Below are 102387 nucleotides of genomic sequence, written 5' to 3'. Positions count from 1 at the left end.
AGTCTTATGAAGAACTGATTATGAAGGAAAGGTTCTAAAAAGATTTTATCTGAATTCGTAATTGTCCTTTGTGTACGCATCTCAAAATAATTGGATATATTCCCAAAATATAAATGTATATATTAAACAAATGTTATGAGTAAAAGTGATGACCTTTATTCTTCACCAACTCTAAACGCCTGTAGGAATTGGTCAGCCACGTACAGCCCTCGATAAACTATATCCGTCACAAACATTGTTCATTGGAGAGAATTAATCTATCGTGATTCGCGGTAGTATTCCCGCCGAATCAACTGCGGGATTCGCCGTATTATAAACCATTGACCAAATCCCTTCCCATTTTTGGCGAGGGTTTAGGCAAAGGCCGAAAAGTCGGCCATCATAAAACATTCAATAAAAAAAATTTATTGGGTGAGTGAATGCACATTATTAGCTATCTGCGAAATCAAAGTGGCAAATATGTGATCGTAGACGATCCGAGGCTAATTCAACCAATTGCTGCACAGTTCCGGCCGAGGTTCCGGCAATTTGCGTTGACTTTTACCCAAACAACGAGCAGCCAAGGCCGTGTCTCTTGCACTCGTCCACTCGTCCAACTCTTGAATGTATTTTTAATTAGACCAATCACGTCGTTTTGACGAATGATCGACGTAGGAATTAGGAAAGACATTATTCTCCAGGCTCCTCTGAGATGCAGCGTGGATGATCATTATGGGCGACAATTGATAACCCCCCAGCATTGATGCATTGATGGGCGAAAAGATAAAGAAGAAAACGGCGAACATCAGTCGGATCTCGGAAGTTTCTTTTTCTTTTATTTTCTTTTATTTATTTTTTTACTTTTACTTTTACAGTCGACTGTGTCCGTCCTTTGCGCCTTACCGGCCCTAACAGCTCGTTACAGAGTCCGAGAGTCTAACGCGTCGGACGCGGTAATAAGGTAGACGTCAATAACACGCACGGAAATGAACGCAGTGAGAGAGAGTAGGCGGAGGGAAGGCGTCTTTTGTATCCAGTAAATATCCGCAGAAGGGAATAAATCACTCGCTGCGCTTGTATATATGAATGGGTACCCTATCCTTGCTGTGTCGCTGGGCTCTTTTTTTACCCTATTCATCGCGAATGTGTCCCCGTGCATTTGATCTCGGAGTTCTATACAAAGATCTTCTTCTTCTTCTGCTGCTGCTTTTTGGTACTACAATAAAAGCCAGAAGGTTTTTTTTCCTTTTCTTTTTTTTTATTTCTTCTTTCAGGACGTCGGGGCTTCATCTTTTCCTTCGCCACGTTCAAAACTTTCATAGTGGCACATACACACACACACACATCCGTTCTCGTTACGTCAGCGGGAATTCTTTCATCCCCGCACACATCACCTCTCCGCTGCGTTCAAGGGCTCGCAAAACAGCTGGCCGCAGCAGCAGCACGGCCAGCAAAAGTCTTAAGAAGAGAACCGGAATTTCTAAAGGGAAGATGCAAGTTTTTTCTTCGCTCTTGCTGCTCCTGGTGGTGGGTGGGATATGTTAACTGGATCCCGCCGTATAGTAGTATATAGACGCCATGAGAAAAAAGAAAGAAAAGAATAAGGAAGGAAGTTTCCCCTTTGGATCCCTTTGCACTTTTATCCCGCGTGATATTATTCGGGGCTTGGCTGGCATGCCTCCGTGAGGGATCCCACACACACACAGCTAGCTAGAACGGGAAAGAAGAAAGGGCAAGGAGCTGTTCAGACTCCTAAAAGAAAAAAGAAAAGAAAAACAGATCGCGATAGAGCCAAAAGCAGAGCTCCTGTTCGATTGCCCCCCATTGTATAGCCCACGATCTTTTCTAGACACACATACAATGATTGTTACAGTGTATGTAGTGATAGTATAGGACTCTGCTCGATCGTTAAAATTTTTACTGTGCGATGGATGATCTAGTCCGGCTCCGACAATGTTTTATTTTATTCGACGATGGCGATATATAGTCGGCATTTTGATTACTTTGGCGACTCGAAAAAGAAGAAAAAGTGGATGGACGATCTGATGTTGTTTGACGAAATAAGTGCTGGAATGGGTCGCCGGCCCTTGCAGGGATTCGCGGAAATGGTCTAGTGCTGCTGCTGCTATCGCGAGTGTGTTATCTCACGAGCTATTTAAAAACGAGAGGGGCGCGGTCGTAAATTTCGGCAATAACGGCTGTTTTGGAGAGGACTCTCTATAGTCTAATCCTGTTTTTGGGAAATCGAAAAATCAAATATTTAGAATGAGCACAGCCAAATGCCATCGATTAAACTCACGCACTGGAATCGGGGGGACCGCGTGACCCCGCCCAAACTGTATAATGTAATGGGCGCACAGCTATTTTATATTGTCGGCGGAAAAAAACTCCCACTCATTTCGTTCGACCCCCTTTTCTTATGTATTCTGCACGCCGTATTTTTAACGCGCAGTAAGTGACGAGACGGCAGCAGCCCTCCCGCAGCGCAGCATTCACGCCGTCCGAATCGCATTTGGCGTCAAATGAAATTCCCGGCATAGTTGGGGATGAAATACCTTTCGACGTGATTGAATGAAATGAATCACCGGATCACAAAGATGAATGGGAAAGTCAATAATAATAATAATAATAATAAAAAGAGTATTCATTCCGGAATACCACGTCGAGCGAGAATAAGGCGTCGATCATTATTATCATCTAGATGTGAAAATAAAAATAATCGTAAAGTAAACGGCGACGTGATGCCGCCATCACACACACGCCGGGAATGAAAGAGAATTCAGCAATCAACAGAGCCCCGAGAGTTTTATAGAGGAATGGGAAAATATTCCGGCGTGCTGGGCCAGCCGCCCGACGAGACAATCTAACGGGCAACAGAGCGGCTCAATACTCGAGGCCCAGTCAACAGTAAGCCCAGTGCAACGCGCCCTGCAGCCGGTCTCCTTAATATTTGCAGACAGTATATCTACGAGTAGTGTACGTTACTATCCGGCCGCGTATACACATTCGTGTCTCATACAAAAGCGGCGCAAAGTCGAAATTGCTTCAGCGGAGCGGCTAACAATGACGACAAGTGCCCATCTCCAAGAGGTTTCGATTCAATCAACTTTGGAGTGTTGCCTCGTTTGCGATGAATGAGAGGAGAGACTGGGAATGACGAGATGAAAAAAAAAAGAATCTGAAGAAGAACAGGAGGGGCCAGGCGAAGAATTGAAAGACAAAAGGAATAGGCGACGTGAATAAAAGAGAAAAGGGAGGAGAAGAGAAACAACTGAATGGCAGAAACGGATGCGGCTGGCTGCTGGTGGTCTCTTGCACAACACAATCTCATCCAGTGTCGGAGATATGCAGTCAATCACGAATGGTCGTTAAATAAGAGATGGGCTTTTCTTCTTCTCTCCACATGCGGAAGGAAAGGGAGGCACCGATGGAAGAAAAAGTATTAGGCGAGTAAAAGTAAAAGAGTCTGAGAAAAATGGGAGGCGGCTAGCTACGGGGTGGAGGGGAGGGTATGTAGGAGAGAGGCTCAGTTATAAGTTCGTGACCGGAGTAGCTGAATGACAGAACGAGAGAAACGGTTCTTTTGTATTTTTTCTTTTCTATTCGCCGGGATTCTTTGAAGCTGACGGAGAAACGGTGGCGGAATCGGCAAACAACCGACGGATGGAGAGAAGAAAATATAAAGAGAGAACACGTTTCAGCACAAATAACAAAATCCATCCGTCCTACAACACCCTACACCGTAACCTCCCACACCCCCCCCCCTTTTGCTGGATTGGCAATTTCATTTCAGCCCAAACTACTACACACATTATCGAATCCTTCTCATTTGAAGGATCCGGACTGAAAATGAACCAACTAGCAGCAGCACCAAAGAGAATTCCTGCTGATTTGGACCAGTGTATTTAAGTGTGATTGTAATCAGGCAACTGCTATATAAAAAAAAAAGTGGGGGAGAAAAAAGGGAGGAGATAGACGAAAAGAAAATATATAAAGTAAATGATATTACGGAAAAAAAATCCAACAAATCACACCTGGAATAGAAGATTTTAATTATTACTTTTTCCTATTTCTTTCATTTTCCTGAAGCGGAAAAGATGGGAGGAGGAAATAGAATCGTTAAGGATAAGGAATATATTCAAAACAACAAGTGTAAACTTATCAGGACAAAAGCAATAGGAGAAGGAAGGAGCCGGTTTGAGAAGAAGCAAAGAAAATTTTTGAAGACTGGACGAATTTTCTGGTGATCAGTTGGTCCTTAACTGGTAATCACCGTTTTGGGTGATGTAACGAACCCAAGGCAAGGCTTGATAACCGCTCTTCTCAATAATCTTCAAATAACGAACCTAGAAAAACAATACAATCGGGCGTGAGTTGCAAGTCCAACTGAGATGGCGCAACCGGCGGTATAACGACTAAGGTTCCCGCCGAGGGCGCATAGATGGCGTAGGAATGTCTTTTAATGATACCTGAATGCCCGAAGTGGTGAAGTATGGGATCTCAAACTTGACCTGAATAGGAGGTTTGCCTTCCGTTTCCTCGCTGGTGACGCTGGGCAGCCCAAAGTGTGCCCGCATCAGATATTCCTTACCGCCCTGTGAATAGCAATGCACAAGAACGAGTGGGTCATTATCATCATCAGATCCTTTTACGTCTACATCACACGGCCTCCCACGGGGGGAGAAAAGCCCAACAAGAAGCCATTGAAGGACAGGGGTGTCACAGATAAGGCAGAAGGACAAAGCCGGACAAATCCATCCGTTTCCCTTTCGATTACTTCCCCCCTCAGTTAAAATGCGACAAAAAAATAAGCGGAAATTGAACATACGGGAAAGGATTTGATACTCCAAATGAGAACATTCTGCTCGGGAACGTATTTGACGCTTCCGACGGATGTCTTGAACTTGGGAGAGTCAGCGTCCGCTGGAACGGGAACGACGACTTCAACGTGGTTGGCAGTGGACCGGCGCTTGAATTGAGACCGGGCTTTGATCATGTACTCGACGCGAGAATGGGCATGCCGTTCAATTACAGACTCGATCCAAATGAGGGGCTTCACCTGTTTCGAATCAAAACATCAAAAGGGTTACACTCGACCCAAGTTTTCACTTGACTTTGCATAGGATGGAAGACTTACGTGAGTGTTTAACCGATAAGACATTAACTCAAACTCGCCATCCGGTGGGATGAAAGAAATTGTTCGGTCGTTTTCGAACCTAATAACGAAATAATAGAAATGGTTCTGTTTTCGGAATGGCGGGTAAACTACTACCTGGACAGGCGGACGCACTGATGAAACTTGACGTCCTCCAATTCGACGGATTTTGATTTGCCACGGCCAGTGCTTTCGAACAAGACCTTGTCGTTAAGTCCTAGACGCAGCTCGGGCATGCCCGATAGGTAGACCCTCATCTTTATCGAGCCGACGATCTCGCTCCTTAAAACATTGCCAGTAGTAGAAGCCTGGATAACGATGCAAGATTTGATGAATCTGAAAGAGGGGAACTCTTGAGTAGAAAACAAAACTTACCAAAAGATTGACAGATTCAATCACGTCCAGGAACACTTCATTTTTCCGGTACTTGATACCTTCTGACCGCCAGGACACCGCATTCGTCACTGCTGGAGGTGGTCTTGGTGCAGTTTCTAATTTGTGCCCTTCTTGAGTGATGTACCTGATGTAACAATGGTTATAGTTAGTTGATGTAAGACGGAAGCCTAAGGTGAAACAGAAGCATACTCTTGGAGGATCTTGCTTTCCGTAGTTTGTGGGTAGCCAAAATCACTCATTTCATCCAAAAGTTCAAATACAATGACAAAGTTGTCTCTGATGCTCTCCTCTTCAATTTCTTTGAAATACTCGCTCATCACTTGGACAATTTTGTGTAGGAAAGAGAAAACCATGGCTGCATTGGCGTTGTTACGAGATACGCTCACAATGTACAGATTCTGATGCTGTATGTACATGAATGTGCATCCAGACGTTTGAAGCAGTGGGGTCAAGTTACCCTCTTCCTCTTTTTCCATTAAAAGAGGCAAGAATTTGTCAATCAACCCCATTTCGACATCTCCTCGGTAGTTGCGCGAGATCAGCACCTGTTTGACACCAACACGTATATACTCATGACTCATAAATATTCATATAAAATCAGAAATTTAAACTATCTTTACCTTTCCCTTTACGTCAAGAATGAAGATTGCTGACGTCGACATGATGAGTTAAAAAAAAAGAAACCACTTATTGTTTAATATTAATAATAAGAGATTTCTTGATATTTATTTAGACGGGAAATGGGCCGAGATGACAGTGACACCGCCACCCAGTTTGGCAGGTCTTTATCGGTCTTCTGCTACGGAAAATGCCAAGTCGCTGAAATTCAGATTCGTCTAAAGCGCACCAACAAAATGGGTGAATTTTCATTTCGAAAATTCGACGAATAAATGTTTCACAGTATGTTACATGCTTAAAATATATATGATTTGTAATTTTGAAAAAAAAAGCTAATCAAAATGTTTAATCGAAGATCCTATATCGCCCCATGTATGATAATCGTGACTCATTGCAGTCTGACATTTTAAATTCAACTAGGAATCGAAACAATGGATTTTCAAAATGAAGAAGAATATACACCTAATTATTTTGATATTATCTGATCGAGAGGGAATGAGAAAGGGGGGAACGATGAAAGCCAAGTCGTAATACGTAATTCGTGCTTTATTCTGCGTCCCTTTGTTTGATCGATGAGAACCGTGGAAATTAGAAAAAGATTCCTTCTATTCAAATACATCAACCCACATACAAATATACATTTTTATCTAGCTGCCTGTGTGGTATACACGCAGTTGGAACAAAAGAAACGCAGCTAGATGGTTATAAATGAGTTCAATCCAACAAATCAAAATGTCGGCTCTTCTCTCTCTCTGTGCAGTTGGCAGAAGACACAGCAGTCATCCTGTCTGGCAGAGTCAGGAAAAGATTCGTTCCCAAAGGCTAGTATACGGACGTTCCTCAACACACTAAAGAAATCAATACACAGTAAATCCTTAATGACGTCATCCTCTGCTGAGGAAGACGGAAAAGAAAAACGAAATCGTCTAAAATCTTTGGCATTCCAGAGTTAATGAGTTACACCAACACATTTCTATTACTTGTCCAGCCAAATATATAGATCGGAAATATATATAAATAAACATGGCTAAAAATTTTTTTTTTATTTATACAAGAGGGATATATAGAACTTGAAGCATTTCCATTTCAACGAGAGGGGGGAGAATAACGAAAATGTGTGCGATCAAAGGAGGTGGGGGGGAGAACGGTGGTGGCGCTACCATGCGCACTGCAATTTTCCATTCGAACCGACTGTTTAGTGTAGTAGACGTTCAGACACACAGCGAGCAAGTCTTGTGTTCCTTCGTTCCCATCCTTTTTGAAGTTTTTTCTCGTGTGTTAATTTTTTCTTTTTCTTCCATCCATCAGCTATCAGTTTCCTATCCTCTTTTTTTGTCTTACCTTTTTTCAGTTTTGACAAAAACAAAAAACAATTAAATTCTAAATTCGTATTCGTAATTTTGACTCGATATTAAAACACACGGGCTGTTTTTTCTCTTGATTTCCTTTTTTCGAAATATCGTTTTTTGATTCGCGTTCATTTTTCTACCTACACGTTTTCCCTCCAAAATCGTTCTTTTTCTTAAATCGACGACAGAGTGTGAGAGTGTGTGAGACCACGCGGGTAACCACCGGCCATTTTTCCAACACATCATAAAAGGTAATATAATAATCTTCGATTGCATAGGGTACCCCCCTTTTGCCATTTCAAGATGGCGGTTTTTCGGAGAAAGAAATAAGTAAGAGATAGATCGGGTCAAAAAAAGAAAAAGAAAAAGAAAAAAAGGTATGGAACGGGATGGGCTACGTAAGCAAACAGCTGCCGAAACCAACTGTCACTGTGTTCATACCCAGCCTCTTGCCCTAGCCGTCGTGTGTGTAGCTAATCATTCCCCCCCCCCCCTTTCCCCCCACCTTTTTTTTCAGTGAGTGTGTATAGAGTTATTTTCATTTCACTCATCAGTCAACACACACACGAAAGTTTCGTGTTTTATTTTTTCAGAAAAAAGGGCAAGGTCTTGTCAGGAAGAAGCAGCTGCAACTATGGGAGGGTCTATATCGATTTAGTTTTTTGTGTGGCCCCCGCGCGTGCGTTCAAAGCGACGATCAATAATCCAGCGGCGTCCGGAGAGACCCCCCTCCTTCTCCTTCGGGAATGTCGTAGACTTTTAGTAACAGTAACTCTACAGCTTCTTTTTTTTTTTCAAACATTTCTTTTCACGAGGTGCTGAGAAAAAGTTTAAATGCGTTTTCTTTTTTAAGGTAATGACATTTTCTAGAACGTTAACTCATCACCCTTTGTCGGTTTTTGAAAAAATTAAAACGGAAACCGGATGAAAAGTTCCGAGTAGGGCAGATGGTGGGCGCAAGCGCCACTTCGATCCATCTGCGCCGTGTGTGTCTATGTGTTTGCATGGCCTCCATGGCAACCGTGACTCCCCCACCTTTTTTTCAGTGAGTGGATCAATAGTTCTTCTTCTTCTCTGTCAGTAGTATAGAAAAAGAGAGAGAGGGGGTAGTAGTTGGCTAGCCTAGCGAACAAGATTTTTTCGAAAGGAGAAAAGAGAGTCGAGGGAATCGATGAAAGAAAAACTCGTTTTCTCTCTCTGCCGCATTGGACGATTCGATCCTGGGAGACATGAAAGAGCCGGACGTAATACGAAACTCTCTCCGACGACTTACTTTTTTTCCCCGGGTATTATTCATGACGAGGGAACATTGTCGCGCGTCTTGATCTAACGTGTCGTCCAAAAAATGTTATCATAAAAAAAAAACCGTTTCTCAAACAACAACCCCGTTATTATTTGTTCTGTTGTTGCCTGCGACACAAGAGAGAGAAAGATCTCATCGACCCCATGTTGCCCGCTATTCAATTCAAGAGTAGGGTGTCTGCACATTTCATGTGCAGATGGTTACCAGGGGGTTGTTGGTTGGAGCAGCTGCATCCAGGCTTTTTAAATTCCCCCATCTCCTTTTGTGTGTGTGTGTGTTCACTGTGTGTGTGTGTTGTGATTGTGTCCGGACGCGAATCCCCATTCCACGTCAGATGGCGTCATAATCCTGCGACCAACCAGCTACTCTTGTGGTGTACAGACGCCGATCGATAGCTCCTCCGCCGAGGTCTCTAGCTCCTTTTTTCCTCTGACGCCCAAAAATTCGGCTGGCTAGTCCGTTTTCTGTTTGTGTGCTTTTGTCGTACTAGGGGTATGCGAGTTTTGGCTTTCTTGTTTTTCCGTTTTAAAAAAGAGTATTTTTAATGAGAGGACACGTGTCTTTAAAACACTTTAGTCACGCTAATGAGTCCCGTTCCACCTCGGAGCGATTGCTCTACGACTTTTCTGTGGGCGTATCATTAACTTTTGTCTGAACAAAACATTTATTTGTTTGTATTTTGTTGTCTTTTATAGATTACGCAGCAGCAGCCGAAAGCATCAGCGACAGAATGAACGGTTTAGAAAGTCTACCTCAACACGGCGTCCTGACAGCCAATGGACTCAACCACGTTGCATCCGTCAATAATGTTAGCCACGTGAGAGGATTCGTCTGTCTCATTTTTCTACTCTACTTTTTTAAATCCATTTCCTGGACTTGTCGTGTTCGACATTGACGTTGGTGTCTTGTTTCTTTTCTTCTCATACAGGGATCGCAGCACATTGTACCCAAAGATGACGAGAGCAAGACTAACTTGATTGTTAATTACTTGCCACAGACGATGACCCAAGAAGAGATTCGTTCCTTGTTCGCCTCCATTGGCGAAGTCGAGAGTTGCAAACTCATCCGCGACAAAATCACAGGTCTTGATTTTGAGATCAATGATGGTAGATAATTTATCGACTGTCTGGAATTTTATTTTAACCCCTAAATTATCCGAATTCAGTAAAAATCAACCCGATTTCTCTCTTTTTTTTTCTGTTTCCGTTTGTGTCTTTCGATCTGAAAGCAGGGCAGAGTTTGGGTTACGGATTCGTCAATTACCACCGAGCTGAAGATGCCGAAAAAGCCATAAATACTCTCAATGGATTGCGTCTGCAGAACAAAACCATCAAGGTGAATATATAACAAAATTTGATCCGCTTTTTGTTAGAAGGAAGATTATTTATTTTGCATACGGGAAGACGAAGAAAGGGGTCTCTTTCATTTCTTCCGTCTGTTTGTATCTACGAACACGGGTTCTGTCTGGTCTTCTCATGTAGCGTCGAATGTTTTGATTTCCCGAAATAGAGCCCAAAGTTTTACAAGACTGGGCTGAAATGAAGGGAGAAAAAAAGTCGGTAGACCGTGTATTATGGTCACTGTGCTTCTTCTCTTTTTAGTATATGAAGCGTCCAGCTTTGTTGACACAACTGGGATGGCAAATGCATATCATGCCTTGATTTTCGTTTTTCTCCTCCCTCGTCCAACTGCCTAACTTTGACGTTAAAATATTAACCATTTCATTGCCAATTTAGGTTTCGTTCGCCCGTCCCAGCAGTGAGAACATTAAGGGAGCCAACTTGTACGTCAGCGGCATACCCAAGACGATGTGCCAGAGCGAATTAGAGACTCTATTTGCGCCTTTTGGACGCATCATTACGTCTAGAATCCTCTGCGATAGCATCACGGGTATTTCACTATTACTTTTTACTGGATATTCTTTTTTAGAGTTTATTGCCTTAGCTACGAGACTTTATTTTGATTCACTGAAATTTATTTTGATATTCTCTTTTTCATTTGCCCTGCGCTTCTATTTTTAAACACATGTAAGCAGCCGGTCTGTCAAAAGGGGTGGGGTTCATTCGGTTTGACACGCGAGGGGAGGCAGAACGCGCCATCGAAAAGTTGAATGGCACCGTGCCGCAAGGAGCCACCGAGCCCATCACTGTCAAGTTTGCCAACAACCCGAGCAATTCTACCAAGGGCCTAGCTCCGCTGGCTGCCTATCTACCTGGTAAACGATATAACTCTACATCCTTGCACCTCTACTTGACGTTATATGGAACGACAGACGGGACAGATTGATGACGGAATTTATTTGTTTTTTTTTTACAGAATTTTCATCAGGAGCGGCGGCGGCGGCTGCTGCGGCGCTGGGCGTGAGACGTTTCGGAGGACCTATACATCCTACCGGACGCCTTCGCTACATCCCACTTTCTCCTTTGGCCAGGTACATTTGAAATCCTAAATTTCTTTTAAACCCTCCTTTTTTTTTCAATCTCTTACTAGCTACTACTACTATCTGCTTCTTTTTTTGTTTCATTTGAATTTTGTTTTTTATGTTTCCTGTTTCTTTTTTGTTGTTTCTTCCGTCTCTTCCACATAACTTCTGTTTCATCCGTTACGCTTATTTTAAAAAAATCGGGCCAGTAAGTCTGAGCCAAAACTCTCCAATGACAGTCGCTCGTTAAGAATGATAAAAGTCGGCGGTTGGTCGTGGCTGCCCCGCCATTTATATACAACAAGTAAAACTAAAACAAACAAAAAACGAATTACAAAAAAGAATAAAATTCTAAATTTTGGGTATTCACAATTTTTGTTTGTTTTTGATTTGGTGGTTGATTTTCTTCTGATACTCAGATTCAATTGTATGATTTGGATTATTTTTATGTTTATGACAGAGGCGGGGCAGCGTGGCAACCGATGGGCGTCACTGGTGTGAATGACGGTGTTGGGGTCAATGAAATGAGCATCACCGACCTTTCGGAAGGCGCTCGCACTCCTTCCAGGTAGCTTATTCTTTTTTCAAAATTCCCTGTCCCTCGCAACCCAAAGCTTTTCATCTAGTGAAAAGATAAAAACAAAAAAGAAAACACGACCCTTGATCCTTTTTACAAGCACTTGAATTCTTTTTTGATATGGTCACTTGTTTTCTCATTAATCTGGAATGGTTATAAATTAACACTTGGCGGATGTTCAATGTTTAGGAAGAAATTTGGTAGTAAAAAAAACAAAAAACAAAACAAATTTAGATTTCGTGGGAGAGGTTTGAAGGGGGACAGGCCACCGTCAATGGCGGGCGTCTTACTACTGCTACTACTACCACTGCTACTACGTACTACTATTTGAGACCCACTAGCTGTGCGTTTCAGCGTGTGACATTTCTGACACGGACAAGGAAAAACCACACTGTAACTAAAACACAAAATAATTCTCTAAAACAAAAATAATCAATTTCGCAAAAAGTCGAGTGGTGGTTGCTTTCCGCGTCTAATAAAATCTAGTTGATTTGGTTGCGCGTATGATTTGTTGGGTTTCTACTATTTTGACTTGTCAAATCTGATTTTTGTGTTTTCTCTTGATTTTTTCTTATTTTTAATGTGTTTCTTTTTTTTTTTACATTTCTTCCCGCTCCCGAACCCACCTGTTTTTTCTATTTGTATATTCTTCCTCCATTGTTACACACACTCAAGTGCGGGCAAGGCTGTGTTGGCCCTCAACAAGGGGCTTCAAAGGTCAGTCTCTATATCATCATGCAAACCATTTCAACTTTTTTTCGGTTTTCGAATTTTTAGTTTTCAAAACTCTTTCTCGTTATTATTATTCTTATTCTTATTATTATCATTTGGTTGGTCCTGGTCTCGATTTTTTTAGTTCGACTGTCACTTTTTGCGCTTTCTCTTTCTGAATGTCCAAGATAACAACTAACTTGAACGTTTAACTCGTAAATCGTTCCTTTATTTTGAAATTTAAATTGGAGATTTTTGCAAAATGACAAAACATAATTTGTTAATTATTGATTTGACGTTCAACGTGTAATAATAATTTTGTGTTTTTTTTTTTCTTTGTTGCGTGTTTGCCATTTTTCTTTTCTCTTTCGGCGTTGGCGTTTAGGTTTTCGCCTTTGGCCGGTGATATTTTGGCTTCGCCGTTGCTTCCTGGAGCTGCGGCCGCTGCTGCCGCTGCCGCCGCTGGTGCTGCCATTCCAGGTACGGTATATAAAGTTCCACAGTGAATAAACCCCGTTTGAAATTCACAGATGTTTACTTCAAATTTGATGAAGGAACAGGCTGGTGCATTTTTGTTTACAACTTGGCGCCCGACACGGAGGAGAGCGTCCTGTGGCAACTCTTTGGCCCCTTCGGTGCTGTCCAGAGCGTCAAAGTGATTCGCGATTTGCAAACGAACAAGTGCAAAGGCTTCGGGTTCGTCACCATGACCAACTACGATGAAGCACTTGTGGCTATCCAGTCGCTCAATGGCTACACGCTCGGTAACCGCGTCCTGCAAGTCTCTTTCAAAACCGCCGGATCCTCCACTGGTCGTCCCAGCAAAGCCTAACGGATTTCACACACTACTACCATTGCCAGAGCCAGCCACTTACACTTTCACCCACACCAACACACGTACACACACAGATACACATACCCCCTCCCCTCCGATTCGCTTTAGTAGCTGACAACCCCCTCCATTCAAATAACTGAAATAGAAGACAAGACCCTCCCCCATCTGACCTCCCTTCACGGACATCTCGCACTTGCTTCGTCTGCGGGAATTTCTAAAACAAACGAAAGGAAAGAAATCATTGTCATGGAACACACCCCCTTCCACCCCCCCCCCTCAAAAGAATCACGTCCGATTGTGGTCGCGTTTCTTTACCTCCTCGTAAAACCTCACCCCAAAAACAAACCAATAATCGGTTGAAAATTCCTCTCATCAAAAAATCATCGTTTACAAAGCTAGTCAGCTCTGCTCAAGCGACGTTATTTAAGAATTGCAAAAAGTAGAAGAAAAACGGAAGAGAAAACGAAGCAAAAGAAACCGAGAAGAATTATATACGCGAGAGGTTTAGTCGAGAAAATTTGCGAATAAAGTTTTCGCAGTGAGGCAAGAAATGGATCTCATCAAATGTAAAAAAAAAAAAGGGAAAATGAAATTTGAGATTGCTAGTCACTTGGTTGAAGGACAGAGAAAAAAGTCTACCGACTTTTTGGTATTTTTTTCCGAGGAAAAAGAAGAGTGGATGCAAATCGTTTTCACCTCCGTCAACGCCGTGTTCTCGACCATTCTTAAAATTCCGAATGGTGCAAAATAATTGAGTTTTGTTTATCTTTCGTACATTTTTCTATCACGCTCTTCCTATCCCCCAACCTGGAATGATGTCTCCTTCCCTCGTCAGTTGAAACCTTTAAAAAAGCTTAAAATCAAACAACTGACTATTGGGAATAATTCCAAACTATTCAACTACCTTTTTCACTCCTTAACTTTCAGACGAAAACCCTGCCCTTACTAACTGAGAATTTATGTGTATTTATTTTTTCTTTTTTTTTTCTGAGTTTTGGATATTCATCTGGATTCATTTATTTCCCCATTTGGTTTTTTTTTCTATGTCCCCTTACTTGGTTCATCACTTTCAGTTACACCAATTTTTTTTCTGAACTTTCATTTATTTCATTTCGTTCAATTTTTTATTTTTCATTTAAATAATTTTTTTTTTCCTGTTTGAAAACACATTCGTACACGTCAAACACAAACACATTATACGTTTTACACAGACACGGAACGTACGTCCGGACGTACACGAAAGAACGGAAATACTCGCAAAAGTCTACTTAATCGCCAGAGTGCGTCGCGGAAGGGACGTCAGGATGCGGATATTTAGTCGATACATTCCTTATTATTAACTGAAGTTGACGACAGAGAAAGAGAGAGAAAAGTTTCATATGTGTTTTTTTTTTCAAGAAAAAATTACTTCTTTGACGATTTTTGCGTGTCATCTTTTTTCAATTCACTCGTTTACCTCCTGTTTATCGAGTCGAGTAGCGGTAAATAGTTTTCTTTTAATTCCTATGGTAGCGAGTAGAAATACGAAAAGGTTTATTCTTATTATTATTATTATTATTATAAGTAGTGCTTTCCATGTTTTCTTTCCTTTTTGCGTCTCTGAAGCGAGCGACAGGAACAATTTAAATTTTCTTGCGAATTTGGCTCGATTGGATCATTTTCGTAGTTACTTTTGGGGGTTCGCCGTCCGCTCGGTTCCCTTTTCTCATTTCGTCACTTGTTCGGTTCTTTTTCCCCGCTCTTTTAAAAAACAAAAAGAACCGAGACCAGTAGTGTTTGGTCTACCGTAGTTATTCATAGTTTCGTGTATTTTTATCATTCAATTTTCCCTTCTCATAATTTCGAAAAAATGCCACCTTTTTTGGTCATTGTTTTTCTTGTCGCGCTCTCGATCTCCTCTTTCCTCTTTTTTGCGCTCTCCTTTCTCTAGTCAACCCGTCGAAAATTTTTCTCTCGTTTTTTGAATTCCAATTTTTTCGATTACGTGTAGTTTCTCCTTGATTTGTCTTTTTAATTTTGGTCGTTCAAACAACCAACTACTACATCAACAACAACATCTAAAGAACAATCGAAAACTTGGTGATCCGTTTTCGAATTTCGCGCCACGAATGACACGTTGAACGAGCGTTTTGATGGAAATTATTAACATTAGAAAAAAATGAAATTTTGCCGCGATGCTCAAGTCAACAAACACGCAAACGCGGTGAATGGAACGTGAAAAGATCACAGGGAAAAGTATTAATATCATGATAAGCTTAAAACATACAAACATACAAAATTCAACGCGATATTAGAACTTGGGAGAAAACAGAAAGACAATGTTGAATCTATATAGAAATTGAAAAAATACCCAAAAAAATCGAATGCTTGTAAATATAATGAAATACCGAACATTTTCGTGGGAAAATACATCACCTTATAAAACAAAAGTTTCGTCATTTAATTTTCTTTATTTGGTCTTTAACATGGAAATCGATCATGGATCATGACTTGCCATCCTAATTTGGAATTTTAAATGATTGGAAGAAAATAAAGAATATTGTGGAATGAGTTTACGCGGAAGGGAAAAGCTTGATCATAACCTTTCAACATCTAAAAATGGATCAAACCCATCTACTCTTTCAGCGCTTTCACGCATACAAGGGAGGTGTCGATTATCGAATGACTCAGCTGTACTAAACTGCTAAAGCCCGTTAACACTTAACACAAATGTGATTCTGAAAAAAGACTGAAACAAATAATGTCCGTCCAGTGCCGGCTAATTCTAAATATAGGAGCAAAATAGCCTTGAATGTGATTTTGTAAAATATTTTAAATCGTATAAAATACAACATTGGATCGAAATCAAATTGTTGCGTTGCGTGAAAACAGGAGAAATTCATTCTAGTGTTGGTTTTTAAAAACATACAAGATGCTTATGCTTATGCCCTATGCTTTATATTTTGGGAAAATTTCAAGTTCATTTCAGTGTTTTAGTTTGTTTTTGCAGAGCTATGGACACATAATATGGTTTCTTTTCTATTTTCCAAAGTCTTGTCATTTTTGTTTTTTGTTAAAAAACCAACAGGAAAATAATAGAATTTTGCTGCTTAGTAGTACCTTTCTTTGTGCATTGTCGTCTGCATAGCCTGAGGCAGTTGTCATTACGTTTACTACACTTCTGCACAGTCGCGAGAGAAAAGTATTTTGGAGTAACCCATTTATTTCCCTTTTTTGTTTACCAAGAGAGTTTCGTACAAGACTTATTTATAGCCTGGGATTCCGAATCCGACATCGTGAAATCTTATTTGTAACTTCATGTTTTCTTGTTGGAATAGGTAATCTCTTTCATTAGTTTAAGAGTTATAGCGCTTATAAACCTCGGAATTCTTTGCTTTATTTCTAGCTGAAAAGAGATATTACCGCCATGGCCCTCAACTACGAACCTCATCTTTTGCGACTTTCTGACGATATTCTTCTTCACATCATGTCATATCTAAAACTAGAAGACATCCTCACTCTCGCACAGTAATTATAATTAAAAACCATATGAACAGTGACTGATAAGTGATGCACTCTTATCTAATTATCTTTACAGGGTGTGTGCTCGTTTGGAGAAAATCAGTAAAGATAGAACATTGTGGAAAGAGGCAGATCTTCGTCCTAGATTCCTCACTCATTCAGAACTGGAAGATGCAGTCAAGTGCTTTCACCGAGGTACAAAGGTACTAGCATCAACAGGATCAGTAAAACTGCTATCGGGAAAGGTACCAGAAAATACAGAGTGCCTGTCTCCTGCACTATTTGAGCTAGTGACTCAAGCTACAGATCTGGAAACACTGATACTGGAAGAACACTTTGTTAATGCTTCTGTGCTAACTTACAAATGCTTTCCTTCAACACTGAAAAGTCTTTCAATGGAAAACTGCAAACTTATTAATGTTCCTGTTAAAGAGTCCTATTTCTTCAACATGGCAACTCAGACACCTCATCTGGAAAGCCTAAACCTGAATGGATGTTTATGGTTTGAAGATCATTCAATGATGGCCATCAGCAAATGTCCCAAATTAAAAACCTTACGATTGAGAGGCTGTGCAAAAGTAGGGACATGTGCGGCCTATATATTTCTATCGGCAAGGTTTGGCTTTGAAAATATTGAAGTCCTTGATTTGCGAGAGACTGCTATATCTGACGCTGAAGTCCGTGCTTTTAAATCCAAGCCGAAATTAAAGCGATTGTACATTGACGGAAGAGTGCACAGGTATGTTTAGTGCCAAATTTCGAATATTATACACGCAATATCACGTTTTTCTATCATTAATTTATAGGAGACAAGATAGTGAGGAAGCCGATCGTGTAACAGATCGAGGACTAAATACTCCAGAAGAATTTGTTCCTCACTTGGAGGTGCTGGTGCTGACCAACACCGAAGTTCGTGACGTGACTTTGCGACATCTTGCTAGGAACATGCCTAATCTACGATTGATCGATGTCCGCGGTAGCCGAGTGACAGAACCTGGTGTTATCCGACTCAAGACCGACTTTCCCCAACTGCGGATCGTATGTGATTTTCCAGAATGGACGGTGGATAGTTCGCTTGTTCCATCAGATTGGTGGATAGATTGTGATTTTGTTTTCCAAGAAGATATCAAACGCCCTCCAACATCGGTACCGACTTTAAGAGATGGTGCTGCGGAACCTTCTCGCCTCGAACGCATTGAAATTATTGATGTTGGCCCTGGCATGGTTCGTTTGCGACGAATCGTTGATCGTCCTTTGTTATTTCCCGCACCTGTTCCACAGGAAGCTGCTCCTGAGCTGAGACAAAGAGAAACTCCTCCACCCGAACTGCCTCGACCTGAAGACCAAGAACTACCTCGATCACCCGAGTCGTTACGATCTTCGAGCGCTGGTTCTTCTTCTCCTCCCCAATTGGACAACATACGTGATCCCGCTGACCCCCCTTCGTAACCCTTTGTGAGTTCCCCCCCCCCCTTCTCTCTCTGTGTGTGTGTGTTGACTATTATCTGAATCGCAACAATAAATTTAACGATTGATAGGTTTCAAAATTTATGTTGTATTAATCAGAAGTTGACGGAAGGAAGACTTCGTGCTTTAAGAATTCATTTCATTCACAGTCTTTGATGTCTCTTCCGTCTCCATTAGCAGTTCAGAACTGACATATTTCTCCAATAATTCTTGTTTCTTTCGGCGCAAAATTGCCTCTTCTACCTCCTTTTGAGAGGGAACAGCTACGTGAGCTACGAATCTTGGTGCTTCAGTTTCCATTTCCTCGTCACTGTCAGCCAGAACGGAATCGTCCTTTTTCATTCAAAATAGAACATTCATTAATTTCTTTCATTTGTTTTGGGAAAAAGTAGTAAAAACATACCTTAAGTTTACGAGTTGTATAAATATTTTCTTCGGTTGCGTAGTTTTTATCCAATTCCAAAAGACCTGCTTCTTTCTTTGCTTGCCATTCTGCAACTGCCTTTGCGACCGCTTCAAATAAAATAATTCCTAAATTAGTAAATTATAATATGCAGATAAATTTAAAATACATACCCTCTTTTTCAGCCTCTTGTTCTAGCGGAATAAGGATGCCATCATCATCGTCACGGTATCCGTAGTAGTCGGCATCAATATCTTTCATTAATTCAGCTCGTGATTTTTTTGGCACAGGCATTGGTTCTTGCTCAAACAATTCTCTGACACCTGTAAAGGAGGATGAAACGAATGAAACATAAATGCATTTCCCCGGGAATGATCTTTTCTTACCTGGCAATTCCCGAGCGGCTCCAAAGTACCGGTAACCACGATTCCCTGGAACTTCTCGACCTTCGCGGTCAAGATAGCGAGGGCCTATTCGCCGGTAGTTGGGCCCACCCAAGTTAAAAATTTGAACTTCCCAATGATACTTTTCTCGAAGCAATTTGTTAATCTCATCATTGAGATCCCTGATTCTGTATTCACCCAGTCCAGCTGCGAAAAATGAATTCAATATTAGTCAATGTTTTACTTTATGTAAAATGTATGACACAAAAGTTACCATTCTGAATTTGTGTGACTTTCTTCGAAATTTCTCTTAAAATTTCTCTTCGCCACCTTTCACATTCTTTTAAGTCTTTGCACTCTGATGCCAAATAAGGTCGACGATCCTTCCCTCCTAAGGTTCCCAGTTGAGCAGCCCTAAAACGTGCCAAGGTTGTCCTGCAAAATTCCATACAAATACATAATTTATTTTCATCACACACCACAAGTAAATTTGAATGCACACACATACACACAAGACAGTGTTTGGAACACCTTGCATTTGCATGAAACGAAAATGGAAAACTTACATGGCTTTTTCAGCATTTCGTGCCATTTTTAGTCCTTGATGCTTTCGATACCAATTGTAAACGATTAAAAAAGTAAATTGGAATGCAAAGAACAATTATTTTATTTTTATTTAAAAATAGGTAAGCAAACTGAAAGATGCGAAGACTGAAGAGGACTTTTGCTTCTGCTTGCCTCGTTATTACAAAGAAATGCTTTATTAACTCCCCAGATGGCATCATAAGACGGAAAATTGAGCAACAATGGCGTATATCGACATTTCGCCTGCCCTGTACGAGTGATATTTCATTGAAAGATTGTGTAAAAGGTGATAAAAAAACATTAATCGAACAACTTAGTTAAAGTGAACTTCAAGGTCTGAAGTATGTAATTGTTGACGAGAAATCGCTAATTTGACCTACAGAACTTGAAAACTAGTGCGCCGCCTTTTCATTGAACATTCTACATGAATGGAAAATGGAACTAGAGCCCAAAGAATGGAATCTGACAAACAGTCAGGATGTTCTCAGTGACAATAACAAGTTTGAAGAGTCAAAAAAACATAAGTATCCTGAAGAAAATGAAACAGTGGCTATCAAAAAGCAAAAGTTAGATGAGGACAATGAAAACTTGGAATGTCTGAACTCGCTTAGGAACATTTGTGAGGCAGATCTGGAAGACAATGCTGCTCCGCTTACTACCCTGCCACCCTCTGAAGAAACTCTAAAACCAAATGTAACTACCACTCAAAAAAAGAAAAAGAAGAAAAAAGTTGTTTCTGAGGCAGCCTCCAAGCCCAAAGACATCAAACCAAAAAATGAGAAGTTGAAATCCCACATGAGGAAAAACATCAGGGATATTCTGAAAGGTGATGAGCTTGAGGCAGAGACAAGAGCTGCCCAACAGAGAGAACTTGAGAGAGTTCAAAGAATCCATCAACAACAACAACAACAGCAGCAGCAGCAGCAACAACAGCAGGTTCCAGAATGCAGCTACATCCCTCATTTTGATGAAGAAGATGATCAGGCTCCTGCTTCAACTTTGGTTGAGGATTTACAAGCATTAGCACAAGAACTAGAAGATAGCACACTTTCACCAGATATCCCACTTGAATTCTTAGAAAATGACCAGCCCTTCAAACAAACCTCAGAACCTCCTACTGTTGATATTGCCAAGGTATGATAATCAACTTTTTTTGGTACTTAATATGGAAATCCAAATTTCTTTATGGGTTATGTAGGAGGATAATCATGAAGTGCATGTGCAAAAACAAATCTATGATGATGATGTGATATGCCTTTCAAGTGATGATGAAGAGTTTCCTCCCAAACCGGCCCCTTCAGCTCCTACCTGTTCTAAACGATATGTCCCAGATGATGACGATGATGATGTGGTCATACTTTCAGGTATGTGTTTCAGGTATTCAAAAAGTATTTTGAAATTATAATTAGTTTTTTTTTCCGGACTTTCAGGAGATGACGAGAAACCCGAAGTAGTTGAAGAAGAAAGTGACGTCCACAATTTTGGCCTTCATACAAGAGATGAATTAAACAAGCCAGATAACGAAGGACGAGTTCTAATAAATGTGGGTCACCCTTCCAATGAAGTCGACATTTTTCTAGCCCCCCAACTTGCCCGAGCAGCCAAAGCCCACCAGATTGGTGGTATTCGTTTCCTTTACGACAATGTCGTGGAGAGCTTGGAACAGTACTCCACGTCAGAGGGATTTGGCTGTATCTTGGCTCACTCAATGGGCTTAGGCAAAACGTTTCAGGTCTGCGCCTTTTCAGAAGTGTTTTTACGTCACACCAAAGCGAGGACTGTGTTGATCATTGTTCCAATCAACACAATTCAAAATTGGGTTTCTGAATTCAACTCGTGGTTACCGCCTGAGCTCAGTCCTGAAAGAACAGATGATGATCCTCCTGTACAACCTCGCAGTTTCCACCTGCACGTTTTAAATGACACAACTAAAGATCTCAACTCGAGATCGAAGGTAAAGTTTAATTTTCATCTAATCTTATTGGTTTTCAAAAATGATTAGCTATCCTCAGAAATATGATTCTAACTCACATCGTTTCGTTATTCAGGTGATAGCTGACTGGACCAATAAAGGCGGTGTCCTTCTTATCGGTTACGAACTCTATCGACTGTTTTATACTCAGCGAGAGAGTAAAGAGAAGAAGCGGTCGAAGGTTTCGAAAAAGACGAAGAAAGTGTCAGGATTTGTTGATTTGGAGGAAGAAGAGAAAGAGAAACGACGGCTTGAAAGTATATAATTAAATTACAGTCTTAAGTCGTGTTTTCATCACAATTTTCTTTTTTTTTCGCAGAAATTTACCAGGCCTTAGTCAATCCCGGACCGGAGTTGATAATTTGCGACGAAGGTCATCGTATAAAAAATATGAAGACATCTATTTCAGTTGCGCTGAAAGAAGTGCGTACACGTCGTCGAGTCGTCCTAACAGGGTACCCTTTACAGAATAACCTTCTCGAGTATTGGTGAGTTATATATATCAAAAATTGTTGGCGTATCAAAAATAACTTGCTCATTTAACAGGTGTATGGTTGACTTCGTCCGGCCGAATTTTCTCGGTACAAGAACCGAATTTGGAAATATGTTTGAACGACCCATCCAGAACGGACAGTGTGTTGACAGCAACCCAGCCGATGTGAAGCTTATGAAAGAACGTGTATACGTACTTCATTCCTTGGTTAAGGGTTTTGTCCAACGAAGAAGCCATGCAGTGTTACGAAATAGCCTTCCACATAAAGAGGAGCATGTTCTTCTTTTACGGATGACGACACTTCAGCGGGAGCTTTATAAACACTACATGTCTCAGCTGTTGCTGAACAAATCAGTGTCCAACCCTCTCAAAGCGTTTGCAGTTTGCCTCAAAATTTGGAACCACCCCGATGTGTTGTACAACTTTTACAAGAAAGGAAAAGATGACTTGGACTTGGAGTTGGACGAAGAGACACCCGAAAGTCGGAAAAAGAAGAAAAGTACTGCCGTCACCAATGCCGTTCCTCCGATGCCTTCGCTTCCTACTCCAATTGTTCCTAATGATGACGAAGCTGGAGATGGTAGCCAATCCTCTCTTCAAACTGGTTTCCCTGTTGATTCAGGAGCCAATGACTGTGCCAAAGAGAAGAAAGAAGAGGCCATCTCTTTGGAATGGGCTCATGATTTCTTTAAAGGTATTAAATTTTAATTATTTTGTTACCATCAGTGTTCCTTATATTTCTTGTTCCTTTTATTTAAAAATAGGATACACCCCTGGTAATATTGAAAACGCTGCCAAAACGAAAATATTTTTCACCATACTGGAGGAATCTGTGAAAATTGGAGATAGACTTCTAGTCTTTAGCCAGTCCTTATTTACCCTTAATATGCTCGAAGAATTTCTTCAGCAACGTAAAATTCCCAGTAAGTTTTAGACATGTTAATCAGAGGAGCCATTCTTAACGTTTTGTCATTTCTAATTTAGAACGGGGAGAAGAACATTGGTGTAAGAGTAAATCTTACTTCCGTCTGGACGGCAGCACCACGGGCATGGAGAGGGAGAAGCTTGTCAATGAGTTTAATTCCAATGCAGACGTTTTGCTCTTCCTAATTTCTACCCGTGCTGGAAGCCTCGGCATCAACTTGATAGGTGCGAATCGTGTCATTGTGTTTGACGCCTCCTGGAATCCTTGCCATGACGCTCAAGCAGTTTGCAGAGTCTATCGGTAAATCACTTTTTAATTTAATATATCGTGTTATACGAACTTGACCTCAAACTTTTGTTTTTTTAAATCCATTTCCCAGGTATGGTCAGAAGAAACAATGTTTTATTTATAGACTGGTGACCGATAACTCCCTGGAAAAGAAGATTTACGACAGACAAATAGGCAAACAGGGAACCGCGGATCGTGTGGTAGATGAACTTAATCCTGAGGCTCGGCTCTCGTTGAAAGAAGTTACGAGTCTTGTCTGTGACGACGAGGACGATCCGCCTGTCAGAGATTTCGGGGAATCCTATACGGCTGCATCTAATATCACCGATGAAATTCTAGGAGAAGTTCTTCAGAAATGGGGTCACAGTTTTACAAAAGACCCCTTTCAACACGACACACTTCTACTTGAAGGCAAGGATTCTGGGTTGTCGAAAGCCGAAAAGCGAATGGCGCAGCGCTTGTACGAGAAAGCCAAGCTGGATGGCAATATGCAGTATCGACGTCAGAACTATTCGTCTTATTATCCCAAAATGCCAGTTCCTATTCCGACAATGGACAACAATGCTTTCAGTCGCATGAATCCCATGTATTCATCTCCTCGACCATCGAGTATTCCACCAAAACATACCAACAGTCCTCCTCGGCCGGGAAATATGAACTTGTTGGCCGAAGCATTTGCTCAAGGAAAACTGGTCTGCAAAGAAATGGTACTCACAAAGGACGTCACTATCGCTAGAAACCAAATGCCTGATGGAACCGGTGAAACAACCCCAACTGTTTTACCTTCTGGAACTAGAGTGAAGTTAATTAAAACGCCAAAAGGTATCTACATGCAAACACCAGAAGGGAAAATTTTGCGCATTCATTCAGCTGCGCCTGCTACACCAGCATCTCCTTCAACGATAGCTGCCGCTCTAGGTTTAAATTTGAAAACCCCTTTCCCTGGTGCTCAGGATTCCTCAACAGGGTTGGCTTCCTTTAGTGGAGGATCAAAATCGTCTTTGATGGAACAGTCCATGTTGAAACGCATCAGAGGTAACGTATATTTTAATTTTAGATTTTTATGATTGTTGTTCTATTTTTTTGTTATTTATTTATTTATTTTTTTTTTTTAAGAAATGCAACAAAAGTCTTTAGTGGCAGATAGTTCCAAGCAAGTCATATCGTTCAATGACAAAAGCGCGCTATTGGCCCAGATCCGCCAAAATCTGACTGTAAACAAAGGATTCGGAAATAACCTGAGTAGCATGACTGCTAGAGTGGGAGGAAGTTCTAGCCCAAGAAATCTCCCTCCGTTGGCTAATAACTCGAACCTCAATCATTTTGCCAAACAGCTAGCAAGTTTGGCTCAGAAATCAACGGTGGATTTGTTGACGGATGTTGGAGTTGGTTGCAGCCAGGCAGATTTTGAGACCAGCAGCAATAGCGGCTTGTCTCCTAAAAGACCTTCGAGTCTTTTGCCAAATGGTAAATTATGTAAATTATGCTAACCGATGTATATGACTATATATTCCACAACCCTCGCTTAGAGTCGTTTAATTTATTATATTTTATGTAATCAAATTGCATTTTGTTAATTTTAACTTTTTTCTTTGGATTCCAAAGCGAGAGCACTACCAAGCGACTCACTGCCTAAGAAAGTTGCAACAGTTTCTCCAAACTTGACGAAAGCTCGCGTTTTTACTCCCCGCCGTCCGATTGGCACAGTAGAGCCCATGTCGAAAATTCCTGCTACGGTTGATCATTCCTCGGTCACGGAATCGTCGCCACCGTTGATGTCGGGCCCTATTCCTTCGGTTCTTTCGGCGCTGTCTGCTCTATCTTCATCTCCTCTGGCAGTGAAGCCTACTACTTATAACCGACCTTCTGAATTGTCACCTGATCTCGTTGAATTTGCCTCTAAAAACGAAGAGGAGCAGCAGTCTTCTATGGAAAGCAACGGAAGTACTCGGAATGGAAGTGGCCTTTTCGATAACCTCTCTTTGGCTTCCCAGCTAGAGGGTTTTGCCTCGTGTACTTCAGCTGCCGCGAGACCAACTGCCGAGAGTCTCAAGGACTTGCTGAAAACCACGAGCAATGCAACCAGCGAAAACGTCGTGCCCAGTTTACGGTGGAATAGTGATGAAACGTTAGCTAGTGTACCCCCTTCATGGTCTGATCAACAGCAATTTCCCACCAACCAGCAACACCAGTGGAACAATGGAGGACAATGGAACGACGCTTCCACCAGTAGTCAAGTGAATTGGCCCTGGTCTCAACAGCAACCATCTCAACAGGCCCAAGCAAATTTCTCCAACGCGAATCGTTCAGGAGGCACTTCGACGGCTGATACTGCCACCCCAGCAGCAGACTCGTACAACAACCATCAGTATTCTAACAACTTTGACGCTAGTAATCAGTGGTCGAATTACAACAACACGCCGACCGCAGCTAACAATTCTTACACTTCACATTCCCTTCCACCTCCTAATGGACACTATTCTGCTCCCCCTTACTTTCCTACTTCGTACTTTGGCTCTAACGCGCCGCTACCACCGGCTTACATGACCTATCCGCAAACTTCTCAACCCGGATACAACAGTCTGGAAGGTAGCAGCTACCACAATCAGTACGGGGGTAATGAATTCCCACCAAACTACTCTCAACCTTACCCCGGTAGCTATTCACAGTAAAGGCACTGTGCATCACATAAGAAAAGTCACTCCAAAGTTTTTGCTTGGCATTCAAATTTTTGGTTTGTTTATCCTTAAATATTTAATTGGTCGTGGTCAAATTTGTTGGCTTGTGTTATGGAGTTAAAAAGTTAAAAACATTTTGCTGCGCTGCGTCCATTAATTGACCGGCGTTAGCCATCGTAATTACGATCAAATTGCATTACACCTACTGTGTATATTCGTACGTTTCTTATGTGTGTGTAAACAAGTGAATGCTGGCAAGCATTTGAGATAATTCGGTTGAAAGCTGCCGTGTGTGTCTACGTTCCCCTTTGGCCTCGCAATCGCCTGTCCTTTATACCTCCTCTCTTTCTGAACCTTTAATTGTTTGTTATTATGCCGTGAACGAAGAAAGTGGAGAAAATTTAGTTTCAACGTGACTAGTTATGAAATAAATCTGAAACACTGCAGTTGCAATTAAAAATTTGTTCTTACAATTTTTTTTACTTTAATTTTCAAAAGTTCTGAATCGGTTTTTACTGGTATGACTGGTAGTCTGGTATTATTATTAAATATTTGGTTTCTTTTTGGAATGTTTATTCAATCGATATAATTATCCATTCGCTAGATGTCTCTTTTTCTTGTTTATCTTTGAATGACCCACGAGACGTGGCGATACAAAGTTCAAAATGATAGAAACTTCGAAGAAAACTTGATAAGAAACTTCCAGTTACGAAGTAGCCTTACTCAGAAATGGATTTGGTAATTCGACTTTCTTTATCCTTTCTTATGATTTATATAACTTAAAATAATTCACCTAATTTAGAATTTTCCCACGTTAAAAAATGATCGCATATTGCGAGCTGCTGTCGGAGAAGAAACAGACAAAGTTCCAGTCTGGGTTATGAGGCAAGCCGGACGATATTTGCCAGGTAATTTCTGATATATTCTCCGTAAACAGAAATGCGCTTGTTACCCAATCATTCATTTTTTTCTGCAGAGTTTCGTGCCACAAGAGTGAAACATGATTTTTTCTCATTGTGCCGAACACCAGAAATTGCATGTGAAGTAACACTTCAGCCTATCAGAAGGTTTCCCCTGGATGCAGCCATCATTTTCTCTGATATTCTAGTTGTGCCTCAGGCATTGGGTATGGAGGTTCTAATGCAGGCTGGAGAAGGACCAGTTTTTACTTCACCTCTAATAACACCAGAAGATCTGAGGGTACTGAAAACCCCAGTAAATGTTGATGAAAAGTTAGGATATGTGTTTGAGGCCATCAATCTTACACGTCACAAGTTGGAGGGTAGAGTCCCATTAATTGGATTTGCTGGTGCACCTGTAAATAACTGAAACCCTTTTCTGTTAAAAAATTTTAATTATTAAAGTGTTATTTGTTTTTAGTGGACCCTTATGAGCTATATGATTGAAGGAGGTGGATCCAAAACAATGGCTAAATCGAAAGCGTGGCTGTACCGTTACCCAACTGAATCTCACAAACTTTTGCAAATTTTAACTGACGTCATAGTTGATTTTTTGATTGGACAAGTTAAAGCCGGCGCACAGGTACATTATCTCAAAAGGTTCAAGGAATTTTAAATAAGCAATTAATAATAATTTTGTATTTATCCCTAGATGCTGCAAGTTTTTGAATCTCATGCTGAATATTTGGGTCCCGAAATTTTTGCTCAGTTTGCACTTCCATACATTAAACAAATTCAGGAACGCGTGCGGGCAAAAGTTAACGTTCCCATGGTAAAAAATTAATCATAATTTAGAAAAAAATTATGTTATTGATAGATTTTTTTTTTTTAAATTACAGTGCATATTTCCAAAGGGAGGACATTTCTCTCTTGAACAATTAAGTACCGCCGGCTATGATATTATCGGGCTCGATTGGACGATTAAGCCGGATGAAGGACGACAAAAGGTTGGATCTAATATAACCGTACAGGGAAACATGGACCCCTGTGCTCTTTATGGACCGAAGGTAAAACGATGCCGTCCGATTGCATCAGTATTTTGGAATGCATCATAGCTTCGTTAATGTTCATTAATGGTTCTTTTTTAGGAAAATATTCGAGCCATTGCCAAAGATATGGTTAGCCGATTTGGAAAACATCGCTACATAGCTAATCTAGGGCATGGTATTTATCCTGATGTCGATCCGGAGCATCTCGCTGCATTTATTGATGGAATTCATGACGCATGAAAATGAATATCATTTTTAAGTTTCCGAAAGTAAATCTCATTCCGTTTCGTCTAATAGTCGATCATGTAATTTGGGCTTTTGATTTTTTATGATGTAGAATGGTAAAATTTCCCTAATAAAATTCTTTAACACTTCGTATTTTTTCTCCATTTCTCCACAAAACTGCACGTTTTATTTTTATAAACCCAGTTACCCAGAAGCCGGAACGATAAGAATAACTAATCAGAGATAGCGAGAGATAGATAGCGACTTAGCGAGTGTAAAATGCACTGTCATCAACTTGGCAATGCTTAAACCGCCATTTTTTTTCTTAAGAGATTTTAAGCGAACGGAATCTTATTTGTTTTGTTGCAACGTTGTTACAAGTATCAGCAGAAATCGTCGATTCGTGGGCTGGTGGCTTTCTGATTTTACTAAATCACCATCTCGTCGATTTGCCGTCTAAGGTTCTCGTAATTTTAATAACCTTCAAATTGATGTTAACTCTCCATACTGAACCACAACTTTCTCGGTTAATGAAATCAACAGATTAATATAGTTTTAAACGTAACGGTTGATAAAGTCGTAGTAGTCTGGTCATCATGGCGGCCTTCTAACCTGTAGTGAGTTTGATTTGCATGTTGTATTGTTGCCGAATTCTTGTTTGTCATCACGTTGCCAACGTATGACAAGTGTGTTAGGTACCTTAAATTTTGTGCTAAGTTAAAATAGGGATGTTGTTGGTTATCAGAGCTGGAAACTTGATAAATGCTATTATGTAGAAGGTTTATTCACTCATTATTATTGATTTTGCAGATATTCACTCATGTTGCGTCAAAAAGTTTAAACTATGAAGATTGATAGAAGCAAGTTGAAAAAGAGCAGTTCGGAAGTGGTAAGTTCTATTGGGAATATGCTCAAAATTGGAGATTAATAAATATATATTTATTCAAAAAATTCTAGCCTGCAGATTGTAAAGCCTTGATAGAAAGGTTGAAATCATGTAGTGAAGATGAACTTCTCGCTGAACTAAAGAAAATTGAGACTTGGACGTATGGAAAATGTGAACTTTATCATTGGGTTGATGTGTTGGATCTCTGTGATTCCATCTTGGAACGTGCATGTCACAAAGAACGTGAAAATAGTTGGGTTCTTGCTTGTGACTTATCACAAAACAAACAGGTATATAATATTCATTCTTGGTTGATTTCTCTGTTATTTTTCTTATTATCCCTTTAATAAGTTGAAGGAACTGCTGCTATGGACCTTACATTTTACCACCTTGCTCATAGAGCATTCATTTTCTCGGCACCTCTACAACTCTATGGAACATCTAACTTCAATGCTGTCATCAAACTGCTTGAATGTTGTCCTTGGTGTCTTGAATTTACTTTACATGTTTTCCAAGCGAAGCAATTTCATCAGCAGGCTAGCATCTGAGCGGAGGGTCAGTCTGCTCTCTAGACTCACCTACCTTGCAGAGGTATCGAATTTTGTAAATTTTTCTTCTACATTAGCAAACTGAACTTTTTTTTTTTAGAGCTGGGGTGGTAAAGAAAATGGGTTTGGATTGGCCGAATGTTGTAAGGATTTGCCACTTTCGGTAAGTTTTCAGCATTACATGAAGTAGTCTAAATTGTTAATGTTTGGGATTTTCTTGCAGTCGTATCCTTCTAGTGCCACCACTTTGCACTTCGAGTTTTACGCAGAATTGATGGGTGATGGAACTGGCCGACAGAGTGGCAGCGGGAAATCTAGTGGTAGTTTTGTTACTGTAATTCACGTGGAACACGTTGAGTGGCTAAATAAGACCCCAGCTCAATTGATGGAAGACCTCATTGATGTACACCACGTGCCACTGGACAAGCAAATGCAACTTTTCACTCACATTCGATTGGCCCATGCCTTTTCGGATTATCGTCGCCGTCTTCAGTGTGTACAGGCAAGATTACAGGCCCTCTCCGTCCTGATTTACTGTAATGCACTGGCAGATGCAGCTCCGTCTTTGCTTTATGCTGGTAAGATGACCGGTTTTTGTTGCTTTAAACTCAAGCTGAAAATTGTATTATGTTTGATAGGTCTGCTAGAAGAACTAGTCGACGTTTTGGAGCTGACCGAACCACAACTAATGGAAATACGTGCTGCAGCGTTGCGAACGCTAACAGCCATAATTCATTTAGATCGCAATCCCAATTTTCCAAAATTGAACACCATTATTGACGTTACCGGGGCGGCCTTGTATCATGGATTTTTACCTGTCCTTGTCCGAAGCTGCATTGCTTCACTAACTGGCCAGCATACAGAGCAAGACATGATTCCGTTCCCGCTGCCACTTGCAACGGCCCTCTTTTCGTTTCTATATCATTTGGCTAGTTACGAAGCTGGCGGAGAAGCTTTGGTTGCCTGTGGCATGATGGAGTCACTCTTGCGTGTCGTTTCTTGGCCCGGATCAGAGCTTGAGCATATCACTTTTGTAACCCGCGCAGTCCGGGTTATCGACCTAATCACCAATTTAGATATGCACGCTTTCCAAGTATGATTTGAAAAGATTCATATAAACATTTTTTATCTTATTTTTCTTATTCAAACAATTGTTTTTAGGCACATGGAGGACTCCAGATTTTTATTAATCGTTTGGAATCTGAAGTTGATGCCTGTCGGAAGGAGCAGCCGTATGAAATTCGCCCGCCAATCAGCGCAGCTACTGCCAGTAACGCAGGCGTAAATATCCCTGGCGATGACCCTACTAATGAGTCGGAGTCAGAGATGGAAGTAGACACAGGAGCTGCTTCTTCTTCCTCACCGGCATCGCAGCCATTAACTGAGCCTATTCCCGGCGTGACTTGCCTTCCACAGCGGGCTGCTCTCCTCAAATCTATGTTGAATTTCTTAAAAAAGGCCATTCAAGATTCGTCTTTCTCAGACTCGATTCGACATGTCATGGATGGATCGTTGCCAGCTGCTCTGAAGCATATAATTTCAAATGCGGAGTACTACGGACCATCTCTTTTCCTTTTGGGAACTGATGTGGTGACAGTATATGTCTTCCAAGAGCCTTCTCTTCTTTCATCATTGCAGGATTCGGGTTTAACAGATGTAGTGCTCCATGCTTTACTCGTTAAAGATGTGCCTGCTACAAGAGAGGTCTTAGGATCGTTACCAAATGTTTTTAGTGCCCTTTGCTTAAACGCTCGAGGTTTGGCCTCGTTCGTCGCCTGCAAACCTTTCCAGCGACTATTTAAAGGTGAACTCATTTAAAGTTTCCATCACTTTTTTTTCTTTATAATCTTAAAATCATCTTATTTAGTTCTGCTCTCTCCCGACTACTTGCCGGCAATGCGACGCCGTCGGAGTTCGGATCCTATGGGAGATACAGCCACCAACTTGGGAAACGCAATGGACGAGCTAATGCGACACCAACCAAGTCTCAGAACAGATGCCACTGCTGGCATCATACAATTGTTGGAAGAACTCTGTGCCCTTGGTCACGATCCCAATTATATTGCCTCGAGCCGCACTCAAAAGTTTGAAGTTGCTCAGAATACGTCTGCTCGAACGGGCCCAGTAGAGGCCACTGGCGGTGGTAGCAGCGATGAAGAAGAGGACGAGGAGGAAGAAGCCACTTCTTCGTCAAATCCGGCACCACCCAGAGGAATCGAAACTGAGGCCGGCGCTGTTGTCCCATCTGAAAAGACGCCCGTCCCATTGGTCGACTACGTCCTTAACGTGATGAAATTTGTTGACGCTATATTAAGCAACAACTCGACGGATGATCATTGTCGCGAATTCGTATCCCAGCGAGGCCTCATTCCGCTCATGGGTATTTTGGGACTGCCGAATCTTCCTGTCGACTTCCCTGTTACGCCTGCTTGCCAAGTAATCATTTATTTAGCTTTTATCTATTTGCTACGAATGTCGGTTTACTTGTGTACTAATTCAATAAATTTTTGTGTTTTGTTTTGAACAGGCGGTCGCTGCTGTTTGCAAGTCAATCTTAAATTTGGCACACGAACCACTTGTGTTGAAGCAAGGATTAGACCACCTTCAAGTTGTCCTCAATACTCTTCAACAGCTGCACAAACCTCTTGACCCACCTGGAGGTTCAGTGCTTTTAAGAGAACTTGCGTCATCGTCAAATCCTACTGAAGCCATCACTTCACCTAATACGACACCTTTGTTGCATGCAATGGCTGCAGCTCACGCCTACATCATGATGTTTGTCCACGTTTGTCGAACGGGTCAGAGTGACATCCGCACTCTCTCAATTAATCATTGGGGTTCTCCTCTTGGACTTCCTGTTCTTAAAGGATTATCAAAGTTGTACACTTCTCTTGTTTGGGAAAGCACCGTACTGCTCGCTTTGTGCTCGGATGAAACGCTTCCACTTGGATGTCAGTTTGGACGGGCAGATTTGGAAAAATTGCTTCCACCTGAACTTAAGACTGTTGCTGAAGGTCCATCTTGTAGCGGAGCTGTCGGTATGGAATTAGGCACCAACAGTGTTGCGGCAGCACTACAGGCGCTCAGCACAGAAGCTAGCCCACCAGCTGCCATGGAAATTGATCACGATCAGTTGGATGCAAAAGATAGACCGCGTCCAGAAAAACTGACACCCGCTCAGCAACATCAAATGAAAATGGTGAAACCACTGTTAAGCACAGCATCGAGGTAAATTTCTAATGTTCTGATGATTGATTGAAGACACGCAGTCGATGTGATATTTTCGTAGTGTACATGTGTTAATTTTCCTGTCCTATTTTTCTTTTTGTTTTAGATTGGGCCGTGCGTTGGCCGAACTGTTTGGTTTGCTGGTCAAACTCTGCGTCGGCTCCCCCATACGACATAGACGTGCACATCAGGCTCCTCCCACACCACTTATTCCGTCACCATCTGCTCAGGCTGTGGCCGGTGCTTTGACCCAGCTCCTGACCAGTGGATTGGCTTGGGAACCTCCCATCACATCACCCACTCCTAAATTTCGCCTCACCTTTCTCATTTGTTCGGTGGGCTTTACTTCGCCAATGCTTTTTGATGAGAAAAAGCTACCATACCACCTGATGCTTCATAAGTTCGTTAGCTGTGGTGGGCAGTCAGCGTTTTTTGACGCTTTCTATTGGGCCCTCTCTGCTGGAGGTCGCGTTTCTCCCGACCAAGGACTAGAGTATTCCGATCTCCCAGAAGGTATGTATTTATGTGAAGTAACATCTTAATAAGAACTAACTATTTCTTTGAAATATTAATTATCATAGGTACTGGGGAATTTCTTGACGCCTGGCTCATGCTTCTGGAAAAGATGGTCAATCCCAAGAACATCCTCGATTCTCCTCACCAGTTACCTAACAAAGCGTTGCATGGATCTAAGCATCCCTTCTCCCCGTTAAAATACCTGATTAGTACGCATCGTCAAGCCTTTGATGCCGTCATGAAGCTTTGGGGCAAGAGACCTTTGAAAGTATACGGTGCCCGTATGACGGAGTCGGTTCTTACCATTCTCTGTCACATTCTAAAAGGTATCATTGGATCATTTTTTTTTATTTTGCTTGCAAAAGATGTTTTCATTTATAATGGTCATGAAATTTGCTTACAGGTGAAGTCATTATTCAAGAGAAACTGGCCCTTGAAAAAGTTGAGGAGCCTGCTGGTACTTCAACAGCTGCAACTTCCGGTACTTCAAGTGCCAACGCAACTCCTGCTACGCCCGCAGGAGCGGTCACTTCTACTGTGGCGGTTCCTGGTGAACCTACAAGTGGGTCCTCGGCCGGTGCACGACGTCCTGCCCCTGAACGAGGAGGAGCTGAATCAGATGCTGATTTAGTCAATTCACAGCATCTCCAAGTAATTTTTAATACATTTTTTTTTTTTTTTTGTGGTTGGGTTTTTTCATATAATAATTTTATTTGCTGTTTCAGGCTTTAATGGATATGGGATTTCCTCGTGATCAGTGCGTGGAAGCTTTGCTTTTCACTACGTCTCTTGAACAAGCCACCGACTATCTACTGTCAACTCCACCATCTCTACTTCGTGCTCCCCACGGAGCTGTTGCTGCAGCTGCCGCTGCGGCTGTATCCACCGCCATGGACACAGACGGCAATGACGAAGATGCTGTGATGCGTGCCATCGCACTTTCATTAACTGCCGACTCTGATCGAGCTGATGACGCTGGTGTAGTTGAAAAGGAGCCACAGGAGCACGTGCTCCAGGGAGAACCTTTGAGCAAGCAAGTGTTGGACCAATTTGTTCAACAGGCCTTGGGTGGATGTTTGTCACTCTTAGATTCTCTACCGGAAACAGTCTATCGAGTTTGCAGTCTCGTTGTTGCTATGGTCAATCGTAACGGTGAAATGTATCGCGACAGCATGCTAGCGTCTCTCGCAAAGGAAATCGGAAGCTGCGTGACTTCGTTGCAGGTGAGTTGATAAAAAAATAACATAAAATGCTTTCATAAAATCATCTTAAAATCTCTCTTGCTTAAATTTAGGAACATTTGGATGGAGTAGATAGTCTAGGTTCTAAAGCTGATGCAGTAATTCAAAGCAACGATGCGATGAAGGCTTCTGTGCGTATTCATCTCTTTACGCTGCTATGTGAAGAGATGAAAATAGCCTGCGCCCGTCAGCTGGAAGAAAAAGATTTGGTGCTGAAGCTGATTCGTCTACTCAGTTCTGGGCAGCAGGTTCTCGCCGTCCGAGCCAAAGTCAATGACGGAAATGAATGCAAGCCGGCTGACGGTGTCGGTACTACACCCAAGTGGATGGCTCCGTTGCTTCTCTGCCTTGACCTTTATGAGAAGATGTCATTGGGGACAAGGCGCCGTGCCGCCATGGAGAAAGTGACGTCTCACATGTGGAAATGGTTTGACATTGTTTCAGGCAAGTGGTGTCCCTACACAGCTGCCAACAACAAAATCATCGACGATGCATTCTGGGCTGGACAAAATTCTGTTCGAGTTACTGCAGGAAGAAGGCGATATCTACTACAGTTTTCGTCCATGATTCAAGTGAACGAAGAAACGGGCAATAGACGACCAATGATGTTGTCACTTAAAGGTTATTAAGCTTTGGTAGAAAGTACTGTGATATGGATTAGAGACTAACTTGTTCATTTTTATTTCAGAAAAACCGAAAGAACCGACTGTAGACGAAGCCAATCGCATGGATGAAAACGCTGCGATGGACGTCGATGAGACCGAAAAAGAATCATCAAAAGGAAGTCAACTAAGTGGACTGAATCTTGATCAAGGCAGCGAGTTGATTAAAGCTTGCGTCGGACTACTCTGCATTCCGGCAGACCCCGACACCCTTCATGCAGCCATGCGACTTTGTTTGCGTCTAACGCGACACTATCAGCACGCCGAAAAGTTTGCCAGCCTTGGCGGAGTGAAGCAATTGTTAAATCTCAGTCAGTCATCGACCTTCTCTGGATTTTTGACATTAGCCACATTGCTGTTGCGTCATTTGGTTGAAGAACCTGAAACGCTTCACCACACGATGGAAAAGGTGTTGCGAGCTTACACTGGGCCTAGTGCAGCCCCCAGCACCAAAGAATTCCACTTTCTGATGAGAGTACTTGCCCCAGCAGCCTGCCGGGACGTGCAAATCTTTTCTGAAGTGTGTAAGACTTTCCTGCGTGCAGACTTGAGTCTCACCAACAAACGAGGTGATGAAGAAGACAATCGCCTATTGATGAAAGCACTACCTCCGCGTCCCGGATGCAATTTGCCACAGCTCAGTGGAGTAGCCAGAGAAATTGTTTGTGATTTGCTGGATGCTTTGACCATTCCTGTACCACCTGAAGAGACTATTACGACACCACCTCCAGCAACTGAAACGGATGGCACAGCGCCCGTGGCCATTCCACCAGCGAGACGTTACGCCGGTCGAAACGTCCGTCAACAGGAGTTGATACGCAATTCGAGTTCAAACGATTTGCTGAATCACGAAGCCGAAGAAACTGTCGATGATGCTAGGTAAAAACCAACTGGTTGTTTTGGATGTTCATTTAATAATCGTTTTTGGTTCTTCAGTAGGCGCGATCTCCTGGCACGTAAGAAAGACTCTTCTTCAGAGGAAATGGATCGTAGACGTCGCCCACTGCTACCAAAGAGCGCTATTTGTCGTCTTTTAGCGGAATTGGTCCGCTCGTACGCTGGATGCGCGAGGTTGGTTGCCGAACATATATTTCCAGCGAAGACAAGCGAGTTAGTCAGCGAGGAAACCTCTGCCTTGGCGTTTTTACTCGACAACCTTTTGCCTTCGTGTCAGACCGCGGGAGATAAAGACAGTCCGGCACTTGTCCGTACTTTAGTAGCATCCCTTGCGTCATGCAATCATGCGCCAGAAGCTCAGAGTTGTCTTGTGGCTGAGGTAAAGGGCGCTTTGAATCGAGCTCTAACAATGCCAGAATCGAACGACAAACATAACCGATTGCAGTCTCTCACGGCTTTATTGTCCACAATGATCGAAAGGTAAATTTAGTTGTAACTTATTAAGAGGATTTTCAAAAATTTATTTTCAATTATTTTGCAATGTATAGTTGTCCGGCAACCGGTCTTCAGCCACCACAAGCCTTGACAACAGCCTTCAAGCAACAAAATCTAGGCATGAACAACATGGTGAAATTCATGCTGAAACGTGGGCTGGTTAATGACCTTGCCAGAATCCCGCATTGCTTAGACATGTCATCTCCGCTGATGGCGTTCACAGTAAACGCAGCTCTAAAACCACTGGAAGCCTTGTCACGTATCGTCAACCTGCCACCAGCTGCACCCGTAGCTGGACGTCCGGCAACTAAGCCCAAATCTGGCGATGAAGGCGAACAACAAGAGTCTTCAGCTCTACTTCAGGGCAATAGCACGTCCGACAACACGCGCGCTCAGGTATTTAACCTTTTCGATTTTTTTTTCGCAATTTTTCCGACGTTGACTTCATATTCAATGATTGTATTATTAGGCAGTGGAAATCAGTAGTGCACTAGATGCAGAAAATACCGAACAAGATGTATCTGCTGCTGGCGAAAGTCTAGAAAATTTGGCTGATAATGATGGCGGTGGTGAAAGTGGCGACAACAATCTCGAGGATATAATGGATCAACACTCACAAGTACTTAACAGAAATATATATATATATATATTGTATACGGGTCTCTAAACTGCGTCTTAAATTGTGTGATCCAGGCGTTGGTGGAAGCCTTGATCGTTGCTGCAGAAAATCCGTCTCAAATGGAAACTGACGATTCAGCCCATGACTCACAGATGAGGACACACAATGAAAGCGAATTCATCGGCGCCGATGACGCCCATTATCACGCAAATGATCCACGTGATTCGAGTGATTCCGATTCGCAGTCAGAGTCTGGTCATTCGGATGATGACGATGATGAAGCCGATGATGATGATGACGACGACGATGATGGGGGTGAAGAGGAAACAGAAGAAGAAGGTGAGGGTGAAGACGATGTTGAAGAAGAAGAGGAAGAAACAGAAGCCGAAGAAGGCGAAGAGGAAAATGCTTCTGGTTATGGCGAAGACAGTGACCGTTATCCTGAGATGTTGAGAGATTTCTTGACTCGTGGAGCTGCTGGAGCTGGAGCCGACGTTGAAGATACCCTCGTATTCACTTACCCAGATGCTGAAAACAGCGCCGCCGGTTTGGGCTTCGGTGCAGGGCTTGGCCTTGGTATGTGTTATTCAAACGTTCGATTATACTGTACGTAGATGTGTGAATTCAATTTTGTTCGTTTTAATGAAATTCAGGTCGTCTGGGTCCCGGCATGCCGCTTTTCCTGGAAGACACTTTCCGGAGTCATATGTTTCCTTATCCACTAATGGATGAAGCCAACGGCAATGACGCAGCCGTAAGTACTGGAACGGCTTCAATGTCTCGGCTCAATGCCCTTGCCCACCCGTTACTAGTGGGGCGGCAACCTGCTGCGCCGGAAGGATCGGCTGCCGCCGCCTCAAGCCGTAATCGTGGTGGAAGACAACGAGGTTATCGCTATCTACAGGCTAATTCTCGCGTACCAAATCCACCGGCCATTCTTCAACGGCTTTTGGGACCGTCTGCCACTCACGACGTACTTCAATTAACTGGAGGACAGGTAATTGTTGTGTCATGTCGTCGAATGTGATGACCAATGACACTTACAGCACTCACTAATTGTTTATTCTCTCCTTTCCAAAGACTCTTGGATTTGGCCGCGAATCGCGCGTCTTCCTGGTAGACAATGGTCTTGGAATTTTGGCTAATCCCGAAGATGAAGCTCTGCTTGACATTCAAGATCAAATGGGTGGAGTACTCGTTGCCCCTGGAATTCCATCAGGCCTTGTACAAACACCTTCAGCACTTAACCGATGGATGGAAGAAGCTATTATCTTGGACGCCGATTCTATTCACGATTGCATCGCTGCGCTGAAACCGGAAATTCTTCTTATTGTTGAAAAGCAGCGCGATGAAGAGTTGTCGGAGAAGCGGGAGCGACGCAAAAAGCAGCAAGAAGAAGAAGCAACTCGTCGCAAGAAAGAAGAGGAAACCGAGCAAAAAGAACGCGAGAAAAACATAGATGCTACCCCATCATCGTCGACGGCGTTGTCAACTTCAACTACTTCGGTCGTTCCACCACCTGTCACGATGGAAGTTGCTCAACCCGAAACTCCGGTCAGTGTGTCAGAAACGCCATCATTCGGGTCGTTCTTCCATGGATTCAATATGCAATCGGGATCCAGTAACAATTCAGCCATGTCATCGACTCCACTGGTGCGTTCTAACGACCACGCTGAAACTTTGGCTACCTCTATCGTTGAAGCTGTACTTGGTCCAGCATTGGAAACCGTTTCCAGTCAGGCTCGACCACAGGCTTCAGAGAATCGTGAACAAGCGGAAGCTACTCCGACTATGGCTCCGTCTCTCCGTGTTCAGCCGCAGACGACTGCAATCACTCCTAGCGAATCGTCTACCCAATCCACCGTGCCTGTTATAGTGGAAACGCCAGCCAATAATAGCAGTTTCACTACCTCACATGGCCTCATGTCCGCGATTCAAAGAATGCAGGCGGAAACAACGCCGAATGTTGACCGAGGTAGTGACCAATCTACAACGCCTTTTAACCCTATACCGAATGCTACGCCTGGCGCCCCTCGAACTGGATTACAAGAAGAATTGCACCCATTCTCGACAGATCAGGTGCAGTTTATCCGACGGCCATTAACTTTCCAGGGAGAGATTAACACACCCATCCGATCGACTGATGAAAGTTTTATGGGCCTTTCAGCTGAAGGTAATGATTTCTTTATCTTATCTTATCTATTAAATGCATTATCGTGATTGTGTTTTATTTGTAGAACTCCGTGAGCAGGTTGATCTTGAAAGTCAACAACTTGAAAATCGACACCCTATCAACATGGATTTAGGTGCCGGATCTGTGATGCCGCCGAGCGCAGAGCCGACTGGTGCCGTAGCACTACCCCTAGCAGCAGCCGGATCGTCAGGTCAGCAACCAAGCGAGTACCAGTCGTTGTTGGGTAATATTGAAATACCAGAAGGCGTCGATCCATCATTTTTGGCCGCACTTCCCGAAGATATGAGACAAGAAGTTATTGCCGAACAACTTCGTTTGCAACGACTGCGTCAACGTGCAAGGGCTCAAACCACCGATACCACTACCCAAGTATATAATACCTTAAATCAAATAATTTTTAAAAACTTGTGTAATTCAATCTACTCTTTTCACAGCAGGCCGTTTTGGAAGTGAGTGCCGAGTTCTTGGCGGCTCTTCCACCAAACATTCAGGAAGAGGTGCTTGCACAACAGCGTCTCGAACAGCAGCGCACTGTTGTCCCTGCAAATCCTAATGAACCCGTCGATCCAGCTGATTTTCTTTCTACTCTGCCACCGGCGCTTCGACAATCCATCCTTGCTGATATGGAAGATTCGCAGATGGCCGTTTTGCCTCCCGATTTGGCTGCAGAAGCCCAAAATCTGCGGCGAGAGTGGGAGGCGCGCAACAGGCAGCTGATGGCAGATCGATTCTTTACCCACGTCGGCAACTCTGGAGCTAACGCTCTCTCGTCAATCATCCGCAACAGCATGGGTCGATTGGGCAGTCGTTATGGAGTGCACCCGGTCCACAATCGTGGTCATTGGGGTGGCTGGGGTAGACCTGTTGCTGGGGCAAGTGGGGCATCTGCTGTAGTAGCTCAGGTACTGGAACAGTTTGTAAATTTATTTTCCTCTGGAATGACTGACGGTTAACGCTTCACTATTATTTCAGGCTGCTGCGAATGGAGTTCGTCTAAGGGGTCGCCACTTACTGGATCATGAAGCTCTGTCCTGTTTGCTAGTCCTTCTTTTCATTGACGAGCCCAAGTTGAACACGACGCGGCTACATCGCGTACTCCGCAATCTCTGCTATCACGGTCCCACTCGTGACTGGGTTGTCAAGTCATTATTGTCGATTTTGGAACGCAGTAATGAGGCTCGCGCAAATGCCACAGAGCTATTTCCGATTACGTCGACTCCATCCACCAAAGGGAAAAGATTCCCTTCTAGAGCCTTGACGGCGACGCCTCCATCTGATGTTAAGGTATGTTTTAAAAATTAAATTTGAATGGAAAGAAATGTAATGATTTATTTTTTTTTTTTAAATTCCTTCTTAGCATGCTACCGGTGTTCCGTCATGGTTAAATATTAGCCTTGATGCAGCACTAGGTTGTCGAGCCAACGTTTTTCATATACTGAAACCTTCATCAGCTGGTGGAGTTAAGAAACAGGGAGCGTCAAGTTCCATCACAATCCACAGTCAAGCCGCACCTATCATATGTCGTCACACATTAGACGTTTTAATATCGTTAGCCAAAAGTTTTCCTTCTCATTTTCTCCCTCGACCACCACTGGCTGGAATTGAAGACAAGAAAGAAAAAGAAGCTGAAGGCAAAAAAGGCACACCAGTCGCCGCATCTTCGATGAAGAAACAGGAGACGGGCACAGATTTCTGGGACCTCTTAGCTCGCTTGGATTCACAGAGCGCGTCCCGTAAAGGCAAAGGTCTAGCACGGACCCACAGCGGCGCTACGACTCATGGCGCGGCGTCTGCTGCTACTGGAGCTGAAGAGGAGATTCGTCATGTAAGCCTGGAATCGTCGCCGTTCGGTCAACTTCTCGCTCTTCTGTCATCAAGTGTAGTCAGAAGAAGTTCACTATTGACGGATCGCTTGTTGCGTCTTCTGTCTCTCATTTCCCTTGGTGTGTATTCTACGAACTTTATTCTGTTTAATTCTTCAGTAAATATGAATTTTTAAATATATTTTCCTTCCCCCAAGGTTTACCAGACAGTAACGCGATCGCTCCAGCTCAGCAACAGCAGCTTCATCAACAACAGCAGCAACAACAGCAACGTCGTCATTCTGAAGGTGTACGCATGCGCGACTGGGAAAGGCGCGAATTGCACAGCTCTTTGGCTGTCCAGTTGCAGCAGCAGCGAGATACAGCACTCGATTTGTCTCTCTCTGGAATTGAAGCGTCTCCACAGGATTTGCAGCTGCTCGAGCAACACCTCAAGCTTGCCGTAGATGTGCTCACTTCTAAGAGCTGTTCAGAGGAAGGCTTGGAAGATGCGACTTCTCTGTTGCTAAGCCTTTCATATGGCCCACATCCTACTAGGTAATTGCAATCCCATGAAAACGGGTGGAAACCAGTTAATTGATTTCTTTGTGCAGGGATACAATTTTGAAGCTCCTTTTGGATGGAGCGCGTGAACTAGGAAATATTGTTTGCTCTCATATCCGAGCTCTTTTGAATGAACTTCACACTCTGAGGCGTCGTCCTGAAGCATCCACATCGGCTGTCTCAGCCCAAACAGGCACTACTTCTGAAGAAACGGACCTTGAAGGTGTCGACCGATCAAAGGGATTCTTAATGGTAAAAATCTGTTTTTCTTTGAAATCTATTAATTTGAATGTGAACTAAATGAACTCTCTTTTTGCGTAGGATCGATTTACAAAGGACATGGTTGTCGTTTCCGCTCAGACGAAACCGAAAACCGGAGGCTATGAATTGCAGTTGCCTTCTATGGGATCTTTGACGAGTAAAACATCGAGTCAAGCATTCTTCCTGCGTATTCTGAAAGTAATCCTGCAGTTGAGAGACGCTGCTCGATTAGCAGCAGTGAAAGCTAAACGAAAGCAAGTTGAAGCTACGACTCCCGCTCCGGCCCCTGCTGATGGCAGCTCCGCTGCTGCAGTAGGAACCGAGCCCAGTGAACCAGTAATCCCGGAGATATCTGATTCTGCAACCCCAGCAAGTGCCCCATCAACAGCAGGAGCTGCGACTGAAGCTCCGAATGAAGTACCAGCAACACCAATGGAGGTAGTTTCACAAAAATTAAATTACTTAAGTGCCAGCGGATATCTAAATTGCATGATTTGAACAGGTCGACGAAGTGGGAGGTGGAAGAGATATCGAGTTGCCTCGGCTCAGCCAACAGCTTTTACTTGATAGCCTTTGGAACACTTTAAGTGAATGCCTCCAGGTAACGAATTATTATGATAATAAATAGCCGTGGAGTAAACATTGACCATCGTTTTATTTTTGTTCTTTTAAAAACAGGAGTTGGCAGATACTCCGGATCATCACGCCGTTTTGGTTCTCCAACCAGCCGTAGAAGCATTCTTTCTTGTACATGCAGCACAGACGAGTAAAGAAGAACGTGAGAAACGAAGTCGTCGACCAGAGACCCGTGAATCTCAGCTGTCTCACTTGCAGCAAGAAATCGGTGGCCCAGGATCTCCTTCTATGGCAGCCCAAGCCAGCAACGACGACAGCCTTAATCAGCTGACTTTGTCAATGTCAAGCGCGCCTTCATCGGACCTTCCTCCAGACACCCAAAAATTCCTTTCATTTGCCGAACGTCATCGCACGGTTCTTAATCAGGTAATTTTCGTTTCAACCTCATCTGGTTTTCTGGTCCAGCTAGAAAAGTACAAATTTTAATTTTTAATATTCTTCAGATTTTACGCCAGTCGACCACACACCTGGCAGATGGCCCTTTTGCTGTCCTCGTGGATCATACTCGAGTTTTGGACTTTGATGTTAAACGTCGATACTTCAGGACCGAACTTGAACGTGCTGACGCAGGCATTCGTCGAGAGGATCTAGCCGTCCACGTCAAGCGCGAGCACGTATTCGAGGACTCGTTTCGTGAATTGCATCGACGTTCTCCCGAGGAATGGAAGAATCGTTTCTATATTGTGTTTGAGGGTGAAGAAGGCCAGGATGCTGGAGGTTTACTGAGAGAATGGTATGCCGATTTAGTTATTGGATTCTGTACAAACCATTAAATCTAATTTCGATTTTCTATGTCAGGTATGTGATTATCTCACGTGAAATTTTCAACCCTATGTACGCGCTGTTCTCCACTTCACCGGGCGATCGAGTTACTTATATGATCAACGCACTGTCCCATTGCAATTCCAACCATCTGTGTTACTTCAAGTTTGTTGGTCGCGTCATCGCAAAGGCCATTTATGACAACAAGTTGCTCGAGTGTTATTTCACTCGCTCATTTTACAAGCACATTCTTGGTAAATGTGTTCGTTACACTGACATGGAAAGCGAAGACTACTCTTTCTATCAGGTAAGCAATAGGTTCAGCGCTATGACTTGAAAACGCAACTTTTTGTTTAACGCAAACTTAATGTTTCTTTGTTTTTGTTTTTTACGTTAGGGTCTCGCCTTCTTAATAGAACATGAAGTGACGGAGCTCGGCTACGACTTGACATTTTCAACAGAGGTACAGGAGTTCGGCGTGACTGAAGCACGGGATTTGAAACCCAATGGAAGGAACATCATTGTTACAGAGGAGAACAAAATGGAATACATCCGTCTGGTTTGCCAGATGAAAATGACAGGCGCCATTCGCAAGCAGCTGAACGCTTTCCTCGAAGGCTTTTACGATATAATTCCCAAACGTTTAATCAGTATCTTCAACGAACAAGAGTTGGAACTCCTTCTCTCTGGTCTGCCCAACATAGATATCGATGATTTGAAAGCCAACTCCGAGTATCACAAGTATCAACCAACATCTCTGCAGGTATGACACCGGATTGATAAACTCGGCCTTACTTTTATCATTTAATTTATTCTTCTCCGTCGTTTTATACTCTATAGATTCAATGGTTTTGGAGAGCTCTTCGGTCGTTTGATCAAGCAGATCGAGCAAAATTCTTGCAATTTGTTACTGGCACTTCCAAAGTTCCGCTGCAAGGCTTTTCTGCATTGGAGGGCATGAATGGTGTTCAAAAATTCCAGATTCATCGGGACGATCGCTCAACCGATCGATTACCTTCTGCCCACACATGGTAAACTTCAACTTCATCTAATATTTGTAGTATTTGATTCTAATTCTTTTGCTTTTCTCTAAACAGCTTCAATCAGTTGGATTTGCCTGCCTATGAAACCTACGACAAACTCAGAACTTATCTCCTCAAAGCCATTCATGAATGTTCCGAAGGCTTTGGATTCGCCTAAGAGAAGGTGATCTTATGTATAAGGGTTCAGACGAAGGGGAATGAAATTTAAGAGTGTCGTTTTTTTCTTCCAAAAACCTTACCTATATTCCCGTACACACCCTTCGTATTTACTTCCCTGTTGAAACTTGGATATACCCGTTTACCCTTTCTGTCCCCAAAATTTTTGTTCGTTTAACTGGTTTTTTTCTGTCTTGGAGAAACTTAGATAACTTGTGTTGTTTGCACTAGTTGGAGAACTCCTTGTTAATTTCCTCGTGCATTAGGTGAAATGTGAAGATTCAAAAATGCAAAAAATTGAGCGAATTAAATACGGTTGATTTCTGAGTTGTTGTTATTTTTATTTAATGAAACACTTGGTATTGACATACTTTGTATTCGAATCGGATACGAGCATTTTTCGTACACTTCGTAGTAGTTTATGTTAGCAGATGTGTAAGCTTTCATTCAGACAGGCGGAAAGGCAGAAGACAAATAACCATGAAGCATATAAATATTTTGCCAGTCACTAATCATTTGCAGTCTTTCGGTGACCCGAAATTTACCAAAAAAAATCCGGGCTTAGTAAGTTTTTCTCACTTTGTTTTTCGCTGAAGAGTGTCAAATCCTTCTCCAATTCAAGATATGATACACAGATATGAATTTCAGTAAATGATTAGAATTCAGACAATTATGATGATGGATATCAAATTTATTTTCAACAGCGACTTTTAAACTAAAGGTTTCCTTATACGATGGTAATTGGGTAATACTTTGGATAGGAATTCGATTTGGGCACCTTGAGCCTGTAAACATTCAAATAAGTTCGAAGAGTTATGAAGTAGTTGGTTCAATTTTGAATATTATAATAATTACAGAAGGTTTATCTGATTGCACTCTTCTCTTGACATCAGGACCAGATCCATAAAACAGAGAACCCTCTTGTAGAGTCTCATGAACTAGGACTTCACACTTTGCTCCAATGACACAACCATTACTTAATGATGTTTGTCTCCCAACAAAAGCTAAATTTTGTTTGTTATTTATGGTTACAGATGGTTAATACTATGTCATTTAATTTACCTTTTGATTCTACTATGTTGTTATCTCCTATTTTCTTAGATTCAACTCGACAATCAACTTCAAAAACATTGTTGTTACCAATTACCATAGCGTCTTCACAACTGAATAACAAATATAAAATTAATCAAAGAAAATGAAAGTAATAAAATATCATTACTTGTTGATAATCTGAACTTGCTCTTCTATAATGTTGTTCTCTCCAATTATGATTGGACCTAATAGTGCTATGATTTTCGCTCTGGGATGAATAACTGTTCGAGATCCTATTGTGATGTCACCTTGTAACTCACACTCACAGCAAACAATGGCCCCATTTGCAATTTTAGCCCTAATTAAAATCATAAAATAGGCGTAAGATAGTGTCAATTGAATGTTTTAAAAAACGTGGTTTACGTGGATAAAGTTAATGAATCCATTAATAGATGTGTATGATCAAACTATGGGTAATTCGGTATATTCAACTCTCAAATTCTCAATCTATCCGAAAGTAAACACAAAAATAATACAACAGAAGACAGAAGTAAAAGGTTATTTTAAAACGTTTCTCTTTCAGCTAGCTCTTTTTGCCCTGACATTAGCAGTGAGAGTGAGTCATTGCATTGAATTGACAGCTGCCGGGGAAAATTTTGTCTTCTGCTACTGCAACTTGCGCTGCGAATCCATTGAGTAGATGCTTCTTTTTCCGTATGGGTGGGTAGTAGTAATTTTTTTTATGCTCTTCTGCTTGAACAATAAAAACATTGGCGTAGTAGATTTGTCATGAAACGGACTGATGAGTGAAACGACAAAATAAAGATTGATTGTGAAACCGTAGAAGATGAGTTTTTATTAAATTTGAGTCCGTGCAATGAATGTCGAAGAAGAAGAATCATTGGAAGTCAGGCAAAGAAATGAAATCCAGGCGCTACAAGTAGGATTTAAAAACAAAACAAATCAAATACAACATGTGTTGGGTTTGCATTATCAATTATTTTACTTTTTTCTTCCCAGGCCATTTTCACAAGTGATTTTGTTGCAGTGAATTTGTCATCTCATAGTGAGAAATGGTCTCCCCCAGAATTTATTTTGCTGCTCAAACCTCAAAAGGGATTATCACAAGATGAAGTACATGCAACAGTACAGTTACGTGTAAAATTTCCTTGTGATTACCCCCAGTCATATCCATCCATTAAACTGGAAAATGGAGAGGGGATCTCTTCCAAAGATATTGAAAAGTTGCAACTTGAATTAGAGCAATTATGTAAAGAGGGTGTAGGGGAAGAAGTTACTTTCAACTTGGCTCATCATGCTCAAGGTTTTTTAGCAGAGAGAAACCAAAAACCAAGATTCCAATCCTTTCATGAGGAAATGTTGGCAGCGCAGAGAAAAAATATGGAAAAATCTGTGTTAGAAGAGAAGTCAAGGCAAGTGAGGGAAGATGAACAGCAGCTTATTGCATTTTGTGAAGAGATTCAAAAGAAACAACCAGCTCTGTTAAGTGAGCTTCGAAGAATAACAAACCTAGATCCTAACCAACTTCCCTTTCTTGAAATAAATCTTGGTTCTTCACAAACCAGTAATAAAAATGAAGACCAATCAAATTTGGATCACACAATAGAGGCACAAAAGTTATGCACACATCCAAAAGTTCAAAAAATTTCGTTCTCGAACAAGGATGGAGGTCGAATTTATTACTGTGGGCCGTGCTTGGGTGTATGTCGGCCGAATAGGTATATTTGCGCTGCTGTGGAACCCAATCTGAAAGAAGCAGCAACTATTACAACCTTTCAGGTAATTTTCTGATTACAAGGATGAAGTCGCTATAATTTTAAACTAGTTTCTTTTTTTTGATAGATTTCTTGTGTGAACCTGGAATCTCGACGCAAGCAAATATCTTTGGTTGAGCAAGAGTTTCGATTACTGCAACGTAATGTTCACCACTCAGCTCTCATTCCGTTGCTAGCCTTCAAATGGGAAATGTCAGAAGATGAAGAATGTTTTTATCTCTATGTTGCGGAGCAACTTGTGCCTGGATTATCCTTGAATTTCTTTATTAATGTAACTGCTGTTATTTTAAGTGTTTTCTGCTTTGTTTGGCAATTTTTTAAAAACGTCTATTTTATTTCATTTTTGTTGAACACTTTAAAGAGAGGCTTTAGCGTTAGCGTTGACATATTGCGCCATATCACCGGTAGCATACTTCAAGCGCTTCAAGTCCTGCATAGAGCTAACGTGGTACACAAAAATCTTCGTCATAGCAGCATTTTTCTGGACAGCTTTGGTGAAGTTAAAGTCGGTGACTACAGTCTTGAGTCTAGGATCAATGAAATTTTTTCCATCCAAGGTAACTTTGAATATGGAAAGTAAATCTTTATCTTAAGTGTTCTGTTTTTCACAGATGATCGACCTTCCTTATCGATGTATCCTTCTGCTCCTGGAAGAGGAGGGAAAAGAGGAGATATCCACCGACTAGGCATTCTTCTTTGGACTTTATATCAAGTAAAATATTGTTTATTGATTCTGTCTTTCTTTCTTTCATTAAATTTTATATTTTGACACATTAGGGAAATATTGTTCACCGTTGGGATTGTCTGAAGCTTCCGTCATCCATGCCGCTTTTACTAAGAGATTTAATAGGGAAATGCATTGGTTCTGATGTTGAGAAAGATAGAATGAGCATTGACGAACTCTTATCCCACGCTTTTCTCAAGACGCCGATTTTTCGAGAACACCAAGAACAGGAGGAGAGTAGAGATGACGATAAATTTCGATCTGATGTTCCACAAGTTGCTTTCAGAACGGAAATGCATCATATCCCATCGAGGTTACTCAGCGAGTTTGAAACACTCCAGTTCTTGGGCTCTGGGGGTTTTGGAGATGTTCTTAAAGTACGGAACAAGTTAGATGGCAACATTTATGCTATTAAAAGAATATTGCTTGATGCCAAAAGTCGCCAACTCAACAAAAAAATTACTCGCGAAGTCAAACTTCTTTCTCGTCTCAATCATGAAAATATCGTCCGGTATTACAACTCTTGGTTGGAAACTGTGCAGACTGATTCGCCTTCTCGTTCAGGGTAATCAACTTGAAAATGTTTCAAAAAGAAAACTTTATAGATTTAGACTTTTAATCAATCATTTAGACATAGCGAAAGTCGGGACGACCCCAAAGTTAACGGAATGAAGCAAAACAACGTTGCAGAATCAGACAGCTCGGATTTATCTCATTCAAGAGGCCCATGGTTTATCAAGCCTCAGGAAAGCAGTTCATCAGGCGGTATCGAGTTTGACTCAGATGGTCTAGAAAGCTCTTCATCGGAAGAAGAGGAATCTTCCAAAGAAGAAGACACAGTCGATGCTCCCAATTCTTCTTCCCGCAGTCTGCAAAGCATGTACATCCAGATGGAGTATTGTGAGAAGAGTACACTGAGAACCGCCATCGATTCTGAGTTATTTCGTGATAAACCACGAATCTGGAGGCTTTTCCGGGAAATCGTCGAAGGATTAGCTTACATTCATCTACAAGGAATTATTCATCGCGATCTAAAGGCAAGCCATATTTAAGTTATACATTTACGTAATGTTTCCCTGTATTATTCTGTTATTTTTATTAGCCCGTCAATATATTTTTGGATTCGGAAGACCGTGTGAAAATAGGAGATTTTGGTTTAGCAACTTCCAGTCCGCTTACAACTTTAGCCACAGCGGCCACCGTGGATGCTATTGATGGAGCTTCGAATCGAATCGCGCTATCGAATGACAAATCAAGTGAAATTGCCTCGAACTCTGGGCAACTCACAGGTCAAATTGGCACTGTGCTTTATGTCGCGCCAGAGTTAAAAGCCAGTTGTAAGTTAAAAATATTTTGAATAGGATTAATACCTCTATTAAGTCTATGCTTTTTCATTTTTTTTTTTTACAGCTGGCAAAACCAATTATAACGAAAAAGTAGATATTTACAGTTTAGGAATTATCTTTTTTGAAATGTGTCATCCACCACTACTCACTGGCATGGAAAGAATAAAGGTCCTAAGCTCTCTTCGACTACCAGAAATCGTTCTCCCGGTTTCAGATAATCTAACTGGCAAAGAGGTATATTATAAACTTATCTTCAGCATTAAATAGCAATCTAACACTGTTATTCTTTCACCAGGTTCAGTTAATTAATTGGTTACTGAATCACAATCCAAGTGCGCGCCCTTCCTCCACGGAATTGCTTCAATCCCCGATTTTGCCTCCTCCACAGCTAGAAGAAGCTGAATTACAGGAAATGATCCGCCATACTCTTTCCAACACACAGAGCAAAGCGTATAAACATTTGGTGGCTTCATGTTTTCAGCAAAAAATGACCATCTCTGAAGATCTAGTCTACAATATGGACATGACCTCTTCAGCAGAATCAGCCTGGATTTTTCAGGCCGTACAAGAAGTTTTTGTTAAACATTGTCAGCGAAGAGGGGCTATTTACTTTAAAGTAGGTCTCATAGAATAAGCTTGCTGGCCCCTCAATATTAACGATTTGTTATTGTTGATAGACTCCGACATTATCTCCTAAGAAGGGTCAACCAAATCAAGGATTCTCGCAGGTTCTTTTGATGAATCACGCCGGTAGCATAGTGGTAAAATATCTTGTTATATCGTATAAATTTATTGAAGCATAATTTAATCTGCCATGTTGTTCGATACTATCAGACTTTACCAACGGATCTTCAAACTCCTTTTGCCCGATTCATCTCCCGTTCCAATCTCACCTGGCTAAAACGTTACTGCATAGATTACGTTTATAGCGAAAGGAAACTCGTAGGCCTACATCCCAAGTCGTTCCCGGAACTCGCATTCGACATTGTAACCCCTTCACCGTCATCAGTGCTTGCAGATGCTGAAGTTTTGGTCACAATTTCAGACGTTTTCTCCGATCAGCGCTTGAAAATTGAAAGGAAAATAACGCTCGAGTTGGGACATCATTTCCTTCTTAAAGCCGTGCTGATCCACTGTGGCATCCCCGAGGACAAGCGTTCGGAGCTTTGCCACATACTTAAAACGCGCTCGAAATCTGAAGGGCAAATTCAAAACAAAACAGCGAAATTGGCTATCTCGCGCCAGTCGATAGATATGCTTTTGAATTTGTTGGAATTGGAAGGAAGTGTAGCCAAGGTTACAGCTGCGTTGACAAATTTAATAAGTCGGAAGGGAGAAGCAGCATCTTTGGCCAAACAAGCGCTACACGAGCTTGACGCGATTGCCACTCACGCTGAGTGCATGGGGTTACGAAATACCTATAGCATACGCATCGACACCGCCCTTCAAAACTACACTACCCATTGGGGTATGGTCTTCCGATTTGTTTGTCGATCGAACTTGAGAAAGTAAGATCTACTCCCATTTATTCAAAAGTACAATTGATTAACATGATATTTTTTTATCCAGAACTAAGATTGACGACGTCTTAGCGACCGGAGGTCGTTACGATGCTTTGGTCAGATCTTTTCAGAATGCACTTGTCAATCGGAAAAAATTAGATGGTGAGCCAATGAGTCAACCCACAGTAGTTGGTGGCTTGATCCATTTAGACAGAGTTGCAGCCATCCTGAAAGAAACTGAGGTTGTTGAAGAACGAGTACTCGTCTACGTTGCTATCTGTACCGTAGGATATCGTCCTCAGACCAAGGAACAAGCCTCATTAGTTAAGGATTTGTGGAACAATGGGGTTCGCGCCACAGTGTTAGATCATTGTCAGGTACTTATTATATTTTTCTTCCCAACTGTGTGTTTTCTTGTGCTAATTTTCTATAATTGCTTTACAGAGTCTTGATGAAGCTCAAATTTGGTGCAGAGAAAAAAATGTGCCGCACATAGTAATTCTAAAGGATTCCGAGGTTGGTTCTGCGAGGTTAAAAACATGGGAAAAAGATCGGTTAGTACTCATTGTGAATAGTTGGTAAGATGGGCCAGAATTAAAATTTTTTTCAACAGATATACTGAAAGGAAAATGATGCTGGGTGAACTGATTGACGTTTTAAAGTGTAGTGCCGAATCTGCAAACGACACGACTGAATCTTTGGTTTCACACACTCGCCAAGATTCTATGAACAGAAGTAATAGTTTAAGTGAAACTTGCGGCAATCAAACGGCCACTAGTTTACAAGGTATCGCGGGTAATCCAATTGTGAACTTTCACATCGTAATCGAAGAAAAACTTCCTGTTCATGCCAGAAAGCGTTATGAAAAACAGGTAATTTTGTTTCCTTTGTTCAAATTCCATTTAAATCTTATAACAAAGTATCTTATTCTTATTACAGATTCTAAAGCATATTCAAACAACGCTGCAAAATTTTCATTCGCGAGTTCAAGTCGATATCGTTGCAATAGAAGCTACCGCGGTTGTCGTTCAATCGTTATTGATTGCCCTTTATGTTGATCCTAGCGACGCAAAGGCAGTAGAGCAAGCGATTGGAGTTGTCGTTGATAAGTAATCCAAAACATATTCATCATATATATTTATCCAAACTAATTTTTTTAATTTTTTTAGACACCGGAGACAACGCAAATACTTGCAGAGAATATACGAGCAACTTCTTCAACTCAAATTTGAAAAACATGTTACTGTTCTGATGATCTATGGACTACACGATAATTCCAGTAGAATTTGTATGTAATGGCTAGATTGCTAATGTAAAATTGGGGTGAATGTGTTATTTTATATTTTCTTATTTTAAGAGTGAAATCAAATCAAAGTGTTGTAATTTGCTGCTAGGCTGGGGTCAACAACCCTGACGTTTCTGAAACTGTTTACAAAATGGAAAATAAAATCCGTTTATGAGGTGTTTTTCTGTTTGTTGTTTATATTATTTGTGCATTTCTAAGAAACATGTAATTTAAAAAACTACCAATTGAACTTCAAAAATGCTAATTTCTTATAACTTACTGAAACACCACTAGATTGCAGTGCGCAAGTATTATGTAACTTAGTAATAGCAGAAGTGATTTTTAAAAACAAGTGAAGTTGTAATTCTGATGAGGTGGTTTATCCACTTCTCGTTCACGGTTGTTTAGCTTTTAATTTTAAGCTAGTTTTTTTTATTGTTTGTAGACTGAAGAATTTCAGGGAAGGGATTAAAGGGTTTGACAACAATCCAAAATTGTCGAGCCTAAAATTAGCTAGTCTTTTAATTAGGCGGCAAGCTACTTCGTCGTGTGCCCATGTCAGATTTATCGACAATTTTTTAGGTCGACGAACTTGAGGTTATTATTGTCATTAGGCGAAAATAATGGCAGGTACAAAGAAATCATTGGAGTAAGTCCCTGTACAGTTACTCCATTTAGTTTTAAAGTTATAGATATTTAATGACTCAATATGTCTTTATAGCCCACTGTTACAAACCCATTACGAAATTTTGGGACTTAAACAAAACTGCTCTTCTAAACAAATCAGAGATGCATTTGTTTCAATTTCAAAAAAAGTAAATGCATTTTTATTTATTTAAAAAGAATTTGATGATGTTTTACAACACATAAATAGGTGCACCCAGATGTTAACAAAAGTGACCCAGATTGCCACAAGTCTTTTCTTAAGCTAAATGAAGCTTATTCTGTCTTGTCAAAGCCATACAAAAGGCAATTGTATGATGCTAGTCTGATGAGTAGAAAATATGCAGCTGTGGATAATTATTCCAGTTGGGTAGAAACTAATGCACCATTTGGAAAAGTCAAGTATGTTTTGTGAGCCATTTTTTAATAAATTATTACTATTTTGTTATCCAACTAATTTTCCAGTATTTCTATTATGTTTTAGTGAATGGAGAGATGAAACTCTTTGGTCAGCAAGAGACAAAACCAAGGACAAATATTATAAAGACAAACCTTATTATGGGATTAAAGGAATGCAGAGAATATCTAACAAATACATTGCTGCTGGCTGTGTTGTGTTTATGTTAGTTGGAGCGGCCTTCCATTTTGTAATTGTTAAGTGAGTGTCTCTATTTTTTAAGACATGTACTTTTACTTGAATCTGTATTTATTATATAACAGGAAATCATCTGCCAGAGCCTTGGAGGTTCTTAACCAAGTCGATAAAGAAAGCACCAACTGGTATCTGGAAACTAGAAGGAAGGCTTTGGCAAGTTCTACCAGTGAGCAAATAGAACGCTTAAGTAAGGAATGGGAAACGAATGATAAATCAAATAAGTAGCTGCGTATCTTTTGTATGTACATACAGAATTTTAGTGTTAAAAAGATTGCACATGGACGAAAGAGTCTTCTTTCCAAAAAAATTTACGCCCAATTCAGATGCCTTCATTTGAATAGGTGCTATTCGCGCTTATTGTATATTAACTCGTGGTTACTACTTTGTAAGCTGTGCTTGTTTGAGGACAGCAAAACTTTTCTTTGCGACATTAAATCAGGAGTTCCGGCGTGCGCGTGCCTTACTAAGTATGGTCAGAGTTAATAAATCGTTACTTCCGCAAGCGATACTGAGATTGTTGAATTACATAGCATTGTTACCACATATTGTTTTAGAGTTTTGAAGGTGACGGTTCCAACTCCCTGATAGCTCTGATTACAACCTCAAGGAGTCCACAGTCCACACTCTCATTCGGTCGTGTGCAATAATGGTTGGCAAATTTGGGATTCCTCGAGACCATTTCCGTGTTGCATTTTATCAAGTAAGTGAAATTTTCTCATGTTAATTTTGACGTTTCTTTACGTAAAAGAATAGGTATGTTTTTCTAAGAAAAAAAGGCTAATTTCAATTTAAAAACTAGTTTTAAACTGGTCTTCAATATCTTGAATTGAAGTTGAAAAATTGCCAAGCCTCTTGAATTTGCTAAAAGGAGAATATTTGCTTCAGGTGTTAAGTTGATGTAATGCATTTTCAGGGTTGATAACTAGTTATTAAGTTTTTTTTATCAAACATTTAGTTGCGTCTTGCAAAAAAACAAAATTTCATTAAAATGGTTTCTATTTTTGTCAACCCTCTCCATTGTGGACTAACTTCCGTGATAGAGAATTTCTATTGAAAAATTGCAAGGTCTTTTGATTAGCGTGTGCTTTCCATAAAGAGTAAAGAGAAAATGGTGTGTATAGCCGAAAAGGAACAATCGTTTCTGGAAACAAAACGGACCGCGCGATACTTGATATAGTCATCGGTGTGCATTAGAATAAGTGCGATCCCTTAAGGCTTTCATCGTTTTTATAGCGAAATCCTTTATAAACAAAACCTGAGCTAAAAGGCTCTCGTCATTGCTTATTTCGCCCATTCAGTAGTTCGACCGTTCATCAGTCAATACCGTGTTTCAGGATTCAGGCCTCACCGATTACTTAATTTTTTTTTTTCAAGAAGTGATGAAATATTTTTAAAAATTGGATATTGATACCAATACTTGTTTATTTAAAATGAATTGGAGACAGTGGTTTGCGCTTTTATTCTTTTTTATCCTCTATTTGTTGCTCGGTGCTGTTGTTTTTATGTTTTTTGAGTCACCGGAAGAAGAGATTCGCTCGCAGGAATTAGGCAATCTTAGGAATGTTATTTACGGTCTGTATTTTCTCTTGCTCTGCCAAAGCCGATACATTCCTTTAAAAATTATCGACATCCGCCGTAATTTTTTTTTTCAATCCACAGATAAATTGATTATGTGTGAAACAAATGGGACAAATGAAATCGATCTCGTAGGCCGAGAGGAAGTATGGATTCAAATTGCCGAAAAAATTAATCAACCGACCCTTATCAACAATCATTCAGTACCTCCCAAGAAATGGACCCTTTACAATAGTTTTTTTGTAGCCGTTACTGTTGCATCCACCATTGGTAGCGTATGCTCCATTTTTATCGTTATTTTTGAGTAATGCAACAATAGAAATTAAGAATTTACACAACAACCTCTCCGCATTCGACAGCTACAGCCTGTATTGAAACGTCAAACGTCAGTCATATAGAACTAGCTCAAGATTTTTTTTTTTTTTGCATTTTACAACTTGTTGTGCGTGTCGATTTATTAATTCGGCATTGCCCTCCTTATTTGCATTTTATAATTATGTTTTATATTTCGAAGGTTACGGCCATTTGGCACCGTCCTCGGCTCCCGGTAGATTATTTTGCATATTTTTTGCTCTTATTGGCATTCCTCTCAACGGAATATTATTTGCTGCGTTAGGAGATCATTTTGGCGCTAAAGTAATGATAAAGAATAATTATTGTCATTTTTTTGTACCTTTATTTGTTTTTCTTTGCTTAAAATTTAAGTAAATAATGTTTGTCCTACATTTTCTTCTTTTTGAAGCTTGTGAGCCGTTCAAGTAATCGCTCCACTGCTTTTGTGGTACTGGCGGATGTTTTATTGTATTTTATTCCCGGACTCGTCGTTTTTCTCGTGATTCCGGCCGGACTCTTTGCCATTGTGGAGGGATGGAATTACATTGATTCATTTTACTACGCATTTATTACCTTAACCACCATTGGTTTCGGCGATCTTGTCGCAGGTACGTGTGGTAAGATAACAAAATAAAAGGCACAATATTTTAAAGTGTTTCCATTAAAAAAAAAACAAGGGCAAAATGATGTCGGGCGTTGGACTTCTGCTTATCGTTCTTTCATAATTATTTGGATATTATTTGGCCTTGGATACCTGATTATGGTAAGTTGAATTGGTTAAATGGTAATTTAAAGTGACTATAATAGTAATACCCTTTTTTATGGCTTGTAGGTCATCAATATCATCACCAAAGGTTTGCGATCAAGGTCAGTAGTAGCCCCAGTTGTAGCGCTAGAAAGAAGAATGGCGGCTCGTATTCGTACCACCAGAAAAGCGTTATCCAAAGACGCTATTGCGTTGCGCCAACTAGTGAACCAGATTAGAGTTCTGAAAATAAAGGTATTCTTGTCATAATTAATCGTAAAACTGTCTGCGATAAAAATTTCTTCAATTGTAGCCCATAGGCAGACCAGCACGGAAGGGATTATTCCGCACCTACAGTCAACCTTCTCTTTATTCCGAAGAAAACATTGTGGATAAAGATTCGCGTAAACAATTCGAAGTCACAGGAAGCAATGGATTTGGTAAAACTAATTACATCGATAGAGATATTACATGCAACAATGGTTCCTTTCGAAAATCCCTGGTAATTAACTCAATAAAATTGTGATTCATGCTACAATAACTTATCTATTGATGTCTTGTAGGAAGGAATCGAATTTAATGAGGATCCTGTCCAACTGTTGACTCGCTTAGCTTCAGCTTTGTGCGACGAAAATGAAGATGACGATCTTTCTAGTCCTGACACTTCTACAACCGAAATTGAACATACCAAAGAAATCAATGAAGTTGACTTGGGATCTACATTTCAACGCATTCGACGATCGTTGCATCTACCTAAGAATAGCCGCACTGCTCATGCTCCTCGTTCACCAGCACCTTCCCCAAAAGTGGAAACCAACTTAAAAATGGGTAATGTGCATCCGCATCTCTTTGCGATAAATAGACGCGTACGACATGTAAGTGAGAATCATGATCATGCAATTTTGAACTGCGATGGGTCAATGAAAAGCAAACAACGATTGATGCTAAACAACGTAGCAAAATTAGAGAATCCGCACGAATTTAAGCGTAGCTTTAGTGAAAGATTTTCACCTAACCGAGATTCGTTCGATTCATCGTTTCAATTTAAGCCCGCTTCGGATTTTTTTACACTGAATCTAGATGTATCATCAACTGGAACAATTTCTAACGCGGACAGCAACACACAAACAGATTTGCCAAATGCGACTGTTGTCGAATTTTGCCATATTTTGGACCGCGTTCAGGTCTCTCGAGAGAACAGTGCTTCGAAACAATATGATTTGTCATACCGATAAAATGTATATTATCGGTGAAAGAGATTGGTTACGTAATCATGAGTTTTCATTCCACATTAACTTTAAATCACTTGTTAGTAATTTTATGAGTATGATAAAATAACGGCGGCACGTACAATATTTGTTCTCTTAATACTTCAATCATGTTGTTGTATTCTGTCGGTCGAATCTCTTGATAATCCATGTAAAAATTTCACGTGATAGACTGATACTGTCTAGAATTAATCATTACCGAAAAAAAGGCATTGAATAAATACAATTTTCTTCGTTGGGAACTATACGCCGGATATACGTCGTCATTTTATATCGTGAGATTACTTGAAATTTTAGGGAAAGCGACAATCGACCAAATAGGAACTTTGTGGAGGCGTTATTTACATTCACTTCACAAGGCTCAACTGTGTGTACATCGTGAAATCAATATGTATTGATCATGTGTTTGAAACTTTCATAAGGTTGCAGTGGAATAAATTCAAAAAAGCCGACTATCCTTCAAATGGTTCGAAATGGAAGATTTATTCATTCACCGAAGGAAAGGAAATAAAGTGTCAAAGTGAGTTTTTCAGCCATACCATAACCATTTAGTATTCATTTTTATATTGGTTGTTGTAGACCGTTAGACCCATTCCAATCCCCATCAACGTTAACCTGCAGAAGGAAAGGCCAGTTTGCATGTCCTTCACACTCGAAGGTCACAGAAATCATTATGTAAAAGGTAAAAAGTTTCATGCAGTGGTGTAGAGGTTGGGTAAGAACGGGATGCGTTACATAACCATTTGGTATTTCATTTTGATATTTTTGTGTGTAGACCCATCCCCAGCAAAGTCAACCTGCAAAAGGAAGGGAACGTCCGCATGTCCTTCACACCAGAAGGTAACGGAGACCATTACGAAAAACGCGTCATGTGGTTTAGAGGTTGGGTGAGAACGACACGTGTTACACAACCATTTGGTATTCATTTTGATATTGGTTGTTGTAGACCCACCCCCAGCAACCTGCAGAAGGAAAGGCCAGTAACACTCCGAAGGTCACGGAGATCTTTACGAAAAACGTGTCATGCAGTGGTGTAGAGGTTGGGTAAGAACGGGATGTGTTACGTATAACCATTTGGTATTCATTTTGATATTTGTTTTTGTAGACCCATCCCCGGCAACGTCTACCTGTAGAAGGAAAGGTTAGTTTGCATGTCCTTAACGCTCGAAGGTCAGGGAGATCATTACATAAAAGGTAAAACTTGTCATATATGCAGTGGTCTAGAGGTTGGGTGAGGACGGCCGTTTTGCTTCATTATCAAGCAGGTAGAACACCCGCAAGGCTTTAGAGGTGAGGATGTGAAAAAAAATCGTATAAAAGGAGAGAGAAAAGGCGAAGGAAAGTCAGTCGAGTGAGCATCTCCGACACGGAAACAACTGCAGCGCACTCTCCATCTGCCTTCTTCACCGTATTGCCAGTTCGCAACCATGGGTAAATATTCTGTCTTTATATGGAATTATTTGATAATGGCAATTATTTTCTGTTTGTTTTATTATGTAAGTTACTATTGAGTATTAATGTTTCAATTTGTTCGCTGTCTAGTTAACTAAGGCGTCGTATGCTGTTGGGTGTTGTATTGTTAATGGCTGGGTCGACCACTGGTGTACCGATGTCTCCTGGGTATGGCGGATGCCAAACCGCAATGCTGCCGCCTTACTACACAACAACAACATACGCAACAACCGGTTCCTACACCACCAAGGCTCGAGAGTGTTACAATTCATGATGCCCCGAGTTGCTACCCCGAACCCCGAGTTACATCACCAGAGGCGGAGTACTACACCGAGGCTCCTAAGTACTACAACCGCAATACTACACGTCTATGTATGCTGCCCCTGCCTACTACACCGAGGCCCCGCATTACTACGACACCGAAGCGCTTAAGTACTACACTACAACCTACGTTGCCCCGAGCTACTACACCTACGTACCGAAGAATTACTGTGCGTAAAAGGAGTCGTTGAAAAAAGAAGTCGTGCCCAGCAGTGCCTTATCTGTCACCAACTGGATTCCTCATCGTGTAACCGATTCTCAATTATGGGTAAATATTCTTTTTTTTACATTGATTTTTGTATCAATTCATTTTGTTCTAATGTTGTTCTAATGTTTAAATTTATTTCTTGTTTAGATAACTGGCGTCTTGCTCCTGTTGGATTTTGTATCGTTGATGGCTGGGTCGACCACTGATGTACCAATGTCTCCGTGGTATTCCGCAAACTAAACCGCAACGCCGCCGCCTTCCTAACTTACGCAACGACCAGTTCCTGCACCGAAGTCTTCAAGTACTACACCACTGAAGCACCGGAGTTTTATACCACAACTTACGCTGCCCCGGGTCATTACACTGACGCCCTGAAGTATTACTCTGCCCCGAGTTACTACACCACCAAGGCGACGGATTACTACATGACAATGCATGCTGTCCCATCCGACTACACCGAGGCTCCGAAGTATTACTATGTTCTCATTTACTTACTGCACCTATTTTTCTAAGTACTACTCTGTTCCCAGTTGCTACACCGAGGCTCCCGCTGATTACTCCACCAAAACGGCCGAATACTACACCGAAGCGGGAAAGTCCTTCTCTGTCTGATCTACACAACCACAACTGAGGCGACCAAGTATTACGCAGTCCCTACTTACTATCCAGAAGCTGCTCTTTCGTACTGATGCTCCAGTCTACTACACCACGACCTACGCTACACCTAGCTACAACACCGCAGCTCCCAAGTACTACACCGAAGAAGCCGCCTGTTACACATCCACGTACGCAGCCTGGAATACCACATCGAGGAATTTAAGTATTACCCTGCTCCAAAGTACTACCATCTGAGGTTCATATGTATTAAACCAGCAATTCTCCCGACTATGTCACCACTACTTATGTTGCTCCGACCTATACATCGAAGTATTTCTCTGGATGTGTTGAAAGATAATATAAGATTGATCGAAAAATCACGTGTATGTCTCTATTTTCTCCTGAAGTACCTTTCTTTCTTTTGATATCGCATGATGTGAGAAACTATTTCTGAATGCTTTGTGAACTTAAACAAAACAATAAAAAATACAACAATAAAAATTCAAACTCATTTTGTTTACCATTTCAATAACAATACAATTTTTTTGTATCACTAAAATTCAAAGTCCAACAACCAATGTATGCTCAAAAATTCAAAGTCCACCTTCCATTATTTCTGCTAAGTCCAGACTTTTGTTTTTGAAAAAAAATTTAAAAAAATCCCCCTTACAACAAGTTATTAAAAAAATTTTGCGAAAATTTTATTCGAACAATTTTATATATTAAATTTTATTCATAATAAGTTTATTTCAAAATTTATAATATTGTCATACATATTTTCCCTGTGGCCCCCAGGGGGGGGGGGCCTGTCGCTTTCTCTACCGCGATAATAACATGATGCAAGTTATATGCAAGTTATTATTTGTTTGGCGCAGAAAGCTTGTTTTATCTAGCAGTTCTCGACTGTGTCAAACCTGATATTGATCAAGTTGCCTCAGTCGTATACTGCATGATTGAATGAAAACTCAAAAGACGACAGATCAAACTATTTGAAGTCACAACACAAAATACTGGCAGGCAAACAACACAAAATTTTCAAGTCAGGAATCAAGATGGAACAGCTCAGCAGCTAGCTCAGCACAGCAATTTCAGGGTAACACCAGCGCAGCTACTTCTGGATTACACTGCAACCTCATGCTGCATACACCGGATTAATCTGTCTTCGTCACACCTTTCACCATTTGGCTGCAACAAGGTGGCCAACAGCGTTAAAGTGTTTTTTATACCTGTTCAAGAAAGGAAAATTATTTTCGAGAAACACAACTGTGTACACATGCATACTCAATAGAACAAAAAAAATTACAAAGAGTAACAGATAACTGCGCAGCCCAACAGAATAACTTTGTCAATTCAAAATTTCTATAGTAGCGGAGTCAATTGGTCTACTCTCTAGTCATGTTAACTAAATCTGTAGTACTTTTACAAGACATTTGATCAAAATAATTACTTTTTACTGTTGCATGGGATGAGACGTACGCCTAAGAACAGGCAGCGAGACACACGAGGCACGCCATTTCGGCAATGTACAGGCAATTCCAAATTCCAACTCTGAGATGAATGATTTGGCAAATTGGTTTCTACGTGATAAATAACCTGTAAATTTTCACATAAACATTTTACAATCAATAAACATTAAGAAATTAACAATAAATACCTTTTAATTTTCATCGTGAGAAACGTCACGACCAGCAACCCATTTCTGCTGCTTCTTGGAACAAAATGGCCGAAATGCGTCCCTGAAGACACTCGCGCTATCTGGTGGACATTCAACTTTTGACAGCCATCTATTGACAGCCATTAGATTCCTGTTCAAATGACTGAACGCAACGGCTGGATTGCTTGCTTTCAGAGACAGCCCGCAGCAGCTCAACTTGAATTCGACATGCCTTTCGGCTTTCACTAGCTGGCACGAAATGAATCAAATGAGCATCAACACCAGATTACTCCAGCAGCTTTCCCTATGACACAAATACACACACTTTTTAGTTAGCTTTTCAGACTTTTTAACTCTTTCAACATAAAAATAAAAATCTATTATATTAACAGAAAGTGTTGGGGTCAAGACAAAAAATTAAACTTACAATTTTCTGAACCAAAGCATAATTTTCCTGCCTGTGGCTGTAAGGCAACAGCACCAACTGCTTGAGTAAAAAATTCAGAAAAATACACATGCTGGTAGTGCCCTGCATCTTTTCATGTGACTTCCCCAAAGTTGGTGAATAAACCTGAAGATTACCCATGGCCTTGATTATGTTCACATAGCTTCCTCTATGACAGAAGATACAGTTTATGGCATCAAATAAAAGTTAAAAATTTTTGAAGGAAGAATAATACCTTGTCTTGCTTGACTTGTCTGTCAATGCATTTTCTGTAGGAAACATGTTCAGAAAAAAACAACTGTCCCATCCCAAGCTATAAACATGAAACAAAATTGAAACAAAAATTGAAAAAATTGCTAACTTCACTCCTCTGTGACGGTGACCGTTTTTACCTTCCATTGCCGGCTTTGGTCGCCATTTCTTCTCAGCGGGACACGCATATAGAGGGTTCGAACTTACAAAGCGATAATTCACTCAACGAGTTGAGACCGTTTGTGCAGAAAAACGAGACATTAGGCCAGAAACAGAGGTGAGGCCAATGAGTAGATCCAAGAAAGCGAGTTATCCATGGGGCCGTGATGGAAATCTTTAACGACATCGGGCTAGATGCTGTCAAGCGGTAGAGCTCTATTGGCCACAAAGATGAATTCCATCACCTTTGTGTTTCTAGATCTGTTGAAGATCTTTTTTGAGATTTGAATTTCTTAATTTGAATTTCTGATTTGAAGATCTGTTGAGTAAAATGCTCATTAGCTATGGTTTAGAGAGAAATAAACGAAATAAAAATGTCTCCTAATTACCTGGTGTCTTGTGTCTACAGAAGATTTTCTTTTTTAAAAACATCCAATATTCGAGTCGACAGTTGAGTGAAATTGATCAATCTCCTCTCTGACGAACCTGGAACATGCAGTCGAAAACTGGGCTGCCTTCTTCTGCTATTCTTCACTTTTGGATAAATGTTTTTTTTTCTCACTTGTTAGCATTTTCCCTTCAGCATCAATATTTTGTTGAACGATGAAGCATGTAACATGTTGAGTCCAATGTAGACTGGAGATTAGAACTCTTGCTATTTCAGGCTAGATATACTGTCCAACAGTTTACTTAGATATTTGTGGGGCTATGAATCGTGAGCATATATGGCTAATAAGACGTGAGACAGGGAGGGGGAATATAACAAGACACTGAGACACTGAACGACTGAACGAAGTCAACGAACCATGGAACGAACTGTGAAGAGTGAAGACTTGCACTGCAGACGAACTTTCGTGACAACCAGAAAGCAGTGCTGCCAATTTAATAATTTATGGAGCTCCGATGCCGCATTGCCGCTATGTGAATTACTCGGTTATCTATCTCTTACATGGTGTGTCTCTTATGTCTTATCCTAAACCTAAATCCTAATAGGCTAATATCATTTACCATGCTAATATCCTGCAATTCTGCAAATAACCTTATTATTATTATTATTGTATGAATTAAAAGATATTACTTTTTCACTATTGAAATAAATTCAAATTAATTAAGCCGTCCCAAAATGCCTAACCTTAAGTTCCTTGGAAAAAAAAAAAACGAAAACCCGAACAGAAACCCTTCGGGTAGTTTTGAAACAATTTTGAAATAATTTTTAAAAATTTCATTCAAGGTTGAATACGAATAATTCCACAGTGTTGTGTGCGTGGCAAGGACACACGAAGAAGGACACACGAAGTAGTTTCATAATTTTAGATTAATTCAGAAAATAAACAAACATGCGATTAATTCTACATAATTCAACGTAAATGGATTTTCAAAAATAGTATCGTACGTTACCAAACTGTCGCGTGCATTGTTTTCCTTCACAAATGAAAAAATCCCTATTACCCGTAAAGACAATGTTGCAGTTTAACATTTATTTAAACCGATTATTCAGAACTACAACAAGAACTGTTCTACGGATTGTCGCATCACTTGTCGACGGGATCGCAGCCGAAGTTCTTCAAGATAATTTATGGGCATCAGTTCAGGTTTTTTTACATCTTCCATTGTTATGCGACATCCGTAACAAAGAACAGCACTCCAATCACTCTGGATTTGGTCATTCGACGTCTTACAACACGGTTTGCCCTGAGAATTGCAATTAGAATTGCACGATGTTGAGTCCTGATGCTGACCAGTTCCAACGGATTGCGATGAATGGTTTCTCAAATCATCATTCGGTCCACTTCGCGAAATAGTCTGTGAAATGTGTCGAGCGGTTGATGCACTACAAACTGAGGACTCTTCAATGGCCGAAAGGCATAAAAGACAAAGTGAATCTCTTTCACAATCGGATGGATTCGGATCAGCAATGTTTGATTTAAGTTTATCACTGATACGAAATAAAGTTGAAATTGTAGCTGGAAAATTGGTCTGCAAAGTTACTACGAAGTCTTCAGTTAATCGCCCAATACTGGCAGTTGAACCTAACTATTAATGAAATAAGAAGAATTAAGAATTAATGAAAGGTTATGTTCAAGCCAACCACAAACAGCACTGTGTGCGACAGTAGATTACCTTTGATGACAATGTAGGCAGGCACACTGAATCAACCCCTAAGAAATTTGCTAAATACGCCACTTCTTTATCGACAAACTCACGCATAGGTCGTAGAAAAACAGTACCGGTACGAGAATCCGTAAATCCCTGTAGTAAAGAAAAATGTAAAGAAATTAATTTATTCGTTATAAAGTAGAAAGAATCGACGACAACTTACTATCTCATGGGCAATCTGAGCCCCCCTTCCTTGACCGATAGCAGATAGAAGTTGGCCGGCCAATCTAGTAGCATTTGGACCTAAAAATACTTTTGCGTGATTCAATCGAGTAGCTAAAAGTGTGATCAAACGCTGTTTCAAACGAATTAGTAAATCTTCCTTTGCCGTAAGACTTTTCACAGAACCAAATAGCGTCTCCAGTTGGCTTTCATAAATAGAAGATTCGATTTGGTAAGAATTCATTTCCAGCTTCAAGTCATTGAGGTCTGGTGCTAAACAGTACTCAAGGCTACAGATGTAAACATCAAAGCCATTTTTTTTAGCCTGCTCAAGAACAAAATCAGTGGTTTCTTTCCTTTCGTGTTTGGAAAGATTCAAAATTAAACCTTCTAAGAAAGGTATAGAAACTAAGAATTATTCTGATTTCTTTATACTGGCAACTGAATTTGAATTACCGTCTATGTGTACTAAAGTAGGTTTGAACACCATTTTAATTTTTTTACTTTCTGAGAGATCCAAGCCTTCTTTAATAAGCTTTACCATGGACCCACTAGATAATCCTCCAGAATATGCCAATAAAACATGTTCATTATGTTTAAGAGCATGTGCTTTCCCAATCGTGGAACGGAATTTATGGACAGCATACTTCATAAAACAATCACTGAAACAAAAAATTTTTGATGATGAATTAAGAAGATTTTTTTTTAAGTTCGTTTTAGACTCACCGACAGTATGGATCTGTTTTACGTAGAAGAACTTGAGCCTTTAGTATGTTACATCTGCGGCATATTGCATCTGTACTAAATGACAATTTTTGTTTAAATGGTAGTTTCGGGTTACAAGCAAATAACCAAATCTTACACTGATAGTTTGGGAGTTGCGACCATGGTCTCTTCGGCTAAGTTTTCTTCGTTAATAGAACACATCATGAGCTTATTATAGAGGTAAGAGGTATGCTGATATAAAATTATCAAATTACTAAAAAATTAGATTGTCAAAACGAGGCAGAGTACGCATTTACACGATTACACGATCAAAATTCCCGAATCAGGAATCACGTTGCAGTAAATAACTAAATATGTCGTCTGCTAATTAACATGCTTGCCAAACAACTGACATTAATATTTTATTTTGATAATATCTTGAAATTTATTCTCTAACTTACATAAAATAATCAAAATACGTAACATATAAATTAAACTTCCAATTCAATGAGTTCTTAATGGCATTTATGTGGTTCACATGACGTAATGGCAACAGCTTAGCTGTGTGTAAAACAGCATTCAGGTCTGCCATTGCATCAGCTGGTATTCCGGCTAGACACGTTTACACCGTTATATTTGTTAATAACTTGTGCTACAAAATTAGTATTGTTTAATCATGGCAGAAGAAGAAGCAGTAAGTTATTGTTTAGAGTGTTTACCATGTCAAATTATATAAATTGTTTTTTTTTAGATTTTTGATCCATCTTTGAAGAAGAAAAAGAAGAAGGCCAAGAAGACCCCTTTCGATTTTGACGCAGCTTTAGCTGGTGGAACAGTTGGCAATGAGCCGGTTGAGTTAGAAGTAGGAAAGGAAAACGAAAATCCTGAAGAGGAAGAAGTAAAAGAAGTAGATGACTTAGATCTTGAAAGCTTTGGCAAAAAGAAGAAAAAATCTAAAAAGAAGGCTTTCCAACTTGAAGATACTGAAGTAGCCTCACCTGAAGTTGAAGGACAAGAAGGAGAAGCAGTTGAAGATCAAGAGGATTTAGATCTTGACTTTTCTAAAAGCTTGAAAAAGAAGAAGAAGAAGAAAAATACTGGAGCAGTTGAAGAAGAGAAAGACGAGAAAGGTAATAAAGAAATACATTATGGTTTGAATTCAAAAGTCAACATTTTTTACATTTGTTTTACAGAGGAAAATGCTGGAGTTGCCTGGACCACTGATGGAGATTACACTTATGATGAGCTTCTTAATCGAGTATTTAATATCATGAGAGAGAAGAATCCTGAAATGGTAGCTGGAGAAAAGAAAAAGTTTACAATGAGGCCTCCCCAGGTTGTGCGAATTGGAACCAAGAAAACGTCATTCGCGAACTTTTCTGAAATATGTAAAACGTAAGTTATATTTGTTACTCTTTTGACTACTTCTCTTACGACAGAATTATTTTGCTTCTCAGGTTACATCGACAACCTAAACACGTATTGGCATTTCTTCTGGCTGAGTTAGGTACCAGTGGGTCTGTTGATGGTAACAATCAACTCATCATCAAAGGTCGTTTCCAACAGAAACAGATGGAAAACGTATTACGTCGTTACGTTAAAGAATACGTCACTTGTCATACGTGTCGATCACCTGATACAATTCTTCAGAAAGATACTCGACTTTTCTTCCTCCAATGTGAAACATGCGGTTCAAGATGTTCTGTAGCCTCCATCAAATCTGGTTTCCAGGCCGTTACCGGAAAACGCGCGGCCATTCGAGCCAAAACGGCGTAAATTACTTCGTACAGAAAAAAATATGTGCTGTCTTTTGTCATTAATGAGAGAAATACATTTTCTTTCCTTTACCATTTTTTTCCAAGCAAAATTTCCATAATTTTAGGATAAGCACAATTGTTTTACGCCACAATTTTGTGTTTAATTACTTTCAATAATCTTAGTTACAACGAATTCTAGTGTGTTACAATTTTATATTTTATGAACAAATTTTTACTTCCACTCAAACTCCATGGTCTAAGGACATTCGACGGGAACTTCGTTCTGTTGCTCCGAAGTAACATCTTCGCCATTGCTAGCTTCGGTATCTATTATTTCGTAAGGATCACTGTCGCTTGTTGAATTTGATGCTTGTTTCAGAGGAGAGTCGCAATCACGCTGTATCAAAGAAATATGGTCTAGTTGCGATTCACGGTTGTCCTTAGTGGTTTCCAGTTGAACTGGAGAAAACCAATTTCCAATTATAGGAACCATCGAGAGTGTCAGCGTAGGAGGTTGTTCAGTGGCCTCAGAGCTCAGCAATCCTCCTCCATTCAGTTTCGACTGGCCTTTATAATGAGGAATATACAAGGCTAAGTCGTCGTCGTCAGCGTCCAGACGCTTCCTCTTGCGCTGCATTGTAAGAACATTAACTATAGACAAAGTATACTTGATTGACAAAATCAACAGACTTACTCCTGATCCTGGTACTGTAGCATTAGCTGAACCAGTCAAACGTAGCGGTAACCACCCGGAGAGCGAATTCAATATGCGGGTAAAAAAGTTCTGATTCTGCACTCCACGAGACTTGAAAAACAAATTAAAAAAATTATTTGGCAACTGAACTATTCCACTTATTAACTAATACTTACAGGGCTTGGAGACCAAGACGGAAATTCCTGAATATCCTCCAGATCTTGTATCGCAAGACGCCATGCTCGGATTTTGGAAGCCTACATTCACAAAACACATTGTTATTTCTTCATCGTTACAACACAGAAATAATGTTAACCATTTGTTGACGCAAATCGCGAATCGGTGTAGAAATTGTGCTTTGCGATAAATCTTCCATTAAGGATACACAGCTACGATCGAAAACGCTTTCATCGACAGCAGTAGAGACTGAAGAGAATGGAGTCCAGTCTTCAGCATCAGATGGTTTTTGTTGGTTACAAGGAGTTCCTGGCAAAATAAGGAAACAATATCACATAAATGTTTAAACTAGAAAAATTTACTCACAATGAAAGCATACCATTTGAGGAAGATATGTGACGAAGATTCAGTAATTTGGGAAGACCATTTAATTCATTGCACATGGAATTGGAAGACACCTCACAGCTCACCTTAGGAGACTGCTTGTCTTTCATCACATTGTCTTGGATTCAAATAGAGAATGATTAAACATATCAACAATTTCCAAAAAATAAACAAGACAGCTAGTAACATACGTCTTGGAACAATTAAGGACTCAACCATGTGAAGGAGACGATCAACTGCATTCAGGGACACCTTAACCACTTTATATTTCTTGATTTTATGAAATAACCCTTCATCTTGGTGATCGACCTTATTCACAATACATTAAAATAAATAATGAAGTGTTTATTCCATGAAAACACTAGCAATGTTAATAAGTGAATCAATGTTGAATAAGAAATTTACCATTCTTCTGCCTCTCAGAAAATGAAAACCTCCAACCAAAATAGTTGATATGACCAAGGTTCCCACAGCAACTGAATAAAATTCATTATAACTGTTGCGGTAATCAATCCAGATATAGAAAAGCTGAATCGCCTAAAGTTTGTTGACTCACCTAATTTGTGGACAAGTGGAACTTTTGCTAGATAGACCCCAGAAGTACGAGAAAATTCTTGAAATCCTACAGAAATACATTGTATGAGTATGACATGGCTGAATGAAATATATACTACATGGAAATATTTGAATCAATTAAATGGTTACCTGTGGTAATCAAAGCAAGAGTACTTCGTTCTTCGTGGCGGCCATAGATACTAGCCATACTCCAATCAACAATAACGACGAAATAAAATAAAATAAATTAATTTAATACGCAGTATCGTATGATACGAGTTCTGACACAAACCCTATGAGACTGATAGACTTTTTGTCTCTAGGCTACTGAGTTGACTAATCCTACATCCCAAGGGAATGTAGGAATGTCAACTTGCCATGTGACAAAGGAAAAAGCATTTTCGCCTATGCCCTATAGGCCTAATGTCTATCGTGCAAATGAACGAATAGCGAGGCAATTTTTTTCAAATTTGAAACAACTTTTCACTGCCTTGCGCACGATTCTTTTCGAAAATCACTTAAATCAGTAAAGCCAATCTCCATCGTTGTCGTTGTGAAAGTTGTTTGACAAGACTATTTTGGAAATGTAATTATGATATGATTATAACCACAAATTCCATAATATTTTAGCTGAATGAGTTCCTAATCTTGAAAGAAATACTATTGATTCGAGCTACAACACAAATTAACTTACAAAAATTAATTAACCAAGTAAATTAGCGCATCTATTTGTGGCCGAAAGTGGCAATGCTGCTGTTATGTTTTTTCATTTAAAAAATTTTCTGACAGCTCAAAAGACAAACCTCGCGAGTCGCGACAATAAAGTAAACGATTCAAAGATTTTGTTGAGAAAATTGGTGTTGAACATCTGTCAATCTCCAACCTTAAGGCAGTGAAATGGCGGAAAATTTTCTGACCCGTTCTAATGCAGAAAGGTATCCACATTTTGCCCAATTCCTCAAAGAATTGTTTGAAGACAGATTGTGCTCCAATAATTTTGGGACAAAATCTATGAATGAAGAAAGAAATCAAGTTTTTCAAGAGTATCAAAAAACAATAAACAGCTATGAAGCTATAAAGCTTGTATACGACTGTATTTGGGATATTATTGCTGATTCTAATGTGGAAGATGATGAGGTAGACCTATAACATTATCTAGATTCACAGCAGTAATCATAATTTCTTTTGTTAGTCTCTCAAGACCTTGGAAACGGCTTTTGTGTCATCTGAATTAGCTGAATCAATGAAAATAGTTAAAGGCGATAAACCAAATACTGAAGATGCCTTGCGAGTTTTTGGGGTTAATTTCAAGCAGGAGAAAATAGATGATGATGTAACATTATGGACACAAGCACAACTTAAAAATCAGCTTATTGAGAAAGGAATTGTACTGTTAAATGAAATGGGACATGATGTTCAAGGTAAATTTACTTAAAAAACAATTAATTTATTCTTACCTGTTATCTCTTATTTTATTCCCAGGCAATAATCAAGAGTTACTCAAAGCAAAGTTAAATCAACTCCCATCACTGATCAGTTCAAAATTAAAAGCTGCTGAAAATCTTAAAAAAACAATGGAAGAGAATGATCAAGCTTTGAAAGAACAGTACACCAAGTATACTACAACTCTTCTGGAAAGCTTGCAAATCATGGAAAATCTTCTTCAAAAACACATGATTGAGATTCAAAACGAGCAGAATGTCTCTCAAAGCGAATCCCTTGAAGTCCAATGTGATGCTCTTTATCTCAAGATAAAGTCCCTTCACTTAGAAATTTTGTGTGAGACGTATACCAAAGAAACTGTCCCGGCTCTGAAAAAGATTTCAAAAGAATTGGAAGCTAAAAGCGAGCAAACTGAAAACGAAATTCGGGCTTCTCGATTAAGATTGAATCGTTATGAATCTGTTGGACATGACTTCAATTGCATCGTCAACGAATATGGCAAACTGCGAGAAACGATCAAACAAAAAAAGTGGACACTCGAAAAATTACAAAGTTATTCGGTGAACTAAAAATCTACAAACAATTCGTATCACGCATGTGCTTTAGAAAATAATCCATTTATTTTAAGGATATTTGTCTTAAGTTATCTGAGAACCGATTTGTGTATTTGAATGCAATGCCTGTTCAAAAATGAGCCGTGTATCGATCTATTTCAATGAAATCATCTATCAATTCTTCAACTTTAGTTCCAATTTTTCTTGCCACTTCTAATTGTTCTTCGTGTGGGAGCGTAAGGAAGCTGAAAACAAGTTCTCCGTCAACAATGGATTTGGTATTGTTAACTAAGCTCTTATTCTTGGTCTGGTAAGCTCGGTAAGCCTTGGGGTTGAGTCCTCCAGCATGAGTCATCGTAGTGTGCAGAACATTATGAAGCATTTGCAAGCGTCGATAGGTTTTCTCTGGAATAGGTAACACGTACCCCAATCCGCCATCAAGCGTACCAAATCCTATCATTTGCCGTTTTTCTATGAGAGGAGGAAAGCGCTTTTCCGTTGTTGGGTCACCGATTTTGCATCTAAAGTAAAATAAAAAATAAAAAATAAATAAATAAATATTAGAAGACATGATAATGAAAAATTCCTCGGAATACGTCGTGGTAGAGTCGACTACCTCCTTTTATTTTTCTAACCTGACTAATATTCTATGCTTATTCAACTCAAAAATAAATACTTAGACTTACTTGATTCGAAACATTGTTGAAACTACTTGACCAACATGGAAATCGGCTTTGCGAATAAGGCGGTGCCCTCCTTGGCTCTCTCGTGCCTCTGGTTGATACATATAGAGAATGAGGTTCTTTTCTGCATCGCTGACTAAGAAACCAAGCTGTGTGTTGTCGATATAATAGTCAACGGCCATGACTTCGAGGGGTTGGTAATCTCGTGCCACAATACATAACGTTCGGTATTCTTCTTGGAAACGTAGAATCGAAACACTCTTGTATACATCTGCTGCTAGGATGAAACTTTTAATGTTGAGTAGTTGGTGGATGTATATTTCAGTGTCAATAAATGCAATCCCGACCAAATCATCATTTTTGAGTTGCCATAAGTATATCTACAATCAGCAGAATAAATGAAATTATTTTCTGTTTACTTAATTTATTAGTATGGGGGTAAATGAAAATGCTCACCTTTTGACCAATCGCAGCCACAAGATAACCGCAGACACTACTAATAGCGGCAACAGGTCCCTTCTGATCCTTAGCATAGAGCGTTTTGATTTTGTTTTTAGTCAATGGTTGACCGGGTTCTGGAACGACTTCGATCAAATCAAGAATAAAGATTCGACCACGACTGATGATGTCCTCGCCGTAGTTGTAATTTGTGCTGACTGCAAGGTAATCCTTTAACCCCGAAGCGTGGCCTTCGTACTCAAGGCTTACGGTTTTCAAACATGTTACGTGTTCCCAATCATCCAAATCCATCCGGGTATTAGGAACTGCCTAACACAACGATATTATTTATAAAATTTCGCTAAAAGCATAAAAAGGCGAAAATCGGTCCTTACTTCCCAAGTTACGGGTGAAATCAGTTGGATGGCAAACTTTTCCACGTGGGGATATGGAAAGCGGTCGTCTCGTTCTTCTAAACTCAGTTCTTTGTCGTCTCCATTAAACCTTAATCAATTAGATGTTTAACAGAAAGTCATCAAAACCAACTGGCGATTGTTTTAGACTACCGATAAATTCTGTTTGTGGGTTCAGCCAGACTGGTCGCCAAAATATACGTTTTCGTTTCAACGTGGTATATCAGGTAGTGCGGAGTACAACGTAGTGGAACTTTGCGAACAGGCCAGGGGGCATCGTAGTTGAACAGGGTTGGTAATAAACATATCCGCAATTCATCCTATAAATAATAATTACTTTGTCTCAGATATTATTAAATACACCTATAATTTATAAATCTTACTTTTCGATTGAGATAAATAAAACCTTGGGCGCAGTTAACGTTGTGAAAACATGCGAAGCATTTTATTGAACCATCAATACTCATGGGATGTAACCGCAATTCGCCGCGTGAAGTCATAAACAACCAGTGTGGATAGGGGCCGCCAATAAACACCTTGAAAATAAAATTTCCACATTAATTAACGAAAACAATATCCATATTTCATGAAACACTTACCCCGGTATAGCCAGCAATATTTGAAAAATATTTAAACTGATTTGTTTTCCACGCATAAGGTTCTAGTACCACAGACTGACCACCTTTTCGAACACTGTTAGGAGAAAATTAGTAACTCATAGTTTAATCATTTGTAAAAAATATTTTGTTTAAATTTAACAGTTATTTAATTAATAAGTTTTGCACTTAATTGGGCTTTATAGCTAGAATTTAAGACAAAAACTTACTAAGTTTTGGTTTCTCTCAGAAGAAGGCTATGGTTTAGCTTTCTGAATCGTATTTTAAGTTCATTTTTCTGTTTGCTATCGTAAATCGGTAAGGCAGGTATGGCTTCGTAAAGCAAAACACCGAAATCTGAAGTTCTAATCATCAAAAGGGGTCGGCGATGTAAGTGTCCAAGACCGAAGATTCCCATTTCTACGATATTGCAGTGAGTCGACGATGGAAGAGATGTCTCATCTGCTTTCATATTAAAGAGAAGTCGGTGTCCTAAGTGTACGTGAACAGTCTGAAAAGTTTCCACTACTGATTGGCCTGCTAGTGAGTAGATTTCTAATGTTCCATTTTGCCGAATGATGGAGAGCCAAAAGGTTGGCTTTATTTCTCGGAAGTAGTCGATTACTCTACAACAAATTTTGAGAAATGTTCCATTAATAAAATTAACCAAAGAGATATTCTGATAAATTCTGATTACTTTTGTTGAGGAGTAAATTTAGTGTGAGTTTTGTCTTCTGTGGGTCGACTTTCTTCGGTGTTGGTATCACCGTAGAGATAATCTTCTTCGTCATCCATTTCCCTTAATTGAACAGAGTTTATCAATATTTCCTTCCTAAATTTAAACTTAAAGATATCTAGCGTATACTTTTTAGCATTTAGAGATTTGTTGGCCGTATGCAATTTCGTGGTTTCCGGCGAATCCGTTTCCGGGATAGTTGTGTTAAACAAACCACTAATGTCACGGTATAAACAGACGCAAACGACAGGAGAATTCTGAATCAAGAAAATGTTAAATTTCACATTCTTCTTTAAAACACTAAATTTCCATTCTAACCTTAGAGAGGACAGGAAAAATCATTTCGAGTTGAGATCCTTCGACAAATGTAAGAAGACCGATTCGACCATTCTCAGTCAAAACAGCAACATAGGGATCCGAAGCCGATGCCGAAGTTATAAGGAAGTCGGAGTCCATTACTAATTCCTGAAGAACGGTTGCAGCGGCATCAAGTAAACGTACGCTTGTAGGGCAAACTTGAACAATAAATCTATTATTTCCTAGATTTGCTGCCAAAATAGTAGGGCTAGTCACGTTAAACCCTGATTGATCCATTTCATTAATTTCTTGTCCGGTTTGTAAAACCTAATAAGAGAAAAAAAATTATTTACCGTTCAATAATTTAACACGCCGTTTATAACAATAATATTAACCATTGTGGAATCAGCTCGTGAAAGTAGCAAATATGTATGCATAATAGCGTCTTCATTATTACGCGAAGCAAACACAGTGAACATGTCACTCACTTCAGGGAGCTCAAACGTCGTGACAACCTGGATTTCAATTTTAAAGATAAAATTTTAAATATTATTTAAACAAAATAGGAAATTATTTCTAATGTCAGTTTTAACCTGTGGTTTCATTGTACGCTGTAGCACACAAATAGCTCCATTCTTTCCATAACCAGAAGTAGTAACAATTTCAACATCAGGATCTGGACTCTTTTTATCAAAATCAGTACAAGTTGACGCTGGTTCACCTACTGCCATCTAAATTTCCATAATTTATCTTGATTAAATTGACAGTTCAGACAAAGTTATAAAAGTATTACCTGTCCACAAGGTCCAATATTGAGGAGGCTGTCACAAACCTCAAATTGATAACTAATGGCCTTACTGTCAGTCGACTCATGATCTTCTCCATAGAGGTAGTTGTCAATCTCCTCCTCGTCTAAATGATCCAATTCCTTGTTTCAATAGAAATTTTGTAATCTTTTTATTTAGGAATAATATTTAAACAATAAATGTATTGTCTACCTGATCAAAGAGCAAACTGAATTGCTCCATCTTAGGTTTCTTTGCAGCGAAAGGAGTTGCATACTGGTTGTAGTCTTTAGTCTGAAAGGCCAAGAGCAACGAATTGCCAAGCCGTGAGCCGAGAAACAAGTAGTTATCGCAGATGCATAGACAGGTAGTCAAGACACTGGCGGCGGCTTTCTCAAGATGAAACTTGCGTACGGACCGCATACTGTCGGCAAACAACGTTAACACGTATAGTTCGCCACCCTTCAGTGAAAGGACAACTCGGTCGTACTGCAAGAAGGCAGCTCGAGCACAGTCAAGACCTATCCTCGAGCCTTCGTACGGTTCTATTGCGATTGAATTTTATTAATAATAATTTAACTATAAAATAAATCAGAGGCATCTACTCACTCAAAGGGAAGCTGGTGCAGTGGTCCGCAATGCTGTTGACAGACACTCCGTAAGGGGGAACGCTTTGATTTACATAAATGACTGAATTAACCGCCATAATTAAAGCCCCACCTAATGGCTTGGGAACCGGTAGTAATTGAGAGCAATCAAATGGAAGACTGTTCAATGACCAGATTATCGGATGGACACGCTGCTGAGTGTTTAACGACACAGCTACCATATTACAAGTATCCTGGCGGACTGCTATTCTTCCTGGAAATGTTCCTACTGGCTCATAGAGGATGATTAAAGTGGGCTCATAGTAGCCATGTAAGAATTGCACATCAATCACATTGTCCACTCTTTCTTCAAGATCTGTAAGCTTGATAATATACGAAGAAAGAGTAACATTGCTATCATGAGCAGAATCCTTGCGAAAAGGGAGAATAGCTAATGTGTTGCGAAAAATTAACAAAGCAGCACATCTTCCTTCAGGATCCACTCGAATTTCTGGTATTTTGTGGTTACTCCCTATTCCTTCATCTAAAATTGAAACAACTATCATTATTCTGGGTCCATGTAAGCTTTGCACAAATTTATTACTTGCCTTCAAAGTTGTGAAGTGATAATGTTTTCAGGTTATCAGACACAGGGTCATATTCAATAAGACTAAGCTTGGCGTGAGCGAAGCTCATTAGTATTGTATCTTGAGACGATCCTGGGAGACTGACTGCAGCAATTGACATAACTTTTCCAAACAAATTGTAAGATGCTAAGCATTCTAACTTCATTTTGGGAGGTTGGCCATCAGCGCTTTCTTTCCGTAACATTTTTTCATCTGTATTTGGAATAAGCCGGAAAACTCGTAACACATTTGCACCGGCAACCACCAAGTTCTTTTCTTTTCCGCCATAGAAACGGCAATATATCGCATGCTCTACGCTAGTTGCAGGATATGATTGTTTGAATAACGAGAACATTGTTATCTCTTTTGTTGTTTACAAAATCAGTTTTATTTCAAATACTGAAACGTTTTCATTACAATAAATGAGAATAAAAGTTCTAAAAATTTTGACATTCAGCGTTATTTTCGTCCGCTGTAAAGCTTTCAACGTTGACAAATCGAATATTTTCCATAGAACATGTATGTCGGTTCTTTTCTATTTTACGGTCATTCATAAATTGGCCTATTGCTCGTTTAAATTTATCTCGTTCATTGAATTTAATTATGATTCGTGAATTGCTCAATTTGATGAAATTCTGCGAATTCCTCTAATAAGAGTCCGGCTCCGGCAACTTGCAAAAGTTTGCCACTGGCACTGGGGGAAAAGAAATACAAGATAAACTAGCAGACAGCTTTGTTGTAAACTGAAGTAATAAAAACGGAAAACAACAACTTTGTGGGCTTGTTTTTGTTTTATTGTTTGCTACTGCTGATTCTCAAAATAATTTTATTCAAGATGGACAATCAAGTTTGTTTAAGGTGGAACAATTTTCAATCAAGTTTAACTACGACATTAGAGATTCTGTGGGACGAAGAATCCTTTTGTGATGTGACCCTGTTTTGCGGAGGACAAGAAATTCGAGCTCACAAAGTTGTTTTGAGTGCTTGCAGTATGATATTTAAAAGTTTGCTTAAAAATAATACTTGCCGACATCCAATAATAATTCTGCATGATATTAGTCTAAATATTTTAGAAGCTATTCTACAGTTTATTTACAAAGGAGAAGTCAATATAGAACAAGATCAACTAAACAACCTTCTACGAGCAGCAACTTTGTTGCAAATTAGGGGTTTGGCTGGGATTGCAGAAAATGAAGTTGATTTAGAAAATCAGCTCTTAAGCAAACCAATGAAAACTGGTCTCAGTCAGAATTTTCCAAGTTCTGATTTCAGCCCTGTCAAGAGGAAGAAGCCCAAAGTCTCATCATCACCAAAAGATAATGACGCTGAACCTCTTTTGGTTACACCTAAAGAAGAGCCATTAAGTGAAGAGGAAACATGTGGCAGTGCAATTTACACTGATGAAGTTTATGAAAGACCTGATAGCTTAGTTGTATTGGACAGAAAAGAGGAGGATGAGTGCAGTCATGGTGTTATTGATGTTGACCCTTTAGTTACAAAGTCAACCAATATGCCATCAGCTGTTAACTCTTCTGTTGAAATGATTTCTAATTCAAGCCAAGGTATTGTCATAACATTTTTGCAAAATGTTTAATCGAAAGTAAATTTTTTTTTTCCCCGAAATTTTCCAGCGGTTGCCTGTAACAACATCCAGTTTCCTCCCTATCCTTGCCCTTTCTGCTGTCGTGCTTACGCTACCTGGGGTTTCAGAAGACGTCACATCAAAGCTATTCACACTACGAGTCCAAAGTTACCATGCAAGTGGTGCAGCACTGTTATGGCGTCGCGAGGAGACTGGGAGAACCACGTCATTGACGAACATCACTTGAGCCGATCTGAAGCTGAACAAGGTCTCAAGGTTTTGGAAGAAGCACACATGGTTCTCCAAACTACAAACATTGCCGACGATGTTCTCAAAGAAACTGCTGACCGTTCGTTTAGATCTAAAGATAAAAAGTAACAATTTTAAAACTACTGTGTACTGGTATCTCAGCTAACTAAACTCTTATCCATAAACGGACAATCTGTAGTCAATCAAGCGACGGAAGTCTAATAATCTTTTTGTGTGTGTGCGTTTTACACCTCTTTATTATGAAATGGTATTATTATGAATCTTTTAAATATTTCAACTTGACTGATCTTCCCAAACCGTTTCTCTTCTACTGTAAAAATGTTTTTATCTTTTTCAGAAAGTAATATATTCTTTCTTTTTTTGGTAATGATTCTTTTTACGGCGATCCTTTGGTCATCACGTTTGTTTTTACTAATAAGAAAAATGTAGTTTCGCTGAACTTGTGGCAGTGTCTGGAGACGGAGAAATTGAGAATATCCCTTCGTGAAAAGAAACCTTGCATCACATGGATGTTTAAAATAGACAGCGTGGTGTCTCACAGGCTATTTGCATCGATAAATGTAGGTGTTGGATTGCAAGGAATGTTATTTCTATTCCATTTTTAGCGCGTGTCGCCTAATGAACCCAGAAGGAAAACATTGGGTATCCAACTCGACATGTGCATTAATCATCCAATTAACAGGTTCCCTGAGTTGTGAATCATCATTCCCATTTAGAGAAGACTATCAAGGACATGTCACTAAAATTAGTAAAACAATAACTTAAAAATACACCGCAAACAACCTTGCCGCTAGTTGATTTGTGATGACGACCTCATTTGCAAGAACAGGATAACATTTTCTTTAAAAGGAGAATCACGGTGAATCTGAACAGAATAATTTGCTATCATAATTTTTGCTCCAGCTTGTTGACAACTAATCGGAAGCGTGTTGTGTGTTGCATATCCACGAAATCTATTTTGGGGAAAGGTTGTATATCCAGCGGTTTGTAAACTTTAGCATGTCTGGTCGGTCCTCCTTAGTTAGTCGACTGTAAAAAAAAAAAGAAACTAAAAAAGAGAAAGCGAAATTTTTCTGTGTAGAAGAGAAGAGGGTGGATAGAAAAAAGAGAGACTACCGTGTCGTATACAACAAGTAGCGCCGTATATACTTTGCACCGGCAACAGCTTATGGAAATTGAAACGCGATCCGTCTCATGCAGCATCAGTCTTCTGGCAAACAAAAACAGAACAAGAAAGAAAAAAGATGCTGATTGAGACAATCCTTGAGCGACGATCTGTGGATGGGCGCGGGCGGCTTCCTTCTCTCTTGCGCTTGTTCTGCTGGGAACGAGACAACGCCTGTATCTCATCACGTGTGTGGGCTCCTTCGCTTTGATTCTTGTTTCTTACTCAACCGTGTGACTCCCCTCCCACCGTTTATAAACTAAACACTAGCGGCCAACCGGGAGCTTTTTAACGTTTCCTGTCAAACAGACCAGCGCTTTCTGCTAATTGGATCGATGACAAAAAGGCCCTTTCCGTTTTTGAAATTTTTTTCCGTTCCGAATAATCTTTTGGATCTGATTGTTGAATCGTTTTCGGTATTGATGTTTGGCGAAGTTGCGTCTTGTTTTGGCGGCGTTCGCTTTTCTTGGGGGGGCCAAGTTTCAGGCCGATGCAGCTGCCTGTATATACGCTCGGCGCGGCTGCATTCTTTTTCACAGTTTGAGAATATAAAAAGATTACGAGTGGGCCGTCTTGTTTAGTGGGTGTAGAGAGCGGTGGATGGCTTTTTTATACCGAGAGAGTCTGGGACCTTCCTAGAAGGAGCTCGTGAGAGGGTCAGTGGTTACCGAGGGGTATGAGCTAGCTTTGACGTGCTGCCACATGTGCAGTCGACCCCTCGATGCTCTTACACACACACATACATATATATATGTTGCGCGTCTCTCTCTCGGCCAGGATAGTGGAGTCCAGGTCAGACCGATCGACGGACAAGAAATTCTTCCATCCAGGATCGCACTGCAGCACTGACAGCGTTGAAGGAAAGGTATTTTCCGAGATGATCTTCATCCGACCATCAAACATTTTGGCGTGCTTCAGCTATAGTATTCTGACATTCTCTTCCTGCAGTTGATGCCAATGGGCCGCTTCTTTTCGTCGACCGGCTATTGCGCACCGTTTCCGCATCCATCCGACTCCTGTCAGTGCTCTAATCGTAGGCGGATGCTGCCTTCATTGCTCTTCATCCTCATCTTCTACCGACAGACGGTGACTGCTGGTTCGTCATCCTCCGCTTTCGGGTAACAAAACATCTAAAATTCAAAAATTCCCGTTAATTGCTTCTGAATCAAACTGATGGCGTTCAAGTACGAACATGTAACTCTGAGTTGAGGAATTAAAATTTACCTAGGGTCAGCACGTTCACTTCACTTTGTTGTGGTTTCCAAACGTCCTTTCAATTTTCTAGTTAACAATAATTTTAGCTTATGTTTAAGACTGTTCATGGTTACATCGAGAAAAAAATGAAGTTGACATTGAGAAGAAAACAAGAGGTTAAGTGTTACGTGCGAGCATTGCATTTCTTCCGTTAATCGTTAAATTTTTAAAAATCATTAGAATATTCTTTCCGTCGATTTATGATACTGTAACTTATAGCAGCTCTCGTTGATAACGTCCTATAAAAAAAAGAATTCAATCACATCGCAGTAGATATTTACACGAGAAAAATCGCTGCTGTGAATCTTCATATCCCCCACAACGCAGCTTAAGTAGAAGCGGTTAGAAGATGAGGGAAACATTTCATAAGCCTAACAAAAAATATGGTTGTAAAATGTCTGTAAATTTACCCTGAACTATCTTCCTGAACTGAATCGCTACTGGAAAAATTCTCAGAACTAAAATTATTATTTATCTGACTTGATGCGCGATCTATTCTGAGGACAAATCTAATAACATTTAAGGACCCAGGATTACTAAACGATTCAAGTTACGAGAGAAACAGAGTTTTATTTTGGTTTCTTCGAACGCTTTTTTTACGTCTGTTTCTTCAGACATTTTCGTTCTTTTATTCTCTGAAGAGAAAGTGTCGAAACTGCCTGAAAAAACTCTAAAGATCCGATTGCACGCAGAGCGGCTGTATTTTGTTCCTTTTATAAGGGCCGCATTATTACATAGCAGATGATATACAGCGAATATAACTGACAGTCGGATAAGCTACCGTCGCTCTTATCTGACTCACGTTCCCACAGAGAATGCCAGTTCAGTATAACTACTGTATAACTGTGACGAATCCGACTGGGCGCATGTGTGGAATTTTCCTCGGAAAAGTCGCACCTCAGTGCCACAACTCGTCGATTGTGGGCGTCGAACGTCTTTGGAGGTCCTTGTTGCAGTCCTCGTACGTCAGCGAAAGCTATACCGTGGAGTCTATGGCGCAGCTCGGCAGCAAGCACCAAATAGTCTCCGAGCTGTTGTTGATGTTTGGGCCGACCATAAAAGTTCGACGCCTCTCGCCAAACGGAAATTTTACGACCCCGGTTGGTAGTTTTTTGGTCGCTTGCTGTTTGCCTGTTCTGGTCTTGTCGCCGAGGGTATCTAGCTATAGCAGAGAGCGGCCCGTTGCCACAGATTCGTTTAGATAAATAAGTCGCAGCTATCGAGAGATTTACTGTTGTATACGTTGCTGGCTGTGCGGGCTTCACATCGCGCTCCGGGAGGGGATGATTTTATTGGCTTTCCACAGCTCCTCTCCTGTAGACTCCTTTGCCCACCACCATGGTTCACGGCCATCTTGGTTACTCACAAGTCATTTTTAATCGGCCGTTTTTCACTTTAAAAAAAAGGTGGACTTGAATCGTTCACGGGTCTCTCCATCAAAGGACCACCGATTCTGTGTATTTTAGATATGAGTTAATGATCTAAGCGGCGACGACAAATTGTTTCAACGATTCTCATTCTTCTTCTTCTTCTTTTGCCATTATTCGATTTAGGATCAGCGCACCGGTTCCCCTGTCGGCGGAAGCGCTGAGTCTACTGGGAGATGCCGCCGCCTGGAATCGATCGACCAACAGGAGTGTTAGCGATCGGCCGTCATTGTCTAACTTGCCAAACGGTGGCAACGGAATGACAGTCAAACCAACCGGTAATCACCAGCAGTCGGCCGATCTGTGCGATCAACTTCACTTGACTGCGCGTCAGAAGCAAATGTGCGTCCAAGGAGGAGACGGCCTTGCGGAAACACTCCTGGAAGGTCAGTTGGCTCAGTTTTCTCGGCACTTGCAAATAATAGGCGATTATGCGGGGATATCATTTTCTTTCGATGGCTTGAAAAACAGCCATTCGCATGTCCGTGTACACATGTCAGCAGCAATTCGAGTACGAACGATGGAACTGCACACCACACGGCCACTCGCGTATGCTGACCCTGAAGAAAGGTCAGATATTGCATCTCTCATCACTTTTGCACGCGCACTTAAAATGTTCGACTGATTGGATTTCTTGTTTCGTTATATAAAGCGTACAAGGAAACAGCGGCACTGTACGCCTTCTCGGCGGCTGGCGTCGCTCACGCTGTCGCCCGAGCTTGTGCCGCCGGCCGACTCCGCAAGTGCCACTGCGCCGAGGTTTGTTGCGATTGGAGGACGTCAGACCCGTTAAAATTACATTGAATTGGGAAAAAATGAAATTAATAAGCCTTAATAAGCTTATATAGCCCATCTGGCTGTATAAGACAACGATGTGGGCCTATAACAGAATAATGATTCAATGTAATTATAACGATTATTCAATATAATAATAACGGTCTGACGGCCTCAAAAACTGTTATAAACGTTAAAATTTCATTGATTATAGTCCGACAACGAAGTGGAAACACGGCAGACCTGGAGATGGGGCGGCTGCGGCGATAATCTCGCCTATGGCAGAACATTTGCAACGAAATTTCTGGACTCGGGATCTATTGATAAGGCGCGATCCAGTAGCGGTGGGAAATCAAACTCCCGCCTAGGTGCCAATAAGGACAGCAAACTCAACAAAAAGAAAAAAGCTGTGAGTCCACTTTTTCGTCGAGCCCTTAAAACTCTTAGAATGTGAAAAATTATCAGCGTCGACACTGCCCCGTCAAGTAACGAGCAAATTGGTATTTGAGATAAAAATCGGATGATTGAGTTTATTTTCTTTCAAAACACATAACCGTCGCAGGAATTTTTGTGTTAGTATTAAACCCCTTAGAGATTTCCTTGTACCCAGTGACTTTTTGGTCGTAACGATCTAGTTTGTTTACGTCTCCGGATTTTGTGTTCCAGTTTCAACTTCCCAACTTCCAGTTTCGACTGGAACTTTTCGAGATCGATTCGAAGAAATCCTACTCATATCGCCCGCATCGAAAGCGTCTATAAAGTCTAGTCCGCACTTGATGATTCTAATGAGGAGGTGCCGGTGTGGCGGCAGGTCCCTCTTGATGAGAGAATTTTCTAGTTGCACTCTGTTTGAAGTGATTTAATTTAAATGTTTTTGAATTTGATTGTTTACCCACATAAAAAAATTGTGAGGTACAAAACAGGGCCTGATCTGCAGTCGTTGTACAAATGAGTTATTTAATGAACCCTAACGGATGAGTAAACAGAAATGGCAACAGTTCCATTCAACCGCCTAACTCAGGAAAAATCGTACACGCATTGTCTTATGATTTATAATCAACGCCATCAAATAGTCGAAAACGAAGAAAAGAGATTCATTTTCCTACCTTTGAGCCTGGGAAATACGGCCAGGCACCCACAAGTGCTCCATCCGCAGTAAAGTTGAATCCACCACATAGGGAAAAGGGTGTCCTCGTGAATACACCCACATTCACATGGGCGTACACGAGGACATTTGAAGAAAGGGGAAGAAGAGACCCGTAACTCGGTTGACATCGGTAGTTTCACAATCAAATGGGATGCTGTTTACCTAAAATTAAAAATACAAATTATGGGTTACGAAAAATATTGTCAGAAACAACAAAATGTTAGGAAAAGTTGAAAATGAGACAATGGGTAAACCCTAAATAGTAATAGATCAAGGTTTCCATCAAATACACTGCAGCTATGCAAGTCATGCATAATTAATTATCCAGCAGGTTAAAAAAGCAACGAAAATCATTACCCAAGCGAAGATGAGATTGTTGTTGGTGATGACTTGTCTATAACAGCAAAAGAAAAATTGCATATCTTGTAGTTATGATGGCTGGATCTGGACTAAAATATGCAAATGAAGAAAAAGGTTACGTAGTGCAAACAAACTGCCATGCATTGTGCATCAACAGGGGTATATGATAATGTCAAGAACTACCATTCCCCAAATTTGAAACAGATTTCTCTTCTAATTAAGTTTCCATAATCATTCTATTTGAATTCTTAGTTTTATTTACCTGCCAAACAGCATGAAGTGTGTATTAAGCGATTCTATAAGGAGCCACGACACCATAGTTAACAAAACGACCACACTTTATGTAATTTTATTTGTTCTGCCATTTTTCGTGCAGTTACATATACTGTACGTTTCCAAAAAAAAGTCGTTTTGTATTCTTTGTAATCTTAATCTTGAACTTCGTCTCTGATTCTATTCGAAAGTTGTAAACAAAATGAAGCAGACGACATTAATCTTCTAATTAGACCTATCTTAAAATATCGATAGAAATTAAAAATCAAACCCAAATTCAAACTGCTCAAAAACGCTAAAAGCAGTAAGATCGCAAGCACTCGACATCCGCTGATCGATTTCGTTTTTTTTTTCTGAGCATTAACTAGTTCGAATCAACAAGTTTTACTACTACCCCCTACCACTATCAAGATATTAGTTAAATTTTTCACGAAATTCGCAGATAATTACTTTAACACTGAATCCCGCCACAATAACACCCCCTAATCATCATTGTCATTTATCTTTAAAGCCCAAACCCATAATGGAGGACGACATTCACGCCGAGATGGAGGCTGTTTCACGAGCTCTAAGGAGATGGAGACGAACCATCACATCCAACACAGCTTTGGCGCATTCCAGTCGGATGCGAAAGGCGTCGTCGGTCGAGTCCGGCGGCGGCGGAGGCAATTTCCTCGCCAATGGTCCGTCTCATCCCACCAATAAGGGATCAAGCCAAACCGGCGGCAAGAAGACCAAAACTGAAAGTCAACGGCAGCGTATCAATCGTCACAACAATGCTGTCGGCATGAAGGTACGCACACAAATATCTTATTGAACGATCAATTGTTGGGGGGTTTTCCCTTCATTTCCCTACCCATTCGCCCAGAGACTGTTTGAAGATGCCGGTTCCATGATGGAGTTTTGTCATTTTCACATGTTTTTATTTGAGTCTTCCAATATTTTGAGTTTCCGAAAAATCCCACGTCAATAAAACAAAATTCAGCCAAGGTTTGTTGTTTAGGAATTCAGGTAGCATTCATTGACATTTATTTGGGGGCCAGGCATAAACATCAGGTAGTCAAAATCTAAACAAAAAATTGAATTCTTCTGCGCATCGAGGGTGGCATTTCGAGTCGAACCATTCCCAGAATTTGTCAACGATCATTCCAACCCCCAGCACACTGTCGGAAATCATCAATAATCTTTCAGTTAATCAAATTCAATGTTGTAATAATTCTTTTGTTTTCTGCTGGGGGGGAAAATAAAGGTGGTCGAGCAGTTGGTGAAACGGACGTGCAAATGCCACGGCGTCAGTGGTTCGTGTTCGGTCAAGACGTGCTGGAATCAACTGGCAGCTTTCAGCGAGACGGCCGCCGTCATCAAGAACAGATACGACAACGCCGTTCAGGTCAACGTCGAGATCCGCGAAAACGCCAGCCATTTGAGGACGGTGTCATCGTCATCGTCGTCGAAGAACCAGGAGAGCAACCGCATCCTTCCGCAGAGCCGGGCCAAAAAAGCCACCGACCAGCTGGACGATGCGACGGTAGCTGCGCTGGCGCGGAACACGGGCAGCAGCAACAGCGGCGGCGGCGGTGGCAGTTCCGCGAGCGCGGGCGATCATCGAATCGACCGGAAAGAGTTGATCTACCAGCAGAGATCGCCGGATTTCTGCGTCGCCAATCCGCTAGGTCCGGGCACGACGGATCGCCAGTGTCTGCGCGGTGAGAATTGCGAAATCCTGTGCTGCGGGCGCGGCTACAACGTTCACCGACTGACCGTTTCGACGCCGTGCAAATGCAAACTCATCCTCTGCTGTCAAGTGGAATGTCAGAATTGTTTGGTGGAGAAGACCATCCACACTTGCAAATGAAACAAAAAAAAAGGCGAAAATAGAACGACAGCCAAAAAACAAACAATCAAATATTTAGTTTTAAGTGAATGGGCGGGCACCAAAACAATATAAGAAAGTATTCGAATTGATTAAGCATTATTTTATTTATTGATGTAGGAGGAGGTAATCGAGCGCATGATGGCTACAGTTCTGATTTAAAACTTGTGTTTTTTTTTAATTCGACACATTTATCAAAATTCGACATAAAATTCTTAAACAGTAAAACCATTTTTAGTTTCTTCTTCGACATTCAGATGGCAGGAAGCGCTTGGTTGGACTCTTAAAATCCGGCAAGTGTTTTCAAATGAACACCATTTTGGCGCCGTTTGAAATTCGTAAGACGTTGCGATGTAAATAATAACGATGAACGAAGGATCTTTAGAAACCAGTGGTGGATGTGTTGTCGGAACATATTCCGCAAATCAAATCAATCACTAATATAATAACCGTAGATTACCGTTCGCTTTTCAAAACACATATATTATTGTGAAGAGAACACACTGCTTGTTTGCCCCCTTGCGCTAGATGGCAGCTGCTTCATCTTAAGCTCGTAAAAGAAAAAAAAAATCCGAAAACAAGCTCAACTGTATACAATATCCTAATGTTGTACAGAAATCAAGTAATAATAATAAGGAGCTTGAAAAGGATCTTTGTTACCTTCCGTCGGGATTGCTGTTGGACGGAGCGTGCCAACAGTTGCACTACATTTCAGCGACGTGCTCGTTATAGTCCCTCATGGTCTTCTAAAGAAGAGTGCTCTCCTATCCTATTCACAGTAATATCTGAAGTGAAAAGAAACATATGAACAATATAAGAGGCCCCTTTTCTATTTCATATACTACGTGGTATATATATCACTACACTGTGCTGTGTCTTTTGTTTGTTTTTTTATCCACCCTCCTTCCGCCGCCGGTTCGGCCTGCCTGTCTCTGATATACTTTTTATTTTCTATTAAGTCTGTCTGTCTCTGTGTTGTTTGGCTTTGCTGAAACATAGTCAAATAAAATACAAAATAACCTACCAACAAAGAGAGAGAAGAGAATTAGCAAATAACAATCAAGGGAAAGGAGGAAGAAGCGCATATGTGGGCTGGGTGCGGAAGAGCCGCCGCCCATGCTATCTTATTATTCCATCCCATATAAATAGTTAAATACATAGATACAAGCTCACTTCCAGCTGTTGCTAAATCGATGGACTTGGTCACTCGGAAGAAAGATGGCAAGAGAATAATTGGCGAGCATTTAAAAAGAATAAGGGAAAGGTGGAAAAATAGGAATGAAGGGTCTGTCTGTGTGAGAATCTATCAGTTGCTGACCCTCCTTCCTTCCGTCTCACCTTATAACGGGCGTGTGCCGCTTGATTAGTTTGCTGGCATTTTTCGCCCCCCATCAACGACATCATCGACCAGCTTTCATTTCGGACGTGTATGTAGTATCATCATCCCAGCAACCTATTTTCCCATTTTCGAGTGGCAGCAGCAGATAGGATTTGGCCAAAATCGGAGCTTCAGCTATAATCTCCCGGATTAGAAGGAATGAAGACTGGCTACTGTTGCTCATCTCCGCAAACATGCGAGCCAACTAGTTCCTAGCCAAAATAAAAAAAGGAGACAAAAGGAGAGATCAGCTCGATTCTTGTCCGTTTTTCTATGCGCCATACCTGTACTACTCCCATTCTATTCCAATGGTGGAATGTTTGCCAATCATATCCTTTTACACACGCACAATCTGAGCCGATCTGCCAACAATATCCAGCGCAAACGTTTGGGATTGTGTGGACTGGATCCATTCAGCCATCACCTTGTACGCACACATGTACGTACAACACGTCCAGTAGTTGCTATACATTCAGTTTGTGTGTCTGTACACGAGCAAGGGATTAAGTTGTTTCACCTTATTCCCAATAATTGGCATAAAGAGACGCCCGACTAGATAATAGAAAAGATGCGCTACACATTTTTGTCGACTATTTATTTCTTCTTTTTCTATTGTTGTCTCAGAAGTATTGGAGCGCACGAATCAAAGAAAAGATGAGAACTATCACAGACTTAAGTGGCCCGTCTATGTATTTACGGTACTGACCTGCTGTAGGGTTCATCAGACGGCCGTGGGGCCGGTCTCTCGGACCAATTGTTACGTGTTAAACTCGGTGGTAAGTGTGGGTGGGAGGATTGAGAAATCGTTATTGAAGAAGAAAAAAAAAGAGAAAATGAAGATGAGATGGTGAGAAAGAGAATTGGAATTGACGAGGGCCCGCGCCTTCTTTTAGGTTTTTTTCTCCTTCCAACCGCCTTTTGAGGTTTTGGTTTGGTTTGGTTTTTTTATTATTATTTTTCTATTTCTTTTTTTTCCCCCTCTGTTCTGTGATTAGCAGCTAATAGAGTCATCCGAGTCCAGTGCGTGGGGGGTCTAGACCTCTTTTTTCTCTTCTATACCTATACGCACATCAGTCCAGCACACCTTTCGTCCTGTTGGCGGCCGGTCTGTACATGTCGGCCGGTCAGCAGCCAGTCTTCATCTATGCGCATGATCGAGCCCCGGTTTTTTCACCTTTTTTTTTGTCTTGTGGAGTTGGTGGAAGTTTCTTTTTTTTCCTCTAGACCGAAAAAATAAAATAAAGAAAAGAGGGAAATGAGAGGGAAGAATGAAAAGTATCAAACCAGGTGCGGACTGATGGATTGTCGAGTTTGAAAAACTGCGCGCATTCCTCCAGTCTCCCTCCTCCTCCTCTTCCCTCCTTCTCCTCCCTCTTTCTCCTATGGGCCAGAGAGGCAGAGATATCGCCGGGGCTGTGAACAGCCAGCCGAGAGAGAGAGAGACTGGAAAAATTGGGAACCACAGGACCAATCAAAACCAATGCCACACGAGGAAATGAGCTGCACAGCACACACATACACATAGCTATATTTATAACGCAGGTAATGTTAGGCCTCTTCTTCTTTTCTTCTCGCGCTCGTTTGAATCCTCCGCCTCTTCCAGGGGCGCCCCCCTCTAAACTTGTCTTTTTTCTTCTTTTACTTTTATTTTTCCGAAAGAGCTGCCACACGGATGGACGCTGCTGGACGCTGATGTGTGGCCTTTTGAGCCTTTCCATCTCTCGCCTCTCCCTTTTTGAACCTTATTCATCATTATATCCCCATCCTGTGTAGTCCTATACATGTCTCTCTATACACTGTATTATAACCTTCTCTCTTTTCATCTCCTTTTTGTCTGTCTGTCTGTCCAAAGCAGAGAGAGAGAGAGAGAGATACATCTTCCTATTTCCAGTAGGTGTGTTTTGCACCCAGAGTATTTTCGAGGCGGGGGGCTTTTCGCGCTCGGTCACGTCCAGCAGGCGCACAGAGCGCAGGGATCGCCAGTTGTGAACTGTGTGAGCAGCAAAGTATTCAAAATGACCACCCAATAGACTTGTATCTAGTATACAGTAATGGTATAACTGATGAAAGGTAAAAAGAATAGAGGAGAAAGAAAAAGGAAGGAGGGCAATGTGGATGGACTTGGGGGGGTCTAGTGCTTTTTTTTCGTATCCCATTCACCAGCGCACAAAAACAGCCGCACAGAGAGAGAGAGAGAGAGAGAGAGAGAGAGCTGGATATCGCGGCGTTCACTGCCCTTTCATTTAGACCTATAACAGCCGGTCGGAGAAATAGAAGGAAAGAATAAAGAATAAAGAAAAAGAAAAGAAAGAAAAAAATGATGATAATAATATAATAAAGGCCGGCAGCTGTCTGTTCTTCCGCCAAAGACGAATTTCATTGGAAATCAAAAGAAAAAATCCATAAACATCGATATCAAGATTATATAGTAGACTGTACAAGCTATATATGTATAGCAAATACTATATATTCACGTCAAAGATATATTAGCGCATTGATAGAAGCCCGAGAGAGAGCCAAACCCAATAAATAATAATAATAAGTATAGACGTATACTACGGATAATTGATTGGATTTTCTGAAACAAAATGTTGTCTGGATTTTCATCACATATGGCAGCGCTCTCCTTTTTTTTTCCTTCTTTATTGATAGCACTTTTTTTTTTCCTGGGATGGAATCATATGCAAATATGCGACGCTCCGAGGGCGGTAAGGAAAATAACGAAGAAATCTGGAAATGCCGAGACACTGAAGAATGAAAGGAATGATGTACACAAGTGAGCTCAGCAGCAGCGGAGAGTGGAGCATTCGTCGTTCGTGATTAGAGAATAAGAAAGAAACGAGATTTATGTCGAAAAAACAGAAGAAGAAGAATATTATACGCAAGAACTAAGAAGAAGAAATGCGGCGTGTTTCACACACACACACACCAATTGACACAAGCTGTGCTCTCTCTCTCAGCAGCAGCAGCATTCTAAAGTCTATACTTTGCGAGTTAAGCGAGTGAGTCAAGTCCAACCGCAAAAGTGGCAGCTCTCTCACCTAACAGCGGCACACAGGGACTCTTCTATTTCTTTTCTTATAGTTTCTCTTGTGAGTGTAAACTTATTTTTCTCTCCGTCCCTTTTTGGCGTCTGTGCAGCACCGCATCGCATGTGAAGAGGTCGTCTCTCTCTCTCGTTATCCCATTCTTCCATCTCTTCCAAGTTGAGCGCACCGACTGCGTTAAAAACTCAAAAAAACCTCCGGTCGGTGGTTCGTTTGTTTTTTTGTTTGTTTCCGCTCTCGGGAGCAGAACAACGATGGCAACAAGGCCCCGACATATAGCCTATTGCTCAGCTTCAATGGACTAGTAACTCATGTCAGCGACACACTTGGTTTTCATAGCTCTCATTAGACAGAGGTACAAACGCGAGCAAACTTGAGCTATTCATTTCTTTCGCTCTCTTTTCTCTCTCTGAGACTATCGGGTGTCGATGTACGGACACACGAGAGTCTTAGCTTGGATGTATATTCCCACCAACTGCGTTCTCTTTGAGAATAGAAATTCCAAGATATACTAAACAACGGTTGTTTTAATTATTTGAACAAGTCCTGAAATTTATTCCATTTGAAATAAAAACGCCATCTCTCCTCCTCCGATGAGGGAATAAAATAAAAGATAAAAGAAAAGCAAAAAACAAACCCTGGACTTTTTATTCCGAAGAATTTTTTTTTTTGGCCATAGGTTTACCAACTGTCGGAAGTTCTCGGCCCTGACATGTATATAGGCTATATAGTACAATAAGCAAAGCATTAGACTTAAGAGCGTATGGTCTCTATCTATATGCGTACCTGTGTGGGACTAATCATCATGTATATAGTAGGGCCTTTCTCCAACGAAAATGAACAATGGAGACGATGATCATTCCACGTATTGTATCCCTGTGCGCTTCTATGTATCTACTGTATATACATACCGCGATAAAAAAGATAAAATAAAAGGCTTACATATATAGGAACGCAGCCTAATAAAGCCAAGCCGAGAAGCAGCAGGTGAGGTCTATCAAAGAGCCAACATGTGGAGGATGACTGTTGCTTAGAGCTGTATATAACCAGACTGAATCTCAATGGGAAAGAACAAAAAAGAAAAAAGAAAAATCGTCCTAATGATGGCATCATCATCAAACCTAAATGGCGACTCAGAATGCGCTTATTATAGCTTCTATGCCATCGAAGAAGCTCTCGGGGCCATTCTCGACAAAATGCGCAGCAGCACTGCAGCAGAGATGAGGAGAAAATTGACCAAAGTATTCGGTATGATAACATTTTCTTTCTTTTGTGACTTCAATATTTCCTTTTATTTTTTTCCAGGCCATTGGCGCCCTGGTAAGACGGTGCGATTTTGTATCGTGTAAAGGGCGCACCAAAAGAAAAGAACCCTCTCATTTCTGTTATTATTAGATTGTGGGGGGTAAAAGAAGAAGAAGATAGAAGAAGGAGGAGGCCATGCCACCATCAAACTGCATAATTTGCAGTCGGCGGTGCGCTGTGACGCGCGAGAGGGACCTCGGACCATTTTCACAGCCTGTGTGTAAAACAGCTATGCACACGTACGCGCATCTGCTGTTTTAAAACAAAAAAATAGGAGAGAGAGAGAGAGGCAAAAGGTCATCAGGAATCGAGAAAGAAACCCGCTCGCGCACGCACCACTATTACACAACCCACCCAAAGTCAGGCAGCAGCAGACACCAGGCCCCACCGACTTTTTTTCGGCTGCTGGGTCGTCGCTTAGATTAGACACCACGCACCATTTTCTCTCTCTGTGTGTCGGTTTGAAATTAAATTAAAAAATATATTTTTTTTTCGGTGGTTAAATTTCTTTGGTGTCGCTTATTCTTTTTGGTTGAACCTTCGTAGGTATTTAAGCGCCAAGGGGCGAAAAATGTAAATGATGACGGGGGGAAAAAAATAAAAAAGAGAGTTGTCTTATGCGCGTCAGACAAACGCAATCTGACGGTAAACACGGCCGCGCTTCTCTTTTTCTATTTGCTCCACCTCTCTCCTTGGCCCATGTGTGTCTGTGGCGGCTCTCCTCCTCCTCCTCTTCTCCTCTCATTGAATAATGTAATATATTATTTCGGTTTGTTGTTGTTCAACGGTGATGGGGTCGGGAGAAGAAGAAGAAGAAAAAGAAGAAAAACACCTATAGGAAAACGATGATTAACATTATGATGTTGAGCGCACCCACCCTTCTCTTCTCTCTCCATCTCTCTATGAGAAGAGCTCATCATCTCACGGACTGTGGCAGCAGCAGCCCTCTAAAAGGGGCAGGCGGATGAGGCGATCCTTGTACACATTTATTCCGTCAAGGGAGAAAAAGAGAGAGAGGCGGTAGACGCGGGGCCACACGCACGCCACACGCGCCCCTGATGCAACCAGAGCCGCAGCTTCTGCCGTGCCCACATCCCAACACACGAAAATATAAGAAACAACAAAAAAATGTTGCGCAAAATTCAAACGAATGGAAATAACGTGAGACCGTGAGAAGCGGTTCTACACATTAACGAATTCTAGACCCGGGAGATTCTTTTTCTCATTTCACGTCAATTTCTTAATTCTTTTCCAACCTGAAGGTATGTACAGTACGTCAGGCATCAATGTGCCGATCATTTCGCACCTCCCGCGTGTTTTTCTTCTTTTCCTTATTTGGGTTGGATGGATTTAAGGGCGAGAGCGAGAGGGGCGATAGTTTTCACGCCAAGACCTCCCACTGTAATACACCAACAGGAGAGTGGAGTATATAGTAGCAATAAAGAGGCCACAGGTGCGGGTTGAAGAAACTGGCAGCGACTCTGCGAGCTGGATGATGGTGAGAGAGGCATAGAGAATGAAGGATTTGTACAATAAGAATAAAAAGAGAGAGAGAAAGATGGAAACAAAAAAAAAGGAAAAAAACGCATAGGAAGCTGTCACGGACGCCGACCAAACGCCCCGCGCTACCTTTGATCAATGGATTTCCAAGTTGATGAGCGAGTCTCAAAAGGCAGCAGCAGCAGCGAAGCTCAGCATCACTTTTATTTCTTTTTCTCTTATAACGTCGAGGGCCAGTCGAGAGCGAGTCAATCATTTCGACTCTATCTCGTTTCGCTGCTGGATTCTCTTAGCGCCACACATCCATCTCGCTCGACTGATGCATAGAGTTACATATATATCCATCCGATTCCACCCCGTACAGAATTGTTACACAGGAATTCGATTCAGTTGGTTTGGTGCCCGTCGCAGGAAACGCATCTAAATTGCCATTAGATTTGACCCCGCGGTGTTGGATGATGAAAGCTTCCTATTTGTCGGATTTACATTTGTCAACTCTTCCGGGCTTCCTTCACTCATTTAAAAAAATCAACCCACGCCAAATGAGAAATGAATAAGAAAAGAGTTGTGAGATAGTCTAGACGAAAAAGTCGAGCTATTTCAACGTAATATATAACCGAAATTGAAAAGAAAATCAGGATTGGATCCGAGTTAAGACATTCCTCGGTGTAGAGCGTGGAAAATGCGCGGCATTATGAATGTATAATACGAACAGAATAAAAATCTAACAATGCGGAGAGGGGAAAACATAAAAATTGGAAACGAACAACAACAACACTTTTTTGTGTGTGTGTGTGTGGAAAATAATAATAAAAGATATGTAGTCACAAGTAATATAGATGCGCATATGCGCAGAGTCTGTTGTATATAAAAGAAAAAAAAAACAGATTTTTTAAAAAGAAGCAAAAGTATTCAAAGGGAGAAATGTGTGTGCTGGCTGCTGGGCAAGATGAATGGAGGCCCAGTGCCGTCGTATTTATCTTTTTTGGACAACACAGCGGAGAAGAAGAAGAAGATGTCGGTTCGGGTTGGATCTCTTTTCTCTTTTGTGTCTGCGTATAAACCCCGATGAGAGAGAGAAAGAAAAGAGAGAGTTTGTCTTATATATATAAAAGCATTGCGTAGATATAGAGCTGATGTAGCCGCTCAGGTGCAACAAATCTAACGAGTGTTACCGCACGTATCACTTTGTCATCCCGCAGCCCTGCATGTTATTATTATTATTATTATTATTCTCATCTATAATACATATTCCGTCTAATCCATTTCTTATTCCCCCCCCCCTCTCATTCTTCAGATGTGCATCCATCAGCTTCTCATTCCTCTTTTCCTTTCTGCATTCAGGTTCCCTATTCATTTCTTTTAGGTTTATTCTTCATTGTGTGGTGAGTATTTCTTAGCCAACACATTTAACACAAGAAAACCACTCCGGTTTTCCCCCCACCAGTGAATAAAGGTTCTTTTTCTTCTTCTTTCTCTTGCCTATTGAAATCTCGTTATTGTTATTATGAAAAAGTGTTGTGGGAGAAAGAAGAAGAAGAAGAAGGTGAGGCCATAGAAAAAAAAAAGGCGCGGAGGGAGGCGGGAGGTTCGAAAATGAGCAACCGCCGGCATTGATTGAATCGTTGCTCATTTCTCATCTCTTCGCAGCCTATTACTCTCTCAAACTGTGCTGCCCAACGTCCATGTGTAACTGTATATAACTTGTTGAGTGAAAATCCACACGTCCGCAGGAGGAAGAAGAACCAAAAGCCCCCCGTGGCTCGCGGTTTCTTTCTCATTTTCTTCCGATTCCATTTGTCTTATTTCATTTTTTCTTTACTGCTTGGGTTGGGTTACGTGTTCCCACTAACACACATCTCTCTCTCTCTCCCGTATGATCGCTGGGGCAATCACTTATGTCCACGGGCGAATCAAAAACTCGGAGTGTTAAAAAAGAAATGGAGGACGAATTTGAAAATTTGAAAAAAAAAAAGAAAAACTGATTGGTCCGACATTCCAAATGAAAATAATGGTCTTTGTGCGCATTCTCTGAAATTCCTTTGCGTTTCCATCTGTGTGACCTGATCTCCTTTTTTCCCATTTTTATTTCTGTGCGGTGCAAGTAGGATAAGGTATATTTTCATCTAATCCGGCGGGCGGACGCGGCGGAAGGGTTAGAAATGAATTATGGCGGATGAAATGTATCTAACGTCTACGCTTTTTTGTTTTCTCTCTTTTAATCACATACTTACATTGTCCATTAGAAGGCAGTAATAATCAAGAGGGAGGAAAATATACGAGCAGAGAGAATAAAGAAAACGAGACTCAAATAACAACCGAAATGAGCCGGAGATTTACGCGCTGATATGACAGCAGCGCACCGCTCGAGCTGCTTGTTTTTCTGATTCTTTTCACCCCCACACTCCCACTCAACTAAACTATAATAAAATCATAAAAAGTCCAACGAGCCTTACTAAACAATTTGAATTGGCGGTGCCGATTGCGCCATTGGAAATGGCATAGATAACGACCGGCAAAAAGCCATCAATCAGTGGGATCAGCATCAACGACTATTTAATCAGTTGATGATGACGAACAAGTTTGCCGCTGCGGAGCTTGAAAGGCAAAAATGATGGAACAGCTTACCTTTTTGGGTGGGCCCCAATTGATCATCCGCTTAGAAACAAAAAAAGAAAACTGTCCTTCTACATATCCCAGTAGAGTCGACAATTGAGATCGTGGTATATGTATCTACATATACGTATGTATGTACATGATACATCTATATAGTAATATAGTTAGCTGAGTATACACTTCCGAGCCGATGGGAATGGGATAAGGGGGCGGGACTCTACAGGGAGGAGGAAAATCAAATTACCGAAACGATTTTTTCTTCTTTTCTTTTCACAAAAAGAAAAAAAGGACAGACGGAGAGTTTTCAGTGTCCAACAGGAGGAAACAAAAGGAGGAAGAAAAGACAAGAGAAAGAGGTAAAATAAAAAAAATAAAAAGTCAAAAGGGAAAAACCAAATGAATCAAGTCAAATTTCAAAAAGAAACGGAGCTAGACTTTACACACAGAGAGGAAGTCATTCGTTCAGCTTCTTATCGGCATACTACCGCGACTGCTGCACTACCTGCGTCTGTATATACATATTAGGGCCAGCAAGTTCGGACTAGTAGTACTGAGAGTATACGACTAGTGTCTGTGTGTCGATGTGATTAGTACTTTTGCTCTATATAGACACATAGAGAACGAGTCTATTCCTTTGGTTATATTATATTCTTGTTTTGTATATTTTCCCCCTTTTTTTCTTCTTCTTCTTCTTCTACATACCCCCCAAGTCTTGGTTCTATCTTTCTGTCGGCCTTTGACTCTCTCTCTCTCCTTCTTCCTCAGTTTAATTGCGGCAGCGTGAGGGTGGTGAGGAATGTCGGTGTATACCCGGGCGGTTTCTCTCTCTCCAAAGTTCCAAGACAACAAAGAAACGAGAGATAATTGGATCGGACCACGGTTGAATAGACCTGAAACTCGCCTGAAAGTGAAGGCATCAAACCAAAAGAAGAAGAAGAAAAAAAGGGATGGCCATCAGGGTGTGGGGAAGGTGAAGGGGAAGGCGGGCCCCGGATAGTTTGAGCTGGTTGATATGTGCTGTGTGCGGCACACTATAGAGTACTACACACACCGCTCTCTCTGCATGTCCACGGGAAATATTTGTATTAGATCTTTTTTCTTGATTGTCTTTTCTTTTTCCTTTTCTTTTTTTTTTCAGTAATTCTTTCGCTTCTGCTGGCGGGGCAGGAAGTCCGACTGGGATCTGTGTAGAACGCGCAGACGTTATATAAGCAACTTATTACAAAGTTGGCCGGCCACCCATGACGACGACTATAGCGACGCGGAGAAGACGGCGAAAAAAAATATGAAAAAAAAAAATAAACATTTTCGGGGGAAAAACCACAAAATCAAATCAATGGAGGAATTTTGTGTTTAGAAAAGACACGGAGTAATATAGGAGGCCGAAAGGGTTAATTGATTTGTCAGACCGCATACTAAGACTATTTAGAAATCTTGATATTGTTGTGTCGGTCGGATGCCGCCGACGTAGAGTGCCCATATTCCCCCACCACCCTCTCACTTCTCCGCAACCACCGGTGTTGGGGGTGGTGGACTTTGGTTTTTATATAATCGGTCCTCTCTCTCTTTTTTGTGTGTGTTACGTAATACGACGAGTATACAGAACGACCACCTTTGGCGATAGATGTACGAGACTGGATTATTTTTCATCTTCATTTGGAGGAGCTGTGCCCAGCAGATCCATTTTCCCAAGAAGATTTTCAACGTGTCAAACTCTTTTGGTTTCTGCTTTTCTCCCACAGGTGACAACTGGTGATGTGGGATTTGTTTCTTATTTTTTTACGAGACTATTCCCAGAGACACAAATGAAAATGAAACGAATTCAGTTTGAGGCTTCTCAAGACAATTTCTTAAATGGAATGTACGTACAAGAAATCTCTATAAAAGTGGCACCACCCTGAGAGCTAATTAACTGGTGTCTCTGGGTCCGGGCAGAGACAAGGACGACGTACATATGCGCCCCCCGTCGTGAAATTATTTTCACAATAAAGTAAAACGTAAATGTGAAACAAACCAAATAAAACAATCAATGATACATCATGAAACGAAACTCTTGCAAACTAATTGTTGTACGTACAAATAAAGAGTCCCTTTATCGCTTTAGATTTCCCCGTGTAATACCTCATTAGCCTTCGCGAGTAGTTAGCCCAGTTACTTTTATATATTAAAACGAGGAGGTGCCAGACTGCCGGTGTGGCGGCAGGTTCATCTTGGTAAAAAAATTGTCTTGTTGCACTTTACTTGAAGTGTTTAAAGTTCAAATATTTTCAAATGTGATGGTTAACCCACAGACAAAGTTGCGAGGCATACAAAAAAACAAAAACAGGCCTGATCTGCAGTCGTTTGACAAATGAGATTTCGAATGAAACCTTACTGAGAAAAACAAAAACGGACAGAGAAAACGGTTGCAGTCAACCGCCTAGCTCACGAATAAACATACCCCACGTAACGATTTAAAATCAACACCACAAAAACTGTCAAAAAGGAGGAATAGAGATCAATGTTGTCCTACCTTTATCCCTGGGAAATACAGCCAGGCATCCACAGTTACTCCATCCATCCGCTGAAGAGTTAAATGGCACCAGTGACGGGATAGGGTAAAGGGTGTCCTCGTGAATACACCCACATTCACATGGGCGTACACGAGGACATTTAAAGAAATGGGGAAAAAGAGAGATCCGTAACTCGATTTGCATCGGAAGTTTTTTCCAATGCAATGGGATGATGTTTATCTAAATAAAAATAGAAATGGATTACGTAAAAATATTAACAGAAACATCACATCAGGAAAAGTTGAAAATGAGACACAAGGTAAACCCAAATTGTTAATAAATGGGAGAACGAAAGGTTTACATGTAGTACACTGCATTGATGCAGATAATGCAACATTAAAATATCTAGTAGGTCACAGGTCAATAAAAGCGATAAAAGTAAAGTAAAGTCATTACCCAAGCGATGATCCTGAGATTGTTGCTGATGACTGGTTAACACCTGCACAAGAAAAACTTGCATATTGTGTGGTTATGAAGACTGGCTCTGGCCTCAAATCTGCAAAAACAGAAAAAAGGTTACATATAGTACAAACAAACTGCCATGCATCAACAGGGCAATCACATGATAAATGCTAGTCAACTAACATTTGACAAATTTTGGTTTGACTCTTCTATAACTCTCACAATCATTCTATTTGTATTCTTGGTTTTATTTACCTGCTAAGAGCATGGAGTATGACGGTTATCAAAACAATATAAATCTTGAACTCTGTCTCTGGCTTTTTCGAAATTTTCAACTAATAAACGAAGCAGACGACACTTGTCCAATGTTCTTCTAATCAGCATCTTTTAAAATAAGATAATACGATAATTACGATATCGATAGAAATTATAAATGATAAAAAATCAAACTCCCCCCTCAAAATCCAAACTGTTCAAAAATGATATGTTAATAATTTGAGGCAATAAGTTTAGTTTAAATATTAAATCTATTACCATTCGATCGGGATTATTTTCATATCAAATTGTACGTCTCAACTCTTAACAAATTTGATTAAGCCCAACCTGGGGTGGGCGACGGAAAGATCCAAATCAAAATTCAAATTTTCATGAAACCTGCAGAAAGACCGAAAACCCGCTCTAATAATCCCCACTCCCCCGGACCCTCTTGTAAGCCAAGAGGGAATAACCTCTTATATATTCCTAAATCAACTTGTATGCCAAGCAAGCACGCCGACCGAAAAGTCGTCTGGGCTCCATTCCGCAACTGGCTGCGCGTTTTATCTATTGGAGCACATCCATCAAAGAATTAAAAAAGAAGAAAAAATGGGAAAATAAGAGGCGAACCTAATGCTGCGATAAAGATATTACATCATATCCATTTAATGAACTTCTAAATGGACACACGGCGGCGGGGGGACAATTTTTTTTGAACGAATCAAAATAGGAAGAAAGAAAAAAAAAGAATTAAAAGATGATGTAAAAGATGATGTATAAATCAAATTATACAATTCTACGCAATACACTTGGATTGTCATTGCTCATTGGGTGAAACATTCAAAACTACTCAATTTATAAAGTTGCATTTGAAATTTATGAAGTTTCATTTGAAAGATTTCCTTTGGACTCGTTTCTTCAGATAGATGAGCATACATTGGAATTCTATTATGGTTCGCTTATACACGCTAGTTCGAGAGCGGTTGTGGTCTATTTCGATAATTTTATGCATTCATAGGAATTAACGAACGATAACTGATGACGTAAGGTTTTCAGTAAATGAACTTTATTCGAAGTCATATTACATCGTATTACATGTCAGATTTGTCAATAAAATTAAGTATACCTACTGTGACATACAGCAATCCCCCATCCCTATTTTCTATTATTTCACCATCCAATGTTGTGAACAGCTTTGTTTTAATTGAGGGCTATGCCCTGTTGAATGTACGAACTCAGACGGATGCACAATCATCAATCACCAAACAAACCCGAATTTAAAGAGAATTGGTGTTGATGATAGTTCATCATTAACATACTGAGCCTTGCTAAACATTAAGAAAATTAAACAGATCAATATGTACCCTCCGTCTGAGATAAAAGCTATTGCAACACACAGAAGTATCATGCAATCACTTGAGGAAATTTAAAAGATGATGGACAAATCAAATTATACAATTCTACGCAATACACTTGGATTGTCATTGCTCATTGGGTGAAACATTCAAAACTACTCTATTTATAAAGTTGCATTTGAAAGATTTCCTTTAGACTCGTTTCTTCAGTTAGATGAGCGTACATTGGAATTCTATTTTGGTTCGCTTTACTTTTATACACGCTAGTTCGAGAGCGGTATACTATGGTCCATTTCGATAATTTTATGCTATCATAGGAATTAACGAACGATAACTGATGACGTTAGGTTTTCAGTAAATGAACTTTATTCTAAGTCATATCACTTATCAGATTTGGCAATAAAATTAAGTATACCCACTGTGACATACAGCAATCACCCATCCCTATATTCTATTATTTTACCATCCAATGTTGTGGACAGCTTTGTTTTAATTCAGGGCTATGCCCTGTAAAATGTACGTACAGTTCTCAGAAATATACATGAAGGAAATAACAATCAGAATTTTCAAGTGTGGCTGATCATGTGGATTTCCTGATGTTCATCTTTGAGCCATGTTAAACAATTAGAAAATAAAACAGATCGATATGTATCCGCCGTCTGACATAATAGCTGTTGCAATACACAGAAGTATTATGCAATCACTTGAGGAAATTGAAAAGATGATGGATAAATCAAATTATACAATTCTACGCAATACACTTGGATTGTCATTGCTCATTGAATGAAACATTCAAAACTACTCAATTTATAAAGTTGCATTTGAAATTTGAAAGATTTCCTTTAGACTCGTTTCTTCAGTTAGATGAGCGTACATTGGAATTATATTTTGGTTCGCTTTTATACACGCTAGTTCGAGAGCGGTATACTGTGGTCCATTTCGATAATTTTATGCATTCATAGAAATTAACGAACGGTAACTGATGACGTTAGGTTTTTCAGTAAATGAACTTTATTCGAATTCATATCACTTATCAGATTTGGCAATAAAATTAAGTTTACCCACTATGACGTACAGGGATCTCCCATCCCTATTTTTATGGTTTTACCATCCAATGTTGAGAAAAGCTTTTTTTTAATTCAGGGCTATGCCCTGTTGAATGTAGGAACTCAGTAGGATGCATGGCTGAAAAGAGAATTAGAATATCAATAACTTAAGTGTTATTGATTATGATTCGTCATGATCATACTGAGCCGGATGCTTAACAATATGAAAATTAAACAGATCAATATGTACCCGCCGTCTGACATAATAGCTATTGCAATACACAGACGTATTATGCAATCACTTGAGGAATATAAAAGATGA

At 40.6% G+C, this 102387-nt stretch overlaps 19 protein-coding genes and 3 long non-coding RNA genes across 83 annotated transcripts; 13 read left to right on the top strand and 9 right to left on the bottom strand.

Moving 5' to 3' along the window:
• Positions 1-3865: 3865 nt before the first annotated feature.
• LOC124192474 (AP-1 complex subunit mu-1-like) lies at positions 3866-6338 on the bottom strand. Its single transcript, XM_046585811.1, has 8 exons — positions 6151-6338; positions 5720-6075; positions 5510-5654; positions 5252-5442; positions 5117-5195; positions 4808-5038; positions 4449-4574; positions 3866-4325 (listed from the first exon to the last, which is right to left on the bottom strand). Exons 1-8 carry the CDS (start codon positions 6190-6192, stop codon positions 4227-4229), a joined length of 1269 nt encoding a protein of 422 aa, XP_046441767.1. The 5' UTR covers positions 6193-6338; the 3' UTR covers positions 3866-4226.
• An 882-nt stretch (positions 6339-7220) lies between these two features.
• Positions 7221-15774, top strand: LOC124192470 (ELAV-like protein 1-B). Of its 50 annotated transcripts, none has more exons than XM_046585787.1 (11): positions 7221-7748; positions 9496-9608; positions 9729-9882; positions 10029-10135; positions 10537-10690; positions 10833-11015; positions 11117-11231; positions 11683-11790; positions 12475-12516; positions 12896-12990; positions 13071-15774. In XM_046585787.1, exons 2-11 carry the CDS (start codon positions 9531-9533, stop codon positions 13340-13342), a joined length of 1308 nt encoding a protein of 435 aa, XP_046441743.1. In that variant the 5' UTR covers positions 7221-7748; positions 9496-9530; the 3' UTR covers positions 13343-15774. The 50 variants fall into 50 exon arrangements, with proteins under 50 accessions (XP_046441743.1, XP_046441724.1, XP_046441722.1 ...); XM_046585768.1 differs by having other exon boundaries at positions 7336-7748; positions 9496-9617; positions 10032-10135; positions 10836-11015; positions 13041-15774; XM_046585766.1 differs by having other exon boundaries at positions 7336-7748; positions 9496-9617; positions 10032-10135; positions 13041-15774.
• Positions 15775-16225: 451 nt separating this feature from the next.
• On the top strand, positions 16226-18393 carry LOC124192468. The gene is made up of 4 exons (XM_046585755.1): positions 16226-16662; positions 16731-16852; positions 16923-17585; positions 17653-18393. The coding sequence occupies exons 2-4, from the start codon at positions 16752-16754 to the stop codon at positions 18293-18295; spliced, it is 1407 nt and encodes a 468-aa protein (XP_046441711.1). The 5' UTR covers positions 16226-16662; positions 16731-16751; the 3' UTR covers positions 18296-18393.
• Positions 18382-19844, bottom strand: LOC124192469 (pre-mRNA-splicing factor ISY1 homolog). Its single transcript, XM_046585757.1, has 6 exons — positions 19666-19844; positions 19374-19534; positions 19103-19306; positions 18890-19039; positions 18717-18826; positions 18382-18646 (listed from the first exon to the last, which is right to left on the bottom strand). The coding sequence occupies exons 1-6, from the start codon at positions 19689-19691 to the stop codon at positions 18440-18442; spliced, it is 858 nt and encodes a 285-aa protein (XP_046441713.1). The 5' UTR covers positions 19692-19844; the 3' UTR covers positions 18382-18439.
• A 40-nt stretch (positions 19845-19884) lies between these two features.
• Positions 19885-26494, top strand: LOC124192467 (helicase ARIP4-like). Of its 2 annotated transcripts, none has more exons than XM_046585753.1 (11): positions 19885-20818; positions 20883-21048; positions 21115-21638; positions 21733-21913; positions 21976-22144; positions 22203-22843; positions 22914-23072; positions 23134-23374; positions 23454-24397; positions 24479-24829; positions 24968-26494. In XM_046585753.1, exons 1-11 carry the CDS (start codon positions 20120-20122, stop codon positions 26032-26034), a joined length of 5142 nt encoding a protein of 1713 aa, XP_046441709.1. In that variant the 5' UTR covers positions 19885-20119; the 3' UTR covers positions 26035-26494. The 2 variants fall into 2 exon arrangements, with proteins under 2 accessions (XP_046441709.1, XP_046441710.1); XM_046585754.1 differs by having other exon boundaries at positions 19903-20818; positions 20883-21040; positions 21107-21638.
• A 146-nt stretch (positions 26495-26640) lies between these two features.
• Positions 26641-28362, top strand: LOC124192465 (uroporphyrinogen decarboxylase-like). The gene is made up of 7 exons (XM_046585751.1): positions 26641-26778; positions 26843-26948; positions 27017-27357; positions 27421-27582; positions 27652-27771; positions 27839-28006; positions 28088-28362. The coding sequence occupies exons 1-7, from the start codon at positions 26770-26772 to the stop codon at positions 28226-28228; spliced, it is 1047 nt and encodes a 348-aa protein (XP_046441707.1). The 5' UTR covers positions 26641-26769; the 3' UTR covers positions 28229-28362.
• Positions 28363-28525: 163 nt separating this feature from the next.
• LOC124192463 (E3 ubiquitin-protein ligase HUWE1-like) lies at positions 28526-45050 on the top strand. Of its 6 annotated transcripts, none has more exons than XM_046585747.1 (36): positions 28526-28674; positions 29024-29102; positions 29171-29389; positions 29457-29690; positions 29748-29810; positions 29871-30225; positions 30286-30740; positions 30809-31451; positions 31515-32083; positions 32175-32875; positions 32982-33388; positions 33457-33717; positions 33795-34042; positions 34117-34614; positions 34686-35253; positions 35321-36173; positions 36231-36671; positions 36740-37082; positions 37156-37305; positions 37380-37881; positions 37959-38302; positions 38386-39478; positions 39543-39868; positions 39934-40401; positions 40472-40783; positions 40857-41442; positions 41520-41859; positions 41916-42117; positions 42187-42564; positions 42629-42727; positions 42805-43128; positions 43206-43495; positions 43561-43831; positions 43922-44287; positions 44365-44555; positions 44622-45050. In XM_046585747.1, the coding sequence occupies exons 2-36, from the start codon at positions 29058-29060 to the stop codon at positions 44722-44724; spliced, it is 13248 nt and encodes a 4415-aa protein (XP_046441703.1). In that variant the 5' UTR covers positions 28526-28674; positions 29024-29057; the 3' UTR covers positions 44725-45050. The 6 variants fall into 6 exon arrangements, with proteins under 6 accessions (XP_046441703.1, XP_046441701.1, XP_046441702.1 ...); XM_046585745.1 differs by having other exon boundaries at positions 29451-29690; positions 36234-36671; XM_046585746.1 differs by having other exon boundaries at positions 29451-29690; positions 39937-40401.
• A 346-nt stretch (positions 45051-45396) lies between these two features.
• On the bottom strand, positions 45397-46397 carry LOC124192466 (dynactin subunit 6-like). Its single transcript, XM_046585752.1, has 5 exons — positions 46179-46397; positions 45943-46113; positions 45786-45886; positions 45579-45727; positions 45397-45508 (listed from the first exon to the last, which is right to left on the bottom strand). The coding sequence occupies exons 1-5, from the start codon at positions 46199-46201 to the stop codon at positions 45434-45436; spliced, it is 519 nt and encodes a 172-aa protein (XP_046441708.1). The 5' UTR covers positions 46202-46397; the 3' UTR covers positions 45397-45433.
• Positions 46398-46492: 95 nt separating this feature from the next.
• On the top strand, positions 46493-52587 carry LOC124192464 (eIF-2-alpha kinase GCN2-like). Its single transcript, XM_046585750.1, has 17 exons — positions 46493-46695; positions 46776-47555; positions 47619-47822; positions 47913-48108; positions 48163-48263; positions 48329-48840; positions 48907-49312; positions 49378-49612; positions 49686-49855; positions 49917-50237; positions 50299-50382; positions 50456-51129; positions 51191-51500; positions 51568-51677; positions 51737-51995; positions 52063-52232; positions 52293-52587. The coding sequence occupies exons 1-17, from the start codon at positions 46633-46635 to the stop codon at positions 52417-52419; spliced, it is 4722 nt and encodes a 1573-aa protein (XP_046441706.1). The 5' UTR covers positions 46493-46632; the 3' UTR covers positions 52420-52587.
• Positions 52588-52751: 164 nt separating this feature from the next.
• On the top strand, positions 52752-54288 carry LOC124192525 (dnaJ-like protein 60). Its single transcript, XM_046585884.1, has 6 exons — positions 52752-53057; positions 53130-53223; positions 53283-53473; positions 53556-53729; positions 53792-53913; positions 54068-54288. Exons 1-6 carry the CDS (start codon positions 53032-53034, stop codon positions 54286-54288), a joined length of 828 nt encoding a protein of 275 aa, XP_046441840.1. The 5' UTR covers positions 52752-53031.
• On the top strand, positions 54078-57894 carry LOC124192460 (potassium channel subfamily K member 10-like). 4 transcript variants are annotated; one of them, XM_046585740.1, is made up of 8 exons: positions 54282-54426; positions 55386-55571; positions 55816-55937; positions 56044-56242; positions 56312-56397; positions 56467-56634; positions 56693-56881; positions 56943-57894. In XM_046585740.1, the coding sequence occupies exons 2-8, from the start codon at positions 55397-55399 to the stop codon at positions 57612-57614; spliced, it is 1611 nt and encodes a 536-aa protein (XP_046441696.1). In that variant the 5' UTR covers positions 54282-54426; positions 55386-55396; the 3' UTR covers positions 57615-57894. The 4 variants fall into 4 exon arrangements, with proteins under 4 accessions (XP_046441697.1, XP_046441698.1, XP_046441696.1 ...); XM_046585739.1 differs by lacking the exon at positions 54282-54426 and adding an exon at positions 54461-55298; XM_046585741.1 differs by lacking the exons at positions 55386-55571; positions 55816-55937 and adding an exon at positions 54078-54193 and having other exon boundaries at positions 54281-54426.
• Positions 57895-59189: 1295 nt separating this feature from the next.
• LOC124192459 lies at positions 59190-60517 on the top strand. Its single transcript, XR_006873723.1, has 3 exons — positions 59190-59688; positions 59776-60097; positions 60159-60517. It is a non-coding gene; the product is annotated as an uncharacterized LOC124192459 (long non-coding RNA).
• Positions 60518-61177: 660 nt separating this feature from the next.
• Positions 61178-62071, bottom strand: LOC124192458. The gene is made up of 3 exons (XR_006873722.1): positions 61880-62071; positions 61673-61818; positions 61178-61451 (listed from the first exon to the last, which is right to left on the bottom strand). It is a non-coding gene; the product is annotated as an uncharacterized LOC124192458 (long non-coding RNA).
• Positions 62072-62130: 59 nt separating this feature from the next.
• On the bottom strand, positions 62131-63670 carry LOC124192457. Its single transcript, XM_046585737.1, has 5 exons — positions 63125-63670; positions 62717-63054; positions 62560-62637; positions 62307-62493; positions 62131-62183 (listed from the first exon to the last, which is right to left on the bottom strand). Exons 2-5 carry the CDS (start codon positions 62740-62742, stop codon positions 62166-62168), a joined length of 309 nt encoding a protein of 102 aa, XP_046441693.1. The 5' UTR covers positions 62743-63054; positions 63125-63670; the 3' UTR covers positions 62131-62165.
• A 531-nt stretch (positions 63671-64201) lies between these two features.
• Positions 64202-66139, bottom strand: LOC124192454 (cytoplasmic tRNA 2-thiolation protein 2-B-like). 2 transcript variants are annotated; one of them, XM_046585732.1, is made up of 6 exons: positions 65917-66139; positions 65781-65855; positions 65511-65716; positions 65056-65444; positions 64857-64985; positions 64202-64769 (listed from the first exon to the last, which is right to left on the bottom strand). In XM_046585732.1, the coding sequence occupies exons 1-6, from the start codon at positions 65982-65984 to the stop codon at positions 64236-64238; spliced, it is 1401 nt and encodes a 466-aa protein (XP_046441688.1). In that variant the 5' UTR covers positions 65985-66139; the 3' UTR covers positions 64202-64235. The 2 variants fall into 2 exon arrangements, with proteins under 2 accessions (XP_046441688.1, XP_046441689.1); XM_046585733.1 differs by having other exon boundaries at positions 65781-65850; positions 65917-66124.
• Positions 66140-66295: 156 nt separating this feature from the next.
• On the top strand, positions 66296-67606 carry LOC124192456 (eukaryotic translation initiation factor 2 subunit 2-like). Of its 2 annotated transcripts, XM_046585736.1 has the most exons (4): positions 66296-66453; positions 66511-66889; positions 66953-67154; positions 67217-67606. In XM_046585736.1, exons 1-4 carry the CDS (start codon positions 66436-66438, stop codon positions 67533-67535), a joined length of 918 nt encoding a protein of 305 aa, XP_046441692.1. In that variant the 5' UTR covers positions 66296-66435; the 3' UTR covers positions 67536-67606. The 2 variants fall into 2 exon arrangements, with proteins under 2 accessions (XP_046441692.1, XP_046441691.1); XM_046585735.1 differs by having other exon boundaries at positions 66511-67154.
• A 106-nt stretch (positions 67607-67712) lies between these two features.
• Positions 67713-69854, bottom strand: LOC124192455. Its single transcript, XM_046585734.1, has 9 exons — positions 69477-69854; positions 69328-69393; positions 69177-69247; positions 68963-69080; positions 68767-68889; positions 68527-68696; positions 68387-68467; positions 68211-68321; positions 67713-68147 (listed from the first exon to the last, which is right to left on the bottom strand). Exons 1-9 carry the CDS (start codon positions 69532-69534, stop codon positions 67773-67775), a joined length of 1173 nt encoding a protein of 390 aa, XP_046441690.1. The 5' UTR covers positions 69535-69854; the 3' UTR covers positions 67713-67772.
• Positions 69855-70100: 246 nt separating this feature from the next.
• Positions 70101-71509, top strand: LOC124192452 (HAUS augmin-like complex subunit 4). Its single transcript, XM_046585730.1, has 3 exons — positions 70101-70463; positions 70519-70747; positions 70809-71509. Exons 1-3 carry the CDS (start codon positions 70224-70226, stop codon positions 71336-71338), a joined length of 999 nt encoding a protein of 332 aa, XP_046441686.1. The 5' UTR covers positions 70101-70223; the 3' UTR covers positions 71339-71509.
• Positions 71413-76969, bottom strand: LOC124192449 (cleavage and polyadenylation specificity factor subunit 1-like). The gene is made up of 17 exons (XM_046585727.1): positions 76467-76969; positions 75881-76402; positions 75485-75816; positions 75280-75414; positions 75080-75217; positions 74882-75001; positions 74508-74813; positions 74319-74446; positions 74151-74252; positions 73684-74079; positions 73457-73550; positions 73241-73393; positions 73011-73177; positions 72840-72948; positions 72463-72774; positions 72010-72386; positions 71413-71844 (listed from the first exon to the last, which is right to left on the bottom strand). Exons 1-17 carry the CDS (start codon positions 76837-76839, stop codon positions 71454-71456), a joined length of 4155 nt encoding a protein of 1384 aa, XP_046441683.1. The 5' UTR covers positions 76840-76969; the 3' UTR covers positions 71413-71453.
• Positions 76970-77185: 216 nt separating this feature from the next.
• On the top strand, positions 77186-78703 carry LOC124192451 (modifier of mdg4-like). Its single transcript, XM_046585729.1, has 2 exons — positions 77186-78046; positions 78116-78703. Exons 1-2 carry the CDS (start codon positions 77320-77322, stop codon positions 78442-78444), a joined length of 1056 nt encoding a protein of 351 aa, XP_046441685.1. The 5' UTR covers positions 77186-77319; the 3' UTR covers positions 78445-78703.
• A 278-nt stretch (positions 78704-78981) lies between these two features.
• LOC124192453 lies at positions 78982-84120 on the bottom strand. Of its 2 annotated transcripts, XR_006873721.1 has the most exons (3): positions 84063-84120; positions 80726-80782; positions 78982-80631 (listed from the first exon to the last, which is right to left on the bottom strand). It is a non-coding gene; the product is annotated as an uncharacterized LOC124192453 (long non-coding RNA). The 2 variants fall into 2 exon arrangements; XR_006873720.1 differs by lacking the exon at positions 84063-84120 and having other exon boundaries at positions 80726-82314.
• Positions 80223-87644, top strand: LOC124192450 (protein Wnt-9a-like). The gene is made up of 8 exons (XM_046585728.1): positions 80223-80366; positions 80450-80619; positions 82309-82568; positions 82654-82752; positions 82835-82941; positions 83171-83365; positions 85248-85529; positions 85986-87644. The coding sequence occupies exons 1-8, from the start codon at positions 80223-80225 to the stop codon at positions 86589-86591; spliced, it is 1863 nt and encodes a 620-aa protein (XP_046441684.1). The 3' UTR covers positions 86592-87644.
• Positions 87645-102387: the final 14743 nt, after the last annotated feature.

This window comes from Daphnia pulex, chromosome 4 (genome assembly GCF_021134715.1).
Source record: "Daphnia pulex isolate KAP4 chromosome 4, ASM2113471v1".
NCBI classification, from domain to species: Eukaryota; Metazoa; Arthropoda; class Branchiopoda; order Diplostraca; family Daphniidae; genus Daphnia; species Daphnia pulex.
This window is presented reverse-complemented; position numbering and strand designations above follow the sequence as displayed.

What these genes read in the sequence shown, in the direction of transcription:
- LOC124192474 (XM_046585811.1), bottom strand. Translation starts at nt 6,192, where the DNA reads ATGTCGACGTCAGCAATCTTCATTCTTGACGTAAAGGGAAAG. An exon ending in GAAAGCAAGATCCTCCAAGA is followed by an intron (nt 5,655 to 5,719) that starts GTATGCTTCTGT and finishes TTGTTACATCAG; the next exon opens with GTACATCACTCAAGAAGGGC. An exon ending in CTTATCGGTTAAACACTCAC is followed by an intron (nt 5,039 to 5,116) that starts GTAAGTCTTCCA and finishes GATTCGAAACAG; the next exon opens with GTGAAGCCCCTCATTTGGAT.
- LOC124192470 (XM_046585758.1), top strand. Translation starts at nt 9,531, where the DNA reads ATGAACGGTTTAGAAAGTCTACCTCAACACGGCGTCCTGACAGCCAAT. An exon ending in CCGTCAATAATGTTAGCCAC is followed by an intron (nt 9,618 to 9,728) that starts GTGAGAGGATTC and finishes CTTCTCATACAG; the next exon opens with GGATCGCAGCACATTGTACC. An exon ending in CCACTTTCTCCTTTGGCCAG is followed by an intron (nt 11,232 to 11,682) that starts GTACATTTGAAA and finishes TGTTTATGACAG; the next exon opens with AGGCGGGGCAGCGTGGCAAC.
- LOC124192468 (XM_046585755.1), top strand. Translation starts at nt 16,752, where the DNA reads ATGGCCCTCAACTACGAACCTCATCTTTTGCGACTTTCTGACGATATT. An exon ending in GACATCCTCACTCTCGCACA is followed by an intron (nt 16,853 to 16,922) that starts GTAATTATAATT and finishes TTATCTTTACAG; the next exon opens with GGTGTGTGCTCGTTTGGAGA. An exon ending in ATTGACGGAAGAGTGCACAG is followed by an intron (nt 17,586 to 17,652) that starts GTATGTTTAGTG and finishes ATTAATTTATAG; the next exon opens with GAGACAAGATAGTGAGGAAG.
- LOC124192469 (XM_046585757.1), bottom strand. Translation starts at nt 19,691, where the DNA reads ATGGCACGAAATGCTGAAAAAGCCAT. An exon ending in AGCCGCTCGGGAATTGCCAG is followed by an intron (nt 19,040 to 19,102) that starts GTAAGAAAAGAT and finishes CCTCCTTTACAG; the next exon opens with GTGTCAGAGAATTGTTTGAG. An exon ending in ACAAGAGGCTGAAAAAGAGG is followed by an intron (nt 18,827 to 18,889) that starts GTATGTATTTTA and finishes TTTTATTTGAAG; the next exon opens with CGGTCGCAAAGGCAGTTGCA.
- LOC124192467 (XM_046585753.1), top strand. Translation starts at nt 20,120, where the DNA reads ATGGAACTAGAGCCCAAAGAATGGAATCTGACAAACAGTCAGGATGTT. An exon ending in ATCTCAACTCGAGATCGAAG is followed by an intron (nt 21,639 to 21,732) that starts GTAAAGTTTAAT and finishes TTCGTTATTCAG; the next exon opens with GTGATAGCTGACTGGACCAA. An exon ending in AGAGAAACGACGGCTTGAAA is followed by an intron (nt 21,914 to 21,975) that starts GTATATAATTAA and finishes TTTTTTTCGCAG; the next exon opens with AAATTTACCAGGCCTTAGTC.
- LOC124192465 (XM_046585751.1), top strand. An exon ending in AAGTTAAAGCCGGCGCACAG is followed by an intron (nt 27,583 to 27,651) that starts GTACATTATCTC and finishes ATTTATCCCTAG; the next exon opens with ATGCTGCAAGTTTTTGAATC. An exon ending in GTGCTCTTTATGGACCGAAG is followed by an intron (nt 28,007 to 28,087) that starts GTAAAACGATGC and finishes GTTCTTTTTTAG; the next exon opens with GAAAATATTCGAGCCATTGC.
- LOC124192463 (XM_046585743.1), top strand. Translation starts at nt 29,058, where the DNA reads ATGAAGATTGATAGAAGCAAGTTGAAAAAGAGCAGTTCGGAAGTG. An exon ending in TTGTCCACAATGATCGAAAG is followed by an intron (nt 36,672 to 36,739) that starts GTAAATTTAGTT and finishes TGCAATGTATAG; the next exon opens with TTGTCCGGCAACCGGTCTTC. An exon ending in TTCAATTAACTGGAGGACAG is followed by an intron (nt 38,303 to 38,385) that starts GTAATTGTTGTG and finishes TCCTTTCCAAAG; the next exon opens with ACTCTTGGATTTGGCCGCGA.
- LOC124192466 (XM_046585752.1), bottom strand. Translation starts at nt 46,201, where the DNA reads ATGGATTCATTAACTTTATCCAC. An exon ending in CAAGTTCAGATTATCAACAA is followed by an intron (nt 45,887 to 45,942) that starts GTAATGATATTT and finishes TTTGTTATTCAG; the next exon opens with TTGTGAAGACGCTATGGTAA. An exon ending in CAACATAGTAGAATCAAAAG is followed by an intron (nt 45,728 to 45,785) that starts GTAAATTAAATG and finishes AACAAAATTTAG; the next exon opens with CTTTTGTTGGGAGACAAACA.
- LOC124192464 (XM_046585750.1), top strand. Translation starts at nt 46,633, where the DNA reads ATGAATGTCGAAGAAGAAGAATCATTGGAAGTCAGGCAAAGAAATGAA. An exon ending in CAACTATTACAACCTTTCAG is followed by an intron (nt 47,556 to 47,618) that starts GTAATTTTCTGA and finishes TTTTTTTGATAG; the next exon opens with ATTTCTTGTGTGAACCTGGA. An exon ending in ATTGGAGTTGTCGTTGATAA is followed by an intron (nt 52,233 to 52,292) that starts GTAATCCAAAAC and finishes TAATTTTTTTAG; the next exon opens with ACACCGGAGACAACGCAAAT.
- LOC124192525 (XM_046585884.1), top strand. Translation starts at nt 53,032, where the DNA reads ATGGCAGGTACAAAGAAATCATTGGA. An exon ending in GGTACAAAGAAATCATTGGA is followed by an intron (nt 53,058 to 53,129) that starts GTAAGTCCCTGT and finishes ATGTCTTTATAG; the next exon opens with CCCACTGTTACAAACCCATT. An exon ending in TGAGCAAATAGAACGCTTAA is followed by an intron (nt 53,914 to 54,067) that starts GTAAGGAATGGG and finishes TCATTTGAATAG; the next exon opens with GTGCTATTCGCGCTTATTGT.
- LOC124192460 (XM_046585739.1), top strand. Translation starts at nt 55,157, where the DNA reads ATGAATTGGAGACAGTGGTTTGCGCTTTTATTCTTTTTTATCCTCTAT. An exon ending in GAGATCATTTTGGCGCTAAA is followed by an intron (nt 55,938 to 56,043) that starts GTAATGATAAAG and finishes TTCTTTTTGAAG; the next exon opens with CTTGTGAGCCGTTCAAGTAA. An exon ending in TTAGAGTTCTGAAAATAAAG is followed by an intron (nt 56,635 to 56,692) that starts GTATTCTTGTCA and finishes CTTCAATTGTAG; the next exon opens with CCCATAGGCAGACCAGCACG.
- LOC124192457 (XM_046585737.1), bottom strand. Translation starts at nt 62,742, where the DNA reads ATGGCGACCAAAGCCGGCAATGGAAG. An exon ending in ACCAAAGCCGGCAATGGAAG is followed by an intron (nt 62,638 to 62,716) that starts GTAAAAACGGTC and finishes TCATGTTTATAG; the next exon opens with CTTGGGATGGGACAGTTGTT. An exon ending in GACAAGTCAAGCAAGACAAG is followed by an intron (nt 62,494 to 62,559) that starts GTATTATTCTTC and finishes CTTCTGTCATAG; the next exon opens with AGGAAGCTATGTGAACATAA.
- LOC124192454 (XM_046585732.1), bottom strand. Translation starts at nt 65,984, where the DNA reads ATGATGTGTTCTATTAACGAAGAAAACTTAGCCGAAGAGACCATGGTC. An exon ending in GCAACTCCCAAACTATCAGT is followed by an intron (nt 65,856 to 65,916) that starts GTAAGATTTGGT and finishes ATTGTCATTTAG; the next exon opens with TACAGATGCAATATGCCGCA. An exon ending in CTCAGATTGCCCATGAGATA is followed by an intron (nt 64,986 to 65,055) that starts GTAAGTTGTCGT and finishes TCTTTACTACAG; the next exon opens with GGATTTACGGATTCTCGTAC.
- LOC124192456 (XM_046585735.1), top strand. An exon ending in TTTTCTGAAATATGTAAAAC is followed by an intron (nt 67,155 to 67,216) that starts GTAAGTTATATT and finishes TTTGCTTCTCAG; the next exon opens with GTTACATCGACAACCTAAAC.
- LOC124192455 (XM_046585734.1), bottom strand. Translation starts at nt 69,534, where the DNA reads ATGGCTAGTATCTATGGCCGCCACGAAGAACGAAGTACTCTTGCTTTG. An exon ending in TCTTGCTTTGATTACCACAG is followed by an intron (nt 69,394 to 69,476) that starts GTAACCATTTAA and finishes GTATTTCTGTAG; the next exon opens with GATTTCAAGAATTTTCTCGT. An exon ending in TCCACTTGTCCACAAATTAG is followed by an intron (nt 69,248 to 69,327) that starts GTGAGTCAACAA and finishes AATTTTATTCAG; the next exon opens with TTGCTGTGGGAACCTTGGTC.
- LOC124192452 (XM_046585730.1), top strand. Translation starts at nt 70,224, where the DNA reads ATGGCGGAAAATTTTCTGACCCGTTCTAATGCAGAAAGGTATCCACAT. An exon ending in CTAATGTGGAAGATGATGAG is followed by an intron (nt 70,464 to 70,518) that starts GTAGACCTATAA and finishes TTCTTTTGTTAG; the next exon opens with TCTCTCAAGACCTTGGAAAC. An exon ending in AATGGGACATGATGTTCAAG is followed by an intron (nt 70,748 to 70,808) that starts GTAAATTTACTT and finishes TTTTATTCCCAG; the next exon opens with GCAATAATCAAGAGTTACTC.
- LOC124192449 (XM_046585727.1), bottom strand. Translation starts at nt 76,839, where the DNA reads ATGTTCTCGTTATTCAAACAATCATATCCTGCAACTAGCGTAGAGCAT. An exon ending in AGCGTACAATGAAACCACAG is followed by an intron (nt 75,002 to 75,079) that starts GTTAAAACTGAC and finishes ATTGAAATCCAG; the next exon opens with GTTGTCACGACGTTTGAGCT. An exon ending in CTGAGAGAAACCAAAACTTA is followed by an intron (nt 73,551 to 73,683) that starts GTAAGTTTTTGT and finishes TTCTCCTAACAG; the next exon opens with TGTTCGAAAAGGTGGTCAGT.
- LOC124192451 (XM_046585729.1), top strand. Translation starts at nt 77,320, where the DNA reads ATGGACAATCAAGTTTGTTTAAGGTGGAACAATTTTCAATCAAGTTTA. An exon ending in GATTTCTAATTCAAGCCAAG is followed by an intron (nt 78,047 to 78,115) that starts GTATTGTCATAA and finishes GAAATTTTCCAG; the next exon opens with CGGTTGCCTGTAACAACATC.
- LOC124192450 (XM_046585728.1), top strand. Translation starts at nt 80,223, where the DNA reads ATGCTCTTACACACACACATACATATATATATGTTGCGCGTCTCTCTC. An exon ending in CTGACAGCGTTGAAGGAAAG is followed by an intron (nt 80,367 to 80,449) that starts GTATTTTCCGAG and finishes CTCTTCCTGCAG; the next exon opens with TTGATGCCAATGGGCCGCTT. An exon ending in TCGTCATCCTCCGCTTTCGG is followed by an intron (nt 80,620 to 82,308) that starts GTAACAAAACAT and finishes TATTCGATTTAG; the next exon opens with GATCAGCGCACCGGTTCCCC.